Source organism: Ursus maritimus, unplaced genomic scaffold, assembly GCF_017311325.1.
Source record: "Ursus maritimus isolate PB19 unplaced genomic scaffold, ASM1731132v1 scaffold_5, whole genome shotgun sequence".
In the NCBI taxonomy this organism is placed as follows: Eukaryota; Metazoa; Chordata; class Mammalia; order Carnivora; family Ursidae; genus Ursus; species Ursus maritimus.
In genome coordinates, this window is record NW_024426663.1 from 27416396 (window position 1) to 27559730 (window position 143335).

At 44.8% G+C, this 143335-nt stretch overlaps 2 protein-coding genes and 1 long non-coding RNA gene across 3 annotated transcripts in view; 2 read left to right on the forward strand and 1 right to left on the reverse strand.

The window, feature by feature from the left end:
• SERINC5 (serine incorporator 5) overlaps positions 1–22649 on the forward strand; it is a 102956-nt gene extending 80307 nt beyond the window's left edge. The window contains exons 6-12 of the mRNA XM_040622140.1: positions 1–40; positions 2436–2531; positions 5927–6053; positions 11860–11926; positions 15519–15558; positions 16211–16355; positions 18061–22649. The exon at positions 1–40 is cut by the window's left edge and continues 172 nt beyond it. Coding sequence (XP_040478074.1) covers positions 1–40; positions 2436–2531; positions 5927–6053; positions 11860–11926; positions 15519–15558; positions 16211–16355; positions 18061–18208 — 663 coding nt within the window. The 3' untranslated portion in view covers positions 18209–22649. The remainder of the gene's footprint in view (positions 41–2435; positions 2532–5926; positions 6054–11859; positions 11927–15518; positions 15559–16210; positions 16356–18060) is intronic.
• Positions 22650–78963: 56314 nt separating this feature from the next.
• Positions 78964–119720, reverse strand: THBS4 (thrombospondin 4). Its single transcript, XM_040622141.1, has 22 exons — positions 119492–119720; positions 114598–114801; positions 103270–103517; positions 100769–100877; positions 100306–100388; positions 99909–99960; positions 99486–99697; positions 97878–98015; positions 95517–95585; positions 93663–93815; positions 90778–90882; positions 90141–90248; positions 89727–89886; positions 87825–87943; positions 86900–86952; positions 84261–84454; positions 83165–83343; positions 82507–82555; positions 82213–82409; positions 81410–81582; positions 79707–79846; positions 78964–79180 (listed from the first exon to the last, which is right to left on the reverse strand). The coding sequence occupies exons 1-22, from the start codon at positions 119577–119579 to the stop codon at positions 79119–79121; spliced, it is 2895 nt and encodes a 964-aa protein (XP_040478075.1). The 5' UTR covers positions 119580–119720; the 3' UTR covers positions 78964–79118.
• Positions 79814–82202, forward strand: LOC121100701. The gene is made up of 3 exons (XR_005832457.1): positions 79814–79899; positions 80699–80840; positions 81808–82202. It is a non-coding gene; the product is annotated as an uncharacterized LOC121100701 (long non-coding RNA).
• Positions 119721–143335: the final 23615 nt, after the last annotated feature.

Here is a 143335-nt window from a genome sequence, read left to right on the forward strand (position 1 = left end):
CTCATTTCAGTGGTAGCCATCTTGCCCTGCGTCCAAAATCGTAAGCACAGTTTTTTCCCTTCCTCCTTATTTATATGTTGTTGTGTGTAAATTTGAGCAAAACCTCATGTTTTTAGTTGTGTTTTTAAATTATGGTCTTTTCCTTAATTTACCGTGGACAGGTCGGCCAGAGGAAGGGTGGGACTGCAGTCTCCTCTTCATGTCGCACACTTGGGCTGAATGTGATAGTTGGCACGCCCCATGTCAAGAGAGATATGAACATAGTGAAGTCAATAAATAGGAAGATAGATGCTACCATTATTAAATAATGTATTACAAGGAGCCGTTAAATGGAAGATGGCTTGAGTGTATATTCAGTTCTTCCCTATAATCCCTGTGTAAAACTTGAATGAGAAGGCTCCAGAAGGAGCTCTTTCTGGACTCATCTTTCACCCAAGGCCTCTGGGTCAGAAGTCAGGGACCGTGTGGTCTAGGAGTCAAGAAGCAGGAAATCCAGTCTGGCTGAGCCAGCAGCTGGCCCCACGAGCTAACCTTCCTCAGGCCCAAGTCCTTTCTCAGCAAAGCCAACAGAAATCTGTAAACCTTCCTGGCTCAAGGTTGTTTCAAAGACAAATGGAGGAGGGGCGCCTGTCTCAGTCAGTAGAGCATGTGACTCTTGATCTCGGGGTCAAGAGTTCGAGCCCCACGTTGGGCATAGAGCTTACTTAAAAACAAACAAAAAACCCACAAAGGCGAAAAGAAAGAAATAATGGGATTTGAAAGTGCTTTAGAAAGTACAGGCTTGAGTTCTCTTTTATAAACAATTTCTGATGTCTTAAGCCAGAATACCACCTTTGCTTATAGAAAGAAGTATTCATGGTCTAATTTTCTTGAAGGTATCTTACTCTACAGGTGATGAAATGCAAATGATATCCAGGTTTCTAATAGGAAAAGGAAAAGGTGGCCAGTAATTTGTAGCCCCTCAAATCATTTCTAAAATGGTGATTTAAAAAGTGAACCAGTCTTGGGGTGCCTGGCTGACTCCATCCCAATTAGAAGAGTGTGTGACTCTCGATCTCGGGGTCATGAGTTCAGGTCTCATGTTGGGTATAGAGATTACAAAATTAAGTAAATAAACTTAAAAAAAAGTGAACTAGTATTGAATAATTTAAAGGTTTTCTGGTACTGAAAATTTCAAGTACATTACTGAAATTGAGAGTCCTAATCTCCTAGTCCCTTTAACTGATCAGTTAAGAATTTCCTAAAACATACTAGTATTCAGATTAAACTACCATTTGGGTTAAATCCTATTTTTTAAAATAGTTATAATATTTTGAAATATTTGGTTTAATGCCATTAGTTGCTAAAGTTAATCTTATTCCCATGCCAAAGAGCAACATTATAAAAGACTATTTCTAAAGCTTTATTGGTTAGTACAATTTATTTTATTTTTATTTATTTATTTTTTAAAGATTTTATTTATTTGGGGGGGGGGCAAGCATGAGTGGGGTTTATTTTTATTTATTTATTTTTTAAAGATTTTATTTATTTGGGGGGGGGCAAGCATGAGTGGGAGGCAGAGGGAGAAGGAGAAGCAGACTTCCAGATCAGCAGGGAGCCTGATGTGAGGCTCAATCCCAGAACCCTGGGATCATGACCCAAGCTGAAGGCAGATGCTTAACTGGCTGAACCACCCAGGCTCCCTGGTAGTACAATTTAGTAATTAAAACTCGAAACAAATTTAATCAGAAGGAAGACTGGATGAACAAAATCCTTTCGTGTAGGCAGGTGGTTGAAAATTCCACCAACAAATGATAAATCCTTTTTGTCATATCCTGGTTACTCTGAATGATTGAAGCAGTTTAATTTAAATATTATAACATATGAAAGCTCTTCCCTCAATGAATGCTGAGCCCTAGTGCCTTCTTCTTTGACCTGAACTGGTATTCCCAAAGGTTTTTGGGTTTTCTTTTTTTGGTGTATTGATAGATCGAGCTTTTTTCCACTATCATGGACTTTAAGTGTCTGATGGCTTTGGAAAATCTGGAATCCATGCCCTATGAAATCTGTCTCCCATTTTCTTCACTAAGCCACGTGGTCTCACAAATAATGATGGTGAATTTTCTTCTGAGGTCTGAAGATTTAAGAGCTAGTGTTCACGAACCTCAGGACTAGGCAGTATGTTTAAGTACAGCTCTTTTTAAAATAACGTGGTGGTGGAGAACTCGGCAGAACCTGGCTTCTCTAAAATAACACAGTTAAGCTCAGTGTATAATTCCATCCCCTTCCCTGTCTTTTTAGTGTTGTTTGGAAAATGTTATTGACCTCTTCTTTCCTTTAAAGATGGGGGCCCAAGTTTGAGGAGTATCATTTGGGGATGGGCACCTATTTTTTTAGGCTTTCATATTTTTGAAATTTAAAACACTGTGTTAAAATCTGTCACTTTGATTTTCCAGGACAGCCCCATTCGGGGTTACTACAGTCAGGGCTCATAAGCTGCTACGTGACGTATCTCACTTTCTCGGCTCTGTCCAGCAAACCTGTAGAAGTAGGTAAGCCAGCCTGCCTTCTTAGGGAGTGCGTGTTTGCTGTGTGAGTATTTCATTGTGGAGGAAGGAATATGTCTTTACTGAGCTGTTGTTTAGAATGTCAAAGATGCAATAAATCAGAAGAGATGATCTAGATTTTTCACTAAATAAAGTCCTTAACGTCTGATATGAAAATGAAAATTTCTTCTTCTGAGTCTTCTCACTGTGTAGGGAAGACAGGAACAAAGATGGGCTGTTGAGTTTGCTTTGGGGCCTAATCTGCATTTTCCTGCTCTGTGTTTTCAAGGAACATTATTATGTTTTGCTTATTTTGCATTGTCTTTTTCGTTGGTTATTAATTTACTTTTGTTTAGGTGGTCATCTCTCTGACTGTAAGAGAGAGTGGGAAGAACGTGGGAGTGGGAAGCAGGAGACAGGATTTGAGCCCAGCTCTAACACTGGCTGACTGTGTGACCTTGAATTGCGCTTCTTAAATAATGTTTATTTCTAGAGACAACAGAACATGCATGAGCTTGGGAGTCAGACCTCCTGGGTTTATAGCTTGGTTCTGCCATTTCAATAACTTGTAGAAGGTTATTTACCTCTCTCTGCCTAGATACCTTGTCTTTAAGGATTCTAATTATTATTTTAACAAGGTAATTAAATAAGATTCCTATTTTATAGGGTGGTTTTTAAAGAATTCAATGAGCGTGTATGTGTGTATGAATATATATGTTCCTGGCGGGTCGTGGGTACGCTATAAGGGTTAGCTATTATTATTGTAGAGTGGTTGTAATGATTATTTGAGAACTGTAAGAGCCCTATTATATTATGAATTGTTATTATCTGAGCCCCTTGCCAGTAAAAGACCAAAAGACCATTTCTTATTTTGATTTCTGAACTCATTATATTTCACCGTCTGTATCACTTCTGTGATATATAAATGTGTCTATAAATGTATAATGTATATACACATAAGTATATATAAATGTGTGTATGTTTGGGTACATTTGATCATGTATAAATCAAGTTAAATAAATGTGCTATCTTTTCTCTGGAATAGGAAATTAAAGGTGTTTTCCTTTTTTAAATGTAGAAAGTAAATGCAAAGATAATTCTGAAAGTTTTGTATACATGCTATTATGTGTATGAGTCTTGTCTTTTAACTATTTATTGTGCAAAGTGATACAGTTTTAGGTCATATTAAGTATAGTCTATCCTGGATTTAATTTTTTTTTTTTTTTTAAATAGCCCTATCTTGACTCTGTGTTTGTTTAGGTCTAGTTTCTTTAAGGCTTTCTTTTACAACTATTAATTTCGGTTTTAACGTAATGAGGTTTTTGGCTAGAGTGTTTTTCTCTTAAATGGCAGGTATCACTTATAATTAACAGAAAATTTACTTTTAATTTTAGGTGGTACTACTTAAATAGAAAAGTTCATATTTTGGTCAGTTAAAAAATTTTTTTTCATTGGCCTAAGAATAAAGATTCCTTACACCACAGCACACACAGTTATTTTTGCTGTCTCAAATGTGGGTGCCAGTAATAATTGTAGTCTGTCTTCTAATACTTAGAATGTGCGTGTTTGTAAAAGGGGTTTTATTTTATTTGTTTATTTAGGGAGGGGGGAGAGGGTGAGGGAGAGAGAGAATCCCAAGCAAGCTCCATGCCCAGCGTGAAGCCTGATGTGGGGCTTGATCTCACAACCCGGAGATCATGACCTGAGCCAAAATCAAGAGTTGGACGCCTAACCACCTGAGCCACCCAGGCACCCCAGCTCTTGAAATTTTTAAGAAATCAGAAAACATCAGGGTGTTCCCAGGTCACACACTATTTTTTTTTAAACCTTTTTTTTTTTTTAAGAGATTTTATTTTTAAGTAGTCTCTACACCCAGTGTGGGGCTTGAACTCACAACTCTGAGATCAAGAGTTGCATGTGTTTGTGTTTAGCCCTTATTTTTATTATTCATTTTTTTAAAAGTAGGCTCCATGCCCAACGTGGGGCTTGACCTCATGACCCTGAGATCAGGAGTCACATGTTCTACCGACTGAGCCTGCCAGGCGACCCACACACGCTATTTTTCCCCCCACCTTTGCCTGGGTAGTTTTATTCTCTTCTGTGGGTGTCAGCAATGTCCTTAGACTGTAATTTGAAACTCTCAGAAAGCACATACCTGAATATTGTCACATTTCTTTACATCGTGATTCAGTAACTATTAACCAGTTACACCTATTAAATACAGTGAACAAAATGATATGTTTGTATTGTTCCCTTGTAAACAGAGCTTTTGTGCACGATAGTAACAAATGGACTTAATACATACTACAGTATCGTTGAGAATGGAACTTCTCCTTAAGTAATTCCCCTGTTTATAAATAAACTGACTTTTTTATTAGCACTGTAGATTTAGTACATTTACAGACCAGATCAATAAAAAGAAACAAAAAAGAAACAAGACATATATATTTTTTAAAACAAAATTTAGAGGGGTAGTGCCTGGCTGGCTCAGTTGGTAGAGTATGTGATTCTTGATCTTGGGGTTGTGAGTTCAAGCCCTTTGTTGGCTATAGAGATTACTTAAAAATAAAATCTTCTTTCGTTTTTTGGGTTTTTTTGAGATTTTTGTTTACGTGTTTGAGAGAGAGAGTGAGGAGAGAGAACACGAGCTGTTGCGGGGGGAAGGTAGGGAGAGAGAGAAGCAGACTTCCCACTGAACAGGGAACCTGACGTGGGGCTCAGGCTTGGAACTCCAGGATCATGACCTGAGCCCAAGGCAGGCACTTAACCGACTGAGCCACCCAGACGTCCCCTTAAAAATAAAAACTTAAAGAAAAAAAGAAAGTGTAGAGAAAGGGACCATAATGGGAGACCCTTCCTGGGACAGGAGGTAAGAAGTAAGCAAAGGATAATGGCATCACGACCATCCTCTTCCTGACAGTAAAGGGACTTCGCATCCGGGTAGAGGCTTTGGACAAGGCGGCAGTCGTGCCGCCATACGTATTTGGTTGTTGCGTAGCCTCGACACGCTTCCAGAGAGGACAGACACGGCGGAAACTCAAGAATGTCTGCATACTACCTCTGTTCAGAGCCTGCCCAGTCAACTGAAAAATGGATCTCGTTTTACTTTTCACACGTGTTTGAAGAGTACTGAAAAGAGCGAGACCCTACGGCACGGAGGAACCGTGTGGCACTCAGCTGGAATCTGAGGGTCTTGTTCGAAGAGGCTGCGTAGGTGGGGGGGGGGGTGCTTTGAAATAGCAGCAATCTAGTCTGAGTTCAGTGGGACCGTAGATATAGAGAAGTTTCCAACGATAAGCCTTCACTCTTCTAAGCTACCCGAATTTTCCCCAAGTGAATGCGTCCGTGAGCTACAACAGGCTTTTCCAATTAACTGTGATTACTTTGTTTTTCCTTGTAAGCGCTAGATGAGCACGGCAAGAATGTGACGATCTGCGTGCCAGACTTTGGTCAGGACCTGTACAGAGACGAAAACCTGGTTACTGGACTGGGCACCACTCTCTTGTTCGTGTGCATCTTATATTCATGGTAAGTCTTAGCAGATACTTGAGGCGTTAACAGCACAGAGAAAAATGTAAGTAAGCTTTAGCAACGGCGAAAACAAATCCCATCTGAGGAAGAGGGAAAGTAGCTTGAAGTAAAAAGCGCGTGTCACAGCCTCCGACTTCAGTGTTCGGACTTCATTCTTTACTCGTATTTATACGGGTAACTATACTAGGTCTGCAGCACATCGCCACCCTTGAGGAAAGGGTTGCACACTAGTCGCTAAAGCAGTATCGGAGGGCGAGGGAGTACAAAGTGGGGGAGAAATGGTATGTGCCAGCGCGTTTGGCAGCTTTCTGATCCACGGGAAATACCACTTGTTCTGCTGCTGATGGATAGAGTACAAAGCAGTACATACATGGTCATTTTGTGCTTGGCCCAAGAAAGACAGGAAACGTCCCTTTTCTTTTATGCTGAAACCCACAGTGCTGTTAAAGCTGTATTTCACATGCTCGTTCGTGGTGGGGTTGGTGCCACCTTTATTTGGAATGTTTAAGAGATTGCCCGAGGAAGAAAAGTAACGGGTAGAAATGCTTAGTTACTGATTCTGAGTACATATTTCACTGATAATTAAGCTTCTCTTTGGCGATGACCTTTCCATGGATAGGTTTTACTTTGGGGTTTTATGTTTTATTTGTTATGTTTCAATGTATAAAAATTTCGACTTGTCATAGGTGTATTACGGCCTTCCTGTGGCGGAAACGGAAGAACCCTGGGCGTTTAGCTTATGTAAATACGATGTCTTTCTGTGCAGGCTAGTGTTGTCTCGTATACCTCTCACACTCCCTCCTGTTAGAGAGGGACCTGTAGGCAGACGTTTTGGAGACGCAGGAACTGGGTACTTTCTCAGTCACGTGTCAGGCCACGAAGTGCTTGCTTGGTTGCCGGTGGTTGTCCCAGTGAGGGTTCCATAACATTGGTTCTCACACTGTCCCCGACCCAGTGGCAGATCCTCCTTGCAGCGGAAAGGACCTCGGTGACCACGTCTGGCCTTTCCTTTTTGTTAATTCCATAGTTGTTCGCTGCATACCAACTAGACCCAAAGCAGTGGGTGGGATTTGGGCCCAAGTCAGTGAATGTTGTCAGGAAAACCATGAAGCCGCCCAAATTGTGAATGCTGATTCTCAGCTCTTCTTTTTCTGAGTAAGCTTTTCCTTCCTGAGTCTGTTTTTATTGGGCTTCAGGGGGAAATGGCAGCAGCATGGCTAATTCCATCATTTATCCCTCAGGTTTTTTCTCTATTGGCATGTAAAAAATATTGTGAATTATGTGAGGAGAAAGTAGATGACTAATGAGGCCCCGTATCACACAAGCGCCCCCGGAGCTTCCAGGTTCGTGCAGGGCCCCCCTTGTGTGGATGCTGCTTTCCGTCCCCCCCTTCCAGCAGCACCACGGTGTCGCAGCCTAATGACTAGCATTCAGCAACACCGGTTATTGGCACTTAAACAGATTTCAAGGAGCTACGGTCAGTTTTGAAAATTGTTCTCCTTTGGGAATATCAAACCAGTTACACCAGCCTCCACTGGAGCCCCTGAATTCCAAAAGAGGTGAGGTTTTCTTATCTCTCACTCATGAGTGGCAGTGAAAATCTGATGGGGTGAAAATTCCATGCTGCCAGGTAGCCCCATGTGGTAGGTCTGTCCACATACTGAGTAGCAAATCTCAGCCCTGTTTTATCTAAGCAGCAAACACTTTTTCTCATGTGTGATCAGGCATTCAGCAACCCACAAAAACAGATGATTTTATTCTGTCAAATATCTGTGTGGGTTTTTTAGTGATACAAAAACAAACAAAAGAAATGGTACCTCACTATAAGACAGTGGTGATTTTTTTCTGTATATATAAACACAACTGTATTTTATTTTTATTATTTTTTAAAAGATTTTATTCATTTGAGAGAGGGAGAGAGCGTGCACGAGCAGGGGGTAGCAGCAGAGGCAGAGGGAGAAGCAGACTCCCCTGCTGAGCAGGGAGCCCGACGCAGGGTTCGATCCCAGGACCCCAGGATCATGACCTGAGCCGAAGGCAGATGCTGAACCAACTGAGCCACCCAGGAGCCCCATCCTTTTTTTTTTTAAAGGTATATCTGGAATTCTTTTATTTATTTATTTATTTATTTTTATTTTTAGGTAATCTCTACACCCAATATGGGGCTTGAACTCACAACCCCCAGATGAAGAGTTGCATGCTCTTCTGACTGAGTCAGCTGGGTGCCCAGGAATATCTAGAATTCTTGATAGAAATTGTAGGAAGCCTGAAGATGGCGTAGTGTGAACGTTACATGTTTTCACTGAAAGTCCCAAGATTGCTTGGGTTTGGGGTTAACTTCTTTGTAAGGTCCTAGAAGGCTTACTGTGCTATCTCCTCACCTGGAGCCAGCCAACCCCACCCTCCTTGAGTTTCCTGCTAGAGTGCTGGGAGAGGCAGGTTCGTAGTCATTTTTCCCCTGGGATTATTTGGAGTAAGGTACTTCACTGAGGTACAAGGATAAGCTGGATGACTTGCCTCATTTTATTATTAGGAGGTACTTGTGCTATAGTGGTCCTGGCCGTTTCAGTTTTAACTATGCTTATGAGGCAAATAATTATTATCTAAATGTTTAGGAATTTGAATATAAAATTGGAAAAACTAGGACTCTTTATTAAATGTCAACTTGCTAATTCAAAATGAAACATTCATGGCAATAGGGTAGACCGTGTACAAATGAGTACAAGGTTGGTAAGACAGAATTGGAGAGAAGATTGGCTTAAACTAAGAAGAGTTGGCAAATCATGGTATCTATTCTTTTGGTGTGTTCTGTGTCTGCTACCTTTATTTAAGAAAGGAGGACAAGTTAAGAGAAAAAAAAACATGGAGGAGGAGTATACAAGCTTTATTTTGAGAATCCTGCTGCTCCCTCACCTACCATCTAGAAATCTTCCTGGCTGTGCATTAGGGGGCATGTCAAGGCCTCCCCCCAGTTCACATAGGACTGTGGTCTCCTTTGGGAGCTGTGAGTCACCAGTTACACTGTGCATCGGGAACATGATGAAGTGAACTTCACACAAAGGGTGGGAATCGTCATGAGATCTCCCAAGGGCCCTGTAAGTTTGTCAGGGAGCAGAATCTGTGTTCCCCAACAGAAAAGTCTGGATGTGCTCTCTAGAGATTTTCTTTAGGGAAGTTTGGCAGGTCCCAAAGCAGCTGAAGCAGGTGCAGAGAGCCACCTGCATTTTTGAATCATTCTGCCAATATGGAAGAGGCCCTGGGCATGGCGGGGGGTGGGGGGAACGACAGTTTTTTGTTTGTCACAATAACTGCAAGGAACTGCTGGTTTCTTGTGAGTGGGGGCTAAAGATAGTCAACGGGCTATGACTTGTGGGTACGGTGAAGCCCTGTCCCAACCAAATGCGGTCAGTCCTCTTCACACCCCACAAGAAGCAGTAGGTGAAAGTTGCTCCTGCCTTAGCCCTGGAAGGGAAGAGGTTCTGCGTAATCCGGGAATTGTTTAGCAACATGTCTTGCACTCACCAAACAGAGGGATCTGAGTGATAGAATGCAGACAATAAGAATGTCCTAGGCTTTTAAGGCATTTGTAAAAACAATGTTTCCTTGGTAATTGCAAGAAGAGTATTTTGTGGGTGGAGGCCATGACTGAATTATAATATTTTATAGTGGCATCTACTTGTAGAAGTCCTCTGTCATTAATGATGAACTGAATACAGGTATTTATTTATGTATTTTCAAAATTAAATTCAATTAATATATAATGCATTATTAGTTTCAGAGGTAGAGGTCAGTGATTCATCAGTCGTATATAACACTCAGTGCTCATTATATCACACGGCCTCCTTGATGCCCATCACCCAGTCACCCCATCCCCCACTCCCTCCCCTCCAGCAACCCTCAGTTTGTTTCCTATAGTTTCCTATATGTTTCTTATGGTTTGCCTTCCTCCCTGACTTCATCCTGTTTTATTTTTCCTTCCCTTCCCCTATGATCCTCTGTCTTGTTTCTTAAATGCCACATATGAGTGAGATCATATGATAATTGTCTTTCTCTGACTGATTTATTTCGCTTAGCATAATACCCTCTAGTTCATTCACGACATTACAAATGGTGAGATTCTGGTTTTTTTGATGGCTGAGTAATTGAATACAGGTATTTGGAAATAAGACCAAAAGCTTCCCTATTTAATGCTCTCTGATGATGGAAGGAAGGTGACAGAGGTGCCACAATCAAAAGCTTGTTTTTCTTAAAACCATTTTTTTCCAAAGAATTTACAAAAGTGCAGTATTTGGGCACCTGGGTGGCTCAGTTGGTTAAGCAGCTGCCTTTGGCTCAGGTCATGATCCTGGAATCCCAGGGTAGAGTCCGCATCGGGCTCCCTGCTTAGCAGGGAGTCTGCTTCTCCCTCTGACCCTCTCGCAGCTCATGCTCTCTCTCTCTCTCATTCTCTCTCAAATAAATAAATAAAATCTTTAAAAAGTGCAGTATTTTTTCTAACCTTTTTAAAGAAGGAATATCATCTTTTAGGTGCAAATCACAGATAATCGATCTTTTTCTAAAAAGTTACATTTTCCTTCACGGAAATGATGCGCTATATTAAATCATAATTCACACGTGGAAAATACAGCACGCTCTTACATGCAGGGGCGAGGTGTATGTGTTTCTTGGGTGCACCGCCATTGGGAAGTATCTCTAAAATTCCTCTGATGAGGCTCGAAGTCAGAAATCAGGAGCGGTTGGGCCTCGGTCAGCATCCATCCGTTCCGAGCAGAAGTGAAAGTGATGCTATTGGACTTGAGTGGCCCATGAAAGAAGCGATGTGCTTGGATCCCAGAGGACCTTTTTGTGAGGAAGGCTTTTTATCGTTTATTTGCATTTCATTGATCTCTTCTCTCTTCGAGAAAGGATGAGAAGGAGCAGAGAAGGCAGTGTTGCCTCGTGGGGTTTATTTGGTTGAAATGAGTCTGCTAATTCCACTTCTCCCATGGCCACGCCCCCACCCGCCCCCAGGCTGGCACAGAGGATGCTTGCCGTGCTAGAGGTTAGGGATTGTTGTCTTTTTCACTGAGTCCCCAGGACTTAGAACAGGTCCTGACATAGGCCCTCAGTAAATATTTGCTAAATGAATTAATAGAGTTACCTGGAACCCTGAGGAGTGTATATATTTCCATTTGCTTAAAATGTTCCCTTTTTCTCCCCAGAAGAAATGCCTTTTTTACCCCTATAAGCCAGATTTTATAAGCTCTCTGGGTATAGGGAGAATGGTGGGAAGAATTTTTTTTTTTTTTTTTAATCACACTGACAGCCACTCTGTTGAATTTCCAAACAGAAAACCTTGTTCTGTGAGAGGCTGGTTATCACAGTAAATAGCTGTGATCTTTGCTTTCCATGCCCTTGCTTTTTTTTTTTTTTTTAATGCTGTCTCTGGGTTCTTTCCTTGGTTTTGATCCCTTCTAAGTGAGACTACTCAAAAGTTGGGGAAAGATAAAAGGAAAATCAGAAAATCCTTTTGGCTTGGTGTTGGAGGGAGGAGAGTGAAAACCAAGATAATAGGACCGAAAGATATCTTACTTCTTTATCGACAAACTTCTCTTTGCTTAAAATGATCTAATGCAGTCTATGTAAAAAGACATCAACTGTAGAATTGGTCAGTCGGTTTTGGGGTAAAGTGGGATATTGAAACAGGCGACTTCTTTGTAAGGAGCCGGAACTGGAGGGTGCCGTGAGCCTCTCCTGAGAGCTCTGGCCAGGTGGCTCTGCCCTTCCTCTGATGGGATGTAACGTGTGTTTGTTTGTTTCTTAGCTTGACATCAACGACAAGGTCAAGTTCTGATGCCCTGCAGGGGCGATACGCAGCTCCTGAACTAGAAGTAAGTTCATTTCCTTCCCTTGTCCTGCTTCATCTCAGAAGACCCATTTTTCAAGAAGGCTCTTTCTGTCTGTTTGCATCTTTATTGATCTGCATTCCATGATCCCATTTTTCTCAGGAAAGAATCCAGTTTTTGTACAGAAAAAAACAATGTCTTTTAGATGCGACGGGATTAAACTGAATCTTTGATTTTCCTCCAGCAAAATTAGCCTCCAGTGTGGCATTGCTGCCCATCACCCATCCAAGGCCTGGTTAGCTTTGTCGGGCTGCTCGCTGCGGTTTCCTTCCGTGTGTGTGTGTTTTAACTTCCAGTCCCTTCTTCTGTGTTACACCTGTCTGTGTCCTTCATACATAGTGTGACCATGAGGTTATGGGTAATAGCTGTTCTGAAGGAGGAAAAAAGATGGCGAAAGGACGGGGCAAGCATCTGCTCCATGCCGCACTGCTGAGCATTGCCTACACGTGAGCTTATTTAGCTGCCTCAGTTCCCCCAGGTGGGCACTTCACTGGGTAAGGAGCTGGGAACAGTAGGGGTCCGGAGAATCAGGGTGGTTAGCAGATGCCCAGTGGTCAGCAGAATGTCTGTTATTTCCTTACTTGTGCAAAAGTCTTTTGCTGGGGCCCTCAGTGGAACATCCACCAAGGTGAGAAAAGGGCTAATCCCATGGAGGCAGCCAGGAAAAGACTCAGCCCTGACCCCAAGAACGGAAGGAACACGGGATTCCAATGATGGCTGAGACTTAACAGCACTTGCTACGTGCCCGGCTCTGTGCTAAGCATTATATTTGTGGTTGCATTTCATCCTCGTAAAAACCCAGCGAGCGCTTTATCTCCATTTTTACAGAGGGGAGAGACAGAAAAGTTACTTAAACTTCTGATTTGCTGGCATGTGACCTGTGTACTCTGGCTCCAGAGTCCATGTTCCTGAGCACTGCTACCCGAGAGCTCAGCTGCCAGCTCCTGGCCCTGCTGCCGCCCCCAGCCCCAGACCGTGTCCTCGTAGCTTTCCCTGGATGGAGGAGCCCTGGTGTCTGTCCAAACATGGACACTCTTCTCTGCAGCTGGGTCGCTGGGGACGGTCTTTCCTGCACCTGACCTGGAGATAGTGAACATTATGAAGGGTTGTCAGTCTGCCAGAGGCATTCAACAGCTCTTTCTGTCCCTTAAAAAAGGAGAAAGCTGGGCTGAGTCTGAATAGGTTACTGCTTCTTACACAGAAGAGAATGGTCTCTAGAAGGCAGGCGTTTGTTCTCACCACGGCCGGGTGACCACCTGTGGAGTGGGTGCGCTCCGGCTTCAATATTCCTATTGTGTAGCGTGCAAACGCACAGAACAGCACGTCTCTGCATTAGATTTAAGAGGATGTTTTCCTTCTCATTCTACGGAAAATGTCCCAGTGTTTTTTTCTGAACTGGGGAGCATGCAAAACGGAAGTTGGTTTGCTGTCCTTGCATCACGTTTCACAGGATATACCTTTGAAGGAGAGAGTTAGTAGTTTCTTATGCTAAGTTATGCTTCAGAAGAACCAGGACCCCAGGGTACCATGTCTTGAGCCCTCTGAATGATCAGTGAATCTTAGACTGTGTCAACTTGATCCAAGATTCTGATCCAAGGAGTGTCCCTGATGTAGTAGGGAAACCGGGGCTTGGCCTGGAGGTGCATAAATGAGATGAAGGCTCGAGCTCTTATGTCCTTATCCCTGGCTCTGTGTTCTTTCTAGTAAAAATACTGTCAGCCAGAAAGTGCCAGGGACCCAGGACTTCCCAGCTGGTCTTGCTATGTATAATGTTTCTTTCTTTCTTTCTTTTTTTTTTTTTTTTTGAAGATTTTGTTTATTTATTTGAGAGTGAAAGAGAGAAAGCACAAGCAGGGGGAATGGCAGAGGGAGAAGCAGGGATCCTGATTCCCCGCTGAGCCAAGAGCCCAATGCGGGACTCGATCCCAGGACCCCGGGATCATGACCTGAGCCGAAGTCAGATGCCCAACCGACGGAGCCACCCAGGTGCTCCAATATGTAATGTTTCTTACTCTGTTTACCAGAGTCTTTATGAAATCATGTATTAATTTTTCATAATCCAATTTTTTTATTAGTTTATTGTTTTGAGTAGGTCAGAAACATGGTACAAAATTTAAAATGTGCCAAAGACTCTTCAAAGGAAAGCATCCCATCCATCTATCCCGGTCCCCAGCACCCCTGCCTCCGTAGAGGCAGACAGTTCAGCAGCCTGATTTCATAGGAAATGTAGGTGGGCCTCCTGCTTCCAGAGCTCTTAGCTTTACCATTTCTTTTTTTTTTTTCTTTTTTTTTTTTAAGATTTTATTTATTTATTCGACAGAGATAGAGACAGCCAGAGAGAGAGGGAACACAAGCAGGGGGAGTGGGAGAGGAAGAAGCAGGCTCATAGCGGAAGAGCCTGATGTGGGGCTCGATCCCAGAACGCCGGGATCACGCCCTGAGCCGAAGGCAGACGCTTAACCGCTGTGCCACCCAGGCGCCCCAGCTTTACCATTTCTGATTCTGCCAGCTCCACTGCCTTCTAGACCTCCCATGCCTAGACCTTTTTTTTTTTTTTAAAGATTTTATTTATTTGACAGAGAGAGAGAGACAGCCAGCGAGAGAGGGAACACAAGCAGAGGGAGTGGGAGAGGAGGAAGCAGGCTCCCAGCAGAAGAGCCTGACGTGGGGCTCGATCCCAGATCTCCGGCATCATGCCCTGAGCCAAAGGCAGACGCTTAACAACTGCACTACCCAGGCGCCCCCATGCCTAGACCTATTGCCCCTTGTGAATCGCAGACCTTGGAGTTCCCATCCTGCATTGATGTTCCAGCTCTGTCACTAAACTTGTCTTGAACTTCAGCCCTGTTATTTATCCTGCCTGACCTCAGTTTCCTCAACTGCAAACATGATAATAACCCCAGCAAGTAGAGCAAATCATCACCAGGAGTGAGCTCCATGGGAGTGGGGACCTGTCTCGTTCACCTTGTGTTTCAGGTTGAGTTTTCCAGGAGCTGCTGCTGAGGCAGAGTTGAGGTGCAGGGTATCTATTAGGGATCAACACAGGTGGAAGGGAAGGAAGGGGAAGGAGGCAAAATTGGGCCGAGTTGAGGGGCACACCATAGGCTGGACAAAGCCTCTGTTGACCCCTTGGGTGCCCCAGAGCAGGTAGGACCCGTCAGAGCTGTCGCCAGGGGTCTGTGGTGCACCTGTACACCCCTGCCGGGGGCAGTCATCCAACGTGGGTTGCCCAGGAAGGCTGGCTCTCGGGCAGGGCAGCTCTGTGGCTGGGGGAAAGCCTGGGAGCTGCCGTCCAGAGGCTGCTCACAGCGCTGCAAGTAGCTGAGCCAGCACTAAGTGAGCACCGTTGGAGGGGCTCTAGGTGGCTCACCTCCATGTCTGTTTCCTGTCACCAGCACCGGAGTGCTCGGGAAGAACAGATCCTTAGTCAGATCCTTTGGAAGGGGTCATGTGAGCGCAGTTCCGAGCCTGGCCTCGGTTCATACGGAAGGCTTGGCACATCACACGGATGGCCCTTAGTGCTTTCCTGACGTGGAGGTAGAAAAGCTGCCTGACCTTGTTGGGTTTGCTCTTCCAGGTAGCCCGGTGTTGTTTCTGCTTCGGCCCCGATGGAGAGGGTAAGTAGACAACCTCGCTTCTGTGCAGCCTGTGGCACTGCAGGCCCCTAGCTCTAGTCTGTAGGTGCTGGGGGTTCATACCCAGATAACATGAATGCTAAGAGGAAAGTTTTCTTCCCAAGCTGGTGTACTGTTGGTCTACTTTTCACGTCCTTCCTGAGTGACTGCTGGCCAGTTTTCTTTGTGTTGCTATTCTGGCCGGCAAGAATCTGTTTCTGTTTCGGCTCATATGTAAGTTAAATTCTACAGTGAGATTTAGAGAAGGAGGAAGTACATTTTTCAGAGGAATGAAATTTCAGAAAATTTCTTTCCTACCACTTCCTTTTCTTCTTGGATCGGAGCATCCCAGGGGCTTGAGAACACATGGCATGGTCTCTCCCTTCCATCTGAGCTTATCCTAGGTTTTCTGTTTATAAGGGCTCTCTTCTGCTCCGTTCCAACGAACGTGATATTAGGAAACTCGTCCTGTGGAGACGGTTCTGGGGTTGGGTGGGGGTTTTGCGCGGAGGGTGTGGATGAAATTGCCTGAGGGTACAATCGGCTTTTGCTGTCTTTCCTACTCACCAGCCCCTGGGATTGACATGAGTGAGTGTGGCTCTGCTAGAGTGCGTGTGTCCACTCACCGAGCCTGTGCTCACCCTGTGCTTTACAGACACCGAAGAGCAGCAGAATGTGAAGGAGGGGCCGCGGGTCATTTATGATGAGAAGAGAGGCACCGTCTATAGCTACTCCTATTTCCACTTCGTGTTCTTCTTGGCTTCCCTCTATGTGATGATGACCGTCACCAGCTGGTTCAAGTGAGTGGCCCATCGTCTTAGACATTTTAGAAGGGACAGTCTTTAGACAATCAAGTTAAGTCCCATTCTTTTTTTTTTTTTTTTTTTTTTTTTTTGAGATTTATTTATTTTTGACAGAGAGAAAGCACAAGCAGGGGGAGGGGCAGAGGGAGAAGCCGACTCTCTGCTGGGCAGGGAGCGCGATGTGGAGCTGGATCCCAGGACCCCGGGATCATGACCTGAGCTGAAGGCAGACTCTTAACCTGCTGAGCCACCCAGGTGCTCGAGTCCTATTTTTTAAGTGCTGAGACCCACTGAGTCACAGATCCAATCTCCTGGAGTCAGCTAAACTCTTCTGCAAGTCCTGCTGTGGTCACCTACACAGAAACAGTCCTGGGGTCTCAGCAGTCTGTGGGCGTGCTTTTAATCCTGGGAATTGCTGTTGCCCACGCCCCACAACCGGCGCTAAGGTAGCAAGTATCCCTTCATTCCTTTTCCATGCATTTACAAGCCTGTGCAATTTTTAAGATGTAGATACAATTATATGTGTTTCCCCTTGAGATTTTTTTTGCTTTGTTTTGTTTGTTAAAGTTGGCACTACATGATGGATCTAACTTTCCCTGTCACTACATAGAAATTCTTTTTAATTCTTTTTGGATCATTTTTCACTGATCCAAAAGTTTTGGTTGGATCATAATTGGTTATAACTCAGAATATACATGGGATAGACATTTAGGCTCATTGTGGTTTGTTTTATCCATTCATGCAGCAACTGAGTGGCTCCTGTGTGCCGCACTGTTATAAACGGCAGGTTTATAATCCAGCGGACACAGAGCATGATCCAATGCAATGTGGCAGGTAGTGCTATTAGGGAGGAAAATGAGGAAGAGGAATGAGGAGTACCAGATGGGGTTTGGGGATGGCGGGGCCAGCAGAAGGCTTCACTGGGGAGATTTTTCCAGAACATCCTAAGGGAGAAGAGAGGAGAGAGTTTCTAATATGTCCCCAGTGCATCTAATGCTTTGGTAATTCCTGGAAAGTTTTGACGTGGGAAGCTTAAAGGATGGAGGGAGATATAATTAATAAGGCAGAAAATAACAGTTGTTGTCAAGTATGTGGGAAAGATGAGAACCCTTTTACAAAAACTCCTGCTAGGGTCATAAACATGGTGCCGCCACTTTGGAAAATCTTCGGCAGTTCCTCAAAATGTTAAACACAGAGTTACGGTATGATCTGGCTGTTCTAATCCTAGGTGTGTATATCCAGCAGGAAGAAAAAGTAGTCCACACAAAAACGTCTACACATGTTGATAGCAGCATCACTTATCACAGCCAAAAAGGGAGAAACAAAATGCGCTATCTCCATACAGTGAACTATCCCTCAGCAATAACAAGGAATCAGGTCTTGATATCAAGTACTGATCCATGCTACGACAAGAATAGACTTTAAAAACCAGTCACAAAAGGCCACATGATTCCATTTATATGAAATGTCCAGAATAGGCAAATGCAGAGAGACGGAAAGTAGACTAGCGAATGCCAGGGGCTGGGAGGAGGTGGGGTAATGGCATACGTGGTGTGAGTTGTATCTGAATCGAGCTATTGGGGGGGGGGGGAACCAACCAGAAAGGCTGGAGGGATAGGAGCAGGGAGACCCCTTCTGGAAGAGACCTTTTCCCTGCCTGTTCTTTTCCTGCTCTGACCACAGTTGGCTCTCGTTTCCACAGCTATGAAAGTGCCAACATTGAAACCTTCTTCAGCGGAAGCTGGTCCATCTTCTGGGTCAAGATGGCCTCCTGCTGGATGTGTGTGCTGTTGTACCTGGGGACCCTGGTCGCTCCCCTCTGCTGTCCCTCTCGGCAGTTCTCTGTGTGAGGAGGATCTGAGCAGGCCTGCAGGTTGGAAGTGACGTCCTTTGAACAGTGTCCCCGGGGTCTGAGCCGTGACTGGTGCTTGGTGAAAAGCTGGCATCCTCTGACTGGTTTGAGTGGGTCTGAAAAAGGCTTTCAGAAAAAAAAAATCACCTGATTGGCTTTTTAATTCAGAAAATCAAAAAGAAATAGCCATTTTATTCTAAAAGAATTGAAATGTTCAACCAAGCTGATCCTGAGTGATAATATATTTTGTGTGTGTCTAAACCCTAAAAACTGGAATAGAAATTAGGCTAGTATTTTCCTTCTGTACGTTTTTTTACCGAAACAGAGTTTGGGGCATGACAGGGATAAATCTTACCTTGTCATTCTTACCTTGGACTAGAAAAACTTGCCAAAGTCTTGAGCCCTCAGGCCCTGACGGAATGCAGACCTCTGTCACGCCCCCCGACCACAGCCTCATCGCGGACCGCGCTCATCCTGCAGGCTCCTAGCTCCCAGCTTCTTGGTATTTATAGGGTACAAGAGGAAGCACCTGCTTTTAACTCCACCCTTGGGCTGTTTCCTCCTGGCCCCCAGACGTTTCCCTTTGAAGCTGTGATGCTGGGAGTCACAACTTTACTCTGTGCCCTTGCCGATCCCAGAGGTCCCCTCATCCTTTCTGGGCTCAACGTCTTTGCTATAATGTGAAAAAGCACAATTTGCCGTCACTACCATGTGGTTCCCCCACTGTACTATTCCTTCCTGATCCAAGTTCCTGCAATAATTATGACTCCTATTTGTGGTGTTATTCACGTGATTATAGAACAATATCCATGTTGTTTTCTTTGTCTGAACGATGGAGGGCTGTCGTTCTTACTTGTTTGTACTAGTAATAATAATACTGTAGGACCTTACCCAAAAAGTCGCTTCTTGACTGAAGCCTGCTGTCCCCCTCTTTCAGTTGTGAAAGTCAGCCGGTTTCTCTTCCACCTTGAGGCCTTTGAAATTGTGCAAGCAAAAGGGCTCTTGTTTCCTGGATCTGGAATTGAATGATCATATTCACTATGGTTTTTTGGAGTAAATTTGCTGAGGTGAGGAGTCCAGGCAGCACGTCAAACTGGGCTGACCAGATAAGGCCTATCGTACAAGTTGTAGAAGTGGCCAAATATACTTAAAAGAAATGGGGGGGGGGGTGAGGAGGAGGGTGTTTAGTTAAGCCATAAGCAGCATCCACGGAGATTTCCAAAAATATGTACTTGTAAAGTAATACTCATAAGAGATTTGACTTTAGGCAGCTGCCCAAGAAGATATCCATGTTCAGTGTTGATGTCCGTCCTCAGTCAGGGAAGAGTTTTCTCAGCAGAAAGTCTGTTAGGAACCCCAGTGGAGACGCGGTGGCGATGCTCCCGTGAGTGTCTCATGTGGGTGGAAAGGGTCCTCTCGAGCTCTCTGGCACAGAGGGTCTGAGAGTGGAGACACTTGACCTGTACTTTGTGTGTCCTGCCGAGTTGGGCAGAAGTGGGTCCCAGTGTGCCAAAATGTTGGTGTGGGGAATTAGGCAAATTCTTCATTTCTGCTCCTTTGCCCTCCTCTCAGGAACACAAGCAGGGGAACAAATTCACTGGACGAATTCCTCTAGAATCTTGCCTTATTTATGATGTTTGAGATTCCGTTTTTAAAGGCACTCGTGTATGGGTGAGAGCCTTGTTTTGCAAACTTTATCCAATTTCTTATTTTAGGCCAGAAGCTCTTTGAGCTTGGCAGTTGAAAGGTCCTCTGGCATCACAACATGGATAGCCGCCACGTGCAGGCCCTGCTAAGCCAGTGGGCCTGGGAGCTCTGTGGGTCGGGGACAGGTTGAGGGAATGGGTTGTGGGTGGGACAGCCCCCTGGCAGGAGCTGCACAGCGGCTGGTGCGGTGACACAGGGCTCTGGGTAAGCTGAGGTTGGCTTTAGGAAAGACCGTGAGAAGAGCCCCATCAAGAGCTGGGATGCTAGTTTCATTGTGTTTTCTTCCTGCTAGGGTCTACCTGGTTTGGGCAGCCAGCGGTGTGACTTCAGAACTGGCCTTAGGGCAGGGCACAGTCCAGCTGACAAGGCTCCTGTTCCTTGGCTGGTCTTTGCTGGCGGGCTTCCCCTGCAGAAGGAAGCGCAGGGAAACAGAAAGGAAAGGACATTCCTTGCCAGTGGCAGGGCCCTCAGAGCTCTCTTCTTTAGCTGGCCAGCCAACCCATGTTTGCCAGCTGCTTACAACTTGGTTTGTGGCCCAAAGTTGTTCTTGAAGTTTGGTCTGACACAAGAGGCACAGTTGCAGTCGTTCTGATTTTTATTCTCGACTGAGAATCGGAGCAAGTTTATCTGAATGATGGGAGAGATGTGGATGTACCCTAAGGACTGAGGGCATATAAATAAGTTGACTTTAATGATTATTAATTGTCATAAACAATACTCAGGTGATGAGTCAACGTTTGTGGGTGTAAAGAACCTACATTCTTGTGCTATTGTGATTTAAGAAACTGGAAAAATTGTGCCAATTGCTTTGAGTTGCTGTAATGATGGTGTTCGTTGGATAAATTCACTGATCTCTTTTTAAAATAATTTTGCTTCCTACAACTTTTTGTACGTGATTTTAAAAAAAGTACATTCCCAGTAGCTGCTGGTCAGACTCCTTTAGCGATGCAAGTGGGAGAAGTTTTTTAAAAAACTCTGTGTGTATGTTTCTTCTGTGCTATTCCTTCGATGTGGAAATTTTTTCCCTTCTCATTTTCATGAATAAAAACACTAAGTAGGGGAAGGGATTCTCCTGGGAATGTTGCTGTATACCTAGATGGGTTATCTGACTGAACGCCAGAGATTTTTCTGTCAAAAGCATTTGGAAACCTGACTTGGTCCTTACTGGGTTGAGTTTTTGTAATACTGGTTAGCTAGTTTTGCTTTTGTCTTCTCTGTTTCTTGGGAAATGGCTTGAAAGAATTGTTCCCCAGAGGTGTTTGGGGTTCTTTCGTGGAGTAGAAGGACTGTGTGCATGTGGGCTGTTGGAAGGTGGGGTTACTGGAGATTTGGGGTTCTGGTGCCCATCAGGAATGGCCAGCAGTTGGGCCCCAACACCTCATTTTTTTTATTTCCAGTTCCTCAGAGGATCCTTCATTCTGGATGACCTTTGTGTAGTGCTAATCCTCCCCCTCACCCCCATATTGCCCCCCTCTGTCTATTTAAGATTATATACTTATTTAATTTCAGCCAGAAGTTTGTCACCATTGGTGCTTTATGTTACCCTGCAAAGGGAATTCCAGAGCCTTTGTTTAAGCCTCCTTGTCTTTTTTTCTCCTTTGACTGCCTTTTCCAAATAGCATTTCATTTTGGCTTATATGTGTATTCTACTCCTCTTGGAAATGAAAGCAATTTTAATCTAGAAGGGTGTGACCTTGGGCTAGGACCCTGCCTGTCTAGAGAGACCACTGGGTCCTCCTTAACCAGGGCAGTGCAGTAGTCACTCCGCTCATGGAATTCTCTCTAGGATACTCTCCTAATAGAACTAACTGCCTCTGCTTTGTTCTTAAGACCGCCATGTTTCCCGCCATCTTTAAAATGCTTGTAAAGCCTCAGACACGTTCATCTAGTGTTGCATTTCAGGCAGAGATGGGCTCTCTCATGTTGGACCTGCGTTACAGAGCTAGAGAGCTGTTTACGTAGATCTTTCAAACTAATGCTGGTCATTCTAAAGATCTTTTATCTTTTTAAAATTTTTAAATTTTCTTCCTCAGTAAATCACTTACAGAGGCATTCAATTTGAAAGGGGGAAATGTTTGGCTTTTATCAAAGAGGGTTTTTTGTTTGTTTTTAAGCAAAATTCCTTCAGAAAAACATAATTGGGTAAGGATAGACAGAAATCCACTTCTGTAGGAGTTTAATCATATCATGTGAGTAAAATGATGGAAGAACTCTTTAAGGTAATCCTCTGGGTGAAGGATCCTGGGAAATTCTCTCAGGTAAAGAAAGCATGCAACAGATCTGTAATATATGTCTTGAGAGTTATTTATAAGAAATTTAAGAGGATTGTTTTGCTTTCCTATATTAAAGATTTAAGTTCCTTTTTTACTTTGCAAAAAAAATTCTATGAAAGTTTTATAATTGTAACATTGTTAATTTTTAAAACTTTTCCAAAACAATTAGCTGTAGCCAAATTATGTGGTTATGTTTTGCTCTATTTAGAATTTGAAATGTAAAATGTATGGTAAATTTACTGTTTGAAATTTATAATAGTCTTGGATATGATTAGAGTTTTGGTAACTTTTTAAAAATTATTTTCTTCCCTCTAGTCACAAAGGCAACTGTGGGTTTATATTTGTTTTTTCGAATGCTCATTTTTCTATGAAGCATCTGAAGTTGACCAGTCCTTTCCTATGTAGAAAACTCAAAACTTGTTAACTCTGTACTTTAATAAAATTTAAAATGGAAAACTACGTTGCTGTTGTTGTGGTAGTTATTGTTTTGGTTTTGGGGTTTTTTTATAATTAGAAGTCCTCCAGGTGGTGTTTCCTGAAGACGTTGCCTTCAGATGGTAATCACCTTTCTTTCAAGCTTATAGAACCTTTTCTGATTCTTGATAATGAAAATATAAACATGAAAACCGAGTTTTTTGTTACCTTCACCACCACCTCCCCAAAGCTTTTGTGGACTGCTTCCTTTTTCCTATTCTTAGGCTAGTGCCACACTATCTTAAATATGTGAATTAGAGTGAGTCTCTAAGGAAGGTAGTAGAAGTCTTCCAACATAGGCCTTCTTTTTCAAGATTTGGCTTTTCTAGGCCTTTCATATTTTCCTTGAAAATTTAGGCTTGAGTGGGATGGCATTGTGTCATTAGACTAATTTGGGGACTAATTATAACAACATTAAGTCTTCTGATCTAGGGTTATTTTTCATTCACGTAGGTTTTTAAAAATTTCTTTAGTAGCTATAGTATAGTATTGCTATTTTTATTAAAATCTCTTTGTGTGAAATTTAATCTTTTTTCTTAAAGATTTTATTTATTTATCAGAGGGAGAGAATACAAGTGGGGAGAACAGGGTGGCAGGCAGAGGGAGAAGCAGGCTCCCCACTGAGCAGGGAGCCTGACACAAGACTTGATCCTAGGACCCCAAATCATGACCTCTTTGAAGGCTGACACTTAACCGACTGAGCCACCCAGGCATCCCATAAATTTCATCTTGATTCTTCTAGTCCTTTTTCTAATGTGAGATTAGTTTCCTGAATGTTTAAATTATGCATATCATGTAATATAAAATTGACCACCATAACCATTTCAAAGTATGTGGTCAGTAGTGTTAAGGACATCCATACTGTTGTGCAACCGATCTCCAGAACTCTTCTCATCTTGCAAAACTGAAGTTCTGTACCCATTAAACAGCAACTTCCCACCAGCCCCTGACTTTCCACCACTGTTCTTTCTGTCTCTCTGAATTTGTCATTTGCTTCATTAGCCCCCCTCTGTGTCTTCCCACATACACACTGATCCTGTTCCGGTCTTCTGGCTCACTTGTGCTTTGGGGTGCACCACTTTTCGTTGCAAATGTTGTCCACATATTTTTGGTTATGCTAATTACTCTGTTTTTGGGTGGGAATTCAGGAATATCCAAAATCTCTGCTTCTATCATTGCCATCATTTCTTCCATTCACGCCTGAATTGAACTCGTTGCAACAGGGTTTTACACACACCTTTTCCCGGAAACTGCTTGTTCGGGTCACGGGTAACTTCATGTTGCTGAAGCCATTGTCCTCATCTTACTTGGTTTACCAGAAGCATTTGAAAATATCAACTTAATTACCTTACATTGCGCTGGTATTTATATATACACCCTGGTTTGAAAGGGATTGTCCATTATAGTTACTTTGTCCCTGTTAACATTGTACTTAAGATCAGAAGAGGCAGATAACTTTACTCAGGTCCCAAGTCTCTGCACCCACAGAACCACACCCAAGGAACCACCCCTGGGAACATGGTCCAAGTGGATGTGACTTCATTCTTAGCACCATCTTCTGGACCCTCCTTGCTTTTTCCATAAGGCCTGATTTGCAGCTAAATAGTTTGCTCAGTCTGCTTCCAGCCCGTGGCTGGGAGTCAGTGGCTTTAGTTTGAATGGTTTCTGTCTCGCTGTAAGCTGGTGGTGCTTTTGCTCAGTTCTCTTAAAAACGTTGTGTTCTCTGTGGGGGCGCCTGGGTGGCACAGCGGTTAAGCGTCTGCCTTCGGCTCAGGGCATGATCCCGGCGTTATGGGATCGAGCCCCACATCAGGCTCCTCTGCTGGGAGCCTGCTTCTTCCTCTCCCACTCCCCCTGCTTGTGTTCCCTCTCTTGCTGGCTGTCTCTATCTCTGTCGAATGAATAAATAAATAAAACCTTTAAAAAAAAAAAAAAAACGTTGTGTTCTCTGTGAATCTTAATGGGATTCATTAGGTCAGATAAAAGCCATCTCCACCAGTCTTTTCTAGACAGACCTCTACTTTTGGCTGCAGGTCAGAGTGCTGTGTGAAAGAAAGTACTCCTATTCTTGTAGAAGCCCTTTTGTCTAGCCAGGAGGGTCTGAGAATCACTCCCTCAAATCTTTCTGAGGTCTTAGCTGAGAGGGCTTTATCTTGACCCTGAGGTCACATTTTACTTGTGGCATCTGAGAAATGGTAAGTAGCTAATAAAATAGTGCTGTTGAAAATATTTCATTGAATGTGTTCAGATGTGTTGTTAAATGAAAAATAGTTGAGAAAACTGTTGCAGTGCAACCCAAGTCCTGGGTGTGTGTATTCACTGTCAAAGAAGAAAATTATTCTGACACTTGTTAAAACAGGAAGGAAAATTTTATCTGGGACTGTTGTCCTTGGGGTTTTACAACAGGACAGAGATCAGGCTGTTAAAAACAAGACAGCAGGCCCAAAATGGAGTTGCTTATGCTAAGCTCCATGTCACCAAATGGAGACTTAGTTTTGGTTCTCTCAGAGTTTGGGTTCTCTCTCAGAAATCATACATCAGTTAATCAGGAATCAATCATAAGCCAGTTCCTCAGGAATCGCTCGATGAGCAGTAGTTAGGTAATCTGCCTCACTGATGCCCGCCATTCCCAAAGGAAAATGACCTTGCAATAACCAATCCAAGTCTTTGCCTAGTATAACTTCCTTGTTTCCACTCCCTTTTGCCTATGTCTTCCATTTTGTACAGCTACTTGGCACTCCTTTCTATCTGCTAGATTGGATGCTGCTCAATTTGAATTGATTTTTGCTCAAACTCTTAAATTTTTAAATATGCCTCAGTTTATCTTTTAATAGACTGAACTCTGAATACAACAAGGACAAGTGGGAATGTATAGCCAAAAACTGGGGGGGGGGGGTTAGAGGAGGGACATTCCAAGAGGAGACATCAAGGGTAGCAAGATTCTTGCTAAACCGACCCAACCAGACTCTTGCTAAAGGCAGACCAAGGATTGATACATCAAAGGTGAGGGATATCGGGGAGCAAGGGTGGCTCAGTCAGTTGAATGTCTGTCTTTGGCTCTGGTCATGATCCCACGGTCCTGGGATCGAGCCCCATGTCAGGCTCCCTGCTCAGTGGGGAGCCTGCTTTTCCCTCTCCCTCTCCCACTGCTTGTGTTCTGTCTCTCTCTCTGTCAAATAAATAAAATCTTAAAAAGGGGGGGGAGGTGAGGGGTGAAGAACGTGAGCTGATATCAAAGGTGGGGGATTCTTGCTAAGACTGGGCTCTGCAGCCCTGGTGAGGACAGGTGGACATGGATGGTCCAGGCCTAGGCAAGAAGAGAGCCCAGAGGAGCCTGACTAAAGTTTGGTCAAGGAGAGGAGAAGGTCTTTGTCAGAACGTGCATACAAGCATGCACAGCCAGAAAATGTACCCATATGCTCATCTCTTCATAGAAGCACCGCTCTGGAAATTTGGGCTTGGAACTGAAAATACAGCTGTAGAGTGGCTGCTGTCTTGAACCGAGGAGGTGGGAAATCTTTTTATTTTATTTTTATTTTATTTTATTAGATTTTATTTTTTTTTAGAGAGCGAGAGCGGGTGGGGTTAGGGGCAGAGGGACAGGGAGAATCTCAGGCAGGCTCCCCAGTAAGCACAGAGCCCCATGTGGGACTTAACTTTATGACTGTGAGAACATGACCGGAGTAGGAATCAAAAGTCGGACACCTAACCGACAGCCACCCAGGCGCCCCGAGGAGGTGGGAAACAAAAAATGTTGTTAGTGACTCTTTTAGGCATTATGGACACAGGAAAGAAACCAGTTTGCAGGAAAGCTACAGGATTGAAGCAGACATGCAGAGGAGCAGTTGTAAAAGAGGAGAGGGAGGCAGAGAGGGAATGGGCTTCTGCAATTCCTGCAGTGTCCAGTCCCCAGCTCTAACCCATTCTGGAATTCCAGTTTAAAACAATAATGGTAGTTCATGTTTATGGGGCCCTTGATGTGTGCCTGGCATAATCCTCACAAAGATCCCACGGCCCTTACTGTTCTAACCCTCATTTTACACAGGGGGAAAAGGGCAGACTTTTCTTAAAATTCTTACTAAATGCAATTGTTTTTACAGAGGTTACCAAATCTCCCCTCTCCCCACTTCTTCTCCCTCTTTTCTTTACCGCACCCTCCCCAACCCAAACTACCCTTTCAGGTCAATTTTTTCCTTTTTATATGTAGAGCTTTCTCTCGGCTTTTCTACATGTATAGCAATTACCTTGGTGAGGAATTGCATTGGAGTAGTCTACTGGACCTCAGTGTCTTAAACACCTGAGTTTTTGGTTCAGTGTCTCAAGGACTTCAGGCCAAAGGTTACTGTGAATTTCTGGCTTTTCCTTTGTGGCCCCCACGGGCTACTAAGTAGATCCGTCTTCTCTACGATCTAGGCAGAAGACCATGGTAGGGCTCAGGGCTCCCTGGAGAGAAGCACATTGCATATTCTAAGGCAGGAAATACGAGGGTCTGGAATATTCTGTTATTGCCAGTAAGCAAAAATACTTACAAAGACTCTGATGACAAGGTAAGTTATGTCTAGTAATGAATTTTACCTAGAAATAAGTTTTGTAATCATTATAGCATGTGGTGTTTTTTTCTGCCTTTTAGGGTGACAAGGCGAGTAAAGAAACTGATTAATTAGACTTATAAAATCAATAATTCATAAGAACATAGAGGTAATGAAGTTTGAAGTCACTGTTTAAATGTTTAAGTTATAAATTATTACATTTGTATGGTTAAACTGTTTATATTTAGTGTGTTTTAAATGTTTAGAAAGATTTAGTCTATAGAAATGTGAATACTTTTTTGGGATTTTGAAGAACTTGAGAAAATCAAATATATTAGATTGTAATTTGAATTTTCTAAAGCTTAATTTTAAAAATTGGATAAATATCGGGGTGTACTTTATCAAATTTATAAGCCTAATTTGCCAGTTAAGCAAATTTATTGATCAAACCCAAATAAAATCGGATAATAAAATATTAACACAAAATTCATCACTTTGTAAATAAAATTACATGAGTTTAAAGGCTTAGAAAATAAGTTTTAAAATACATTATTTAAATATATAAAATGTAAGTTGAAACTCAACTTATTTATCTCAGTGCCTGAAAGTTCTCTTCAGATATAAAAACTCAATTGACACTCTGGGTGTATCAGTCAGTGTAGGCTATGTTATGTCGTGGTAACAAGCAACTCCAAAAGTCTCAGTGGTTCATAGTGAGTAAAGTTATGTTCTTCGTGTTACATGTCAGCTGTGGGCTGTCTGTAGTTTTGTTTAATTCTTTTCACTTTGGGAGGCAGGTTGATATAGCAGCCTCTATTTCGGACTTTGGTAATGAAGGGTAGCAGAATATGTCACACCAAAATGTCACTTTGCATAAGGATTATTTTGAGCTGAAGGTAATTGAGAAGAAACAGAAGAAAAGCTCTGCTCTCTCCCTATTTACCTGAAAGCAGGGCATAAATTTATAGTTATCCCCAGTCCTCTCTGTAGCAGAAAGGAGAAATGTTAATCCCTGGAGACAACTTTGGACCCTTATCAATGGAGGAGGCAACTGACTTAAGTCTGCGTAACAACTTACTCTTGTTTACCATGCTCTTTCTGGTTACCTGCCTGTAACTGGACTTCTCCACGCTTTTCTTTCTTTTGTCTTCAGCTGAAGATGTTATTTAAGCCTGAGTTGTAACCCGTTTCTGAGATTTATTTTATCTTGGGTATCTCCCATGTATACACAAGGTATGGAATGATGGGTAACAAACATGCCACTTGGGCATATTGATTATTTTGAGCTGTAGGTACTTAAAAAACAGGAAGTGCAGGGAGAAGCTTTCTCTGAACTCCCCTTGTTTGCCTAAAGACACACCCTCCAAATGAACTGAGTTATTATAAATCCACTCCCTGGGATTTTCATCAATTGAGGAGGATTGACTTTCATCACAGGAGAGACTAGAAGTTGACATCACACCCAGATGAACTGTTCCAAACTATCATACCTCCCATCCATTCTCCTAAGGGCCCATTCATCTTTTCTAAAAATCATTTACTCTCCCTAAGAAGCCTATATCCCCCCCACCTGTCCCTACAGACACCTTTTCCTATTAAGACAGTATTTATTTATTTATTTTTTTAAAAGATTTTATTTATTTATTTGACAGAGATAGAGACAGCCAGCGAGAGAGGGAACACAAGCAGGGGAGTGGGAGAGGAAGAAGCAGGCTCATAGCAGAGGAGCCTGATGTGGGGCTCGATCCCATAACGCCAGGATCACGCCCTGAGCCGAAGGCAGCCACTTAACCGCTGTGCCACCCAGGCGCCCCTCTTTCTTTTTTTTAAAGATTTTATTTATTTACTTGACAGAGAGAGAGACAGCCAGCGAGAGAGGGAACACAAGCAGGGGAGTAGGAGAGGAAGAAGCAGGCTCATAGCAGAGGAGCCTGAAGTGGGGCTCGATCCCATAACGCCAGGATCACGCCCTGAGCCGAAGGCAGACGCCCAACTGCTGTGCCACCCAGGCGCCCCAAGACAGTATTTAAGCCTGAATTCTAAGCCACCTCAGAGAGTCATTTTCCCCTGGGTTATATCCCACGTGTACATGAGATGTACATATTAATAAACTGTTCGTTTTTCTCTTGCTAATCTATTATTAATACAGGAGTCTCAGCCAAGAACTCAAGGGTAGAGTGAAAATTCTTTTTCCTTTCCTAGAACATGTCATTAAACTTCTCTTTGTTCTGTTTTTCTCTTTTGTTGTAGGGGCCCCAGCCTAGAATTTAGAAGCGTAGAAGGAAAATTATTTTTTCTCCCCTACACTGGTCTCATGTGTTACAGGATTTTTTTCTCCATTGGGCCCATGGTTCTTGGTCACGCCACTTCAAAGAATGAAGTGGTAGATCAGACAGAGTGGTGGGCAGGAAAGCAAGGGGTTTTTTTGTTTTTGTTTTAAAGATTTTATTTATTCATTTGAGAGAGAGACAGCACAAGCCAGGGGGAGAGGCAGGGGGAGAGGGAGAAGCCGACTCCCTGCTGAGCTGGGAGTTTAGGTTTATTGAGCGATAGCAAAGTGATAATACAAGCTGCCAAGGAGGGAGAGGACCCGAAGGGGTTGCCACTGGAGTCTCCAAGTCTAGGGGTTTTTATGAGCTTGTTGGTGGGCTGTTTTAATCTGATTAACCCTCCCTGTGCCTGTCATCCAGTCAGGTTTTTGTCACATGGAAAAGGGTGGAGGGCTCCTTCCAGGGTGATGTAAAATTCTTTGAAGGGCGGTTTCCTCTTAGGGCTGGGGAGGGGGGTATAGTTGTCCGTGCCTGCCTGCCTTCTAATTATCCTTCATCATATGGAAGAAAGAGAGAAGATGGAAAAGCACATGGTGATTCCTAAATCTTCTGTTTAAAGGTGGTGCACATTTCTGTTACCATTGCATTGCTCAAAGCAAGTCCTATGGCCACTCTTGAGGTCAACAGGGTGGGGATATATAATCCTCCCACACTGGGGGCCACACAAGTCACACACCCAGGGCTGATGCAGTCAGACAGGGAAGTATTAACTCCCCCAAGGGTGGGGCAGCAAATATTTAGAATAATAATACAATAATAATATGGAATAAGGAGATTTTAAAATTTTTCTTACAGTTTCCTTTTTTTCTCTGTCACCTATGCTGTCAATATATCCTAATTTATAGAATTGATAGCTTCTGAGTGTTAGAATTATATGCTTTTAATATCCCTCTTTGGAAATTTCTGCAATGAATATAGCGAGATACTGTGGCCAGGTTAAACATTTTAAATTAAAGTTTTTAATTAAAAATTTCTTTAGTAGCCAGATTAAAATTTATAAAATTTATTTGGACAAAAAAGGCAGTAGATAACTAATTTGTTGTTTTTAATACAGAAAGGTAGAATGTGTACAACTGTTTTAGAAAGATATATGTCACAACATTGAAGGAAACAATGTCTGTTGGAAAGCTTATGTTTTAGGTAGATCTCTATTCAACCTGTCAGCATAATAAGAACAGGGCTATGAAATGGAATGTGTTTGTTAAATAAATAAGTCAGTAAATGATGAATGTTGGTTAGTTAGTGGGGAGAGCATAGTCTCATGATGGCTTACAGACATCTGGTATTACAAGATACATTCTTTCGTGGTTATCTGGCTGATGTCATGAGATTCTGACTTTTGCCACCAGGGAAGATTGTATTTCTCCTTGGCAGGGAATTTCATATTTAGTGCAGTTTGGATCTTCCTGCATAACATCACAGCAAAACTTTTGCACTTAATTGACTCTTCATTTGCTTCTGATTTTATAGTCAGTACTGATCTTACTGATGAACTAGCTTTTTATAACCCAAATTGGGTCTCTGCCTCGTTGGTCATTTTTGTCCCAGTTCTACTTGGAGGTTGAGACTCCATCAAATTTTCAGTTCTCCTCCCACCCCCACCATTTGGGCATTGCGTTATATTTAACTGAATTTTCGTAACGATGATCCTGAAGTGTTTTCTTCCTCTTTGTCCTGTGGAGACAAGAAAACCCAGGCACCCACATTGACAGGTAACCCATAAGCTCCTCCTTGCTCAGGTAGTCTCAAACTTTATAGACTAGGTTTGCAGGAATGTTCGTGGTTCAGCTTTGTGGGTCTGCTGAATAAGTGCTGGTAGAATCAATCTCAGTCTTTTTCCCACTATTTCAAGTAATAACTTTATTTATGTATCTTTGTCTCACCACCCCTCCTACTGTATGGCCTTTCCTCGACCCATGCATGACATCTCTTGAATCTCTTTGTTCTCCATCTCCAAAGCTTAGTTCACCTTGGCCACCCCAAGATTATTGGAACAACCGCCCACCTGTGTATTTCCATCTTCGGATATTCCCAGTCCATTAGAAGCCATGGTGACCTTTCAAGAAAGTAACTCAATTTACCTAGGTCATGCCTGTGTAGGAAGCCCATTGCCATCATCATGTGCTTATGGTTTCCAGGTCCCTTCAGATCCAGTCTCTGTCCGCCTTTCTAGTCTATCTCCCAATACTTTCACCCCAATACACCTCATGTCAACTTCTGTACTGCTTTTTGGTTTCTCCTAATGCTCTTCCTTGTGATGAAACTTGCTGTTGCCTGGAACACTCTTCCCCTATTTCTCCGAATCTCGCTAATTTTCAAGATTCCTTTCAGGTATCATGTTCTTTAGGAAGCATTTCTTGACAACCTCCTCAGCCCAGCCCTTGATCTGCTTTGGGTTTTAGACTAAGTACAATATTTATTTACAGTACTGTAATTTTCCATTTATGTGGCAGTATTGCCCCTCCAAGGGGGCAAAGTATGATCTTTTTCGCCATTATGTACCAAGTACCTACCATAATGCTGGGATGTACAGTTGCTGTTTTTTAAATGAATGGTGGGTGAATGGCTTCACAAGGAAATACAACTATACCATGTTGGTTAGTGATACTGAGATAGTGGGAGGCACAGAGTCTAGCACCATATAACTACTATCTCACCATGGTATCAGGAATTGGGTGAACCCTTTTTGCCTTGTCTGCCCCTCTACATTTTCTCTAGGAATTGTCCCTTCCGCGGCCCTTCCTTCCACAGCTTTATAGGGTGGGCTGATTGCCACATTCATAAATAAGACTGCCCACAGCCACTCACCACCTGGGTTTGGGGGTTGGCAATGTAGTTGGTGTTGGGGGTTGGCAATGTAGTTGGTGAGTTAATCTAGAATGGGACTTGAACCAAGGTAGTCCAGTCTGTGTCCCTTCCCCTGGAATTTGGAATCAGAATAGGGGAGTGGCAGGGAGAGAGAGTTATTTCTCTGCCAGTGTCAAGATAATCACCATTAAACAAAGGCCATGTTCATGGTCACATTTTTTTTTTTTTTTTTTTTTTTTTTTTTTTTTTTGGTCATCTGGACCAGGGAAGCAGAGAGAAGCCTATTTGCAGTAAGATAAGATAAAAAAAGATTTCTGAGACAAGATACAAGATAGTGAGAGAGCTCTGGCTGCTTTTCCAGATTCTGGTTCTAGGATCTTCCTGTGGCCCACATGCTTTCCTGACCTTGAGGTCCCACAAAGCACTCCTGTAGTCTGCTTATATGAAATTACCCTTTTATTATTGGAATCAGTGTGAATAATTCACATTACTAAAAACACCTAATATGTCACTTATCTCAGAGCCCTAAATCTACTTGAAAAATAAGCGTGGTGGAAATAGATGAAGACCACCTAAGTGAGAACAGGCAAAGGCTACCCGGAACTCGCCCCATAGTAGGGCCCTCAGGCACCATTACTCGAAGGTGAGCACACTGGGCTTTGAAATCGCTTTGCTCAACTTTTTTTTCTTGTCAGAAGTGCCACTTCTAAGTTTGGGATCTAGGGGCTCGTGAAGTAGGGAGTGGACTGTCTCTGCTCCTACAACTGCAGCTAACATCCAGACTGTGCTCCCACCAGATTACAAGAGCCATAGGGCGGGGAGCTCGGAGTAGACAACCAAGCACCAGGAACTGAGCGAGTGGAAATCTGAAAAGGTACTTGCATATCAACTAGTCTAACTTCCCATGTCTGCATTTAGAGAATATATTATTTTGTTGTTGTTGTAACAAATTACCACAAACTTAGCAGCTTAAAACAACACAAATTAGTTCACCCTTCTGACTCTCTGGGTGGGCTTGGGTAAGTTCTAGGCTCAGGGTATCACAACGTTGGAAATCAAGATGTTGGCTAGACAGAGCTCTTATCTTGGGCTCTGGGAAGAATCTTTTTTCAAGTAATTGGCAGAATCCACTTTGTGGCTGTAGGTCTGAAGGCCTTGTTTCCTTGCTGGCTGCCAGCCAGGGGCTGCCCCCAGGTCCTTCTCACATAGCCCTCTGCCTTCAAAGCAGCAAGGGCGTGTGGATCCTTCTCACAGTTGAATCTCTCTGACTTGCCCTTCTTTCTTTGTTTTGTTTTTAAGATTTATGTTCGAGCACACGAGTGGGGGGTGATGTGAGGGGAGGAGCAGGCAGGGACAGAAGGAGAGAGAGTCTCAAGCAGACTCTGTGCTGAGCGCAGAGCCCAGCCTGGAGCTCGATCTCACAACCCTGAGATCACGACCTGAGCCAAAACCAAGAGTAGGACGCTTAACTGACTGAGACACCCAGGTGCCACTGTTTGTTTTGTTTTTTTAAATATTTCTTTATTTTAGAGACAGAGAAAGCTGGGAGGAGCAGAGGGAGAGGGAGAAAGAGAAAGAGAAACTTAAGCAGACTCTCCACTGAGGAGGGAGCCTGAGGCAGGGCTTGATCTCAAGACCCTGAGATCATGACCTTGAGATCAGGAACTGAGCTGGGGTCCTAACCAACTGCCCCACACAGGTGCCCCTCCCCTTCTGTCTTTTAAAGGGCTTATGTGACTGAATCAGTCCCATTGATATAATCTCATTTTTAGGTCACTTGTCTTGGACCTTTAATTACATCTGAAGAATTCCGTCATAAAAGTACCTAGATTTGTGTTCGGTTGATTGAATAAGCAGTGGACAGGAATCTCAGAGAGGCCATCTTTGAGTTCAGCCTACCACAGAGAGCTCGTGTTTTATCCTATAAAGATATTTTGAGTAGAATAAAACGCTTGTACCAGTTCTAGGTAATGTATAATTATTATTTGGAGGTGCAGAAAGGAGATGAACATTTCCTGGGCACTTGGTTTTGGCTCAGGTTATGATGTCAGGACCATGAAATCGAGCCCCACATTGGGCTCCACACTCAGCATGGAGTCTCCTTGGGAGTCTTTCTCTTCCTCTGCCCAATGCCCCGTGCTTATGCACTTGCTCTCTCTCTTGAATAAATAAATCTTTAAAAAGAAAAATAGATTCTCAAAGTATACAGGCTTAGTCTCATTTGCAAAAAAATTCCAAGGCAGGTTTTCTTGGTGTTGGAGGCCTTTCTCTGTCCAGCAGTTCAGAGACCCAGGTTCCTCCCGTAACTGTTGCTCCCTTCTTCCCTGGGGCCTGCCATCTGCATCCAGTTGGTACAAGATGAAAGAAAACATGGAGTAGGTGCACTGTTCCTTAAGCCTTTGTCCAGCACAAGCACACAACACAGTCATTTACTCGGTGAGCACCAGTCACACGGTCACACCTAATTATCGGGGTGTTTGGAAATACAGCCTAGCTGTGTATCAGTGAAGAAGAGGGACTGAATCGGTGAACAGTGGCAGTCTCTGCCTCAACCTACTGCTGGCATTCTGTGTAATCGTCATTTAATTAACACTGCAACCCTGAGAGATGTATTATTCCCACTCTACGGAACTCGAAGCTGAGATCCAGAGAAGTCAAGTATTTTGCCCAAGGTCCCACAGCTATTATGTGGAGGACCTCGGTTTGGATCTCAATCCTGTTTGGCTCCCAACTTCTTACTCTTTCCAGTCTGACATATGGGCTCTTAGAAAGTTTGGGGAATGAGCCCGCAGCTATGGGTGGGTTGGTTGGGTTATAATTTCATTATCATGGCTGGTTTTTCTCCAAGTGAGTCAATTACCTGAGGCCCTTGTTTGAAATGGTTAGTTCTTATCTCCACACCACTAAAGCTTCCTGCAGCCAGTCTGGCGGGTGGGGGCAAGAACCTGCATTAGCAAGCTCCCTGGGTTATTCAGATGTATTGTCATGTTTGTAACATGCCAGTGCTGCTGGCCCTTTTGGAATGGGGGAAATGATGAGGTGAATTCCCATTTGAGGCCTGGAAAAGTGTCCCACTCTGGGAATTGGGGTTCATGAAATTCTGGGGCTTCTCCAGAGTGGATTCCCCTGCCCCACTCCAACGAAGGACCTCACCAGGGAGGGATTCCAGAGAATGGTAAGAGGGCCAACTGAGTACAGTTCTGTGCCTGTCGTAGTGGCCCTATTCTCTGCCCAAGGCCCTCCTGCTGGGCCCTCTAGTGGCCTCTTTCGGATCTCTGGAGAACTTGGCCCCAACTTTCCTGTCACCTGCGGAATCTCACGTACTCTGCGATGCTTGCTGCCTCGGTCGCTGTTCAGCCAGGTTTTCAGCCCGTCTGAGCTGAGCGTGGATTGCTTGCAGAGTTGCGCTACACAGACCTGTGAAGCAAGCAGAGAGAGCTGGCAGCCTAGTAGGGTCAACCCACCATGAAAGCAAGCTAGTATTTACTGAGGACTCACAAACAACCTTGAGCAATTGGCATTGTTGGCTCTTTTCCAAGAACTGAGGCTCGAAGACGTGAAGTAATTCAGTCAAAGTGATCTCTTCAGTTTGTGGTGGTGGAGTTGGTATTTGAGACCAGGTTAGAGTGATTCTGAAGTCCATGTTCTTAGGTACCCTGAGTAGTGGACTGAAAGGCCACTCCCCTCAGATATGCCCACATCCTAATGCCCAGAACCTGTGAGTGTTACCCTTGCAGATGTGATGAAGTTAGGGAACCGGAGATGAAATAATCCTGGAGTATCCAGGTGGGTGACGAGTGTCCTTCTAGGAGACACCCAGAGCAGAAAACAGACACAGGAAAGAAGGCAGGGTGCCCACTGGGCAGGGATTGGAGGGAGGCAGCTATGAGCCAAGGAGTGCCAAGGAATGCCGACAGTCAGAAGCTGGAAGAGGCGAGGGGTGACGACCCAGAGCACTGAGGTAGTGCGACACCTTGACTTCAGACTTCTGGCTCCCAGAACTGTGAGAGAATAATATTTGTGTTGTAAGACACCGGTTTGCAGCATTTTTTCCCCTGCAACCACACTAAACTAATATAGCCTGTTTGCTTTAAGCAAAAACATCAGTGAGCATTCAGGGCTGATGGAATGTCATGGGCTGACAGATTGAAAAAAAAAATCACTGAAAATCAGAGAAGGAGATTGCCGAAACCGGGGAGTCAGGGTGCCCACTATAATCCTCAGTCAGCATCTGCCCCCTCCTCTTGGTTGTGTCACACTTACGGCATCGTCGTCATTGCCTTCATCGTTTCTAATATTGTTGACTGCTTCGTCTGTGCTAGGCCCCATTCACAGCGCTGGAGTGGCACATCTCACTTAAGCCCCCCCGCCAGTTCCCAGGGAGGTACCAGTAGGGTACAAATGAGGAAACTGAGGCTCAGAGGGGTCACATCTGCTCGGTGGTGGTATGGCAAGTCAGGGCAGAGTGATACCTGGAATTCAGGTCTGTCTTACCCCCACATCTTGGATTAAGCAGTCCCCTCCACCATTTTCCCTGTGAGTTATTTCTCTGGCACATGCTTGGTCACTGTTGTTCCAAGGTTCCCTGACTTCTGGGGGCCAGAGCCAGGGGGCGGAAAGAAAATTGGTGTCCTCGAGCCTATGTCTTCCAGTATACGGCCTCCCCTCCAGGCCAGGCCAGGTCCGGCTCGGCGGAGGGCTACTAGTGAGTGCATGAGTTGGGATGGGTTGGGGTGCCCGCTGAGCTCTGGCTGCTTCGGGGCCACTGGAGGAGTGTATGACATCCTCTTGGAGGTAAACCACCAGTTTCTGAGCTTCTGCCCACAGTGGGGGAGAAAGCAGGTGAGCCCTCCCTGCCACGCCCCACCTCAGCCGCAGGGCAAGGAGATAAGGCCACGCACGTCCCAGAGAAGGAAGTAGGGAATGTGCACTGACGTTTCCTGTAAGGTTCATAGTGACCTGGACTGACTCAGCCTCTCCCACCCTGTTCAGTGAGAGGAGGGGACACAAGGCTAGATTTTTGTTTCTATTTCATTCCCAGAAACCACCGATGTTCTAGGACTTAAGGCCCAGGTAAAATATTCCCAGGGCAGGAGGAGGCGGAAAGTCTCTGGCCCTGACTCTAACAGGAAAGCCTGGTTTTAGAATCTGTAAAGGAGATTGACTATAGCTTGCTTGTCCAGGGAGGGGAGAGACAAGATGGAATGCCAGAGGGGCCACAGGTAAGGGGCCTGATTTTGCACTGCAGCAGCCAACCGGAGGCTTTCCGCTCTGCCCCACACTAGCCCAGCCGCCCCACTCTTCCCCAGCATGGGTTTCCCAGGTGAGACCAGACTGTTGATCTCTTTTACATTTGTTGGAATTGACGTCTTCTAACCATTTCAATGTTGAATTAACTTTGTGACCAATCTATTAAGCACCCCAATCAAGGATTTTCTTCCTTTCTAGAATTTTCCCCATTTGTCAGCAGAGGCAGTAGTCCCACTGAAGGTTTGTTAAAGGGCCACAGAAGTTCTAGATGGCCTTGCTTGTTGAGGGTAACTGCACTCGACCTCTATATATAGTTTTTGTAATACGTACATCGCCTTCAGAGATTCAGCTGGGACTGAAATTAGCAAAAATGGATCATCTTTTATGCAGTAAACAGTGAACTCGGGAAATTTTCATTTATTCACCAAAATTCTGTTGAGCACCTACGGTGTGTCAGATTCTAGCAATATGAAAAGGAACAAGTCCTAGCCTCAAGTGGCTCAGAGTCTGTTTGGGGAAAGTATTATGCGGCTACTGAAAATCCTGCTGTCAAAGAATCTGGGGAGCCCAGCATGGAACTGTGTGCCGATCACACTTGAACACGTACAAGATTTGAAGGACATTTTTCAAAATGTTAACACGGATTATTTTTGAGTTCTAGAATTGCAGGAGCATTTCCTTCTTTAAACTTTTCAACATTTTCTACATTTGCTGAAGTGCGTCTCATGATTTTGATAATTAGGGGGAGAAGGTGCCATTAAAAAATGATTACACCCGATTAGCTGCAGCCCGCGCTCTTTGTTGCCAGCTGATCCTCTGCCTTTGGCAAGAGACGAATTTCATGAGCCTGGAAACGCTGCCAGGAAAGTGCAATTAACCAGCACGAATCTTCCCTGGGGCCTGGGCCAGCCCTCACCGGAGGGAGGGAAGGCGCAGAGAGGCCCTTCGGAGAGGGGCTGCGTTGTTTCTCAGGGACACTCCAAAACTGAGCTGTGCCCACCTATGGATTTCAGGGCCCTAATTTACAAATTAATTGCTGGTGCGGGATGGAAAGCCAGCTAAACACTGCCCAACTCTGGGGCTGCGTGCGCATCTTGAGGTGTGGGGCAACGTGGCCCGGCAAAAGCTCGGACGGATCCGCACCCCCTCGGAGCCTCCAGGGAGAGCAGCGCACTTTCCTCCAATCGGTCATCAGGCTGCTTGACTGCGAGTCCGGGTTTCTGCAGGAATGCGTTCGAGACTCCAGTTCCCTCCTGCCCTACCGTCTAGCTCTTCCCCACTCTGAGCGGTAACACGTGCCTCACCAGGGCGAAAGGCAGAAGCTGGGAGTCTGCAGTCTCACAAATGCCCAGGTGCCGGGAGTTGGCCTCACACGCCCCGGCCCCGGGAGTGGGAGGAGTGGACCCCCGCCGAGGGGCTGGCGCCTGTGCGCAGCCTCGCCTGCAGTCACGTGGGCTGGAGGTCGCGGGGCTCCTGAGGCCAGGGCAGTTGGAGAGAGCTCTGTCGAGCGCCTTGTGCTTTTAGGGTCACGAAGGCTAGACAACCGGCCTGTTCCAGGACAGGCTTCTCTAGGAATGTGGGGGCTTAGTGGGTAATCTCTCCCGTCCCTCACGGAGTCCCTGCAGCCTGGCAGGAAGCAGAAGGTATGATTTTCATTTTCCAGATGGTTGTGTGGGGGTTGGGAGGAGGGGGCTGGGCTGTTGCCAGCCCACCGAGCGAGCTCAGCCCAGCGGTGCCAGCTGGCTCCCGGGCCAGATCGGCCGGCTGCGTGCAGGCACACCGCGGCTCCCCAGCGCCGGAGAGCCGACAGCGGGCAGCTCGACTGTCTGGTCACAGCCCCGACACCGCACGGGGGCTCCTCGGGCGCACGCAGAGACGCCAGCCACTTTGATTTTTATGGCTGGTGGTGGCTTCCAGTATATTCAAAGTGCAGCAGTGCCGGGGCACTGGGGTGGCTCATTCGGTTAGGTGTCTGCCTCTTGATCTCAGCTCAGGTCTTGATCTCAGGGTGGTGAGTTCAAGCCCCTTGTTGGGCTTCACACCAGGTGTGGGTCTCCTTAAAAAAAAACAGAAGTGTCGGAACAGATTAAAATATTACAGTCTTCGAATATTTACGTTTAAAAACTAGCGTTTAAAAAACACATAGAATGTGAGTATTGATTTAACGTCGTATTAGTTTGCTGGAACTACATTAACGAAGTACCACAGACTTGGAGGCTTAAACAACAGAAATCATCTCCCAGGTCTGGCGGCTGGAAGTCTGCAGTCAAGCTGTCTCCATGGTTGGCTTCTTCTGAGGCCTCTCTCCGCGGCCTGTAGATTTCTGTCTGTTTCGCATGTCATTCCGTGGTCTTCTCTGTGTGTCTGTGTCCAGTTGTCCTGTTGTAAGGAGACCAGTCGTGTTGGATCAGGGCTAACCTGGGTGACCTCACTTTAATGTAATTACTTCTTTAAAAACCCTATCTCCAGCTCCAGTTACGTTCTGAAGTCCTGGGGTTAGGAACTTCAACTTTTGATTTTGGACGACACAACTCAGTTCATAACAAACACATTTGGAAATAACACCAAAAGTAAAACAAAGCCATTTCGTGAATGTTGGGTCCGGCTCAGTGGCCCTCCTTCCTCGACCTGTCTGTCCTGGAGCCATAAGCCATCCAAGCAGGCAGGGGGAGGGGTTTTTCCTATGTTTGCGTGTGCGGTGGGGACGCGGAGAAAGGTCCTCCCGCCCTCTTAGCCTACTTTGGCTGCCTCCTGCCCTCTGAACCAGGCTCCACTAAAGTCCTCATGTGGACCTGAGCAGATTTCCCCTTTGGTGGGAAAACTTGGGGACTCAGCTTTAGCTAATGCCTATGGCTGGGCACAGTCTCTTCAGGGACCAGGATTCTGTTGTTCCCATATGTGGGGCATGCCTATAGAAGGCCTGTGCAACATTGTATCTTTTGGCCCTGAAGATATTCCTGTAGTTCTGAATCCTAGAATTAACTCAATAATCACAAAGTGCAAGACCACCCAGTTCCTGTCTGTGCCTGGGAACCTGCCCCTTCAAATGGGCAAATTTCAAGTCTTTCAAGTCTTCCTTCCTCACTGATGCTATCTGTTATGAGTTGAATTATGTCCCCTAAAAAAGATATGTTGGAGTCCTAACCTCCAGGACATCAGAATATGACCTTATTGGAAATAGGGTCTTTATAAAGGTCACCGAGTTAAAGTGACATCATTGGGCTAGGCTCTGATCCAATATGACTGGTGTTCTGGTAAAAACAGGACATGTGGACACAGATAGGCACAGAGGGACAGCGATGTGAAGACACACAGGGAGAAGATGGCTACCAATAAGCTGAGGAGAGAGGCCTGGGCAGATCCTTCCCTCCTGGCCCTCAGAAGCAACCTTAATTTCCAAGACCAGTTCTCTGGAACCGTGAGACAATAAATATCCGTTGTGTAAACCGCGCAGTTTGCAGAACTTTGTTCCAGCAGCCCCAGCAAATTAACATACCACCTGTGGCAATTCCTGCCTCTCCCCCCCCACCCCCCCGCCACCCCCCCTTCCAGTTTGCCCAGCTTGCTTTTTACTACACAGACTTGGCTTGTGTGAGAACTTGTTCTGTCCCCCATGGTGTCTGGTCTCATTCGCTTGCTTTTTATTTTTATTTTGTTAAAGATTGTATTTATTTATTTGAGAGAGAGTGAAGGAGAGAGTGGGAGGGGAGGGTCAGAGGGAGAAGCAGACTCCCCACTGAGCAGGGAGCCCCCCCCGCAGGACTCAATCCCAGGACCCTGGCATCATGACCTGAGCCACCCGGGCAACCTGGTCTCATTCACTTCTGTGAGAATCTTAGTTCTCCTCAATGATCCTAAGCTTCCTGAGAACAAGGATCAAGATTATATTCCTTTAAAGATTCCACTGGTCCTTGCCCAGGGCTGGCCAGAAGGTCAATGAAACTATTGACCTTCATAGGTCAATCCTTCATAACATGAAGGATTTTCCTCCCTCCCTCTGTTCCCCTTCTGCTTGTTGACCTTTTGGCACGGTTAGGGTGGGAGGCTGAGCCTAATGTGATCCTTCCAGGTGGGCCCAGGGCACAGGAGTGTGTTCATTCATCCAGGGGGCAGGCTCTTGTGACTTGCTGTCTCTCTTTGACCTTGCAGTCTGATCCTGAGAACAAGCCCTCCCAGTAGCGGAGTGTATCACCACGTCCTTGAAAGGACCTCAAATAGCAATCGTGAGAATCCCCAAGAAGGGAAGGAGAGGCCACATGGAGAGGTGAGTTCTGAATTGGGTCCTGAACACAGAACAAAGAAGACTCACTAGTCGGGTGCAGGCCTCAAAGCTGCCCACAGCCCCTCTGCCCAGTGCTTGAAGGAGCAGCCTGTGGTAGGGGAGGTGCTGGCTCCAACTTCGTGTCCCAGGATGGACGCCTGTGGTGGACTGAGTGCCAAGGGCACTTTAAATCAGGAGAGTGGCAGGAAAACACGTTTGCTTTGCCTTGCCCCTCCCACTCCCCACCGCAACACACAAACTTGAACCTGAAAGCCGTGGATTTCCTGGCCCTTTGCCTCAGGTGAGGAATGTGACAGACAGGAAAACGGGACCAGGCCTCAGAGTGTAAAAGCCTAAAGCCACTCCAGAACAGACAGGACTCTGGATCTAGCCAAAGTACCTGGGGTATGGTATTTGTCGTAATTTGACGAGAGGGTGATTTGCTCTGTAATGAGAAAAGATCCCTGTGGGGTGGTGGAAGGGAGGAAGAGGAAAAGCAATGGCGGACAGGAAAGGCGATTCCTAGATGGGGGTCTGGGGATGTCCTGCGCCCTGCAAACTAGAATGAGCCCTGGGGGCCCTCAGAGAGGAAGCGGCTTGCGTGGTGTGTTCAGGCAGAGGTGACACCATGGCCTCGAGAGGTCCCAGCCCAGTGTGGTTCAGAGCAGAGCAAGGGCCTTCCCAAGATAGCCAGAGTCAGAACAGTGAGGCTTTGGCCTTAAGAAGACCATGACCTTGAAAGGATGTCTCATGTGCCAGTGACTGGGCTGAAGGGGCAAGTGATGTCTCAGCAGTTTGCAGGGCTGTTGCAGGCACACGTCGCGGATGCCTTCCCACGCCCGTGTATGCGGTCGTTGAAATTCAGCAACCCCTCCCCCTCCCCCACACCATTCTCCCACCCCTGTTACTCAGATCAAACTGTAGCACAGCTGGGGAGGAACTTTGCCGGTGGAATTAAGGTTAGTAGTCAGCTGACTTAAAATAGGGATAGTAGGGATTATCCAGGTGGGCCCGATGGAATCAAGCGGAAGAGAAAGGAGGAAGAGTCCCTCAGAAACATGGAGCCGGAGGCCAGGTCAGAGGTCCACGAATGAGGATTTGCTGCCGAGGGGCCGGTAAGCAAGGCCTGGCGGAGAGACCTCTAGAAGTTAGGGGTGACTCTGGCTGACAGCCAGCAGGGAAATGAGGACCTTGGGCCCTCAAATACCAAGAACTGAATTGTAGGGTCCCTGGCCGGGTCACTCAGAAAAGCATTTGACTCTTGATCTCAGGGTCATGGGTTCGAGCCCCATGTTGGGTGGAGACATTTCTTAAATAAATAAGCTTTTTTTTTTTTAAAAAAAAAGAAAACTGAAGAACTGAATTGGGCCAAAAACCTGAACCCGCTTGGAAGATGCCTCTAAGGTTTCTAAGAGAAGCCCTGCTGAGCCAGCACCTCAGTGAACTACAGAAACCTTGAGATGATAGATATTATGTTGTTTTAAGATGATACGTTTGTGGTAACTTGTTACAGCAGCAATAGAAAATTTGTGGGTGGTACAGCTGCAGTTGTGTAGCGCTCAAAGTAAATGACAATATGTGACACCCTCCAGACATTGAAGACCCCCATCCCTCATAGCTTAGGGGAACTTTGACAAGATCTGAGGTTCGGGGGTAAGTTCCAACTTGACAGTACGTTCCTTCCATGTCAGTGAGACAGGGATCAAAACAAATGGAATGATAGGAAAAGTTTGTTTTCTGCACACCCGAATGTGTGACCTGCGATTGGAACCCACTTCAAGAATTTCTATAGAGATCTCACATTTGATGGAGTTAGAATTAATGTTTGCTAAACGCTGACAGCTTCTCTGTTCGGGTCAGCATTTTAAGGAAATGAGCAGAGGAGAGAGAGGCAGAAAAAGATAGAGGAAGGTCCTCCAAGGCGAGTCTCCACCCAGCCCATAGCCTGTGCCCACCGAAACTTCTAGTCCAGACACTCTTGATGAAGTTGCTCTCATGCTGGTAAAGCACCGGGGGCCTTGTCCATTGCTGCCCCAGAAGCAGAGTCAGCTCTCTGGAGGACTCAAAACCACCCAAGCTTCTGCTTTGTCTGGCTTCCCAGCAGGGAGAGAGTGGAGGTTGCTGTTCTGTATTGTGAGCAAACCCCCGGCAGCCCCTGAATGAGATGTAGGAAGGGGAGGGATGGGATTGGTGGTTGCCAAGGGTAGGTGGTGGGCAAAATGGGTGAGGGGGGTCAAAAGGTACACACTTCCAGTTATAAAATGAGTCCTGGGCACATTATGTACACCGTTGTGACAATAGTTAATAATACTGTCTTGTGTATTTGCAAGTTGCTAAGAGTCAATCTTAAAAATTCTCATTACAAAAAAAAATTTCCAACTGGTGACAGATGGTAACTAGACTTAGTATGGTGATCATTTTGCAACATGCACAAATATCGAATCATTATGTTGTGCGCCTGAAATTAATGTCAGGTTACATGTCAATTTAAAAAAGTGATGGGGAGGGGACGTCTTTTGGCCCTCCTGTGGGTGACCGGGGTTGCCAGGGGCTCCCTAAGCTGAGGTGCTGAACTATGTGCTCCTGGTGGGGCTCTGGTAAGGTTGTCACGCCCTTTAATGACCCACCAGCAATCCCCGTTGGGGTCCTGAATACGGTGGGACATTGGGATCTCAGCACTGAGAAGAGGCAAATAAAGTCCTAAGCATGGGTAAGAGGGGTCAGCTCCATGGTCAGACGAACTTGGTCCAAATCCTGGCTTTTGTCATTAGCTGGGTGAACTTGCTTCCTTTTTTTTTTTTTTTTAATTTAATTAAAAAATTTTTAAAAGTAGGCTCCATGCTCAATGTGGGGCTTGAACTCACGACCCTGAGATCAAGAGTCTCATGCTGCACTGACTGAGCCAGCCAGACGCCCCAAGGGTGAACTTGCTTCCTAACCTTTCTGGACAGTAGTTCCCTCATTTGTAAAATGGGGATGTTACGAATATATACAGCTGCTCTGTTGTAAAGCTTTCATGAGAGCCCATGTGAAGCAACCGGCAGGTAGGACATACGCGCTAGATCTTACCTATCTCTGATGATACGCAGAAGGTCTGGGGGAGGGGTAGATCCCACATTTGATCGGATTCTAAGATCCTATTTAAGGTGTTCTGTGAGTAATTAGAGAAGAATGCTTGCTCACTAGGAATAGCTTGTATTCCTGGGCAGTGGCATTTGTAGTTTCTGGCCCTCCTTCAGCTCCCCCTCACTTGTAACAGCACCTACTACTTTCCCTTTTGGGAAAAGGACTACCCACTCCTGTGTGTAGTCATCCTTGAGGCAGCGCCCTTGTCCTCTAGAACCCCCCGGGGCCAGCTCCTCACCTCCCTTCCCAGCTGCGGGCGGACCACATGCCTTCGGCTTAGCCACTGAAACTCTCAGTCCTGGAGGCCGTCTCTGATCTTCGGGACTCCTGTTAGGCAGATACTGAGCCTTCTAGATTGGTCATCTTTTCCCTTCCATTTTCTACCTCTTTATTTGGTTGCCTTGACTGGATGGTTCCTCTTTTTATCTTTCAAAGTTTTGTTGAATTTATTATTTTAGTTCTCATCATTCTAACTTGCAAGAGTTCTTTTCTGTTTCCTGGTTATTCCTTTTCTTCCCTAGATACAGCATTCTGTTTTCGTTTCATGGATGCAGATTGCCTTCGTCCTTTCAGGCTGCTGTAACAAAGCACCACTGACTGGGAAGCTAATAAGTCACAGAAATGATCCCAGCACCATTTATTGAAGACACAGTCTTTACTCTGTGGAGTATTCTTAGCTCCCATGTCCAGTATTAATTGACTGTATGTGCTTGGGTTTATTTTTCAGCTCTGGATTTTGTTCCATTGGTCTCTTTTTATGCCAACGCCACACTGTTTTGATGGCTACAGCTGTAGAATATAGCTCTTAATTAGGAAGCGTGATGCCTCCTGCTTTGTTCTTCTTTTTCAGGAGTTCTTTGGCTATTTGGGGTTTTCTCTGGTTTTACATGAATTTTAGAAGTGGTTTCTCTGCTTCTGTGAAAAATGCTATTGGAATCTTGATAGGGATTTGGGAGAAGCTTTTAACCTGGGTGTCATGAGATGGAGTGGGCTGATTCCCTGAAATCATATGCAAAACTTTATGTCCATATGCACATTACCAAGGGGAGGGTCCTTGGCTTACATCACCGTCTTACAGGGTTCTGGACCTAAAAAAACTAAGTTATATGATGAAAGATTTCTGCCCCCAAATAAGGAAAAGGCAATACAGGAAGACTCTGGAATCAGACTTTCTTGGTTTGAAATCTCATTCGGCCACTTGTCAGCTCGGTCATCTTGGGCAAGCTCTTACCTTCTCTGTGCTGTGATAGGGGATGGTGAATAGCAGCTATTTCATGGGATGGTTGAGATGAAGTGAGTTCGCACATAAAGCACTTAGAATAGTGCCTGGCACATAGTAAATGTTTCATAAATGTCTATTAAGAACTATTAATAATTAGAACCTTCCAACGGCATGTAAATAGTGGGCTCCCTGTTATTTGGAGTGTTCATGAAATAGTTAGGTGACAGCTGTCAGGGAGCCTTTTGAGAGGATCTTTTGATTGGAAGGGAGGTTGAATTAGGCACTCTTAAGTCTTTGTGAATTAAATTTTCCCTTTGGGCAGGTGGCAAGGGTGAGACTGCCGGCCTCAACAAGCCAGCAGGCCTCCAGCAGGAGTGACAGCTGCGCTTGCTAAAATGGAAATGTATTTGTGAACAAGCAGGCTGTCTGAGGAGCCTATTTCTGGCATGCTCTCCTGAAGATGCAGAAGAATAGATTGAAAGACCAAGTGCAGATTCTGCACCATAATGTACAGAGAGAGTAGGGTGGGGGAATCATCCTTGGTGCCCAGAAAGGTCATACAGTAGGGGACTAGGAGTGGAGCTTTGTGGAGCAGAGGCTGCCTGCTCCAACTGCTTGTCTCATTAACAGATACCTAATGAGCACTTATCAAGGTCTGCAGGCTGGGTGTCCTGGTGGATGGTGTGTGGATGGCGGGAAGGGTTATAAAGATGGAGATCTCCAGTACCGCTATTGCTTCATTGTTCTGGTGTTCATTTCACTTACTGGTCTTCTGGGTTGTTCATGGAAGTGCGGTAAAGCCCAGCCAAGTGGCTGAGAAATTGCGATGGTTGGCTCAGAGAGAAGTTGTGTGTGTGCGTGTGTGTGAGCGTGTTTCTGCTCATGAGCGCAGGGATCCACGCAAGCCTCCCGAACTCTGGATGAAGTGAAGTCTGAAGGGGCTAGTGCTGAGGGAAGTTTACTTCTTGTTGCTTACCTAGAAGCGCACCTTGAGATAAGGATTAGAGTACAACTTGTTCATTTGGGGAGTGAAGGAACCCTAGGAAGGGAAGGACAGAGAGAGGCAGTAGCAAGAAGCTATTACTATTTTTTTTTTGGCTTATATGCTATTGGCCAGAACTTAGTCACGTGACCATACCCCACTACAAGGAAATCTGGGAGATGTAGTCTTATTCTGGGCATCTATGTCTTAGATGAAATTGTGGGCTCTGTGACTCTGAAAGAAGGATAGGGAAGACATTGCCCCGACCTTAAATTTCTGCAGGTGCAGGACTAGCCAAATAAGCCACTCCACGTGCTCCTTGTTGGCTACACGTGTCCATTCTCACGGTCTACATTTTGAGTCTGCTCTCTGGCTCAACAGGCAATTTGCAATTATTAGCCTTAACTTTTGGGTCCCTGTTTCCCTTTTTGTCCTGATTAGTGATGCAGAACTAGCACTTTGTTTAGTCTGCACTTGACAAGCTCTGAGGCCTCTTTCAGCTGCTGGATAGAGGCGAAGATGTTGCAGGGGTGCCCAAGACCACACCCAAGTTCAGTGACTTGCTAGGAATCAGCATATCGCTGAGCTCATGGTAATGAGTCATTACAGCAAAGGATACAAAGCAGAATTAGCAAAAGAAAAAGGTGCATGGGGCAGAATCTTGAGGAAACCAGGTGCGAGCTTCCATGATTACTCTCAGAGGAATGAGTTTAATTACCACCCCTCCCACCTACACTCTCTGCCCCACCCCCCCCACCAAGGAGCTGAAACAATGTGTGTGGAAAATCCACCAGGGAAGCACATTAGAGACTCCACACCCAGGTTTTTACGAGCTCCTGGACTTGTAAGCACACTCTCCTAGCACATAGCAAAGTTCCAGACTCCCGGAAGGAAAGCAGGTGTCCAGCATCAACCACATTGTACACTCCAGGCCCAGTATGCCACATTGATCAGTCCTGGGAATGGCAGGTGCCTCCTGAAATTCAAGGTCTCCTACCCCAGCCAAAGGTCCACTTTGTAAGCAGGCTTCCTAAAAATCTCAGGCCTGCTACGTTAACTCTTTCCTGCACGACTGATGAGTATTTTCTGTAACTATAGAATCACTTCAGGTTTTGGAGCTAGTGATACTGAATCTTGCCCCTACCATTTATAAAGTAGGTGTTCTTTGCCAAGTCCTTACCATCCTGTGCCTCGCTTTCTTCATTTACGGAAAGAAATTCCTTCCCCCTCCCCCTTGTAGGGTTGTTGTCAGGATTAGAGGTGATGTGTGCAAAGTGTCTGGAATGCTAAGCCTTGCTATTCCTGTTAGCCTTTTCTCCTCCCGATCTGTTGGCAATATGATGTTTTGGCCTGAAGCCTGGGCAGAGGGCGATGTGGTGGGCCTAAATTAAGGTGGAGTAGGACTATGTTGAGGTCTTTTTTTTTCTCCTGGAGCAAAAGTCGGGCCCACTCCCCACCTGCTTCCACTCTGACTTCGCTCTGAAGGGGCCGGCATGAACGTTTCGCATTACTGCACCCCCTTGCACACCTGAGGGCTGAGTCTGAGTGATTGGGAAGAGGGACAAGATTGAGGTTGGGCTACTCCTTTCCTTGGCTCCTCCTCTCGAGGGTTCTGCAAGATTGCTGTGCCCCTCTATCCAAGGCCACAGCTCTTATCCACCAACCTCACTGCACTCCTACTCTCTCCAGGAATGAGGATTGTTCTTTCCACTTGCTCTGGCAAGGCTGGGGGGAGGGGTGGGAGCAGCTCTCCGCTCTTGCTTGGTGGGTAGAAGTAGAGGAGAACGTGGGAAAGGATATTGTAATCTCTCCTTTGGCTTCCTGAGACCTGCCCCGACCTTCATAAATGGCCCCTTTATTAAAATCTTCCTAATTACCCAATTTGAATGTGCCATCTGTTTCTAGTGGAGCCCTGCTGGTACGAGGAGTTAGGACTCCTGGATTAGAGCCCAGGCCTAGCCATTCATTTTTTTTTAATAATAATTTTTTATTATGTTATGTTAGTCACCATATAGTACATCCTTAGTTTTTGATGTAGTGATCCATGATTCATTGTTTGCGTGTAACACCCAGTGCACCATGCAATACGTGCCCTCCTTAATACCCATCATCGGCCTATCCCAATCCCCCACCCCCCTCCCCTCTGAAGCCCTCAGTTTGTTTCCCCGAGTCCATAGTCTCTCGTGGTTCATTCCCCTTCTGTTTACTCCCCCTTCATTCTTCCCTTCCTTCTCCTACCGATCTTCCTGCTATTTCTTATGTTCCATAAATGAGTGAAACCATATGATAATTGTCTTTCTCTGCTTGACTTATTTCACTTAGCATAATCTCCTCCAGCCCTGTCCATGTTGCTGCAAATGTTGGGTAATCGTTCTTTCTGATGGCTGAGTAATATCCCATTGTATATATGGACCACATCTTCCTTATCCAGTCATCTGCTGAAGGGCATCTTGGCTCCTTCCACAATTTAGCTATTGTGGACAATGCTGCTATGAACATTGGGGTGCATATGGCCCTTCTCTTCACTACGTCTGTATCTTTGGGGTAAATACCCAGTAGTGCAATGGCTGGATCATAGGGTAGCTCAATTTCTAACTTTTTAAGGGACCTCCACACTGTTTTCCAAAGTGGCTGTACCAACTTGCATTCCCACCAACAGTGTAAGAGGGATCCCCTTTCTCCACATCGTCTCCAACATTTGTTGTTTCCTGCCTTGTCAATTTTTGCCATTCTAACTGGCGTAAGGTGGTATCTCAAGGTGGTTTTGATTTGAATTTCCCTGATGGCTAATGATGTTGAACATTTTTTCATGTTTCTGTTAGCCATTTGAATGTCTTCATTGGAAAAGTGTCTGTTCATATCTTCTGCCCATTTTTTGATTATTTGTTTCTTGTGTATTGAGTTTGAGAAGTTCTATGTAGATCTTGGATACCAGTCTTTTATCTGTAGCGTCATTTGCAAATATCTTCTCCCATTCCGTGGGCTGCCTGTTAGTTTTTTTGACTGTCTCCTTGGCTGTGCAGAAGCTTTTTATCTTGATGAAGTCTCACAAGTTCATTTTTTCTTTTGTTTCTCTTGCCTTTGGAGATGTGTCATGAAAAAAGATGCTGTGGCCGATGTCAAAAAGGTTGTAGCCTATGTTCTCCTCTAGGATTTTGATGGATTCCTGTCTCACATCGAGGTTTTTCATCCATTTGGAATTTATCTTTGTGTATGGTGTGAGAGAGTGGTCAAGTTTCATTCTTTTGCATATAGCTGTCCAATTTTCCCAGCACCATTTATTGAAGAGACTGTCTTTTTTCCACTGGATGTTTTTTCCTGCTTTGTCAAAGATTAGTTGCCCATAGAGCCGAGGGTCCATTTCTGGGTTCTCTATTCTGTTCCATTGGTCTATGTGTCTGTTTTTGTGCCTGTACCACGTTGTCTTGGTGATCACAGCTTTGTAGTATAGCTTGAAATCTGGCAACATGATGCTCCCAGCTTTGTTTTTCCTTTTCAACAATTCTTTGGTGATTCAGGGCCTTTTCTGGTTCCACACAAATTTAAGGGCTCTTTGTTCCAGCTCTTTGAAAAATGTCATTGGTATTTTGATTGGGATGGCATTGAAAGTGTAGATTGCTCTGAGTAGCATAGACATTTTAACTATGTTTATTCTTCCGATCCATGAGCATGGAATGTTTTTCCATCTTTTTGTGTCTTCTTCAATGTCTTTCAAGAGTGATCTGTAGTTTCTAGAGTATAGATCCTTTACCTCTCTGGTTAATTCCGAGATAACATATGATTTTTGGTGCTATTGTAAATGGAATTGATTCCCTAATTTCTCCTTCTTCAGTCTCATTGTTCGTGTCTAGAAATGCAACTGATTTCTGAGCATTGATTTTGTATCCCGCCACATTACTGAATTGTTCTATAAGTTCTAGTAATTTGGGGGTGGAGTCATTTGGGTTTTCCATAAAGAGTATGATGTCATCTGCAAAGAGAAACAGTTTGACTTCTTTGCCAATTTGAATACCTTTATCCCTTTTTGTTGTCTGCTTGCTGTTGCAAGGACTTCTAGTACTATGTTGAATAATAATGGCGAGAGTGGGCATCCTTGTCATGTTCCTGATCTTAAGGGAAAGGCTTCCAGCTTTTCCCCATTGAGAATGATATTTGCTGTAGGCTCTTCATAGATGGTTTTTATGAGATTGAGGAATGTACCCTCTATCCCTACACTCTGAAGTGTTTTAATCAGGAAAGGATGCTGTATTTTGTCAAATGCTTTTTCCGCATCAGTTGAGAGGATCATATGGTTCTTGACTCTTTTCTTGTTGATATGATCTATCACACTGATCGATTCGTGAATGTTGAACCACCCTTGCATCCCAGGGATGAATCCCACTTGGTCATGATGAATAATTCTTTTAATGTACTGTTGGATCCTATTAGCTAGGATCTTGTTGTGAATTTTGGTGTCCATATTCATCAGGGATAGTGGTCTGTAATTCTCCTTTTTGATGGGGTCTTTGCCTGGTTTGGGGATCAAGGTAATACTGGCCTCATAGAATGAGTTTGGTAGTTTTCCTTCTGTTTCTAATTTTTGAAACAGCTTCAGGAGAGTAGGTATTATTTCTTCTTTGAATGTTTGGTAGAATTCCCCGGGAATCCGTCAGGCCCTAGACTCTTGTTTTTGATCACTGCTTCCATCTCTTCATAATTAATCAGTCTGTTTAAATAATCAATTTCTTCCTATTTCAGTCTTGGTAGTTTACAGGTTTCCAGGAGGGCATCCATTTCTTCCAGGTTGTTTAATTTATTGGCATAAAGTTGTTGATAAAAGTTTCTAATGATCCTTCCTATTTCATTGGTGTTGGTCGTGATCTTTCCCCTTTCATTCATAGTTTTACAAATTTGGGTCCTTTCTCTATTCTTTTGAATAAGTCTGGCCAGTGGCTTATCAATCTTATTTATTCTTTCAAAGAACCAGCTTCTAGTTTTATTGATCTGCTCTACTGTGCTCCTGGTTTCTAATTCATTGATCTCTGCTCTAATCTTGTTCAACTGCCTTCTTGTGCATGGATTAGGCCTGTTCTTCTGTTACAGCTCCAGCTTCTTGAGGTGAGAATATAAAAACTGCATTTTAGATTTTTCTATTCTTTTGAATGAGGCTTGGATGGCTATGTGTTATACCCTTAGGACCGCCTTTGCAGTGTCCCATAGGTTTTGGACCGTTGTGTTTTCATTCTCATTGGTCTCCAAAAATTGCTTAATCTCCTTCTTAATTACCTGGTTTACCTAATCATTCTTGAGCAGGATGGTTCTTAGTTTCCAAGTGTTTGAGTTTCTTCCAAATTTTTCCTTGTGATTGAGTTCCAGTCTCAAAGCATTGTGGTCTGAGAATATGCAGGGAATAATCTCAGTCTTTTGGTATCGGTTGAGACCTATTTTGTGATCCAGTATATGGTCTATTCTGGAGGAAGTTCCACGTGCATTTGAAAGAATGAGTATTCTGTTGTTCTGGGGTGTAGTGTTCTGTATATATCTATGAGGTCCATCTGGTCCAGTATGTCATTCAAAGCTCTTGTTTCTTTGTTGATTTTCTGCTTAGGTGATCTGTCTATTGCTGAGAGCAGAGTGTTGAGGTCCCCTACTATTAACGTATTATTATCTATATGTCTCTTTATTCTGTTTAAAACAGAGTTGGCTTGTGTATCTAGCTGCTCCCCTGTTGAGGGCAGAGAGATTTATAATTGTCATATCCACTTGTTGGATACATCCTTTAAGAATAATTTAGTGTCCTTCTGTATCTCTAACTACAGTCTTTAGTTGTTTTTTTTTCTTAAGATTTTATTTATTTATTAGAGAGAGAGTCAGCGAGAGAGGGAACACAAGCGGGGGGAGTGGGAGAGGAAGAAGCAGGCTCCCAGAAGAGGAGCCCGATGTGGGGCTCGACCCCAAGGATCCAGGATCACGTCCTGAGCCAAAGGCAGACGCTTAACGACTGAGCCACCCAGGCGCCCCTACAGTCTTTAGTTTAAAATCTAATCTGTCTGATATGAGAATTGCTACCCCAGCTTTCTTTTGAGGTCCATTGGCATGAAAAATGGTTCTCCATCCCTTCACTTTCAGTCTGGATGTATCTTTAGGTTCAAGATGAGTCTCTTGTAGACAGCAAATGGATGGGGTCACGTCTTTTTATCCAATCTGCAACCCTGTGGCGTTTATGGGAGCATTTAGGCCATTCACATTGAGAGTGATTATTGAGAGATATGATTTTAATGGTGTCATGTTGTCTGTGAAGTCTTTGTTTCTGTAGATTGTAACTTTCTGTTCTGTATCACTCTTGGGGTCTTTTCACTTTTATAGAACCCCCCCCCCTTAATATTTCTTGTAGGGCTGGCTTGGTGGTCACATATTCTTTCAGTTTCTGCCAGGCCTAGCCATTCAGTGGCTGTGGGAGTAGGGATAGGTTACCTAACAGGTGTCAGAGGGGTGGAGTCTCACCCTTCTCTATACCCCCACTGACCTCTCATAGTGCCTTGAACATCACCAGTCAAGGGGTCTCAGGAGCTTGACGAGTGAAGAGGGGTGAGTGAAGCAGGCATGTGGAGAATGCAGCCCTTTCTAAGATTCTCGTGCAGGAATGTAGGTAGTGTGGCCAGAGCTTTTGATCTTTATTATAGTTACTTTGAAATAAATTTTAAAATTCGATAGTAAAGGAAAACATGGGTGTGTTTCCACCCAGGATTGAACTGGGGCCCTTTGCACTTGTAAGGCGAGCATAACCGCTACACTATAGACACTGGTAGGAGCATTTGAGGTTTTCAGAGAAGCTAAAAATCCAGATTTTAAAGTGTACACTTTTGAGTTTTTTTTTAAATTGGAGTGTAGTTGACACAAGATGTTACATTAGTTTCAGGTGTGCAGCAGAGTGATTCTACAACTCTCTCCACTATGCTGCGCTCGCCACAAGTGCCGCTGCCCTCCGTCCCCATACATCCCTCTTCCAGCACCGCTGACCGTTTTCCCTGTGCTGTGCCTTTCATCCCCACCAGTCACTGGTTCCCTAACTGGAAGCCATACCTCCCTCACCCCTTTCACCCCCTTTTGCCTGTCCCTCCACCCCTCTACCCTCTGACAACCATCAGTTTGTTCTCTGTATTTATGGGTCTGTTTCTGCTTTTGTTTTTTTGTTTTGTTTTGTTCTTTGAGATTTCACATATAAGTAAAATCATACGGTATTTGTCTTGCTTTGTCTTATTTCACTTAGCCTAATCCCCTACGGTCTTTGTCTTGCTTTGTCTTATTTCCCTTAGCCTTTTCCTTTTCCCCCTTCCTTTCTTTCTTTCTTTCTTTCTTTCTTTCTTTCTTTCTTTCTTTCTTTCTTTCTTTTTTTTTTTTTAAGATTTTATCTATTCATTTGAGAGAGAGAAAGAGAGAGCACAAGCAGGGGGAGCTGCAGGCAGGGGGAGAGGGAGAAGCAGATTTCCACTGAGCCTGATGTGGGGCTCGATCCCAGGACCCCAAGATCATGACCTGAGCTGAAGGCAGATGCTTAACTGACTGAGCCCCCCAAGCCCCCCAAGATCTCTTTTTTATGGCTGAGTAATATTCTTGTGTGTGTGTGTGTGTGTGTGTGTGTGTGTACACCACATCTTCTCTATCCATTCATCTGTCAGTGGACACGTGGTTCTTTTCACACCCTGGCTATTGTAAATAATGCTGCAGTAAACATCGGAGAGTGTATATGCTTTCAAATAGTGGGTTTTTTTCCCTTTGGGTAAATACCCAGTAGTGGAATTACTGAATTGTATGATATTTCTAATTTTTTTTTTTTTAAAGATTTTATTTATTTATTTGACAGAGAAAGACAGCCAGCGAGAGAGGGAACACAAGCAGGGGAGTGGGAGAGGAAGAAGCAGGCTCATAGCGGAAGAGCCTGATGTGGGGCTCGATCCCATAGCGCCGGGATCACGCCCTGAGCCGAAGGCAGACGCTTAACCGCTGTGCCACCCAGGCGCCCCTCTAATTTTTTTTTTTAAAGATTTTTTCTGTTTGTTTTTAAGTTATCTCTCCTGCCAATATAGGGCCTGAACTTACAACGCTGAGGTCAAAAGTCTCATGCTCCACTGACTGAGCCAGCCAGGCACCCCATATTTCTAATTTTTTTTTTTTTTTTTTTGAGGGAACTCCGTACTGTTTCCGCAGTGGCTGCACCAGTTGACATTGGCATCAGCAGTGTAAGAGGGTTCTTTCCTCTCCGTATCCTCGCCAGCACTTGTCAGTTCTTGTCTTTGTAATACTTGCCATTCTGACAGGTGTGAGGCGTTACCTCCACTGCGGTTTTGATTTGCATTTCCCCGACGATGAGTGATATTCAGCATCACTTCTTGTGTCTTTTGGCCATCTGATGCCTTCTTTAGAAAAACGTTCAGTCTCTCTGTCCATTTTTTAATTGGAATTGTTTTGGTGTTTATATATTTTGGGTATTAACCACTTATTGGCTATGTCATTTGCAAATATCTTCCCCCATTCAGTAGGTTACCTTTTTGTTTTGTTGATGGTTTCTTTTGATGTGCAAAGCCTTTTATTTTGGTGTAGTCCTATTAGTTTATTTTTGCTTTTGTTTCCCTTGCTAGAGGAGACAGAAAAATATTGTTAAGACTGATGTCCAAGAGGTGACTACCTATGTTTTCTTCTGGGAGTTTTATGGTTTCAGGTCTCACATTTAGGTCCTTAATCCATTTTGAACTTATTTTTGTGTACGCTGTAAGAAACTGGCCCACTGTCCTCCTTTTGCATGTAGCTGTCCAGTTTTCCCAGCACCATTTATTATTATTAAAGAGACTGTCTTTTCCCCATTGTGTATTCTTGCCTCCTTTGTTGTAGATTAACTGACCACATAACTGTAGGTTTATTTCTGGATTTTCTATTCTGTTCTGTTGATCTATGTGTCTCTCTCTGTGCCAATACCATACTGTTTTGATTGCTACAGGTTTCTAGTATATCTTGAAATCTGGGATTGTGATACCTCCAGTTTTGTTCTTTCTCAAGTTTCCTTTCGCTGTTTGGGGTCTTTTGTGGTTCCATACAAGTTTTTTTTTTTTTTTTTTTTTTAATTTTATTTATTTGACAGAGATAGAGACAGCCAGCGAGAGAGGGAACACAAGCAGGGGGAGTGGGAGAGGAAGAAGCAGGCTCATAGCAGAAGAGCCTGATGTGGGGCTCGATCCCACAACGCCGGGATCACGCCCTGAGCCGAAGGCAGACGCTTAACCGCTGTGCCACCCAGGTGCCCCCATACAAGTTTTAGTATTTTTTTCTAGTTTTGTGACACATGCTATTGGTATTTTATAGGGATTGCATTGAATCTGTAGATGGCTTTGGGTGGTATGGTCATTTTAACAGTATTAGTTCTTCAATCCATGAGTGCGGAGTATTTTTTCATTTGTTAGTGTCAACTTCAATTTCTTTCATCAGTCTTTCATAGCTTTCAGAGTACAGGTCTTTTACCTCTTTGGTGAAGTTTATTCCTAGGTATTTTATTCTTTTTGGTGCAATTTTAAATGGAATTATTTTCTTCTTTTCTGCTTTGTTATTAATGTATAGAAACAACAGATTTCTGTATGTCAATTTTGTATCCACATCTTTACTGAATTATTACTAATAGTTTTTTTTTTAATCCTTAGGGTTTTCTATATATAGTATTACATCGTTTGCAAACAGTGACAGTTTTACTTCTTCCTGACCAATTTGGATGTCTTTTTTTCCTTGTATGATTGCTATGGCTAGGACTTTTAGTACTGTGTTGAATAAAAGTGATGAAAGTAGAAATCCTTTCTTGTTCCTGATCTTAGATGAAAAGCTCTGTTTTTTTTTGTTGTTGTTGGTGGTGGTGGTGGTTTTTTTTTTTTTTTTAAACCATTGAGTATGATGTTAGCTGTGGGTTTGTCATATAAGACCTTTATTATGTTGAGGTATGTTTCAACTTTTTTTTTCAAATTTTTATTTAAATTCTTGTTAGTTGAGGTACATTTCTTCTTAAGTCACTTTGTTGAGAACTTTCATCATGAATGGATATTGAATTTTCCCAAATGCTTTTCTGCATCTGTCAAACAGATGAGTGTATGATTTGTTATCCTTCATTCTGTATATCACATCAATGGATTTGCAGGTATTGAACCATCCTCGCATCCCTGGAGTAAATCCCATTTGATTGTGGTGAATGATCCTTTTAATGTCTTGGCCAATGAGGTTTGCCTATATATATACACATATATACAACAGTATGAAACTAGAAATCAATTACAATAAAAAATATACATATATACATATATATACATATATACGTATATATACATATATATGTATATATATGTGTGTGTATATATATATATATATATTTTTTTTTTTTTTGAGAGAGAGAGAGAGAGAGAGCGTGTGTGAGCAGGTGGAGGGGCAGGAGAGGGAGAGAGAGAATCCCAAGCAGGCTGCACGCCCAGCACGGAGCCCTTCATAGGGTTTGGTCTTTCTTTCTCTTGAGATCATGACCTGAGCCAAAATCAAGAGTTGGGTGCCCAACTGGCTGAGCCAGCTAGGCGCCCCTGGTTTACTAACACTTTGTCGAGGACTTCAGCATCTGTGTTCATCAGGAATATTGGCCTGTGGTTTTCTTTTGTAGCGTCTGTGTCTACTTTTGGCATCAGTAATGCTGGCTTCATAGAAAGTATTTGGAAGCTTTCCAGGTTCTTCTATTTTTTGAAATAGTTTGAGCAGAATAAGTATTAATTCTTTAAATGTTTGGTATAATTTGCCATTTAGTTATAATCCATCTGGTCCTGGACTTTAGTTCATTTGGAGTTTTTGATTACTGATTCATTTTTGTTACTGGTAATCAGTCTGTTCAGATTTTCTATTTTTTCCTGATTTAGTTTTGGAAGATTATATATTTCTAGGAATTTACCCATTTTTTCTAGGTTGTCCAATTTGTTGGTGTATAATTTTTTATAGTAAGGAATCCTTTGTATTTTTAAAAAATATTTATTTAGATTAGCGAGAGTGTGTGAGCAGGGGGAGGGACAGTTGGGGAGTGAGAGAGAACCCTCAGGCAGAGTCTGTGCTGAATGTGGAGTCTGACATGGGGCTCAGTCCCAGGACTGTGAGATCATGACCTGAGCTGAAATCAAGGGTTGGGCACTTAACCAACTGGGCCACCCAGACACCCCAAGTCCTTTGTATTTTTGTGGTGTCAGTTGTTACCTCTTTTTCATTTCTGATTTTATTTATTTGGGTCCTTTTTCTTTTTTTCTTGATGAGTCTGGCTAAAGATGATCAATTCTGTTTATCTTTTCAAAGAACCAGCTCTTGGTTTCATTTATCTATCTATCTTTTTTTCTTTTCTTTTTTCTTTCTTTCTCTTCGTTCCTTTCCTTCTTTCCTTCCTTCCTTGTCTCGATTTCACTTATTTATGCTCTGATCTTTATTATTTCCTTCATTCTTTCTCTTTTCTTTTCTTTTCTTTCTTTCTTCCCTTCCCTTCCTTGTTTCTATTTCACTTATTTATGCTCTGATCTTTATTATTTCCTTCATTCTACTAGTTTTGTGCTTTGTTCTTCTTTTTCTAGTTTCTTTAGGTGTAAGGTTAACTTGAGATTTTTCTTCTTTCTTGAGGTAGGCCTGTATCACTATAAATCCCCCCTCAGAATTGCTTCTGCTGTGTCCTCCAAATTTTGAATTGTTGTGTATTATTTTTGTCTCCATATATATTTTGGTTTCCTTTTTGATTTCTTCATTGACCCATTGGTTGTTTAGTAGCATGTTGTTTCATCTCTATTTGTTTGTGTTTTTTCCAGTTTTTTTTTTATTGTAATTGATTTCTAGTTTCATACTGTTGTGATTGGAAAAGATGTTTGATGTGATTTCCTTCTAAAATTAATGAGACTTTTTTTGTGGCCTAATGTGTGATCCATACTGGGGACTGTTCCATGTCCCACTTGAAAAAAACAAAAACAAAAACAAACATGTATTCTGTTGTTTTTGGATGGAATATTCTGTTATATCTCTTAAATCTATCTGGCCTAATGTGTCATTCAAAAGCACTGTTGCTGGGGAGTGGGGGGGAGAATTAAAAAAAAACCACTCTTTCCTTATTGATTTTCTACGTGGATGATCTAATCCATTGATGGAAGTGGGGTGTTGAGTCTCCTACTACTATTGTACCATTGTCAATTTCTCCCTTTATGTCAGTTAATATTTGCTTTATGTATTTAGGTGCTCCAATATGGGGTACGTAGATATTAAAATTGTTATATCCTCTTGTGGGATTGAGCCCATTATCATTATGTAATGCCCTTCCTTGCTTCTTGTTAAAGCTTTTGTCTTAAGGTCTATTTTATCTGACGTAGGTATTGCTACCTTGGTCCCCCCCCCCCCCCAATTTGTGTGGAATATTTTTTCCATACCTTCACTTTCAGTTTGTATGTATCTTTGGTTCTGAAATCAGTCTCTTATAGGCAGTATGTAAATAGGTCTTGATTTGTTTAACCCATCTTGCTGTCTTTTGATTGGAACATTTAGACTATTTGCAAATTAATTATTGATATGTACTTATTGCCATTTTATTTATTGTTTTCTGGTTGTTTTTATAGTTCTTCTCTGTTCCTTTCTTCTCCTGTTCCTCTCTTTCCTTATGATTGATGACTTTTGTTTTAGCGTTATGCCTGGCTTTCTTTCTCTTTATTTTTTGTGTATCTATTACAGGTTTTTGGTTTGTGGTCACCACGAGGTTCATATGTTACATTCTATGTATTTAGCAGTCTATATAACTTGCGTTTGAACACATTCTAAAAAGAACTTTATTTTTATTCCTTCATCCACATTTTATGTATATGTTTTCATATTTTACGTCCTTTTGTTTTATAAGTCCTCTTAACTAAATTTTTTGGAAGACTTTATTTATTTGAGAGAGAGAGAGAGAGAGAGGGAAGGAGAGGGAGAGAGACTCTAAAGCAGACGCCATGCTGAGCGCAGAGCCCAACACCGGGTTTGATCCCATGACCCTGAGATCATGACCTGAGCTGAAACCAAGAGTCCGATGCTTAACTGACGGCCACCCAGGTGCTCCAACTCTTAATTAACTTTTTAGATACAATTGATTTTACCACTGTTGTTTTTTAACCTGCATACTAGCTTTATATATGATTGCTGTGCTACCTTTACTGTATGTTTGATTTTGAATGAAATTATTTCCTTTTATTTGTTTTTTCAAGATTTTATTTTTAAGTAAACTCCACACCCAGTGTGGGGCTTAAATTCACAACCCTGAGACCAAGAGTTGCATGCTCTACTGAGTGAGCCTGCCAGGTGCCCCCCAATTTTTTCCTTGTATAATTTTTTTCTACCTCTGGCCTTTGATTTCCCACTTAAAGAAGTCCTTTTAACATTTATTGTAAGGCTGGCTTAGTGGTGGTGAACTCTGATTTTGTTTGGGGAACCATTTCTCTGTCCCTCAGTTCTGAATGATTTTCTTGCTAAATAGTGTATTCTTGGTTGTAGGTTGTTGTTGTTGTTTTTTTCCTTTTAACACTTTGAATGTATCACGCCACTCTATTTTGGCCTGTAAAATTTCTGCTGAAAACTCAGCTGATAGCCTTATGGGTTTTTCTTTGTTTATGACTAGTTTCTTCTCTCTTGCTGCTTTTAAAATTCTCTCTTTTGGGGTGCATGGGTGACTCAGTCATTAAGCATCTGCCTTCAGCTCAGGTCAGGATTCCAGGGTCCTGGGATCAAGCCCCGCATCAGACTCCCCACTCAGCAAGGAGCCTACTTCTCCCTCTCCCTGCTGCTCCCCCTGTTTGTGCTCTCTGTCAAATAAATAGATCTTAAAAAAATAAAATTCTCTCATCTTTGACATCTTAATTCTTATGTGACATGTTGTGGACCGCCTTGGGCCCATGATGTGAAAGTCTCTGTGCTTCCTGAACCTGGATATCTGTTTCCTTCCCCAGGTTAGGGAATTTTTCAGCTATTATTTATTCAAATAAGTTTGCTGCCCCCTTCTCTTTCTCTTCTTCTGGGACCCCTATAATGCAACTGTCTGTTTGCTTGATGTTACCTAAGAGACCCTGTACTCCATCCTCATTTTATTTAAATTTTGTCTTGTTTTAGTTTTTTTTTCCCCTCAGATTTTATTTAGTTATTTAGAGAGAGAGAGAGTGTGTGTGAATGGTAGGAGGGGCAGAGGAAGAGGGAGAGAGAATCTCAAGCAGACTGCACCTTGGGTGTGGAGCCCAACATTGAGGCTCGATCTCACGACCCTGAGATCATGACCTGAGCTGAAATCAAGAGTCAGACGCTTAAGCAACTGAGCCACCCAGGTGCTCTTCATTTAATTCCAGTATCGTTATTAATAAACAATATTGTATTAGTTTCAGGCATGCAATGTAATGATTCAGCAATTCCATAGGTAACCCAGTGCTTGTCACAAGTACGCTCTTCAGTCCCCATCACTTCTAACCCATCCCCTCCCCTACCTTGCCTCCGGTAACCATCCGTTGTTCTATACAGTAGAGTCTGTTGGTTTTTCTCTCTCTTTCTCTTTTTCCCTTTGCTCATTTGTTTTGTGTCTTAAATCCCACATGTGTGTGAAATCATACGGTATTTGTTTCTGATGGACTCACTTCACTTAGCATTAGACTCTCTAGCTCCAGCTACATCATTGCAAATGGCAAGTTTTCATGCCTTTTTATGGCTGAATAATATCCCTGTGTGTGTGTGTGTGTGTGTGTGTGTGTGTGTGTGTGTGTCCGTCCCTTTGAATTACTGTTTTTCCTTTTCCTTTTTTTTTTTTTCTTTTTTCTTTCTTTTGGGTAAGTACCTTGTATTGCCATTGGTGGATTATAGGGTAGTTTTGTTTTTAACTTTTTGAGGAATCTCCACATTCTTTTCCACAGTGGCTTTACCATTTTGCATTCCCACCAACAGTTCAAGAGGGTTCTTTTTTCTCCACATCCTTGCCAAAGCCTGTCGTTTCTTGTGTTTTTGATTTTAGCCATTCTGACAGGTATGAGGTGATATCTTATTGTAGTATTGATTGGCGTTTCCCTGATACTGATTGACGTTGAACATATTTTCATATGTTTTAATTCTTATTCATGTGATATATGTCATCTTTGAAGAAATGTCTGTTCGTGTCTTCTGCCTATTTTCAGATTGGATTATTTGTTTTTTGGGTGTTGAGTTTTATACGTTCTTTATATATTTTGAATAATAACCCTTCATCAGGTATGTTATCTGCACATATCTTCTCCCATTCAGTAGGCTGCCTTTTAATTTTGTTGATTGTTGCCTTCACTGGGCAGAAGCTTTCTATTTTAATAGAGTCCCAATAGTTTATTTTTGCTTTTGTTTCCCTTGCCTTAGGGGACCTATCTAGAAACATGTTGCTATGGCTAATGTCAGAGAAATTACTACCTATGCTCTGTTCTAAGATTTTTATGGTTTCAGGTCTCACATTTAGATGTTAATTCATTTTGAGTTTATTTCTGTGTATCGTGAAAGAGTGATTCAGTTTCATTCTTTTACATGTAGCTGTCCAGTTTTCCCAATACCATTTGTTGAAAAGACTTTCTTTTTCCAATTGTAGAGTCATTTCTTCTTTGTTAAGGATAAATTAACCATATAGCTGCGGGTTTATTTCTGGATTTTTTATTCTGTTCCATTGATCTATCTGTTTTTCTGCCTATACCAGACTATTTTACTTACTACAGCTTTGTAATATAACTTGGTGTCTGGAATTGTGATACCTCCAGTTTTGTGTGTCTTTTTCAAGATTGTTTTGGCTATTTGGGGTCTTTATTGTTTCCATATAGATTTTAGGATTGTTTGTTCTAGTTCTGTGAAATATGCTGTTGGTATTTTTTAAAAGATTTTATTTATTTCAGAGAAAGAAAGAGAGCAAGTGTGGGAAGGAGCAGAAGGAGAAAGACAAGCAGACTCTGCACTGAGCATTGAGCCTGACATGGGGCTCAACACAGGGCTTGATCCCACGACTCTAAGATCATGACCTGAGCCAAAATCAAGAGTCAGATGCTCAACCGACTGAGCCAGAGGTGCCCCAATGCTGTTGGTATTTTGATACGAATAGTATTACATGTGTAGATTTCTTTGGGTGGTATAGACATTTTTATCAATATTTTATATCATGAGCATGGAGCATCTTTCTATTTCTGTCTCGTCTTCCTTTTTTTTTCATCAGTGTATTATAATTTTCAGAGTATAAGGCTTTCACCTCTTTGGTGTAGTTTATTCCTAAATATTTTATTATTTTTGGTGCAGTCGTAAATGAGATTGATTCCTTAATTTCTCTTTCTACTGCTTCATTATTAGTGTATAGAAATGCAACTGATTTCTGAACATTGATTATGTAACCTGCAACTTTACTGAGTTCATTTCTCAGTTCTAGAAGTTTTTTTGGTGGAGTCTTCTGGGTCTTTTCTATATAGTATCATGTCATCTACAAGCAATGAAAGTCGTCTTCCTGAGCAATTTGGATGCCTTTATTCCTTTATGTTGCTATTTGCTGTGACTAGGGCTTCTTGTACTATCTAGAATACAAGTAGTGAGAGTGGACATCCTGTCTTGTTCTTGGTCTTAGGGGGAAAGCTCTCAGTTTTTTTCCCATTGAGTATGATGTTCACTGTGGGTTTTTCAGATATGCTTTTTATTACATTGAGGTATTTTCCCTTGACTGACTTTGTTGAAGGTTTTTTATCATGAAAGGATGTTGTAATTTGTCAAATGCTCTTTCTCTATCTATTGAAATGATCATATAGTTTTAATTCTTACTCTTATTCATGTGATATATGATGTTGATTGTTTTGTGAATGCTGAACCACTGTTGCATCCTGGGAATAAACTCTACTTCATTGTTTATTCATGGTGTATAATTTTTTAATGTATTGTTGGATTCAGTTTGCTAGTATTTTGAAGATTTTTGCATTTACGTTCATCAGAGATACTAGTCTGTAATGTTCTTTTTCTTTTTTGTGGTGTCTTTATCTGGTTTTGGTATCAGGGTGATACTGGTCTCATAGAATGAATTTGGAATTTTCCTTATTCTCATATATTTTGGAATAGTTTAAGAATACGTATGAACTCTTCTTTAAATGCTTGGTAGAATTCACCTTTGAAGCTGTCTGGTCCTGGACTTTTATTTGGGATGTTTTTGATTACTGATTCACTTTCATTGTTGGGAATCAGTCTGTTGAAATTTTCTATTTCTTCCTGCTTCAGTTTTGGTAGGTTATGTATATCTGGGAATTTATCCATTTCTTCTAGGTTGTCCAGTTTATTGGTATGTAGGTTTTCATAATATTCTCTTGCAATTGTTTGTATTTCTGTAGTGTTGGTGGTTGTTTCTCCTCTTTCATTTGCGGTTTTGTTTTGTTGGGTTCTGTGTGTGTGTTTTATGACTGTAATGAGAAATCAATCAATTTTGTTGATCTTTTCAAAGAATTGCCTGCTGGTTTCATTGATCTGTTCTATTGTTTTTTTAGTTTGTATATTATTTCTGCTCTAATCTTTATTATTTCCTTCCTTCCACTGGTTTTGAATTTTCTTTGTTCTTCTTTTTCTAGCTCCTTTTGGTGTAAGGTTAGGTTGTCTGTGATTTTTCTTCTTTAGGTAGGCCTATATTGTTATAAACTGCCCTCTTAGAATCATCTTTGCTGCATCCCAAAGATTTTGGGCCATTGTATTTTCATTTCCATTTATTTCCTTGTACGTTACGATTTTTTCAATTTCTTGGTTAGCCCATTCAGTGTTTAGTAGCATGTTACTTAACCTTCATTTATTTTTGCTCTTTCCAGGTGTTTTCCTGTGGTTGATTTCTAGTTTCATAGTATTGTGGTCAGAAAAGATGCATGGAATGACTTCAGCCTTTTTGAATTTCTTGAGACTTGTGGCCTAATACGTGATCTGTTCTGGAAAATGTTCCATGTGCACTTGGAAAGGATGTGTATTCTGCTGTTCTAGGATGGAACGTTCTGAATATATCTGTTAAATCCATCTGGTCCAGTGTGTCACTCAAAGCTACTGTTTCCTTGTTGATTTTCTGTTTGAATGATGTGTTCATTGATCTAAGGGGGGTGTTAATGTCCTCTCCTATTACTATTTTACTATCAATTATTTATAATTGTTATATCCTCTTGTTGGATTTTTCCATTATTACATAGTGTCTCTCTTTGTCTCCTGTTACAGTTTTTGTTTTAAAGTCTATTTTGCCCAGTATAAATATTGCTATCCTGGCTCTCTTTACACTTCCATCTGCATGATAGATGTTTCTCTATTCCCTCATTCTCGGTCTGCACATGTCTTTAGGTCTGAAATGAGTGTCTTGTGGGCAGCATATAGAGGGGTCTTGTTTTGTTGTTGTTGTTTTTTAAGATTTTAATTATTTGAGAGAAAGAGTGAGCATGAGTGGGGTGAAGGGTAGAGGGAGAAGCAGGCTTCCCGCTGAGCAGCGAGCCCAATGTGGGACTCGATCCTGGGACCCTGGGACCCTGGGACCATGACCCAAGCCAAAGGCAGGCATGTAACCGATTGAGCCACCCAGGTGTCCCCAGAATCTTAATGTAATGAAATGAAATAAAGAATATTTGCTATTGAAGTATAGTTGATACATAATGTTATGTTAGTTTCAGGGATACAGCACAGTGATATAACAACTCTATATGAAAGGAACTTGATAGATGTTTTCCCAAAAGAGACAACATTCTGAGAAATGTACATGACCTATCGATAATGAGTTGTGAAAGTAAAGGGAACTTTAAAAAAATTATCAGTGGTAGAAAACATTTTGGTCAACTATTCTAGATACTGGCAAGATCTATCTTTCTAATCCCTATAGAAAATGAACTTACACATTGTTGTTATAAGAGGCAGAGTATGAGGCCAAAAAAATAGGAAAAGTATTCTAGAGCTGCGTCAGGCAGTGAAGAGGTAGGAATGTTTCATTTTTATATAAAAAAATTCAGGAATGAAGAACACCGTTTGGTGCTTTTTTCTTTAATGTCTGTCAAGGGTCTCACTGATGTCCTTCACTCTTTGCTCAAGTCCAGTGAGTATCTTTATGACCATTACTTCAAATTCTCTGTTAGGCATATTACTTACATCAGTTTCACTCAGGTCTCTTGCTCTGGTTTGGTCCTGTTTTTTCATTTGGGACATACTTCTCTGCCTCCTCATCTTGTCTAACTCTTTGTGTCTCTTTCATTAGAAAAATCACCTTTGTCTCTTGCTCTGGTTGGTAATGGCCTTAGGAAGGAGAGGTCCTGTAGTGCCCCGCACTGAGCTGTCTCCTGTTCCCCAGGGCCTGCTGCTTCAGGGAATGTCTCCTCCGTGTGTTGTGTGAGCTCTGCTGCTGAATCCTTGCCTCTTTTTCCTCCAGTCTAGTGTCTCTTTGCCTGTTGTGGGCAGTGTTCCTTAACAGAAGTGGGGTGTATCTTTACAAGATGTGTGCCGGTCTGCTTGTGAAACGAGACCTGATACCACCACTGCCACTGGGGAGGGGGAGCAAGTGTGACTGGAAAGGGTGGAACTGCCACAGTGAGGGGTCAGGGCGTGGTGTTAGCAATTTAGGTAAGGAAGGTGGAGGCACACCGGCTCTTGTTTATGCTGGTGGGAGGGGGGTGAACGGTATGTGCCAGTCCCTTTGCTCCGAGAGGCCTCCCCATGATCCTGCCTCTTTGAGTCACGCTCTGAGATGAGTAACTCACTCTCCTTCCCGTCTGCCCATGGTGTGTTTCAAAATGCTGGTTCGGGGTTGTACTCGCACAGCCTGTGGTGGTATCTCTTTAAGGGTGGGAACTTGGCTTCTTAACATCCTCTGCCAGAGCCGAGACCTCTGATTTTTAAAACTGCAGGCCTTAAGTTCTCCTGGTTGTAAGAACTCATTAAATTTGTCCCCTCTTTTTTTTAAAGCAAAATGTTATGGGGATTCATCTTTCCTGTGTAGCCTCCCTGGTGTGAACATCTACTTCTAAACTTAAAGGAATTGTCTTGTGTGTGTTCGTCCCCTGTGATGAATGTGCATTCCTGCTGACTTTGGTTGGTTGGCTGGGGCTGTTGCTGTCATGGGCTGGGTGTCTGGGGACACTCTGTACTGGGCTGCCCTGTTGGGACGGCTGGAACTAAAGTAGGCATGGGCCCGAGTGGTCCTGGGGCGCTCTCTGCAGAAGGTGCCCTAGCACGGTAGCTGAATCCGAAGTGAGTACAAGCCCCAGGGTGTTTCAGGTTTATCTTGTGCAGGGAACATTCAGGCACTATCGGTGGAGCTGAGGTGGGCACAGGCCAGAGGATTCCGGGCCTTTTGTGTAGGTGGTGACCTGTTAGGGTGGCTGGAGCCAAGGTCTGTATGTCCCAGGGGGCCCTGGGTTGCATTTTTTTGGGGGAGCCCTGGCCAGTTGTCCGGAGCCAAAGTAATGTGGGCCTGGAGTGTTCCAGGTGCTTTGCACCTGTGTCACCTTGGTGAAATGGCTGGAGCTGTAGTGAGCACTGACCAGGGATATCTCAGTGTACCCCATGCCAGGGCCGCCTGTATGGGATGTCTGGGGATGGTATGGGCTAGGGGCCTGGGACTCACTCAAGTGGTAGGCCAGCTATGGTGCAGACCCTATTCCTGTCCACACTATCAAGGTGGATTGTGGTGGGGGGACATAAACTCTGGTGCTCATGAGTCCTTTCTAACCCTGGGAGCATTCCAGCAGCTCCCCCACAGTCTGGCAGGGTTCTAGGGTTGGTTCCTTTATATCCTAGTTGCCCTTTTAATTATTTTATTTATTTTATTTTTTAATTTTTTATATTTTTATTTATTTATGTATGTATGTATGTATTTATTTATTTGTTGAGCATAAGCAGGGAGCTAGGAGCAGAGGGAGATGGAGAGAGAGTCTCAAGCCAGCTCCATACTCACTGTGGAGCCTGACACAGGGCTTGATCTTATGACCCTGAGATCATGACCTGAGCTGAAATCAAGAGTTAGACACTTAACCTACTGAGCCACCAAGGCTCTTTCTAATTGACCTTTTAAACTCTAGCTTTGTTTCTGTGCCCCAAGGCTGATAAATGCGCTCATGATCTCGGGGTACCATCCCTCCCCAGGACAGTTTACAGCATTGGGGAGGGGGGTTCCCCTTGTCACTGTGTCTCCATCTCTTGACATTCTCTGTGAGGTCTCTCTGTCACTCGTGCGGAAGCCGCTGAGAGAGCCCTCAGTCCTTCCTCAGGAGGAATTGCTCTATGAATGGGGTAGATTCGGTGTGTCTGTGGAGGAGCTGAGTTCAGGGTCTTCTACATTGCCATCTTGGACTGCAAATTCTTCTAAGTTCTGAATGGTTGCATAAGTTAACCAACCAAACAAAAAACCCCAAGAACAATGAGGACACTGCAGGTCACACAGTTTCTGGCTGAATTGACTTTTGTCAAGCCACCTGTCCCTGCCTTGGAAGCTGCCCTCTGTTCCCTGGAAAGTCACTCTTCCGGTAGGACATTTAGGACAAGGCTCTTTTTGGCCTAGCTGAAAACTCTCAGGACTAGGGAAGCAGGGCCTCTTTCAGCAGACAAATGCTTTACGGGCAGTCGGAGAGCAAGGGAATCCAGAGTTGCTTTAGATTTCGTGTGGTCCTAGAACAGGTTATTGTTTTGCTCTTCTCAGTGTTAGAGTGAAAGTGGCTTTCACTCACACGGAGACCCGGACTAAAGCCAGCTGGATTTATCTCCCTTTTTGTGTCCCTCACGGGGTCTAGCACAGTGCCCGGCACACAGCAGCTGCTCGGTGGGTGTTGGATTCAGGAGTGGGTGATGAATGGACGGGTGCAGGGCTCTTTGCTCGGCTTAGAAGGTTGTCATGTGAATTTAGGCTGAGGGACAGGGAAAGCCTTCTCTAGGCAGTTCTGGAAAGGAAACAAAGAAAATGAGGCTTCTGTATTTATTTAGAACCTAATTTGCAATAATTCAGATTTCCTTTGTGTCACGTGTGGTTGTTGGTTTTTATTTTAGTGGACTGTTTTGGTAATAAGAGTTCTTAAGTACTGGACTGTTAGCAGTGCTGATGGTGGGAGTAAAGTATTTCATAAATTGTAGTTGTTGCTTTATTTTTAATGAACTTCAGCAGTTGTTTTTCAGCCAGAAAAGAGCAGCTTGCTGAGACTAGGCCTATTTTTGGAGGATTGCTGCCCCCTCGTGAATTCTATGGAGAAAGACAAGAAGTTGAAGCCTCTCGCTTTGGGGCTTGGTTGAGGCAACTGGCTTTTCCAATTCAACAAATACTTGACTGAGGGGCCGCGGGTAGGGTGCGGAGATAAATAGTGGCAGTACCCGTCCTCCAGCAGCTCACAGAAACCACAGGGCTGGAAGGGACTCTCGAGACGTTAGTTCTTCACCCCTGATCCCCAGAAGTCTGGTGGGAGTGAGATGGGCTTCTTGTGAGGATAATGCACTAAAAATAAACTAATGGCGAACATTTACTTTTTCTTTTCTTTTTTTAAAGATTTTATTTATTTATTTGAATGAAAGACAGAGAGAGAACAAGCAGGGGGAGGGGAGGGACAGAGGGAGAAGCCAGGTCCCATCTGAGCAGGGAGCCCAATGAGGGGTCCTATCCCAGGACCCCTGGGATCACGACCCCAGCCGAGGGCAGGCACTTCACCGACTGAGCCACCCAGGTACCCCTGGAGAACATTTTCAATGAGAATTTTCCTTCTATAAATTTTTCTTAGACATTAGATGTCTCCTACTGTTTTTTTCCCCCTACTGGGTGCTATCAAAAAAGCAATTGAAGAACAGCTGTTTTGAAGAAAACCCTCCAAATATGGTAAGAGATGTTCACACTTAGTTGGACAACTCTTTTTCGTCGAGACTGACGTTCCCGACAGTGATTTCCTGTTGTGTTTTACAACGCACAAACCTGTTCTTACTCAGCAAGGTAGACTTAGTGAAGGGGAGACTTGCACGCTAGGTCATAGCTTGGATAAAGGTTTGAAAAGAATCCTTTCTTCAGGGTACTTTGAACCAAAGCTGTGACTTCTGAGAGCTGCCCCTTGAGGGTGGGGTTGAGATCTGGGTCCCCCCACCCACATGCAGTACTCAGCCCAGGGGCTGTTTGTGGAATTTCTAGGTGGAGAACGTGGCATGGTCTAAACAGAGGCATCTTTTAATTTTAGGAACAAATCCAAATAGTAGGGGCTGAGTAATCCAGGTCAATTTGTGGTGGCTCAAGAAACTGAGTTGGGGTCCAGCCTTGGTGATGTGAATTAGGAGGTAAAGCCAGGGCTGTTTGATTTCCATTTTGTTTTTTTCCGTTTACATCATTTAATCACCCATACTTCTCTTAGCTAATATTCTGCTGAATCAGTTTAAAGTGTTGATTGGTTTCCTTGATACTTTTTCTTTCTTTCTTTTTTTTTTTCCCTTGATACTTTCTTAACTTTGATTCTATCCCATTTCTTCTTATAGACACAACACACGCGTGGGAGTTCTAGAATAGTGACTATGCTTGGTAGGGTCCCTATTTCTTCATGTGGGTCCAAGGCTGCTTGCTTCGGTCTCTGGTGACGAGGCTGGAGGGACAGTATCACCAGAAACACCTACTGGAGTTGGGAGTGTGGGGCCTGGAGGTGGTTCTGGTTCTCCGTATGGCCCCCATCCCTCCCCCGAGTGCAGGTTTCTTTGGCCCTGCCCCTCATGTCTTTCTTCCTCAACTTTGCTTTTGTCAGGTCCTGTCTATTAGGGGTGAGCGAGCCCCACTCCCTGCTCTTGCTCAGGTCCCCGGCCCTCTCACTCCGCCAGCCTGCATTGTCAGTTCTTACTGGGACTCCTTCCTCAACCCCGTCCCTGAGGTTCCCTGGGCTTACGGGGGGAGAGGAGGTGGTGGTTCTTTCCAGGGTGGCCGCATTGGGGCTCCTCATGATGGGCCTGCCTGCCCTCGTGAGCTTGGCTCTCTGGGCACTGCTCCAGGGTGTGGCCGGCTGTCCAGCCCACAGTCAGGAACAGGTGCCCCACGAGAGGCTTCTTGCCCTCTCTCACACCGTGTAGGAGTGGGGCAGACAAGGCCACTCCGGACCCCACCACCCCTCTGCTCCTCCAGCCTTGGGGGATCCCTTTTTCTTCTTCTTCTGCCACTCCCCGCTCTGCCTTTTGAGCAATTCTGATTTCATTCTGTAAGTCTGACTTTTCCCAACAGTATTCTTGGTGGCTATTTCTTTCCTTTTTTTTACGTAGGCCCCAGAAACCCAGAGCGGATCCTACACCTTAGATCATCAGCATTTGAGGTCATTCAGACTGTGGTGGGGCGGCTCCTTAACACACTGACGCCATCTTCCTTTCCTATTTCCCTGTTCCCCAATTCTCCCATTCAGGCAGGGGCTGGACTCTGAGCTTATTACCTCAAAGGGCATGTGGCGTGTGTGAGTCAGAGCCAGCCTGCAAGCTAAGCCTTTAGGAGAACTTTGGGGGCGGGAGTAAAGGAAGACTGGGAACAGACAGAATGTGTCAACCAAAAGCAAGGGGGAAGATGAGGCTTTCCTCCTCAGACTAGGGAGAGATTATCTCACACTAGAGGGAGAGGGAGAAGCAGGGAGGGGACGCCTGGAAGGCTCTCTGCAGCCCCACACGTGAGGGCCAGTAAAGAAATGGCTGCATAGGTTCATACAGGTTTGGGGGCCCTACTTGCGGCCTTTTTGCTTCAGAAAATGGAGGGTGGGTGCTGACCATGGTTATGTTGGAGGAATCCGTGCAGACAGATACTCCCCAGCCCCTCACACTTTGGTGCTGAGAAGGTATCCTGGAGTCTTGAGTCTGGGAGAAGAATGGAAACCCCAAGAAACACCGGAGTCGTGTTTCTCTAGCATCCGGCAGAATGAGCTTTCAAAATAAAAACAAGCTGGAATTTGGGAATTAAAGTTGTTTTTCTCACAAACCTGAGTTCAGGGTCTGGGTTCATGGCTACTGCAGAGCTGAGGAGGCAGGCCATGTGAAGAAAATACTTTTCATTCTTTTGTGAGAGGCTCAGGAGTAGACCTGGGTTACTTCTCAGTCAGGCGTCTGGCCGGAAGAGGGGGCTTTCCTTCTACAGGCCTCCGGCAGCCGCAGCCCTCGGGGTAAGTACGTGCATTTAGGCATCCTTCTAGGGTTTAACACGGGGGCAGGGAGGAAAGAGAGGTGCTCCTCGCCACATCCCCAGCCAAGGCTGGCCCAAGTCCAGCCTGGCACATTCCCCGGGCCAAGTGGCCAGCCCGTGAGGCTCTGATGGCTAGAGCAGGGCCGCCGGGCCTTTGGGAGACGCCGCAGCCCGCTGCCTGGTGAGGCACCCGGAGCCGCGGGGAGCCGCACCAACGTTCTCTCACCCCCTGTACGGAGACAGCCCCCTAGTAGACATGGCCTGCAGTCTAGAACGACGGTCTCTGCCAACCCGGAGTGGAGGCTGTATTTACCCAGACTAGCACTGGGCTGTTTTTTGTTGGTTTTGTTGTTTTCTTACGAGGGCAGTGCTTGTACACAGAAAGCACAATTTATGGTTACTTTAATTTTTTTTTTTTTTTTTTTTAAAGATTTTATTTATTTATTTGACAGAGATAGAGACAGCCAGTGAGAGAGGGAACACAAGCAGGGGGAGTGGGAGAGGAAGAAGCAGGCTCATAGCAGAGGAGCCTGATGTGGGGCTCGATCCCATAACGCCGGGATCACGCCCTGAGCTGAAGGCAGACGCCCAACCACTGTGCCACCCAGGCGCCCCTGGTTACTTTAATTTTTTAAATTAGTGTTTGATTGATTACAGATACAGATGGCAAAGCCTTAAGTTTATACGTTCTACTTAGAAATTTTATTACTCTTCCATACTCTATAAGTACACAAATGTACTTATTACTCTATTGCAAAATGTATCATCACTTTTAAGTTTTTGATTGTTTAGTCTCATTTGCAAACTTAAATTTCCACAAGCAATTTCAATTGCATTTATAAATTAAATATATTAATTTATAGCATCTAAAATACTGTATTTATAGTAGACTATAAACTTAGTATGTTTATATTTCATTTATAAATTTAATTTTTTGGTCATTTGACCAAACCTATATAGGTACTCAAGTAACTCTTGTAAATATAACAAATTTATAAATTGTGGATTTAACTTATCTTAACTACCTCACTCTTATATAGTCAACCAAATTCTTTCATACCATTTAACTTAAAACCAGAAGTCTAAAGTCAAATACACAACTATACATTTTTAATTGAACCACAAGTTCAATTTATTAGATTCTCTAATATGCCAAATTCTTTAAAACATTTCAAGTAATTTATTTGTATTTAAAAATTTTTCCCCTTTTTAATTTAAATTCAATTAACATAAAATGTATTATTTGTTTCAAGGGTACAGGTCTCTGATTCATTAGTCTTATATAACACCCAGTGCTCATTATAACACATACCCTCCCCAATGTCCATCTCCCAGTTACCCCCCCCTCCCCTCCAGCAACCCTCAGTTTGTTTCTTATGATTAAGAAGAGTCTCTTATGGTTTGTCTCCCTCTGTGGTTTCGTCTTGTTTCATTTTTTCCTCTCTTCCCCTATGATCCTCTGCCTTGTTTTTTAAATTCTACATATCAGTGAGATCATATGATAATTGTCTTTCTCTGACTGACTTATTTCGCTTAGCATAATACCCTCTAGTTCCATCCACGTCGTTGCAAATGGCAAGATTTCTTTTTCTTTTTGATGGCTGCTATTTTTTATTTTTTAAAAAGCTTATTTGAGTAATCTCTGTACCCAGCATGGGGCTCAAACTTACAACCCTGAGATCAAGAGTCGCACGCTCTTCCAACTGAGCCAGCCGGGCACCCCTCAAGTACTTTAAATATCACATATTCAGGGGCACTTGGGTGGCTTAGTCGGTTAAGTGTCAGACTCCTGGTTTCAGCTCAGGTCATGATCTCATGGGTCGAGAGATGGAGCCCCTCTCCCCCTCCCACGCTCAGCGGGGAGTCTGCTTGAGATTCTCTCCCTCTGCCCTCCTCCCCCATGCACTTGCTCACTCTCACGCTCTCTATAATAAATCAATCAATCTAAAAAAAATACCATATATTCAAAGATAATTCCTAAACCCTACACAACAATATAAGATGGTAGGTTTAGCATCTCTGTACTTAATTTTAAGTTTTCTCAGGAGAAAAAACCCTGACCCACTAAGGCAATTATACTTAAAAAATTTAGGGTAAACTTCTCAGTGAACTGAGGTTATTAACCAAAGATTTGGGCAAGGATGTCCGTTCTGGAGCTGTGGACACTGGGGGGGGATTTTGTTCGTAACTCTGAAAGGAAGGCTGAGTGCTCATAAACCCAGTGATTTTAGGGACCCTAAGTGTATGGCCTTTAACAAGGGTACCTTGTGCTTCACTCTTCTTGATTCATATCGTTAATGAACTAGTTCTCTAGTTTCTTCCAGACCAGATTCTTTTTTGTTGTATCAATATACTCCAAGGTATCTTTCTAGTCTGGGCCATAAGAAATGCTTATAGATACTTAAATAATGGGTAACTGGATTCTTTTATTTTTCTCATTCTCTTTCACTCGATAGCCCCACATTAAAATTAACCTAAGGGTAGTCACCTGTAATAATTCCCAGATATAGGAATAATAACCTGGGAGAAGAGGAGGAAGAGCTTCCTTCTGGTTGGATGGAGGCAAAATGTGCTCCATCCCCTCTCTGCCCCTGCTTCCATGTTCCTGGGCCTTCTCCCCACAGCACCAGTGCCCTCCTCCTGCCCCAGGAAGTCTCCCCACATCCTGTGGGAGTCTACCCTAGTATGGTCTTTCCCCATGGCGACATGTCTCTTCTTTTTCCCAGTCACCCCTCCCTCAGGACCCTTGATCTCATGAACAGTCAGGAGGAAGATAGGCAATAGAATGAATTTATCCTAGTTGGTGAGTGAGTGAGGGCCGCTCCGACTCCTAGTAAGATTCAAATGAAGACCTTACTAACATGAATAGAACGCATAGAAACTCGAGTTTCTGCCGTAGGGTTGGATATAAACATTTAAAAGTCCCAGATTTCACTTTGGGGGAGAGGGTCCCACACCGGCTAGTCCACTCCCGTAGTGTGTTGCTGGTATCTGGCTAGACTTTCCCAAGTGTTCCCTGATTCTCAGAACTTCTTCCACTTCTCCCCCTTTTTTTAATTGAATCTGTTTGACATGTAATGTGTAAATTGAAGCATTACGACTTGTTAATTGGTACATTTATATATTGTAATATGATTGCCATCATAGTGATATTTAGCACCTCTACCATGTTATATAATTATTCTTTCCTTTTAGCAGTTGGGATAGTTACGTTTTAGTCTCCTAGTAGATTGATGACTGTAGCACAGTATTGTCTGTATTCACTGTACTACACTTCAGCTCTCCGGGACTGATTGACTATTCACTACAAGTCTGTACTCTTACACACCATCGGTCTTATCCTGCCTACCCCCACCCTCTGGTAAGCACCGTTTTACTCTGTTTTTTAGGAGTTTGACCTTTTTAGGTGCCATATATAAGTGATATCATACGTAAGTACTTACCTTTCTCTGACTTATCTCACTTAGAATGTTGTGCTCAAGGTCCCTCATGTTGTCGCAAATGGCAGGATATCCTCCTTTCTCGTGGCTGAACAACATTCCATCATGTATATTTACCACATCTTTTTTATCCTTTCATCCACTGGTGGGCATTCAGGTTGTTTCTATATCTTGGCCGTTGTGAACAATGCTGCGATAAACATGGGGTCACAGGTATCTAGTTGAAGTCCTGTTCTCCTTTCCTTTGGGCATATGCCCAGGAGTGGAATTGCTGGGTGGTATGGTAGATCTATTTTTAATTTTTTGAGGAACCTCGATAATGGTTTTCATAATGATTGGACCAATTTACTTTCTCACCAACAGTGTGAAAGTGTTCCCTTTTCACCGGCTCCTCACCAGCCTTTGTTGTTTCTTGTCTTGATGACAGCCATTCTAACAGGTGTGAGGTGATAGCTCTTTATGGCTTTGATTAGCATTTCCCTGATGCTCGGTGATGTTGCCTATCTTTCTGTGTGCCTGTTGGCCATTTTGATGTCCTCTTTGGAAAAACGTTTAGTTCTGTCCATTTTAAAATCAGACTTTTTTTTATTGAGTAGTATGATTCTTTGTATATATTGAATATTAACCCCTTATCTGATGTACGGTTTGCAAAATTTTTCTCTCATTCTATAGGTTTTTTCATTTAGTTTCTTTTCCTGTGCAGAAGTTTTGAGATTGATGTAGTTCCACTGCTGACTTTCACTTTTGCTGTTTGTGCTCTTGACATCGTATTTAAAAAATCATTGCCAAGACCAATGTCAAGAAGCTTTTTCTGTACGCTTTTTCTGGTACTTCTCCATTTTTTTTAAAAAAAGATTTTTTTTTAGACAGAGTGAGAGGGGCAGAGGGAGAGTGGAAGAAGACTCCCTGCTGAGTTCGGAGCCTGTCGTGGGGCTCGATTTCAAGACCCTGAGATCATGACCTGAGCTGAAATCAAGAGTTGGGCACTTGACCAACTGAGCCACCCAGTTGCCCCAGTAATTCTCCATTTAAACAAGAAGTTTTCTGAAAGTTTCAAACTTTCTATACCAGTTCCCACGATATTGAGGAGGGATGACTAGAAGTAAGACAAGATAGTGTACCCACCCAGTTGTGTGTTGGTAAATGTTTCACAGTCAGCTCTCTAGTGCTCTGCTCTGTAGTGTTTGCCAATTTCTGTGGCGTAAATATTTCCACAATGGCTAATTTCAAACTATCAACAGCTTGACAACTAGCTCAAAAAATTCCTCAAAACTTAGTGGTTGGCTTTCACGAGCTGGTAAGCGCTGGCTTCAGCACATCACTGGATCTGTTTGCTCTCTGTATGTGATGACTTTGTCTTCCCAACAATGTAATAAGCTCCCTAAGGGATGCAATTAGATTCTTGATCTCCAGTAGGCTGATGGCACTAGCATGGTTATAGACACGAAAGTATCGATTAAGGAAACTTTCTTGTGGATATATTGCTTTCTCAGAGCAATGGCACAGCTAATAGCAGGGAGACTTGGGGGTGGGCAGGGCACAGGAAGGCTCCCTCCTCTTTCCACCGGCCTCAGGAAGCAGTGAAGGAGAGAACAGGGGAGCCACAGGATGGTTTTGATAAGGAAACCAGGATCATTGAAAGTCAGATCGAGATACTGTAAGAATTCACCTCAGATTCGCATCCAGATCTGATCAACACACCTTCCCCTCAGAGATTGGTGTATTTCCTGTCCAGGATCTGCTGTGTGCTTTGAGGATGAGAATGAAGTCTCTCAAGAAGTGGATCTGTGGTTTTCATCACAGACTGCCTAGGAAATTGCCAAAGACTCAGTAGAAGGGCATTAAAATGGCTCTAAAGGTCTGACCTGACCGTACTGTTGATACGGTGGATGGAGGAGCTCCTAGAGTCCCTAAGGGCCCGGGAAATAACAACCTTTGAGTGAGATACAAAAAGTGACGCAAAGGGGTAAGATTGAAAGAGGACAGTCTCTAACCAAGTGAATTTGTCCTTCTGAGGGTTTTTTGGAATTGGGGAAGATTTGTAGATGTAGAACCACAAATTGGAAAAAGCCCGTGACAGCAAGATGGTGCAGAAATCCTCGGAAGGCAGCTCCTGGAGCGGGATCCCCCTGGGAGACTAGACAGTGTCAGCAGAGGGAGCGGTTGGTAGACAGGCCTGAGTTGCGTCCACTCCTTGAAAACCCTGATGTGGGAGATCAAATGTGCTACGTTACGAGGCAACATCTGTCTCTGGGCTTGACGTGTGTAGATGGATACCTCCAAACCCTCCATATCTCGTATTTGTCACGCCTGTGCCATTGTATTTTCTGCCTACTGAAATCAAACTGGTGACTGTGTCTCTCCTTTATTTAGAATCAATTTAAGAGACCTCCAGGAATTTTGGGATAGGAGAATATTTTACTACTCAGCAATAGTCTTTGAAACAGAATTCTTAGGGAATTTATAAAAACTAGCCAGGATCTTTACCTTACAGATGGGATGGTAAAAAAAGCTAGCGTAGAGAGGAGGCAATCTCTGCCCTGCTCTGCTGTGGTGTCACGGACACCACCCTAGTTCGAGCCTGTGTTGTGAGGAGCTGTTTGAGTTGTAAGAGGGCTCGTGTGATCCATCTACACTATTGTCCGTGTTACTTAAGAGGCAGCCAGCCCGCCAGCCAGCAAACACGCACTAGATACTTACTCTGTTCTAGGTACGATGCTGGGCATGGGGGATACGGATGGTAAGACAGGGTCCCTTAGCTCAATAAGATTACCTTCCACTAGGGGGAGCCAGATCTATAAATAAGCAGAACAGCGGTGCGGAAGGTGCGTGTGGAGTGGGGGAGAGGGCTAGAAAGGACTGGACAGGTTTGCTCCAGGATTGGTCAGGAGAAGTCAGCTTGGGGAAGGTTCCCCCAAGCATGTGTTTTTGAGGCTACTTCCCCAGAAGAGGGAGGCTGCTGAGGTGAGCCTGGCACCTGGCCGCCTTCTCTGTGAAGCTAAGCGGGAGGGACCAAAGAGGAGACCTCTGGCCTGGGCCTTCCTGACTCACACACTTGCTCAATAATCTCCTGACTGAGCCCGTCCGAGCCAAAAAGATCCCCCTGCAAGTTCAACATGCGTCCCTCCAAGAACAGTACACAGCCCATCAAAGCCTGGGCCACACGTAAGCAATGTCTGAGTAACATGGTTTTTAGAAATTCTCTCTCCTTTATTGTCACATTCATATAAAAAGTTTGATATATCTGGATTGGTACAAGAAAGCCACAGTGTATATAAAAAAAAAAGCTGTAGGAAGTTAAAAAATAGATGGCTTTAGTGTTTGGAAAAGCAGTTACGGATTGCTTCCTTGGTTTAATTATCCAGGCGATCGAAGTTCTGGGTTTGAAACTCTTGGAAGTCCTCTGGGATGGTGTCTGCAAACAAGAACAGGCAGGGGGTTAGGAAGGCTCCTTCCACCGGAATCCTGGTGCAGCTCGTGCTGTGCAAGCATCCTGTAGGGGTCACTGTCAGCCCGAGCAACAGGCCCCAGATGACTCCGCAGCCATTTTCTACCTCAGGCTGCTTTGTAAATTGTTGGCTTAAAGCCCAGGAGTGCTCATTGACAGGCCTGAAGGAAATTAGCAGGCAGAATGGATTTTGAGTGTGATTATGTTTGAGCCATGAGAAAATAAAGGCTGCCTGTAAATTAAATCTGACGGAATTTCTCACTGAACCCCCAAATCCTAAGCCAAGCAGTTAAATTCTGTGGGTCTCAATTTATCTATCAAATAGGAAAAAAAAAGATCTACCATTTACTTTAGTTACACAGAGGCTGTTACATTTTAATGAAGATGGGGCATGAGCTTTGGGCTTCTGGGAGGAAAATGTGCAATAAAAATAAGGTGGTATTATTTAATTCTAGTAATAATATTGTATAGTAGTAACAAGAATGTGCGTTACCATTGCAGCGATACTTGAGGTTGGACCAAATGATGTTTTCTTGGGAGAAGCAGAACACACCGAGCCGGCCTCCACGCATGGTGGTGTCTATGGTGACCCCGGAGTCGGCCACCAAGTCGGAGCCTTCATAAAATCGCACTCTGCAGATGACACAGCCCAAGCCGGTCACCAAGAAACTCAAACCCAGGTCAAGGTACAACCCACTTCTTTGCTGTTCCATAATCCATTTTTCACAGGCCTGGACTGTGCTCCAGCTGCTGCCCCTTCCCTACTAGATGGGGGGCTCCATGCAGTCGGGGCTGGCTGTTCATGCCCTCCCATACTCTCTCCCCCAAAGGCCCAACGTGATTTGGGCAGAGTCAAACTCGAAGGTGCCTGCTGAGGAGTTAAAGAGAAAACACAGTACGACCCAGGACCAAGAGACTTGGTGACCTCACTGTCCTTTGGGTTACCTTGTCTGGACACCATGCTTAAAAACCACTGCTTTTCCTCTGGTCTGATTGATAGAATCTGGTGGAATCTCAGAGTAGTGGTCTCTGTCGGGAGCAGTAGCACTCCCTAAAGAAGGGTTTTAGAAATTTGTGGGGACATTTCTGGCTGTTCCTCTGGCATTTTATGACAGAAGCCAGGGAGGCTGAATGGCTTACAAGGCCTTGGAGAGAACAAGAAAAACTCATCTTGCGCCCTATATGCTTTTGGAGTGTCCTCCAGACACTTGGGTAGGTGAAAAGCCCATTTATAATTATCTGGACCTAGACCCTAACTTCCTCTTACTTGTGAACATCAAGTATTTTTTGCGCTGTTTTAATATATACTGAAATTATGGAGTACTTTGTTTTGCTTAAAAAGAATTGTTCTCCCTTTTAGAAATTAAGTCACCCGCAGAACAATCCACATTAGAATGTCACTGCTTCTATTTCATGGTGTGTTGTAGTGTAGTGCTAAGTGTTTATGTGATTTTGTTACAAATTATTCTTATTTCTCTATTATAGGTGTTAGGGATCAGATCGTATTTTCTATGATTTCATTCTGGGAGAGAAAAGGAGGCCTTGTGCTTCACAGGGCTGAGAACACGATCGTCTTACTGTGCGGCAAACAGTACACTGGACTCCATGTCTCACAGGAGAACAGAACGTGAGTTAGTGTCATGATTTTTTCCCCACTAGGCTGGCTTCCCGCCCTGGTCAGGAGATTGCAATGGGTACTCCTTCCTCAGTGCGCTACAGGGGGAAGGCCTGGCAGTGAGGAGACCAAGGTCAACTGAGATCCAGACACCGCCTTCATGGCGTTTCTAATCCAGCAGGGAAGAGCCGGTGAGCGACTCCCTGCAGTGCGCTGTGGACTGGTCATGAGTAAGCGCCGTCCAGGGCAGGTGTGGCTGAGCCACTCCTCCCCTCACACTGGCCAGCATGGCAGAGAGGGGCTCACCATCCTCCCCTGCTGAGACAGGCTCCCCCCCCCCCCCCTTTGCAGAAGGTCCCTCTACCCCCAGCTTGTCCTTAATGTCCAGGTGGTTAGTCTGAGCTTGGGTGTCTCCTTCCCGCTTCTTTACTGGGAGCCAGAGCCTGATGTCTCGGAAGTCCCGGCGTGCCCTTGGAGGCCATCCTGGGTCCAGACTGCTGAGGGCAGCCAAGGCCCTGTGATGCAGAATGAGGGTGAGCTTGGCTTCCCGTGCAAGGTGAGGAGATAGGTCCTGCACGTACCTGATGTAGCCCACCTGGGGCCTGTGCTGCAGGAACCAGCGGTAGGACACCTTGTCCTTCCAGCCCACGTTCCTTGAGTCCTTCCAGAGCAGCCGCACCTGGTCGCTGGTGTCCCCAGTGTGCCACAGGGAGTTGCGGAGATGCTCCCCGGGACCGGTCTTAGACTTAACGGCCTGGAAAGGATATAGGCAAGGTTTTAGAACAGAAGGCACAGCCCACCCTTCCTGCTTCCTGGGTCCCTAGGGGTGGTGACTTCATGGTTACAATGTGGCTGCCTTAGATCTGGACAAAAGCATAAACACTTAAATGCCCTTTTTACTGAGGTGACCCTTAATCCCTGAGTCATCAGCGCTGGCTGATACCCCATCAACTCCATGTTTTTCCTGCTGTAAATCCAGTACTCCCCACATCTGTCTGAAGAGTGCTCAGAAGTCTGCCTTTTCCCAGAGCAGGAGTGACAGAGGCAGCATCTCAGCCTTCCTAGACGGAACTGGCCCCAGCGTGGGAACAGATGAGCCACTTTCGGGTGTGGTGCACCTGCTGACATGCCCCCAGAGCTCCCCCAACTCTTGATCCCCACTTGAGCTGACAGTCTCCCCGTCGGTCACCCCGAGGTTAGGATGTGGCTGGTACGCAGGAATGAAGGCAAGGCCCAGGGTGGGCTCTGGTGTTCCCTGCCCTGAACTCAACACAAATAACCTCGATTCCATAGACGAACTAACTGCCCTATGGGAGAACAGGGCTTACTTAAAAGGAGGGTGAAAGGCTCGAAGGGGAGAGGAGTGGCTGAGCACTGTGGCTACCTTAAGCTGGATGCCGGGTTCGGCGACAGCCCGGAACGGCGTGGCTTGCCAGTATGTCTGCTCTGTCTGCTTCCACATGACCACGTAGAAGCTGGAGCTGTCCTGGTAACCGAAGATGAAGCCGGCGTAGTCATCGTCCGTCTGGGTGTTCACGTGGAAGGTCCCTTCAAAGTCCACTCCGTTGAACGCCGTGTACCCTGGAGGGATCCGAAGCAGATCAGAGAAGCAGACCGGCCACGTGAGCAGCCGCCGGGACTGCATTCCACCCACGTGGTGCGGAGGCCCTGGACCTACCCACTGCCAGGCCGGGATCGCTGTTCATGGTCTGCACGATCTCCATGCCCTGCAGAGAAAGTTAAAGTTCAGGGCCATCGTAGAGGGTGGGCAAGCTCCAGGCAGCCCGGAGCCTCCAGCGGCACTGGGGAGTGCTCAGCGAGCTCCGACCCCCACGCACAGATGGTGGTATCTGAGCAACTCTCTACCTTGCTGGGCGCTCCAGGAGCGCACATACTGGGGGGGGGAGAAAAGGCTGAATAGAAATAATTTTGCCAGAACTGTAATGAAGGGTCTGTTGAATCTGCTTCAACTTCTAATGACTGTGACTTGCTGGGTGACGCTAAAAAATCGAAGCCTCTCCGTGCCTGCCTGCTGTAGTTTCACAGCAAGGAGGACGTGTGGAAGGCGGCCCGCTGGAGAGAGCAGGAGCTTGGCTCTGGGGTCAGACTGCCTGGGTCCCCACCCCAGCATTCTCAGCCGCTCCCTGCCGTGCTCCCATGAGCCATCATTTCCCGCTGATGGGTACACCGGGGCCTAGCGGCAGTGTCTGTCACAGGGCTACGGTGAGCAGTCCGTGCAGTGCGGGACGCCACACCCTCTCGCGGTTACCTGCTTCTCCCAGAAAGGCCGGTGCGGACAGGCAGAGCCGAGCTGCTGCCAACCACGGGGCACGTACCTGGTTCAGGACCACCCAGTTGGGATCGATCTGAGCGTCTCCTTCAGGGTCCAGGACCACAGTCTGGTAGGCTCTAAAGTCAGTCAGGGTGACCTCTGCATTCTCCGGGCAGACGTCGATCCGATCGATGACCTGGTCCTGGTCAAAGTCTGTCTCGCAGATGTCTCCCACGCCGTCGCCTGAGTGGGGTGGAGAGGAGGAGAGGAGCTGGCTCCGGGCCGCACGCACCGCTGCTCCTTGACACAGACAGGGCTGGGCAAGGAGCTGAGGGAGCCCATGCCCCACCTCCAGGGCCAACTTTTCAACCCACGTGGGCAGAGAAGCCCAGAATCAGCCACGTCTGAGGTGGCCCTGGGCCCCGCCCTGGAGTCTTCATGGTGGCTTGGTGAACCCCACTGTATGTGACCAAAAGAATTTCCTGGGGACAGAGTGGAAGAAGAAACACTGCATGTTCTCTGAGGACACTGGGGTTCACCAACTGGTGGATCTTGAGGCTGACCTTACATAAGCAAATGTCTGTAGCACTGTCTCTAGTCCATACAAAAAACAAGGAAATTGTTGTCATCAGACTGTCCCTAAGACCATAATTTCTGATGATCCTTAGGCTGAATCTGGCTCGTAGGTTTTGTTCAGCTGACATGGTATTAAAATATTTGAATTAAATACTGCATGGCTGTGGATGGACATGCCCTCGCCAACTGTCTCATTTCTGGCTTTGTGCAGGCTTATTGGCCTGGTCCCCGCAGCCCTCTGAGTCTGTGAGCCCATCTAAGCCATTGCTGCTGTTCCCTTCTCTCTGTCCTGCTCCTTTTCTGTGACTCCTGGTGAAAAGGAGCAAGCAAGATGCTGGCGCAGTTGCCCAAGCTCCTGGAGCGGGAGCGTATGGCTGCTTCCTGTCCCGTGTGACCTCATCCCAGGGCTGCTCAGAAGCTGCAAAGCAGCTCTTCTCTGCAGAGTAAGAGAACGGGGTCTACCAGCCGTCTGCTGTCCACACAAGCTGTGGCTGCTCAGAGAAGCCCTGGGAGAGACGTGCCACAGTATGCCTGGCCGAAGGGAGTTTGGGGGTCCCACACAGCCCTAGGCTGAGCTCACTTACTGTTGCTATCCTCCTGGGCTGGGTTGGGGACCAGCCGGCAGTTGTCCGGTCCAGGGGGCACCAGGTCTGGGATGCCATCGTTGTCATCGTCATCATCACACTCGTCACCAATCCCATCCTTATCAGTGTCCAGCTGGGCACTGTTAATGACTGTGGGGCAGTTGTCTGTGCTGTCCTGGTGCCCATCTCCATCACTGTGGGAGAAAGAAGAGGTGATGTGTGGCACTGGTGAGCAGAGAACAGGGGTAAGAAACAGAGCTGGGGTTTGGGGGCTTGTCTTGTCAAACCCATATGTCTTCAGACAAGGCTGCCCTCTGGGCCTCACAGACCATTTTCCTACTTCCTCATCTTGTTGAAACAAATAGATCATACTACTCAAGAAGATAAAAGGTGATTTTGTGATCAGATGCTCCTATCAGACCCCAGGGACTACGGTCGCCACCACTACCACCACCACCCAGAGAACGTACAAAGGGAACAAAGTGTGAAGGGCAGTGGAGCCCGGCTGTTCAGTGTGAATCCAGGCTCAGCGTCCTCATCTGTAAAATGGGCATAACAGAGCCTACCTCATAGGGCTGTTACAAAGATTAAATGCTTACGTGATGAGAACTTCGCATATTACATCTGAATATATGATAAAGCATCTCTACGTGCTGGCTGCTGGGAAGCCCTGCAGTGTTTCCTAGTCCTCCTCCCATTCCCTGGCCAGCAGACCCAAGAAGGATCAGATGTGAATGCCGCAGGGAGAACGGCAGAGAGAAGAGGGCCGCCCCTTTCCGAGAGGGTAGCTTGGAGTCTGGGCTCACTCCTGCTCTCAAGCACTTCTCAGAACCCTCATTCTCTGCCCCCGTGACAAGTCTTTTTCCAGGCCTAGTGGCCGCCCAAGGAGGAGACTGCCCTGTCCCCAGAGGTTTCCCTGAGTTGACAGAGGCCTCCCATGACTGCTCTGAATCTGAGTGGATGCACCTTCCACCCTCCTCCCATGGCCTGTCCCAGGCAGGGGTAGGACGGGGGAGGGAAGTCAGAGACCAGTCCATGCCTTTCAGACCAGAGGGGTCCCACCTGGCCAAGCAGAGGACGCACGGCTCCAACAGCGCCATGCCTGTGCCTGCAGCAGGGCTGGTTTCTAAATCCCAAAATGGAGCTATTTCCATTCGCAGCCATTCTATACAGCCTTGAACATTTCTATGCAAAACAAGCAGTTCCTGTCCTCCTCCCCAAGGTTCAAGTTTGTGGGAATTAAAATGGAGCAGAATGAGTCATGTATTTTAGGCGAATATCTAGAGGCTGACAGGGCTGGGTATTTCAGAGATTCCTTGGATGGCAGTCAGCGCAAGAGGACCCGCAACAGGGAACATTCTTGATGTCCGCCACTTAGGGGGTTTCAAGGTACCCGTCCCACCTTCCCCGCCGAAATGGCGACCTCCTAGGTCAGACGCTCTTGCTGCCTTGCCTCTCCTCATGCTGTGGTAACACTATCACAGCCGGTTGGCTGCCGGTCACCTGAGGGCCAGCCTTCCGCCGGAGCCTTACCTACGTTCTCTTTCATTTTACCCGAACCTGCAAGGTACATTGCATTCTCTCTGCTTTGCAGAGCAAGAACTTGAGAATGCAATCGAGAAGTACACTGAAGTTCACTTGGCTCGCGTGGGCTCAGGCCTCAAGGACACTGAGCACAGGGACTGAGATGGGGCTTTCTAGGAGCTGTCCTCGCACAGGGTGCGGCTCAGGAACCACGGTCTGGAGGGCAACCTGAGAGAGGAGGTTGGGAAGGGAGGCCCTGTTTCCTCCTGTCTGCCTCCCCGAGTCCCTTCCCTCGCGCAGCCCCGTCCCACTGCCTAAGCGTTCCTGCTGCAGATGAAAGGGGACCGAGCCTCGGACCACAGGCGCCTCCGGGGGGGGGGGGGGGTGCACTTGTCTACGTTCCTGGTGACGTTCCCACAGCAGCTGATCTGGCCCCGGGTTAACACAGGACTCCCTCCATGGGGGGCTAGGAGGGTTGACAAAACTGATTTGCCCAGAACAATACCACCAAATAACGGGCACAGAATGAAAGAATTCCAAGGACACTGAAATCACAGTGATCCCTCAGCAAACTGACAGCTTTGTTTTGGGATCATGGTGAAGCTTTCCGGAGCTGAAGGAATATAGTAATACAAGAGCTAAAGCTATGGAGTGCCTCTCTCTGCGTCAGGGAAACTCATGTGCACTCTGTCAATTCACGCAGTCCTCACGGCAGACCTGTGAGCTGGATGCCCTTGTCCTCTCCGTTTTTCCGGTGAGGCTTCTGAGGCAGAGTCTGGTGACCCGCTCACGATTAGTTTGTAAGCGAAGGAGCTGGGACGTGTGTCCAGCTGCGTCACCCAGACCCCAGCTCGGAAGCACGAGGCTCCGCCGCCTCTCCAGTAATAGACTCTCACTTGCTAGAGCGCCTCCTGGCCCCTCTGGACACTGTCACCTGGCTACAGAGAACTTTCAAGGACGTGATGACCCTGACCAGAGGCAGGGCTACTGTCCCACCAGTAGCTCAATCTATTCAGAGAGATCCCGAAGCAAGGTAGCAGCAGAAAGCGCTGAGAGCTAAAATGGTCTCTGGATTTTTCATATGGCCCTAACGCAGCTGGGAAAATGTGCCATACCTGTCCTGATTGGTGTCACAGGAGTCCCCGACCAGATCGTTATCCACATCAGACTGCAAAGAGAACAGAACATGTTATTATTTATCCCTGGGCCTTCACGCACAGAATGTTCTAGAGAAGGCAGACCTGGCCCATCATCACTGCATCTCAGGAATTATTTCTCTGGAATTGGGTTGGTGCAGAACTGCAAAAGGACAACACCATATTGGTGTAGGCACAATGCTGAATTGTCAAAAAAGCCTTCCAAAATATCAAACCACATGGCTGGGCTGCCTACACACCAGATGAGCTGACTGGAGAGGGCGCCGGGGCAGGATGGTGGCAGGTGGAGACGTGGAACTCTGGCACGGGTCGGAGGGGAGCCAGCCAAAGGCCTGGGGACGAGGCAAACTGATTTTGCTTTGCCTCTGCATGTTGGAATTGGGCCAGAATGGGAGTGAGTCACAGAGGGCAACAATGACGCCCCTCTCACAGGGCTTTAAAAATACATGACACATCCCATCCAATTATCCAGACAGGAAGGAGGAGTGAGAGGGAAACAACCCGTCGCTGACTGAACGGCATCTGAAGCGTCCGTGCACAGGCCGTGTAGGGTTTGGGGGCTAAAAGGACACAAGGCTCCCAGTGGTTAGCCGCCACGTTGCATGTTCGTCTCACCAAAAACAACTGGTTTTGGGCGACATTAAACTCCTGCTCCTCACCTCACAGCCAATGTGCAGCCTGTGCGATCCACCCAGACGGCCTCAAGCCCCCGGAGCTGTCTTCCCAGAAGCTCCAGGCCTAAGTGTGCAGTGCGGCCACCTCTGCTCCAGGAGGCACACGGCAACAGCAGGGAGCTGAGCCGGCGTCTCTAAGACACTTGTCATAAAGACTTCGTGCACACGGAAGCTCAGCCTAGAGTCCGAATCCCCCGAATGCTACTCACCTGGTTAGGGTTGCTGACATCAGGACAACTGTCACAGACATCCCCCACGCCATCCCCATCCTTGTCCCATTGGTCACGATTGGGAACTTTTGGGCAGTTGTCCAGAATGTTTTTTACTCCTACAAGAAAGGAACACTTCCCCGAGTCAGGTGAACATCGCAGAGAGGCTTAGAACACAGACTTCTGGGTGCTAAGAGACCAGGCCTGTACCCAGGTACGCGGGGAGTGACTTGTACCCGGGCCATCGTCCCAGAGCCACAACCTTTCTCGGCAGTTATCTGCGCGTAATCTCAAAGGATGGATTCTGGGAGACTTACAAATGAATGGTGACCTGAGGCCTTTCTCCACGGAGTTTTAAGCTGTCCAAGACGTCAAGGGCTATCACTGCAACCAGATGAGGAGGTCATGAGGGCGAGGTGGGCTGACCCGAGAGAGGGACCTTGTGGGGGTGTGAACAAAGACTGGGACTGGAGGGCGGGGGCAGGGGCGTGCTGAGCCTGGCCCACCGTGCCCGTCCCCTCTCAGCTTTTGTCTCATCATGTCCTCTCATACCAGCAGCTTGCCATCAGTCATGGCGGGAGTGCTATTTCTATCACCGAAACTAGCAAATGCTACAACTTGGGGCTTGTTTCCTTGAGCTGGTTTGCCAGCATACCACTGGATCTGGCCATCAGTCAGGCTTGTAGAAGATAGGAGTGGGGTGTGTGTGGGGTGTGTGTGTGTGTGGTGGGTGGCTGGGTGGAGGGGAGGGGGTACATTTCTGGAAAGATTTTCCTTCAAGGCCCTTGTGATATGAGATGTTTCTCAGGAACTATCAGATCCAGTCTATACTTTGAGGATAGTCATGTATGTGTTATGAAAGCGATACAGAAACAAATGTCCTTCAGGGGTCCCGGGTGGCTCAATTGGTAAAGTGGCTGACTCTTGATTTCGGCTCAGGTCATGATTTCAGGGTCTTGAGATCAAGCCCCATGTGAAGCTCAGTGGGGACTTGCTTGAGATTCTCTCTCTCCGTCTCCCCCTTGCCACCCCCTCACTCTCTCTCTCTCTTTCAAATAAATAAATAAATCTTAAAAAAACCCCAAACATGTCCTTCTTCACACCCCGAGAGGCTCCAGCGCTCAAGCTGTGCTCTGGGGGGTGCCGTTCACACAGCGCCCACTCGAAGGCCCCGTCAGTGGTGCCAGGCGCTGGGCAGTGCAGCTGTCCTGCCTCCAGCCTCCTTCCAGAATAGGCAGGGCATGCACACGTCTCCCAGGAGACGCCCAATCCCCCGCAGGAGGAGCCAAACCCGGCCGCAGCCTGCGACCCTGTCGAGGCCCCTCATTCTGCTCTCCGCTTCCAGGACTCTTAGGCATGGAAAAGAGGCTGGTTTGGGTGGTGGGCAAAGATACACTCNTTCTGGGAAGACAGAGGCCCTACAAAGACACAGCCCTGACAAGACACTGCTTGAAGTAATTCTTACAAAGTTTCTGGCTGTGACGTAGAGGTCCAGAAACACCCAGTGTTATTAAATAGGGGAGTGGGTTATGGAGTCTCCTTCCATGGAAACAGGTGGGCCAGGGGCCCCTGGGTGGCTCAGTTGGTTAAGTGTCTGACTCTTGATTTTTGGCTCAGGTCATGATCTCAGGCTTGTGAGATCAAGCCCCAAGTCCGGCTCTGTACTGGGTGTGGAACCTGTTTAAGATTCTCTCTCTCCCTCTCCCTGTCCCCACCTCCTTGTCTTTAAAAAAAAAAAAAAAAGAAAAGAAAAAAAGAAACAGGTGGGCCAGACATAGGCCGAGGAGAACCACTCAAGTGTGGGAGGCCTTCCGAGGTAGCAGTTCCATTTCTGCTCCTAACAGACAAAAAGGGCAAAAGGACAAATGAGTCCCAAATAAAAGCAAAGCGAGACAAGCTGACCGTCTCCGTCCATGTCGTCATCACAGGCATCTCCTTTTCCATCCCCATCGGTGTCTTTCTGGTCATTATTCAGGACATTCCGGCAGTTATCACAGGCGTCCCCAAAGATATCTTTGTCGCTGTTCCTTTGGTCCACGTTGTGAGTCAGGACACAGTTATCCTAAAGCATCGGAAGACCAAACGTCTACTCAGACTCTACTTACCCTCCTCGGTTGCTGGCCCTGGGTGGGCGCCAGCCAGCCTCCACCCGCACGCGCATGCCCCATCAGCGCTCAGGGTAAAGTCACAATGCCACGGCATCGCAGGCATGGAAACGAACACTCGGGGTGACTCATATAACAGGTAACTTCACGGGCTCTCTTCCACCATCCCTGGGACGTGGCACCTCCCAGGCCCTCCCGGCAGAGCAAGCACCTGTTCATTGACGATCCCATCTCCGTCGGCATCCTCGTCACAGGCGTCCCCAATGCCGTCTCTGTCTGCATCCTCCTGGCCAGAGTTTGGCACGTACTTGCAGTTGTCCTAGGGAGAAGCAACAGAGCTCAGAGAGGCATCCATGTCGGACTCTTTTTCAATTTTAGTAACGCATAATTGACAAAACGAATATATTTGAAGCGTACGTGTCACGGATTCCCACCGTTAACACGTCCAGCTCCTCACATGTTGACCTTTTTTTTTCTGCAAACATTAAAGTTCTGCCCTTTCAGTGAATTTCAATTAGATTGTACTGTGTTATCAGCCAAAGTCACCATGTTGTACATGAGATCCTCAGACCTTATTCATCTTATCACTGAAAGTCTGTACCCTTTTATCCACTTCTCCCTATTTCCCCCGCCCCCATCTACCTCTGTCTTAGGTCAGAAAGGATTTCCGATCTCAAGTCTGATGGCAGCCGCCTGACTTCATCGTGGATGGCTGTTTTGCAACGTGTGAGATACAGCTGCTTGAAAAATGCCATTTTCCATGGAGCCCACAGAATCTCTCCCCCAGAGAACACAGGGCTCTGGAAAGCCACGGTGGGTGTAGTTTTTCCCCCGTGTGCCCTTCTTACCTTCTTGCAGTTCCTGGCAGAGCACGGCAGTTCTTCGTCGGGGTAACTGTCGATGTCCACGTCCCTCCCGCAGATATAGCCGTCGCCAGCCCAGCCGACGCCGCACTGTGAAGGCAAAGCCCAGCACGCACTTGGAGAGCTGAGCCTGGTCGGGGGGGGGGCGGGGAGGGGGCGACTGACAGGGGCCTCCGCTCTGAACCTCTGAATCCTTGCTCCCGTGTGCATGTCCCCAGAGGGAGGGCCCAGAGCGACACAGCGTTGACAGGATTTTAAAACTATTATTTTTTGATTAGTCTAATGAATCAAAAGGTACAAAGGGACAGAGTGGAAACTCCTTCCCATTCCTGGTCCCTTGGCTCAGGCAATCCATTCTTCTGTATCCTTTAAGAAATACGCCACGCACAGACAGGCAAATACATTCTTTTTCTTCTTTTGTCTTTTGACACAATTGAGAACACAGCATCATACCTTGGAGCTCTTTCCATACCCCTCACGTAGAGCCAGGCCATTCTTTCTGATGGTCACAGGTGCGTCCTACGTAAAGTGGTACACGTGTGCCTCCACGAATTCAACCAGTCCTTTACTGGTGGGTGTCTGGTTTGTAAAACACTTTTCTACTGCATACAATGCTAAAACAAGGAAGTCTAGGACATTTGTCCTTCTGCGCCCGTACTGGTTTCTCGGTGTGGAAAGCTTGCTTCAAAGGGTCGTTGTAATTTTGAGTTACTGTTGCAATGTTCTCCGTGTGACTATCTAATGTCCTCTCAGCAGAAACGAACGTGTGTGGCTTTTTAACATTTTCCTTATCATTCTTCAACTACAGTCCTAGCTCTGAATTTAACAGTCTTCTAGATCCGTTCCCACCAAAAGAATAACCTTCCAGGGTGCTTTACCTCTATTCATGCCCTTTCAACAGAGAAAGATTCCCCCAGGTGCACGGTTGGGTCTGCAAGTTCTCTTCGTCCCTGGAAAAGTCTACCCAAGTATCCTGCCACCACCAGCCATGGACTTCACTGCCAGCATAATAGGCATTAACAGTTATTCTATATCAGACTGTATTACCATTGTCTCCAATCGGCACAATGACCCTGCAAGGTCGTTGTTTTCCCATTGTACCAGAGACAACTAGGCTCTCAAGCAAGGGTCACCGGCAAATCAGAGAGAAGAGAAATGCTTCCCTACGTGGTGCCCTGGGCATGAGGTGGGACCTGGGAGCTCAGCCCAGGAGCAGGATAGACACCTGCAGAGGGGGCAAGTAGGACAGCAGGAACACAGAGGAAGAGGACCTGGAAAAGAGGAGGGAACCAGAAAGGCAGGGAGGGGGCAGAGAGTCTGAGGAACAGAAGCAGGGCCAAGGGAAAAGAAACTCTCCATGAATAAACGTTAAATTTCCTGGCCTTGCTAATCAAAATAAGGTGATTGAAGACCAGTGACTTCCTAAGCGGCAGCCTGCCTGCTCTCAATCACCCAGGCTCTCCTGCAACCAGAGATTTAGAAGGCAGGAGGCCAAAGACGCCCCTCCCTTACGGGCCCCTATTTCCGCTCAATTGCTTCGGCGGGCCTTCAGAAGGCCTGGAAAGCTCAGCCATGGGGTATGGTTCTTGACTCATTTTAATGAAGAAAAAATTTCCTCTAGGAACAAATACATTTTTAATGAGCCATTTTCTGGCAGATTAAATTATTTTAGTAGTCACACCAAGTATATTAATCCTTTCCCATCTGTCGTTGTGCCTTATTACAAATTCAAAAACATATTAAGAGCCCCATCACCCACCATCCCAGGGAAGTCATTAATTTGTTCACACAAAATCAGGATTTACACATAGATTTACCCTTGCCTCTCAATGGTAATAAACATGCCCAGGCAACAGGAATTAGGAAAGTCGTGGGGTTTTCCCCTCCGACCTAGCTTGCTCCTTCATCAGGACCTTGTCACGGACTATCTGTGCTGCTAGAGAGAACGGACGCTATTAAATTTAACTTCTTTCTGATTCTTCTCGTTTTCCCTATTTGAAAAGCGATATGCTCACTGTAGAAAATTTTGCAAGCGTAACGTTAAAGAAGTCTAAGTTTGAGGTAGAAAGAAGGATCAGGTGATCACTGTGAACCCGCAAATCCCAGGATCGGAAGGGCCACCTGCCAGGGCCTGGCTCACTGCGAAGGAAGGAAGGAGAAGACGAGCAGCTGAAGTGGCTGCTGTCTCAGCATCTCCAGGCCCTGAGCACCCCAGAGCCCGGGATTTGGGAGTGGATGGCAGGCCTGGGCCTTCTTCTTCACCTCTGGCCCACCACACACTGCCTGGCATGAGACCGGGGTCAGCCTGTGACCGTCCCGCGCTCTTGCCAGCCGCCGCCTCCCCAGATTGGCTCCGGGTTGGGACACAGAGACGAAGAACAGTGAGCACCCCCTGAGCCATTCCGGAATCCAGGTGCGGGTGGACTCGGAGTAGTGCCGCCGGCCCCCTCCTGCTCACCAGGGGACACGGGCTCTCTGGGCGTGTCTGACAGCTGAACCACCTCACTGCACACAGCCGTGGGTCCAAAGCTACACGCGGAAGGGAGGGAAGGAGGCGCCTTCCCTTCTTGCTGCCCACTTCTTGGCCCTTCGCAGAGGGTGCCTGGGAGGGGGGGCTCCCCCGCGGATGTGCCCGCGGACATGGTGTCGACCCCGGCCAAGAGGGAGAGAGAAGGCAGCTGCTGTGAGAGGGACTTGAGGCTGCTCCCCAGGAGCTCAGTGAGCCCTGTTCCTATCACACTCTGCATTTATCTCCTTGGGAATGTTTTCACTTTTGAGTCCTTTTCACCGGGAAGCAAGGAGAACCGGAGGATGGGAGGTATTTAAAACGGAAGAGGAAAACATGGTGAGGCGGGTGACGAGCAACTCACCACACACGTCACGTCACCCTGCCTCTCTTCGATGCACTGCGCGTTCACGCTGCAAGGATTCAGCTCAGGGTTTCTGCAGCTTCTTTCGGTTTTGCATCCCCTCGTCTGATCACCCGTGTACCCTGGTTTGCAGGGCCCACAGCGGTAAGATCCCTGCAGGGAGCAAAGATCGGACGGTGAGCCGGCGGCTCAAAACTGCGGGCAAAGCTCCCGCGATCGTGTTCACTTTCCTATGTACCCGACGATGCCGAGACGACGTGACCCCCGTGCCTGCCTCTCCACGTACGTGTCCATCTCATAAAATTGTGGGAACCCGGAGGAAGACACCGCCAGCCTGGAAGCTGCAGCGAGCTGCGCAGACATGAGGCTAGAACAAACCACTGTCACTGGCCTGCCAGCTCCAGTGTGAGGACAAAGGGGGGAAAGGCCTGATGGTGCCGGGGAAGCTCTGGGAGGTGGAGTGAGAATTTATTCTGGGGACAAGGGAGGTGGTGTGATTGAAAAGCAGGTTAGGGGGAAAAAAGGGCTTTTTTAAAACCATTCCTTTGGCTTTTTTACAACTGAGTGACAGAGAACAGGTGCACAGAGAAATGTCAGTGGCCCTGCCCCAAGTATTCTCGGTGAGCGAGGCAGCCATGGAGGTGGCCTGGCAAATGAGCTCTCAGCGCCACGGCAACGGCACCGCCAGGCCAGCCACGACTTCATGGTTTCTTTAAACAGCTTGACTGAGATCAAATTTACATCGCATGAAAGACACCGTGTGAAACCTACAGTTCAACGATCTGGGTCACTGACAAACTCCTACTTGCCACATCATAAGGGTGTCCTTCAGTGGTCCTTCTTGGTCTATGAGCCTCACTGGACTGCTCCGTGGGGCCACTTCTTGCCTTTTCTCTGCTCCTGCTCTTTCACCTCTGCCCCTTCTTGAGGTTCTCTGCAGTTCTACTTTCTAGAAAGTTCCACTGTCTAGTTTCCTTCCCCGAGGGTGGCTTTAGTGATTCCCTTTATGTCAGTGTCTCCCAAATCTATACCTGCACCCTAGGTAAGACAGCCCTGGGGAGAAGCAAAGAAGCAACAATCCCCACCGGCTTCAAGGCAGCAGACTGTGTGAACGAGAACACGGGCTCTGCGGCCAGACTGGAAGCCTTAGGAGATGCGTGGCCCCGGCCCCATCACTTTTCCGTAGCCCAGTGTCTTCAACTGTAAAATGGGAATCACTGTGCCTATTGACAAAGTGATTGTGAGGATTCAAATACGTGACTTGTTATTTATAAAATGTTTTTACATTCAAGGCAACTAGGAACCTAGAGGCGGAATAACTTTCCCAGGGACGTCAAGTTGGAAGCCGCCATTCCAAAATGGAATCAGTGGCTCTCTTGTGGACAGTTTACTGGGATACGAAACCATATCTAAATATATACATTTTAGGCCCCCTCAAAGGCTAAGCATTTTAATACAAATGACTTTTGAAAAGACTTCTACAAATCATGAATACTATTTGGGGATTGTGTCATCACCAATAAAATGCATCTTCTGAACCAGATACACTCAGAAGCTCTTCACATTTTTAAAATACAAGAACGATGTTTTATTCAATAAATATTTTTCTGAAAGCCCAACATGGCAATTTTGGTTAAGGTCTGCCACTTATAAAATTTTTCTTATATAAAAATTACTTATCAAATTACTCTTACATGAAAAAACTCTTTTTCAACATAAACTTTTATCTTCATTTGCCAATCAAATATATTGTGCCCATCTGTTCTATGTGTGTTTTGGGGTTATGATTCATAAACATGCACTTGTTTGAATAACTGATCTGCTTTGATAACATCATCCATAAAAAATGCTTACCAAAGTGTTAATACAGATAGAATTGAGAACACATGCTCCGTTTCGACACTCATCAATGTCGGTGCAGACCTAGGGCAGAGAAGTGTAAAGACATACTCAGTTTAAGAAGAAGTGCAAATAAATTTTGCTTTGTTTTGCTAGCTTTGTGTGAAGGCATGGAATTTCAGGTACGATGCTAACAGGAGCGTCACTTCCGCCACCTCCTTGCATTTGTACGGATCTGTACTCCAACTAATTTTAAGTGATAGTTGCCAACCTGGTATTTCAAGTTGTTCAGAAAACACAGCTGGTATGGTTAATCTGTGCTACAACCTTTTTACTCAGGAAGATTCTTCTCTATCCTGCTTGGTACTCCATGGACTTCTATCTGAAGATTTCTAGCTTTCTTCAATTCTGGAGAATTCTCAGCTTCCTCCTGCTCCTACTCTTTCAATTCTTTGGAACCACTATTAAACCAATATTAGACTTTCTCATTCATCTCTTCTTTTGACCCTTAACCTCCTTCTTGTTCATATTTTCCACATCTTTCTCTGTGCTGCATTCCGGATGACTTCCCTACATCCATCTCCATTCTCTACGTTCTCTGACAGCTGTCTTGCCCGTCTGTTGAGTTTTGTGGGTTTGTCTGTTGGTTGGTTTTAAGCGGGCTCCACGCCCAGTGTGGAGCCCAACCCGGAACTTGAACTCACGACCCTGAGATGAAGACCTGAGCTGAGATCAAGAGTCGGATGCTTACCCGATGGAGGCACTCAGACGCCCCCCTCACCCACTGAGTTTCAAATGTCAATGATGACATTTTTCAGTGAATAAATTTAACTTGGCTATTTTTCAGAGTTGCCCTTTTTTTTTTCTCATGTTGTCCTATTTTTTAGTTATGGTATCTATTCCTTCCTTTTTCTCTTTATCCCTTCGAATTGTTCTGTAGGCATCATGTTTCCTCATGATAGCTTCTTAAGCAAATCACCATTTCTGTTTGTGAACCTATCTTTGGTGGCTCCGTTTTCCCATGTTCCACTGGCAGTGAGTTTCAGACTCTTCCCAGGTGGTATGGTGTTGGCATTAGCCAGGGCCCTGGGGGTTTTACTGCTCCGGGGCTAGTTCTTCATTACTGTTCCGGCCTGTACTCCCACATTACACGAGTAAGGCAGATGTGGAGCTGCTGACAGTGTGTGGTAGGGACCTGGGGCTCTGATTTGTTGTGGGCAGCTTTCCTTTTTGTCAACCATGTCCCAGAGAGGACATCCAGCTTTCTTGTCACTAGTGGGGGCTAGCAGTTTTCTTATCTCCTCCTCATGGGTAGGGTAGCTCTTTGAGGCTCAGGTCTTTAGGAAGGGGTGTTGGGTCTTTCTCAAGGTCCGCATAGGTGCTCAAACCCCAGATCCCCACTCCCAGGGGACACCCAGCCCCCACCTCCTGTGAGCATGAATTTGTTGAGCTGTGGCAAGATGGCTCCCTTCTACTTCAGTTCAGCCCACCACACTTCTGGAAATCTGACTAGCTCACATAAAGCACCAGTTATTTCCTCTGTCTCTTTTCCTTGGTTTCGTCTTGGAGGTTTTGTCTTTAGAGGAGAGAGAGAAAAACTCTGGGTCATTACTCTAATAGCTTCTTGTCACTCCTGTGTCCAGCTTGCCCTTTTTTCTAGTCTAAAAAAGGATGCCCTCTAGAATCCTTCCATAGGTGGCTAGAAAATCATGAACCCCTGCCCTTCTTCAAACCTAATAATTTCCCTAAGGTAGTAAAATATATTTATAGACCAACCATTTTTAAGGGCTGAAAGCATCAAAAAGAGTTTCACAGTCAGTCAGTTAAATAATGGCCAGGATATAGTAGTACATTTGGAAATAAATGAAGACTGTCACAAAGTGCTCGAGTGCTTTATGGCGATTTATAGCTTACATAGGAAGAAGGGCGGTTTCCTCAGGGCATTACTTCTACTCTTGAAATCCTCTCATCTCTGAAACAGCTTCTTATCAGCAACAGTGACTCTATAAAAGTGACCTAATTTTTCAAAGCTTTTATTTGTTTCCCTGATTCTCAAGTTATTCTGCAGGACAAAACGTTCAGTGGCTCACAGAAGAGGCCTGAAATCACACCACATACTTAGGGTTACCCCACTCACTGTTTTCCTAGCGATACTCTGTTATCCTGATTTAACAGCTTCCTCCCTACTAGACATTATGAACATATATGCTCAGAAATGAGTCGGAAAGCGTCCTCATTTGCCCTCGGGGCACCGTGACGTTCCGCGTGGCATTGGCTGTTCAAAGAGTAGTTATAATGAAAGAGGTGGGCGCAAACCAAAGTTTTTTGGTTGGTAATTCAGATTTAAAAAATAAATAGACCATCACTTCAGCCCACCTGCTTGTTTGACTTGGCAAAACTGATGCCGACACCCTGTACTATGGGGCCGGTGAAGCCCACGGGGCAGGCCTCGCACCGGAAGCCGGGAGCCAAGTTCACACAGCGCACGCCTGGGTAGCAGGGATGGTATTTGCACTGGAAAGGAAGACAGAACAAAACAAAACCAAAGTCTTAAGCCACACAGGGAAAACACAAACTTTCATTCATCTATTCAGACGTGCTTGTTTACTCAACTCTCCATTTGTCGGTGACCAAAATGGTAAAAGGAAAGAAAAGCTTCTCGTTTTATAGTTACCCACAGAATCCCAGACACACACAGTCGCCTTTTGGTGGGGTTTGCTCTATCACAGAATGACGGCACAGCCGAGTGAGAAGGTCCTTCATGACCACCAGTCTACCTCCCAGTGTCAATTCCCTGGTATTCTACCTTGTAATTTAAAAATCACCATGACAGGACAGTGCTCCTGGACTGCTTGTCACCTGGCTGTTAGAGGACTCCAAACACACTACTGAACCACCTTCGCAAATGAAGAGGTCCAGAGAAGACTCAGCCAGGGTACTTGTGTTTCTGGTAAGACGTGGTCTGTCAGGGTCTGGGCCTGCCTTTATGCCCTATCAAGTCAGTGGCTTTCCAAAGCTCTCGGAGCCTAGGAGACTGGTTCTTTTTTTTTTTAACCACTTCAACTAATGTAAAAAACATGACCACTTCCTGCACTTTCAAAAGGAGGAAAATTCCAGCTCACAGATAGAATCCAGATGTAGTTCTATGAAACACGCACGATGGTTCTCCAATAGAGGGTTTACTACAGACCATCTTAATTGCTTACTACCCGAGGAAGTAATTAGCTGAGTGCTACCATGAGCCTGCAGGAGCTGTGGGTGTGTCTGTGTGTCTGTGTGTGCATACGCACGCACACCTAAACTCCTTGCACGCACCTTGCCCCCTTCTTTCTCCTTCTAGCCCTCCTCTGGCCTGGGGGGAAGGGAAAGGCATATTCTGGTGGTCGTCTTGCTACCTATGTGAACACTCCTTTGGGACCGGACTAAGGACGGGCTAACCACGCCCTCGGACCAGCCTCCTGCAGAGGCTTTGCAAGCCGGCCGAACAACCTGTGTTCGCCGTATGTGTCTTCCTTCAGAACTTTGATACTTACGGGTTATAGGACCTCCTCCACGGGTCTTGTGGGTTTAAGATCCCCCTCTGCATTTCCAATTTAGGAAGGCTGAAGAAATTAGTTGCAAGCCCTGAAATATACCCTAACACAGATCTTCCCCCTCCCACATACGTAGAAGGGTAGAAAAATCAAAACTAATGCTGACTGCATTGGAGAAATAAATTGGTGTTGGAGTACAAATGTCAGCACGGTAGCAGCACGGCCCAGGTGACAGCTGGAGACAGAGACGGGGGATATAACGAACGCAGCCACAGCACTGTGTGCCTCCTTCGTGCCCCTGCTCGTGGTCACTTGTGCTCTCTAAGGGCTCATGACGGTGTAGTTTTTATGTCACCTGGAGGACACCCCGAGTCACCCCTTAGTCATCCACCTGGCTACAGGGTGTCCAAGATACTTAGGGATCCCCTACCCCATCGAGTTGAACTCTTACCTCGTCGATATCAGAACAGGTGATTCCGTTTCCGGTGTAGCCGTCAGGGCAGGGCCCACACTGGAAGCCGTCTCTGGTGTCCGTACACCGGACGCCGCGGAAGCAGGAGTTGGAATCACAGCGGCGCACAGGGGGCGTCGGGGACGTCGCGGGCGCTGGGGGTGCCGGGGGCACCAGTGTGTTTGCGGTTGGAGACTGAAAGCTGAGTGGACCTAGAGAAAAACAACAGTCCATAGACTTAGTGACCACCAGAGAAACACAGCTGATACAAAATGAAACCTGGTTTCCCAACGAGCTCCCCCTTCCCTCCAACTCTGCCAGTCGCCCAGAAACCACGGTCCAAGTAGCGTCCCCCCAGGCCCTTCGTCCATCCTCACCTGCCCGTCCAACTCAGAACGAAGCAGTTACTGGAACAGCACTTACCGCAAGCCTGGCACTCCGCTACAGTGTTTCGCAAAAATGTCGTTTCCTTGACCTTTAGAAATGGGAAGGGAAAAACAAGATGGAAAAGGAGGATCTGATACATAATCCAGGAATGAAAGAATTCACGTGTAGCAATCTAAGTAAACACTTCTCAGGGGGGCGCAAAGGTAGCCCTCGACGGCACCCTCTCTGCTCGGAGCCGTGGTGTTTATCCCACCTCTGTCCCCTATCTCCAGAGCCCTCCTAACAGACCCCCAGGGTGGTGGGCACATGGGGCCACCTGAGGTCTGCCTCCTGGCCCGTCTCCCCGCCTCTGCAGCCCCTGCAGCCCCACGAGCTCGTACGATGAGCTCTCTGGCAGGACTGGGGTTTTCTGATGCGGTGTCCTCGTCGTTACCTGCTGTCTCAGAAGATCCTTCACCTCTCCCAGTAGCTGGTTCAGTTGTGTCATTTGCCCCAAGAACTGCCGATTAAAGTCTCCTGTAGCAACAGCAAAAGGCAAGGAGCATTCAGCCACTAACAGACGCTCCTACGGCGGCTCAAAAACAAATGATTTCCCGGAGAACCATCATGACAAATACCTAGGGTACAGGAATTTAACTTGGGGGTAATTCGTCTAATTCACCTAAAACACGATAACGATGCTGCTGGCTGTTAGCCCAAATTCCGAGTTATAAAAATAAAAGTGCAATGGAGATATTTCTTGTCCTGGACTTTGGTACAAGAGCCTGATTTCTGTAGACACATCCTATTGGGGTGCTCTGCCGAAGTCCACCTTTCAGTGATGGGACCCAGTGCCCTCGGGGGCTGAGGCTTTATCTGGATGGATGGAGGTGTGCCGACTGCCCAAGAGCCCACACCTGTGCTTGTGGTGGCCAGGGGCTCACTCTGCTGCAGGAAGCAGTCTTGCAGGCTGGCCACCTGGAACAGCGAGCCTCTCACCACCAGCTTCAGCTCTTCCAAGTAGTCCTGGAAGAAATCACATTCATACCACACATTGCTGACACTGCCCAAAAGCCAACGTGCTTGCATATTCACACAATTTTCCTAACAGACTAAATAGCCCGGTATCCTTGGACTCTGACATCTTACATAATTTTGTGGGTTTGATTTTTCCTAAAACTGCCAGCCCCATCCTTTTGATGGAAGCAAATGTGGAAGTAGCCAATAGCCTAGGAACATGTTAGCATCCAGCTTGGCCTGAGGGTTCATCAAGGGGGATCTGAGGAGAGGAAAGGCTTTGCGTTTCATGGTAAACAAGTTATTTTGTGGCAGGAGCCTGTTCAGAATTGTCTGGAATTTATTTATGGAGTTTAGACCGTAATAAATAAGATACTGATCTCAATTTTAAACACTATTGTTTTTAGCATGTCTTAGCTCTAGGTTTTAGCGAAGTCTCTGATCGTCTTGGGCTAGGAGAATGAATAAACAGTACATTCTATGGTTATTAGGTAGCTGGAATCATAGTTTTACATTATGTGTTGATATCAATCATTCTGTGTTAGTCACAAGATCAATTTCCTCACGCCTTTATTTTATAACTTTCAATTGTACCATTATATACTCATGACAGAAAAGTTTTTGTTAATTGCTAATGTAAAGTCATCATCCTTATTTTAAAAATGAGGATGCTAAGGATTTTCAGAGGAATTCTACTTTTCATTTTAGCTAAGTTATGACATATGCAACACGTGTTATATAACGGATATTGTTTCGGACATCAGGCTATGAGCCCTATGGAGACAGGGCCATGACTATTTTGCCCGCTATGCTTTTCCCTAATGCCTAGAATATACCTATTTGTTAATTCACTGAATTAATGAGGTGACTATGAAGATAGAGCACTGTAGTCTCTGATGGTCAAAGGACTTAGAACTTTTGAAAAAAATTCCAGTAAGCATAGTTTCTGGTGACCTGTTGTGGCTGACTCCTGGCTTTTACAAAGTGACTTATTGGGTAGTAGACACCAATTTCTGAAATGACAGTGATGCAATTTCTATCATTCTGATTATTTGGGCTACTTTGGGGATTCAGAAATAAAGTTCTGTATATGTCTCTAGTCACTGTTTTTTTTCCTACGTAAATCTATACTAAGTATACAAACATCTTTCTTTTTCTGCAAAAACAAAACGAAATCCTTGGATTTTAGCTTTCTTGCAATTTCTGCTTGAAGACGCTTCCTGTTTTCCAAGCACAAAATTCTAGTATCAGATTCATAGTTTTTATATTATTTTGTATTATTTTATATTATGTAAAACTCCTCAGCATTCCTAGTTGTAATAGATATTATTATTTACACCCAGCCTCTTAGTACAAAGGGCTCAGAGCAGCTTGTAACCAAAGCACATATAATAAAATAATAAAACAGAAATGCAAAGTGAGGCTTGAGGCTCAGAAAATAATATTATGGGCCATAACAGATGACTACAGTTACTGATTTTGGCACTGACTTCCACATCAGATAAAATTGAGGAACTATGACCAGTTACAGTTAAAATTAATGGAAAGGACAAAGAATGCTAGGAAACAAACTATTCCCTAACACAGAATTTTAAAAGAAATACATGTGGCAGTTTCTATGGTAGGTACCATGATATAATAAAAAAAAAAAATACCATCAACATGGCATAAAACAGACGACAGAGGTGACGGAACCTTTAAGGCCTCGTGGAACTAAGTTGGCAATAAGGTCCTTTTTGTTAGGGATGCTCTAATGAGACCTGCGAAAAATGTTGTTCCTAAGCCCTTGGCAGTTTCCAATCATTCTTTATCACTTTTGTTAAATAATATCATTATAGAAAGATTAAAAATAGATCATCCTATCGCTCTAAGATTTTGTTTTTGTTTTACGTTTAAGTCATCTCCATGCCCCATGTGGGACTCAAACTCACGACCCCACGATCAAGACTCACACGCTCTACCAACTGAGCCAGCCAGGCACCCCCCGAAGACTGTTCGATTTTTGCTAATCCTTTCCAACTCCACAATTATGTCCCAAAAGTCTTCACTTAGCACTAAAGCAGCAGCTTTCAATTTTAGCTTCCCACTAGAATCGGCATTTTTATTTATTTTTTATTGTTTTAATAATAATTTATTATGTTATGTTAGTCACCATACAGTACATCCTCAGTTTTCGATACAGTGATCCATGCTTCCTCGTTTGCGTGGAACGCCTGCGCCTTGCCACCACTTCTATACATTCGATTCAGTTTCTCCTGCGGGGGGGCCTCCAGCAGAGTTTAAGCGCCAGGTGATTCTAAGTACGCGGCCAGACCCCTTCCTGCCCTCGGCCTATTCCTCTGCATCCCCTGAGCCTGGCAGCCCATCTTTCCACTTTGGAGAATGGTTTGTGGGTTCCTACCTGTGCCTTCCTCTGGAAAGTCCTCAATTCGACGGGCTCGGGACTCTGGGAGGAGCGGGAAAAGGCTCTGGGGAGATTGTGCACAGAGTCCACCTGGGCGCAGTCCACATAGAGCTCCACGGAGCCAGCCCCTCGCTGCAAGTTGCTCAGTCTCAGGAGGACCCTGTGCCGCCTGCCGTCAGCCAGCTGCAAGTTGTTGAAAACCACCAAGTGAATCTTCCCGTCGTTCTTCAGGTAACGGAGGATGGCTGCAACCAAGCACAGACCGGAGAGTCGGGGGGAGCGAGTCGCTGCCCGACAGCCTCCAGGTCCCACGGCTGGGTTACAGGGAAGAATGCAAGCCAGCCGGAACCGGACATCTTCCACATCTTGAGTGCCAGGCGTTGTTCTAGGCACTGGTAACCCACCGTTACTGAGGATGCTCTGTGCGCATGAAAGACCGTAAGTAGTAAATCTGAAAATACGCTATTTCAGACAGTGATAAGTACGATGAGCAAGCAGAACTCATCGAGAGTCTGCAATCCAAGGAAGCTCCTCGACACCTACCTTGATTTACCAAACAGGTACTGAGCACCACCCTGGGGGGCGCGGGGCTGCCCTGGGCTGCTTTCAGCGTTTAATCTCTATTCGTTGCAACACTAGCAAATTGGAGTAACTCCGGATGACACACGTGAAGGTCAGGTGAGGGAAGGCACTTGCTGGAGGACGTCGTCAGTGGCAGGGCTAGAATCTGAGCATGGCTTACTCCGTGGCTAAAAGCACGTGACGTGTGGCTAGGCCTCTGTCGGCATATCCTGCAAGGGCGAGAATCTGCCATACCGGCCCTCAGCAACCTTTCTGCAGTTTAACAATGCTCAGTTAGAGAACCAGAGATACTCGTGGTTGCAAAAGAAGGACTAGAAGAGGATCCACGACCTCATTTTCTCTTTGTTTTTTCTTTTTCTATGCAGGTAGCTATCTACTCACTTATCTTGTTTCGGCTCAAGCATGTTCACTTTCTGTTAAATAAAAACTCACACACATTTTAGGATTCTGGTTTTCTGTCTGGTTTCATTCCATTATTGTCTTGAATTTAGTGAGCCCTGAGCTGAAATCTGTTCCTGGCTGCTGGGCCTTTGGGAGTAAAGCCCAACGGGTGAGGTTTGCTATAAAGACCAAAGTGAAGTGCTTCCAAGGGCTTAGTGAGCCTACCAAGAACACCTCCAGATCCATTCATAGGTCCCGTTGCCAAACCCAAGTTCACTACCAGACGCATCACTTCAGAAATACATAAGAAACATGTGGCCCACCCTGTATTGGAGTAAGAGAGGGTGGGCTGGCTACTTAAATCATGATGTAATCATGAGATGGAATACCATGGAATAGGTGCATACTACAAACACAAAAACGTTCCCGGTATTTTGCTGTGGGGAAAAAAGGGTTGAATCATGGTGTAATTTCATACAGAAAAAATAAACATAAAATTAGGAGGAAATACGTCAACATGACTATGTCATTGCTGGCTGCGTGGATGACGTGTTTTTCCTCTTGCTCATCCTCATTGTCTAAGTTTTGCACAAGAAACGTGCATTGCTTATATGATACAAAAAAGAAACGAATTACACACATATACGCAAACTGTGCTTCTATCAAGTTGTACGATTTGTAGCAAGGAACGTGGACTCTCTTTCCTCGGGTACCGTTTCTGTGGAGAGTAGATGCCGACTTGGTGCTGCGTCCCGGAGTAAGCAGCCTGCTCAGGCTGCGGCACTGCCAGAGAAAATAACCACTACTGTGAAACTTCAGAGTCCATTTGAAGACTTCCTCCAAATACATTATACTTTCTAGGTTGCTATTCCCACTGCTTCTCCAGTCTGACTAGGTCTGTTTTTCCATTTGAACAAGGCTGGAGAGGGCCAGATGGCTTTAGGTTCTGTATGTAGAGAGATGCCAGGAGGAGTAAGGAGATCTTTTATGCTTATGTGGTCACTACCGCTTGCTTACCAAGAGCAAAGAATTGGTAAGACCTGGCAAGACAGACTGGCTAGAAGGCCTTTGTGTGACTATAGGACAACACTGCGTTTTCTGAAGTAAAGTACTGTTAAGACGTAAATAAATGTGTATGAAAAGAAAGAATGGGAAGGAAGAAAAGACACAGGAGCAGAAATTCTTGAGGTATTTTAAATATGGGATACCACAGAATTTTTACCCCTTTATTTACCATTGTTGAGAAGTTAAATAATAACTGCTTAGCTGGAGATTGGAGGCATATATGGTTCTCAAAGGGGTAAAATTGACCAGAACATATGCACGAATTCAACTTTTTAAAGATCTCATTCATTTGAGAGAGTGAGAGAGAAGGGGGGCGGGAGCAGAAGGAGAGGGAAAAGCAGACGTGGGGCTTGATCCCACCACCCTGAAACCACGACCTGCGCCAAAACCAAGAGCTGGACGCTTAACCGACTGAGCCACCCAGGTGGCCCACTAATTCAACTTTTTAAAACTCTTATTTATTGTTTTGAACAGTTTTACAAATACCTGTAGTTTTTACAGGCCAATGAAAATCCCACTGGGACCACCGAACTTCAATTAGGTCATAGACACGTATAGTCAACACCTCCTAATTCTCTTTCCAGCCACAATCTAGCCTCCTCATATTAACAGCTGAAGAGGACACCCACCGTGGCTTAAAACAAATGGCCTTGGTTTTCTTCCCCAAAGTGTTGGTTCTGTGGAATTCAAAGGAAACCTATTTTCATGGGCATCTTGCCTGCTTTTTAACAGGCCTTCCAGGGCATGTGGACCATGATTTATTTTCATAACGGAATCGCTAGGTTTAATTTTATAACCAGTACCCGGTGGAGTACTTCACCCATAGCAGGGGCACAGTCAACACCGTGCGCAGGAACTTTCACTGAATAATAAAGTGATTGCATTGGAAGCGCTTCATATGTAGATTAAAAAGTTAGGAGAATGGCAATTCACCATCTATTGCCAGGACAGAACCTCCGCTTGTGGTCATGCTGTCACTTACGGGCCTTCTAGACTCTGCCTTGCTTTCTGTTGCAACGCAATACTGAGACGACACATTCCTCCTGCTCCTAGATCTTGTGACAATAGGGGGGGGGGGGGGGAGGAAAAGAAGAATTATGGAAACTTCCATCTTCACAATGTCTGTTAGCAGAAAAATTATCAAGTGCTTTGACATTTACCATTCTTCATATCTGATCCAGTAATTCTCATTTCTCTTACGGCTTCCATTTTTCATTTTGTTTTATTGCAAACTCCTTACTTCAGTGCTTCAATACTTATTTTACCTTCAGAGCGGTAAGGCTACCCCAGAGGGCAGACAGGCACCTGCTCAGGAAACTCAATGTTTTCACATCCGTCATAGTGAGTCCAGAAACAGTCTACAGCTCTGGCTCCAGGAGCCTGCAGCCTGCTGGGTGGAAGCTCCCCTGACCTTCTCCAGAGACAGCGAAAATGGAACAGGAGAGAACAGACGTGGCCGCTTTCCTCTCTCTGGTCTCCTTTCCCAGTGCTCACCTAGCCCTATCTTAGCCCAACACACGCACGCACGCACACACACATGCACGCACGCACGCACGCACGCACGCAGCAGAGAGAGCAAAACAGAGCTAGTACGACCATCATTTCCTCGTCCAGCAGGAGTGCAGAGCCAGCCGCCTGACGCTGGAAGGAGCGGTCTTCTCCTGCGTCCACCGCACCTCGGCCCATCACCACCTCCAGGAGCACCACACTCGGGGAAACCAGTCACTGGACGCATCTGTCTCTTCAGCTGCGGCTTGCCGAGTTCTCGTAGGCCCTCTTCACTCACCACCCGCTGAAGCCTGCTTGTTGGTGCTATCAGCCTGCCTCTCACAGGGCCAGTGCAAAGACCCGGTGCACATCTGACTACAACCGAAGGTCGCGGGTCTCCACGGGACGTCTCCCGCCTCTACTCTGTTCTATCGCTGGGTGTGGCCCCAGATTCCTGACTCACCTTCCTACTGAAGCTTTCTGGCTGCCGTTTCTCTGGACTGACAGGACTTGAGAGCTTGAGCTCCTTACAGGACTCTTCTGACGAAGTCACTGCCTCCTCCTCAAAGCCACGCACCAGCAAGCAAGTGGAATCTTTCAAGAGCTCCCCAGCGGCTCCTAAGTCACGCCTAACCTCCTGGCCCCAGGACTAGCTGCCCCCCTCCCCCGGCCTTCATTCCCCTCCGTGCTGATGCCCAGCCAAGCCAAACAACATGTCTTAGGTTTTCACCTTTCTCTAGCTTTCTCTGGCTTCCCTCATCCTTCCCTCTGTGTGGAATGTTCTCTTCTCCATCCCTCCCCTTCCTGATCCATCACTGCTGCACGTCTGAAGCCAACACCCAGCTCCAAGGCACCCTCCTCCCTGAAGTCTTCCTTCTTCCCGAAGCCTGGCAATTGTTCTCCTTCCTGTTCCCATAACACTTGCTCTGGACTTTTCTAGCTCAACCTTCCCAGGACGCAGAGTCCAGTCATGGCCCAGATACCTAATAGGTATGTGACCCTCACCTGTTCATTTTGCCAAGTGTCCATTTCTTAAACTATTAAATGGAGCTAATAATAATTGCCCTTTTGGTCTCATTTTTTTCAGTGGTGGTCATTAAGAAAATAAACGGCTACACAACTGCAGATTTGAGTATATCTATGTGTGTTTATCCTTATCTTCTCTATCAGAGCATAAGCACTTGGGACTAGGATTCTATTTATTATTTTTCTCATATACTATACATCTGACAACACCAAATATAACCACTTATTGAATAAAAAAGAGATAAAATAGAGTAGTCCTGTATCCACTTTTTTTTTTTTTTTTTTTTTTTACCCACAAGCTCTTAAACAATGTACAGGGGCGTTTCCATTGATTTTTACAAATCTTTTCCTTCTAAACTTCACGTCTTTGTACAGTAGACAATTTGAGGTCGGATTTTGCGGCTCCATTTCCATGGCCGGATACCAGGCCGACAGCAGAACCACAGAGCCTCGCCTGATTAAAGGCCGTCTCCGCGACTGGCGGGAGACAAAGGAGCAAACCCAAGCAAGGAAGATTTGCAATACTGCTTTCTCGGAAAGGAATTTTCAAAAGGTGCTGTTTAAAAAGTGGACTTGGTGGTCAAAAATATTATGATGTACTGAATGTCAAAGCAATGAAGCAGGTGTCAGCTTTCAAGGACTGGAAAGGATCGTATTTTGTCTGCTTGGGCAAAAGAGTTCAGGGTGACCTGGCCTGCAGGCAGCCAACGCGCGAAGGTAGTCCGGGGCTTTCTGCTTTGCTTGGCAAATGGCTTTGCTCTTTGGCACTTCTAAATATATGATGAAAGCCACTGCTGTCAACCTTTCCTCTTCTTTTTAAATAATTGTACATTTAAAAAAAGCCTCCTTGCCATTAATGTCTCTAGTGATGGATGTTCTTGTTTGCCTTTGCTTATTTATCTTTATGCCCTATACACTGGGTCTTTGTAACTTCAGCGCTTTGGAAAGGCATGTAAAAGGTAAATCATCAAACGGCTTTTCCTGAAAGTACTCTGGGTGACTCCCAGGTGTGATGGATGCAGTCTGGAGGTTCTGAAATCTTAGAGCCGTTTGAACAAACTAAAGTATACATAGTAGACGTATACCCACCCGCCCGCCCCCACACGCCCCCTGCAAAGAAACCATCCAGTGAAGGAAAGTGTAGCAGTTACGTTAAACATCTGCAGAACGCTTTATATTTTGAGAAGTTATGAGATTCATCATGGCCTCAACTATCTGGTTGATGACGAAGCTGTGAGCGTGCACAGAATCCCAAGGTCGGGCTGTAGGAGAGAGTCGCAAAGCAATTCCTTAGGCGCCCATGGGACCTCGCTGGCCTTAGCAGAACCACAGAATCTGAGCTCAATACCTCACTTCACAAACCCTGTCACTAAAAGTACAGCTTCTACCAGCACATTTCCAGGAACAAGGAACTAATTACTTTGCAGAGAAACCCATTTCACTTTTGGATTGCTCTCTAAGATTTTCCAAATATGGAGCCAATATCTGTTCCCTCTGACTTCCACCAATGGGTCCTAACTGTACTCTTCAGAGCTGTAGACAGATTTAGTCTTACCCTTCATCTAAATGCTATTCTTCAAATATTTTAAAGCAACCTTCATCTCTCTCATGTCTTCTACCTGGTTCCTTTATTTCTCCAGATCCCTTAACATTGTGATTTGTGATGTCATAAAAAATGGGGTATAGAGGCCTATAGTTCTGGTGAGTGTCCTTAAGGTAATTTTGGACTTAAGCGTGTCCCTGTGAAATGTGTCCAGGATGAGACACAACATTCTAGATGTGGCCTGGACAGTTAACAAAAAGGTGGGACTCATTAGCTCCCTTAATCTGGCCACATGAATGCATTAATGAAGCCTAAAATTTAAGATTTTAAAAAACTGTTATATCACCGTATCTTTTCATCCATTCATTCAGCAAACATTTCTGAAGAGCTACTAAACAGCAGGCTCTGTGCTCCACACTACTGGGTTCTCAATGTTGTTGACCAGAACTCTTAGGATATGTATCCCTTACCCTGCACTTTGGCAACGTACTTTTCACACCTAGATGATGGATTTATATTTATTCCCATTAAATTTCACCTGATTGCAGCCTATGTGTCAGACTGGTAGGACCTTGTTAATCTTGATGGCATCCAATGTGTTTGACTGTCTTTTCCAGCTATGTGATCTTTGCAAACATGATAAAATACTATTTATGTCTTCACCTAAGTCACTGATACGTTCAATGCCCAAGATAGAGCCTTGACAAAAGCTCTAGATGCTTTGCTATAAAACAGCTTACCAACCCCTCACAGTACTACTTACCTAGCTCCTTCTTTTTTATAGTACCCAGAAAGGAATAATGAGTGACTTCATAAAATTATTTTCTGATGTCAACATACATTATGCTCACAGCATCTTTTTGATCTCTCAGCTTAGAATTGTTACTTTAAAAAAAGTTCAGCATGACTTCTTTTTAGTGAACCCATTTACCTTCAGATAATCCCAGCTTTCTTTCCTAGTAATCCCCGAACACAAGGATAATAGAGCCCTCCAGGAGATTGTCCTAAAGTTCACTAAAATTCTTTCCATTTTCTGTATATGACCACTTTAAAATTGAGCTAATTCAAGGGCACCTCACAAGAATACTGTGAAGATTAAAAAAGAAAATGTGTGTTGAGCCTTCAGCACTGGTACATGATAAGGGCTCCATAAATATTAATGTCCGATGCACCTCATTTTCCACCTTCAGTACTGGGTTCAGAATTCTAATTTTGAAATTATTCTTTCTCATGCTGTGTTTCTCTTTAGCCCACAGGCTTCTCTGTGAACCATTACTCTAACTATTTGACACGTCCTATCCTTAGGCTAAGGAGCTTGACTGTCTGCAGTCATTACTGCAAATTCTTGGGGCTCCCTTCATTACTCAGCACCAAGTTGTTCCTCTGTGGCAATCCAATTAAGACTAAAGAAGCCATTCTTCTTGTTTTCTCTCTCTCTTTTTAAGATTTTTATTTATGTGTGTGTGAGAGAGAGAGAGAAAGAGAGCATGAGAGAGAAAGAGAGAGCATGAGAGAGGGAGAGGGAGAAACAGACTCCTTGCTGAGCAGGGAGCCCAATGTAGGATTCGATCCCAGGACCCTGGGATCATGACCCGAGCCCAAGGCAGACGCTTACCCAACTGCACCACCCAGGCACCCTTTGTTTGCTTTTTCTGAAAGGTGAAGGCCTTATCAAGGTAAGCCAAGAGTTCACCAAATCATCTTCAGAAGACAGTTGCCGAAAAAGCAGAGATCTTCCCTCCCTCTTCTTTATTTCTACCTAGTTTATAGAAGCTTATGAAAGAACCTCAAATTTTTATTGAGCTTCGCAGTCTAAAATATATATATACACACTTTATATAATTCAGTTCTTGCAATCAACCTGTGAGGTAGCTATTATCACCCCCGCTGTAGAGACAGTAAACCAGAGCTAAGCAATTTAGAGACACATTCATGGGGACACAGCTGTTAAGATTGTTTAACTGTGACTCAAACTCAAAATACGAACTGGAAAGGTGCCCTATGCTAGATACAAGAAAAGCATCAACCAGATCTTCTGTCCAGCCAGGTGGTTTCTGTAGAATGCTTATTTCTATCAAGATTGTACCACCTGTATTACTAACAACCTGGTAGATCATTTACCCCAGAAATACTGTATTTCCTTTATAACCTCATCCTAATGGTCTTCAAAATTCACTAATTCATTAATGAATTTGAGCCAGATCCACTGTGTGCCGGACTTCGCGCACTTCCAGAATTTACGCAGTACTGCAGCTCTTCTTCAACAAACAAGGCTACTCTTCTCAGCCTCCATTTATTCAATTTGCTCATGAGCTACCCCTATGAACGAGCCCTGTGCTAGGCGCTGCAACAGACACAGCCGTGAGGTAAGGGAGGCTCCGTGCCTGCTTTGCGGGAGCCTACAGCCTACTGGAGAGAAGACCCAGAGGTAATTCATACAAGGCAAACTAAGATTAGTACCTTCTACAGAAGGGCGAAGTCCTATAATAAAAGATGTCAGAAGGAATAGGAGCTGGGTCTTGCACCTGTAGGATCTGGCAACTCTAGACGGTGCAGGAAGTGTACCAGTGGGGAGCAGAGCGCAAGCGTGAAGGATGGAGGAGGACAGACGGCATGGGTGGGCCCAGGGAATGGTAACGAGTCCATCCAGCTCCAGCGTAGGCTACGTGGAGGCTTGGAAGGAGGGATAAATTGCAAAGGCGGGTTGGGGGTCATGCAGCAGAAAATCCTGACTGCCTAGCAAGGACATGTGTACCTTATTCAGTTTCAAATGGGAAGCCACTAAATACGTCTGCTGTCAGGCATAACTGTGCCAAGTTATGCTTATAAACAGTGATGAGGCGGCCACGGGAAGGACGGCTTGGGAGCGGGAGGGCAGGAGCAGAGAGCTCGGCAGCAGACTTGGGCTCCACAGTCTTCACGGAATCCACTGATTTTAGGAGCTCATCAAGGGCCATAGATAATGACTGGGGCTCACCCCCGGGGAAGAGGATGGTCCCCCAACCCCCTCAAATTATGTCAGGCGTGCATGGCTGCCACCAAATGCCCCAACAGGGAGTCAACACATGCCCTGCCTTTTCCAGGGAGCTAATGGACCCAGTGAGTTCTCCTTCTTGTTCATGTCAGAATGGGCTGCTGTTCCTTCCCAGAACCTTCAGATTCACCAGTGTTGGCAAATCTCTGTCTTTTTTTCCTATTGCTCCCATGAAACTTCTCTATGTCAGAATCTTCAACTCTCCAAACTCTGGTATAAATTGCTCTTTGTTTTCTGAGAATTTTCATTTCTGGATTCTGTTAGAAAATATTTGTAAAAAGAATTCTAAGAGCTAGTTATCTTCTCAAACAGCTTGGAGGGTGGAGAGGTGTTCATCAACACGGAGATGAGCCGGAGTTTACAGCTCAGTCACACGACTGGTGGCTGTCCAAAGGAAACACACAAACACTGCGACCTCTCCACCAGCGTTACCTCTGCCCAGACAGAGCCAAAAGAAAGAATCGGTTCCGGGAAGTTGCCGCCTTATGTCTCCAGGCAACACGGATTTTCCACAGTGGGCTCACACACACCGGCCAGTTTCAAAATGGAGGGGGAGAGTCAGTGAGGGCGAACAGCTAGACGCAGAGTGCTTCACTCTACAGAGGGCCCTTTGGCCACTCAGCTGGGTGAGCTAAACAAAAATCTTCTTCTAAAATACACAGTTCCATGAGAAGCTACTGATTTTTGGATGAAGAAGGGTGGTTTTTATAGACCACAAACTGAATAACCTGCTTAGTAGGGCGTGAGCAGTTCTTTCAGGGATGGGAGGCAAATGGGGCCGATTCAAGGCAGAGAAATAGGTGAGGTTACCTCCCATCAGAGCTGCGGATGGGGCAAAGGGGGCAGGGAAGGTTAGACCGTCTGCTGAGCCATGTCCCAAGGCTCCCTGCACTACTGGAGACCTCACCACAGCACCCGAGAGGCCCGAGGTAGAGAGAGCACGCATGTGAGTGGGGAGGGAGGCGGGAAGGGGGAGGTTGGAACTCGACATCGAAGGGGTTAAAATCCCATTCCTTCCTGCTTTCACCTCTGGAGTCTTCTGAAAGCTAAGAATGGGGAATTTCTTCCAGCTCCTAATATCTGAAAATTTAAGTGTTCAATCACAATTGGAATCTGATAGTCTCAAGCACTACGAGTAAAGCAAACTGAAATAAAAATGAAACCTAGCCAGAAGGACCAGTCCTCCTTTCTCTCTTTTATTAAAAGCATACGGTAGCAGAAACACGTATCTGTCACATTCCTCAATAAGCAGGAACAGGTGCTGTCCTCAGGGCATGGGTGGAGGGGAAGGAGATGAAAAAATCGTGACCTTTTTCTTTGCGAGCCATTTCTTAGTATTTGTAGTACCTCATTCTGACTGTGACACACTGGACAGCAAAGCAAACTACCAGGTGTCAGACCTGTGTAAACTGGCACAAAGCAGGTGGAAAAGAGACCTGCTCATTCAGTTCTACTGACCCAGGGAGATTCTCCCCATCAAGTCCAGGAGAGTGCTTGCGGGGGCTGGGAGGGAGGTCTGCTAAGCCACGTGCCTCCAAGGGGAGGCAAGAATGGTGTGGGTGGCTGCCACAGGCTGCATGTTTGTGTCCCTCCCTCCCTCCAAATTCGTATGTTGAAGCCCCAGCCTTCCATGTGGTGGTAGAAGGAAGTGGGTTTTGGGGAAGTAATTAGGTTTAAATTAGGTCATGAGGGTGGGACCCTCACGATGGCGTTAGTATCCTTATAAGGAAAGGAAGACGGAGAGCTCCCTCTCTCCACTCACACACGCTGAGGAAAGGCCATGTGAGGACAGAGCAGGAGGGTGACAGCACCCAGGCTTTCTCCAGAAACAAAATCTGCTGGCACCTTGATCTTGGACTTCTCAGCCTCCACTACTGTGAGAAATAAATGTCTGTTGTGTGAGCCACCCGGTCTGCGGTATTTGTTATAAGAGCCCGAACTGAGACGGTGGCCTCATGGTCCTGGGTCCTGTCCCTTTCCAAACTGGATCCGGAATAACACAAGGATGGGCATTTTGGCCGTAAGCAAGTCTTCGTTCTCGCGCTATGTAACAACTCGCCCTCCCCATACAGGTCAAGGTACAATAACTGAAATGAATGGTGAAGGAGGCTTAAACTGTAGGACGGAACCATCTTAAGGCAAGTAGACCCCAAAAGCTGGAATAGGAAAAGAGTCTTAAGAAAATGATTTCTGCAAATGTGCTTACCTTTGTTCAAGCGTCCCATCACGGTGAATTCAAAATATTTGCTGTTGTCCGTTGAAGAGTAAAGGCCAAAGATGGTGGCTGAACTTTTAGTGTGCAGCTTGAAGGTGGAGATCACGTAGACCTCATTCAGGGTGGGGTCTGTCAGGATCGGCTGCAGAGCAGCTGGGTTCGGCCTCTGGCTGGAGGATGGGAGAAGGTCAAAGACTGGGGAGAACAGGGAAAAGGGGATAATCAGTGAAAGACGTTTGAGACAAACATTTCTTTGAGAGGGCGCAGTGTGACAGTAAGCTGTAAGTAATGTCAACTAACACTGCTACCATGTTCCACATGGCTAAAGTCACCCGTTCTTATCACTCTTATAGTGGCTGGACAGTTGAACCCGAAAAAGTACAACACAATTTTCCTCACTAGGTCATGGCCCTCAAGAAAAGACTAAATTTGCAAACCCTAAATTGCATTTGGCCAAAGAAGTGGCTCTGAAAATGCCCACTAGGAAAAGCACTACTGGCTTAGAGTACAAAGGGGACAGGTGAGAGCCACAAGTCACTGTTTCTCCTATGTCCCTAAGCAGTGGGTATCTGCCTTAGGGCCCCTCGTGCACGGGCGGACCAGAGCTCTGGTCCTACTCTCCTGGTGAGAAACGATACAGGGAATGCAAAAGAAAGCACGGGTGTGGTGGGACACAGTGTGTCGGCAAGAGGATTTGCTGCCTGTGAGACCCAAGTGTTCCCTTTATGTATTTACAGTTCTCCACTAGCTCTCTGTTAAAAATCCTGGTGCAGGGGCACCTGGCTGGCTCTGTCTGCACAGTATGCAACTCTTGATCTTGGTGTTATGAGTTCAAGGCCCATGTTGGGTGCAGGGCTTACTTTAAAAAATCCTGATATGAAAACAAAATGAGGTTTCTCTTTCTTAACTGTAACCTGACTGATAGAGGTGGTCTACGAAAACTAGAATCCACTTTTCTATTTATATAAAGTGCTTTTGATTAAGCCAGCAGTACTTTCAAACTTTGTAATTTTTATGCAAGCTGTAAGAATGTACATCCAGAGTTATTTTAAAGGCAAAGGCCAAATGGGTAATACTCACTAGAAGTTACTTAGTATTTCTGTTGGTTTATACAAATATTGTTTGAACAATTCCACAGCCCACAGGAATTTTTTTAAATTTTTAAGAAGATTTTATTTATTTGTCAGAGAGAGTGAGAAAGAGCACACAAGCAGGGGGAGCAGCAGGCAGAGGGAGAAGCAGACTCTTCACTGAGCAAGAAGCCCCATGTGGGATTCGATCCCAGAACCCTGGGATCATGGCCTGAGCCAAAGGCAGATGTTTAACCGACTGAGCCACCCAGGCGCCCCTGCAAATGAGAAGATTTGCAAGACAACACAATAGAATGCTGACATGAACAGTAGCTATCTCTGAGTTGTATAATTATACATTTATTTACGTTTCTTTTGCTTATCCAATTTTTATTTTTACAATGAACAGGTGTTGCTTTTACAGTAGGAAAAAAAATAAAAGTTATATAACAAACGGGCAAAAACCTAGTTACTCAAGAATGTCTACTCTTTAAAAGGCACTTTGTCTTTATACTGGATCTGTATTGTTTCTTTCCCACGTACTTAGGGTCTTACAAAATAATGAATTTGATACTAGAAGTATTGGAAAGTAGAAAATCTATTATGTTCCTTCCAGCACTCCGCAGTCCCCCAAAAGGGACTTTTCCCTTCAAAAGGGAAAAGAATTTTAATTTCCAAAGAATTGGAAGCCTTACATTTCCACCAGTAAGAGCAAAGGGCAATCAGACAATATGTCTAGAAGTTCCATCCAGAGCAAGCCATCTTCAGATTTTAGTTTAAGGTATGTGAATTGAATTCAAAACTAAACTCTTACTATCCCTGATTCTTGATCTATGATTATGTTCATAATTTAGCTCTAGCTAAATTTACTCTATTTCAATCTGCAAGGTTCATCTAATCCATTGGCTTCTCTCTCAAGAGGCAGAGTTGGGATTAGTTAGTAATGAGTTTGGAGAGTGTTTTGAAAAGGAAATGAGACACAACAATTTTCTATTAATGTTATTACATTTTAGTAATAGTGCCAGGATCTAAGCACAACCTTCTAGTGTTAGAGGTGAAATTGCTACTACCAATTAGCCCAACCACCATGGTATGAAAATTGAATACATACTAATAAGACCAGCAAAGCAGCTCAGAGGAGAAAGGATATATGCAAATTATTCAGTTGAGCTGATGATTGTAAGACTAATTAACTCAGTAAAAGAATATCAGAAACTTGACTTAATCTGGTAATCTACAGCAACGAAATTAACCAGGTAATTTAGGTAGTATAGCCTGATTAAGTCCCATAAAACAGGCAGCTCTAAGAGGCAGCAGAACCATACCTGCAGCACACCATGAAGTCGTGTGTTCAAATGTCAAGAATTCATATAACACAAACTATGAGGCGCATAAATTCAAAACTGCAATTTGCAGGTGAAATGCAAAGTTTAAATGGGTGCTTACTGCAATGGGAGGGGATGGAATTCGAGAACTCCCTCACAGGCATTCTTCACTCGGGCTTTGCGAGGAGTAACAACTATTACTTCAACCTGTGTGACTCTTCCAGCTTTATTTCATTAGTCAATAATACATCAAAAAAAGAAAAAAAAAAGAAAAAAGCAAAGGCAACAAAAGCAAAACAAACAAGTGGGACTACGTCAAACAAAAAAGCTTCTGCACGGCCAAAGAAACCATCAACAAAATGAAAAGATCACCTACAGAATGAGAGAAAATACTTACAAATCCTATGTGATAAGGGATTAACATCCAAAATATATAAAGAACTCCTACAACTCAATAGCAAAAAAACCAAACAATCCGACTTTTGGTAGAAGATCTGAACAGACGTTTATCCAAAGAAGACATACAGGTGGCCAACAGGCACATGAGAAGGTGTTCGACATCAGTAACCATCAGAGAAATGCAAATTAAAAGCAATATGAGTAGTCCCCACACACCTGTTAGAATGACTGGTCTCAAAGAGAAATCGCAAGTGTTGGTGAGGCTGTGGAGCAAAAGGGAGGTCTTGCGCGCTGCTGGGGGGAATGTAAATGGGTGCGGCCACTACGGAAAATAGTATGGAGGATCATCAAGAAACTAAAAATCGAACTACATATGATACAGCAATTCCACTGCTGGGTATTTATATATGTATATAAAAAAGCAAACAAAACCAAAACCCCAAAAACACTAATTCAAAAAGATAAATACAGGTTCCTGTCCACTGCAGCATTATTTACAACTGCCAAGAGATGGAAACAACCCAAGCGCCCGTTAATAATGAATGGATAAAGAAGATGTGGTGTATGTATATAATGGAATATTATTTAGCCATAAAAAGGAATGAAATCTCACCGTTTGTGACACCACGGATGGACCTTGAGGGCATTATGCTAAATGAAATAAGTGAGACACAGACAAACACTGCGTGATCTCACTTTATATGTGGAATCTTCAACAACAACCACCCAAGCTCATAGAGAACAGATGGAGGGGGGATGGGTGAAGGGTGTCAAAAGGTACAAACTTCCAGTTATAAACTACGTAAGTTGTGGGGGTTTAAAGTACCGCGTGCTGACTGTCGTTAATACTACGGTACTGTATATTTGAAGCTAAGAGAGAAGAGCTCAAAAGTTCTCATTATAGGAAAATAATTTTTTGTAATGCTGTAGGGGGACAGCTGTTAACTAGACTTATGTGGTGATCATTTCACAATGTATACAATTACGGAATCACTGTTGTTCACCTTCCTAGAAGAGCGGTCACAATGAATATAGATTACGTTCTAGGCAAACTAAATGCAGAACATTACCCCCGAAACCACAATTTTGGCTGCCTGGTCTAAAATCAAAGGAGTTATTTGGTGATATGCAAAGTTTAAATGGGTGATTATTGCAATGGGAGGGGAAGGAATTTGAGAATTCCCTCACAGGCATTCGTCACTCTGGCTTTGTGAGGAGTAACTTTTACTCCAGCCTGTGTGACTCCTCCAGCTTTATTTCATTAGTCACTAATACATCAACAGGTGAAGGTCATCACTGGATGGCTCGTTAGAGCGCTAAGATCTTTTCTCGCTTAAATAATTTCTTCCTTTTGGCCTTTACAAAAAGAAAAAAAAAAATCAGTTTAAGCTTAAGTGCGTTCTGCCCAACAGTTATTTTCACCCCATCTCAGGGGTTTGAAGATTGCTCAAATGTCTTTTTAAAGTATTTATCGGTTTTTTACCTCTGTAAGAGAAGCACCGACTTCTCAGTCCTTCCTGCTCTATTTGTATCACGAACCAAGAGATCACGTCAACTCCCAAAGGAGGCTTTGGGGTCCAAACAAAGAGCAGAAAACAGCGAGTGGTGGGTCAAATAGAGTAATGCTGTGCCTTTCTGGGGGATGTCGGTCTCAGACTTTCTGGGGGAACATCACTCCCGCTGCGCCGGAGAACTTAGGGTTCCAAGGGTGAGGGGGTGGCCCGCCGCAGAGAGCCGCAGGGAATAGAACCTGGATTTCACCCCACTCCAGACAAGACCTGTTAGAGGTCTAGAGCCACGTGGTAAGCTCGGAAATGAACCCCACTTCTTCGCATAGACTGAAAAGTTTGGCATCCCCTAAGCTGTTGTTTAGGGAATTGGTCTCATCGCTGGATAATGGACTCAGAAAACGCTATACTCTCATCTCCACTTCCAATTACAAAATGCTGTGCCTCGGGCCCCAGAGGAACAGAGAAGTGCCAGGGACCGAGCAGCGCGCACGGAGTTGGTTCCTCCTGTCTGTCGTTCAGGCGGAACGCGAAGGAGGGACCCGGGGGCCGTCGCCCCCCGCCCCGGCGCGAGCCCACTTACCCTGGGGGGTGGCTTGGGCTCCGGCCCCCAGCCAGGGCTGCAGGGCCAGGTGCAGCAGGAGGAAGACGGCTCCGCGCGGGGCCAGCATGTTGGCTCTTTCTGCAGCCGCGGGCGTTCGCGAGCGACGGCAGCTTGGCCGTGCCTCGGTGTCCCCAGCGGCTCGCTGTGCGTCCGTCTGGCCCCGCGGGCGGCGCAGGTGAAGGGAGCGCGAGGCGTGTGCGGGCGCGGCGTCCGGGGCTGCCGTCGGGGGCGGTGCTGGCGTCCAGGCGCCGCGCAGAGCCGGGTGCGCTAGCGCGGCTTCTGCGGCCGCCGCCCGCCTCTTTATAGTCTGGCCGGCCGGGGCCGGGGGAGGGCCCAGGCCGGGGCGGCCCCCTTGGCGGGGAAGGCCGTTCGCCGGGAAGAGAGGGGGCGGCCGGAGCGGGGAGCGTGGGCGGCGGAGGGGAAGGCCTGAGTGCCGGGTGGGGAAGCCGACCCGGCCGAGCGGGACCTGCGCTGGGCGAGGACCGGCTTTGGGAGGGTCGGGAGGCCGGGGCTGCGATGGGCACACAGGACGGGGAAGAGAAGGAGGAATCGAAGGGAGCGAAAGGAGGAGGAAAGGGACACTGTCCCGCTAGCGTTAGGCACCATCAGTCCCCCCACCTCCTGTATTCCTTTTGTTTTCTACAAAGAACAGCATTTAGAGAGGCTTTTTAACACCTGTCGTAGGTTCCCCTGCGAGGGAACCCTGAAGGCTCTCCAGGAACACCTGCTTCCTAAAATGGTCCAGAGAGCAATTGATTTATTTCTTCAAGCTTTTCTTGAGTACCTCAAATGTTGGATATTTTTTCCCATCAAGTTTTCAGACATGAACAGTGAACGTTTGAAAGTTTTGAGTTTCTAATGGAAATAAAACACATCCCAAGGAATCGATCCAGATAGGACGGTGGTGCTTTATGGAGAATTTCTTTTCAGTCTAGTTTCCAAACACTCTGCCCACTTCTGTTCCGTCTTCCCCAAAGATTCCACGTGACAGTTTAAAGGTATGGGAGTAGGGAACATACTGAAAGAGAGGGAAGAAACATAAGGAATTAGTCTTTCTCCTAGGTGAAGCCCCCTAGAAATAATGTGGATTAACTAGAAGAAAAAATATTTCAGAACAATGGCAAAACGTTTCCCTGTTGAAAAATGTTTAGTATTGGAGAAGATCCAGCAAAGCATTTCTATCCTTATCTTCATGTCTCAAAGAATTTCACTTTGAAGTTTAATCTGCCACAAGCTGGAAGATCAACTCATCATCTTGTTTTCAGACTGTACTAGAATAACTGCTCACCAATCATGATGCGGGTCAGTTAGTGACCTGGAGATTCGGGAGATATCTTAAGATATCCCTTCTATTGGAGGTCTGCCTTAGTTCTAGGCGTCATATAATGTCCCATTACACTAACACTGCTCCGTGGAATGGGTCACCGTTTATCTATGTAGGAGAGTGCACGGTAGAGACAAAGTGTATGTGTTTCTGGCAGTGTGACTGTAAACTAATGAGATGTTTGAAGGATCTGCAAATCTTCAAACTGTGTCCCCAACAATGGCCTGAGTTAGAGGGAGCTGCAGGCTCCCAACTTCTGGTTGAAGCAGAACTTCAGAGTCAGCGAGACTAAACTGTAAGTTATCTGGAGGAAGATCTTATTTTTTAGTCATCTTTGCTAGGTAACCCCAATTCTTAGAAAATTCCCAGCAAAACAGCTTGCCCAGGGATGCACACAATAAATTTTGGTGGAAACTGAATGACTACTAAGTGTAATGGATCAACAAGAGAACCCAGGGACTTTCTGCTAGCCTCGCATACTTATCATCTAATTTTGCTTTTAAAGAGCCTGAATTTTTATGAAGCCATTCACTAGAGAATCTCAGTCAGCTTTTTCTTTATGTCTTCAAAACCAAGAGGAAATCTGATGACAGTGATTACAATTCGATCTGTTAAATTGGCTATGAAATCTATGATAAAGGAGATGAAAGGGTTAATCAGTGTCTTTTCTGTACCACCTCAGTAAAATAGCTGTTGTCGCACTTATTACACTGGATTTTACTGTACTGTAATAATGTATTATTTAATTTTTCCCCAATATCAGACTGTGACCTCCTTAGCACTACCTCATTTATTTTTGCAGCCGCAGTTCCTAGTACGTAGCGCATACTAGCGCGTAGCTCATTGAATTGACTTTCCTTCTCTCAGCACCGTCAAGTAGGCTAAGAGATGGTGAAAGTAACCCATTTGTGCAGGTTGCAAAAGTTGTCCCAGTTCTTTGTTCTCCATCTACTCATCTTTTGCTTTCCCACTATGCTTCTAGGCTTGGCCATGTAATTTCCTTGGCTAACAGATTTTAGAAACAATGCCACATTCAGAAGCTTAAAAAGTATTTGTGTGGGGGCGTCTGGGTGGCGCAGTCGTTAAGGGTCTGCCTTCGGCTCAGGGCGTGATCCCGGCGTTCTGGGATCGAGCCCCACATCAGGTTCCTCTGCTAGGAGCCTGCTTCTTCCTCTCCCACTCCCCCTGCTTGTGTTCCCTCTCTCACTGGCTGTCTCTCTCTGTCAAATAAATAAATAAAATCTTTAAAAAAAAGAAGGTATTTGTGTAGTTGGGCTTGCTTACTCTTTCACTTCTGCCTTTGCCTGATAGTATGGCTGTGCTAGCTTGCTGGAGGGTGAGAGACATGGGGCCGAGCTGTGACCCCGCAATCATCCCAGTCATCTTGGGCAAGGCCCCGTAAGATCAGCTGACAGCTGTTTCAGGCAGGTGAATGAATTCAGGCAGATCAGCGGAGCTGTCTAGCCGATTCCAGACATGCGAACAGTAAGAGTTTATTTTGTATGTCATTAAGATTTTAGTATTGTTATGTAATATTATTGTAGCAATAGGTAACTGATAGACCAGGTGTCCTTCCGGGTATACTGTTTTATGCAGAGTATAACTCCATTTTTTATGTTTGCTTACAGCTCTCAAGCTCTACCATTCTCCTTCCCAGTGGGCCCACATCTGAGCAAGCTGATAAGAAAGCGCAGGTGCTCCTTCCTTTGGTGCTGGAGGAACCGTGCAAGCCCTAGACCATGCTCAGGAATCCTCACCCCAGCCCCACCCCCAACCACCATGAAATCCCTCCAAGCCATCTCCTTTCCCTGCTCTCTCAAGCCATCTTCACACCAGCTTGGGAGCCTATCCTACTCTTGCCAGAAAGCCACACTGTGTAGGTGATATACTTTTTCAAAGCCTTTTGCTGCATGTGTGGCATTGTCATCAATCTCAACATCCACATTTCATTCTGGGTGTGGAGATACCCATCCTGCTCCTGCTCCTTGTGTTCCTAAGAAGTGTGAGAAGTGACTCATATCACATACTGCTATTTGACACAACTAAGTAGAAGTTTAACACATATTTGTTAATTGATATTTGAATAAGATTGTCATTAGTTACGTTTTCCGCTTGAATTCTTGAAGGGAGTAGAAATGGAAAATAATTATTAACATTTAAAGATGGTTTAAAGGGAATATGGTTTGGGGCGCCTGGGTGGCTCAGTCGTTAAGCGTCTGCCTTCGGCTCAGGGCGTGATCCCGGCGTTCTGGGATCGAGTCCCACATCAGGCTCCTCCACTATGAGCCTGCTTCTTCCTCTCCCACTCCCCCCGCTTGTGTTCCCCCTCTCACTAGCTGTCTCTGTCAAATAAATAAATAAAATCTTTAAAAAATAAAAAAATAAAGGGAATATGGTTTATACCCTAGTGTGTGATAACATTTATGCCACAGCACTGGAAAATGTAGACTTTGGGCTACTATGCAGTTTCATGTTAATAACAAAGGAGGTATTTGATTAACTGACAGGATAATAGCTTCTCTAGAAACTAGTTAGCACAAATAAGGGCCTGGTAAATTAAGTAGGGGGCTTTTGATTAGCGTGCAGTTAAAAGTAAAAAGGTTTTTATTTTCAGAACTTAAAAGACAGCAATTTAGGCACTGAAGATTAGTGAAGCAAGAAACAAATGTGTAAAATCACTCATTTTCATTCTCACTAAGGGTCTAAGTAGACTATTAAAAAAAACTCTCATTAAGCTTCTTTGATATACTTTACTAAGTACTGTGTAAAAATTCCTTAGAAAAATGCAGTTGTGTGGACCATTACTACAAATAACTATGTCTACCCATCTTGAAGTCCAGAGTTTTGACAACTAGCATTTCTTTCTTTTCTTTTTTTTTTTAGATTTACTTATTTATTTGAGAGAGAGAGTGCACATGGAGATGGTTGGTGGAGAAGAGGCAGAGGGAGAGGGAGAGAGAGTCTTAAGCAGACTCCACACTCAGGGGGGCTGGACCCCACAACCCTGAGATTACAACCTGAGCCAAAACCAAGAGTCGGATGCCTAACCAACTGTACCACCCAAGCACCCTGCAACTAGCACTTCTTAAAGTAACTTCCCTCCTTCATTAAACAATACCTTAATCCATCCACATGGTAGTTCCTTCAATGTCAAGTGATAACAATGATTATTGTGCCAAGACAATACTAAATTTAGTGCCAGATGTCTAAGTGCTAAAATTCTATTCATTTGAATGTAAGGAGTTTAGAATTAGGGATAATTTGCTTTGAATTGAAGTTTATCTATGGAAAAAAAGGTTTGTAAGCAAACAAATAGCATCACTTGACTTAAACAATTAAACAGTACATGTTTAACCTAACCAAAGGAACAAACATATGAAGGATCTTAGTTAACTAACTATCAACAGAAAAACTGGTACTGCTAATTACAAATGAGCCTTAATGAGTTCATAAAGGAGTTGGACTAGATATATACAATTTTTCCAACTCCAAATTCTTTTTTTAAAGACTTTATTTACTTATTTGCGAGAGAGAGAAAGAGAGAGAAAGAGAACCAGTGGGGTGAGGGGCAGGGAGAAGCAAGCTCTCCTCTGAGCAGGGAGCCAGATACAGGGCTCCATCCCAGGACCCTGGGATCATGACTTCAGCTGAAGGCAGATGCTTAACCAACTGAGCTACCCAGGTGCCCTTCCAACTCCAAATTCTAAAATTATGTGGGTGTTGCTATCCAATCAGTGACAAAAGTGTTAAGTTAGAAAGAACATTTGTCTATTGGGTATGAAATCTTAATTAAAGGGAGTTTCTTCTCATTAATGTGATCAGTTAAGCAACAAATAATTACTATGTGTCCATCGCTTAATTCACTCAGAAAATATTTACTTAGAGTCTTCTAGAATGTGCCCAGCACTGTGTTAGACAAAGAGAATACAAAGAAGAATAAAACACGGTTCTTGTTCTACTCTGGAAAGCAGATGATATAAAAAGTATGATAAGGGTTATAATATACAGGTGTCTTAAGAAATAAAGAAATACTTGAGAGAAAGTAACTTGTAATTAGGATTAGAAAAGTCTTCCTAGGGGTGCCTGGGTGGCGCAGTCGTTAAGCATCTGCCTTCGGCTCAGGGCGTGATCCTGGCGTTCTGGGATTGAGCTCCACATCAGGCTCCTCTGCTAGGAGCCTGCTTCTTCCTCTCCCACTCCCCCTGCTTGTGTTCCCTCTCTCGCTGGCTGTATCTCTCTCTGTCAAATAAATAAATAAAATCTTAAAAAAAAAAAAAGAAGAAGAAAAGTCTTCCTAGAACAGCTGGCTTTTTATTTGTGTCATGAAGGATGAGAAGGAATTCTGCATGTGACAAAAAGCTTTTGGACTTTCCTCATGGTTGCAAGATGGCTGCTGCAGCTCCAAACATCATCTCTTTACATGACATCATCCAAAAGTAGGAAGCAAGGAGATGAGGCTTCTGCTCTTGTCTCTCTCACTTTTGCTGTCCCTCTCTCTTTCTCTCTTTTGCCAGTGGGAAAAAAAAAACCTTTCTCAGGAGCACCCAAACAGACTTCTCAGCCTTAATTGTCTAAGTGGATCACAGACATACCCATGTCTTTTCTACCAGAAAGGGTGGGAAGAGATGACCAGTGTCCAGCTTCTACTGTGGGAGTAGACTGTACCAGGAAGGAAGAGAAAGAGGACAATGGATAGCTGACCATGTCAACATGTTCAGCCACAGACTCTGTGTCTTCCATTTTGTTACTGCTCACCATGGTGCTGGGTGCTTATAGGAGGGGTCTTTGGCAAATGGCCTTTATTCTCTTGTGAGTTTCATCGTGCAAAAAAACAAGTAAATCTAGAGGAGAAGTGATGTGCTGGTAAGTCAAAGCAGGAAGGAAGCTGTGGGAAAAAAGTAACCAATGTAGGGAAAAGTGGAAGGAAAAAAAAAGACAAAATAACTTCAATTACGATGGGTCTAATGGGAAGAATACTCTTAATATATAAGAAGTTCTAGACCAGGAATTGGCAAACTTTCCCACAGTGGTCCATTGTGTTTCTGTAGGCTCAGCAAGCTAAGAAAAGTTTTTATATTTTTCAAACGATAGGAAAAAAATAAGAGTATTATTTCTGACATGTGATAATTATGTAAAATTACAGCTATAAATAAAGTTTTATTGGAACACAGTCATGTTCACTCATCTGCAGCTGCTTTTGTTGTGTGACTGAAAGGTTGAGCAGTTGAAACAGAGTGCCTGTGGTCTGCAAAGGCCTTAAGTCTGTACTCCCTGGCCCCCTACAGAAAAAGTTACCAAGCTCTGTTTGGGTGGGGGGGGTGGGAAGGAAGAAGCAGCAAATATTGACTCCTGTTGCTGATACCCCATTCCTTACTCTATAATCTTCTGCTCAGACCTAGGAGTTGAGAGGCACGGGGCATGAGTTACATCTTGCTGCCTAGTACCACAAACTAATCAATATTAAATCTACTGTTCCTCTCCTTCCTCTCTCTAGGTATAGTATTTTCCCAGTGGCGTTAAAATGGACCAGCTTTATATCACTTTCAGGAGAAATGGGAGGGAGTTGGTCACTGACTTGAAAAATGTGTAATGAAAATGTGATTCCTTTTATGGGAGATGTGAACTGCAAACATATTTATTAATCCATTTGGACATTGACTTTCATTGGTATATTGCATGTGTTCCATCATACATGTCCTTTAAAAATGAAATTCTGACTTAAGTAATTCTCAGAAAGAGATTCCTTTATGGGGTTCCAGCATGTCCCTTCAGAGAAGTAATTCTGAGTATGGATCTAACTGCTAGTGATGATTATTCTGGCTGCTGCACTTAAAAATTGACCAGCAGGAAAGGAAAATAGACCTGACCAATTCAGTAAAGTAAAAGCTGTGCCAGAAAAAACCAGAAGGAGCAAAAGTAGAGAAAAAGGAAAGAAAGAAAGAAAGAAAGAAAGAAAGAAAGAAAGAAAGAAAGAAAGAAAGAAAGAAAAAGAAAGAAAGCCAGCCGGCCTGGGAAGGAAAGGGAAGAAGGCAGCAAAGCTCCCCTCAAGGACAAGATGATTGTGTCTGGGGGTGTTAAATACGGAATCTTTTTAAAATACCTGTCAGAGAGTCCATGCCCCTTGTAATACCTTCCTCTTCATCATTCCACATCTGCCCCCCCCCAACCCCTGACTTGACAGCTCATTTCCGGTGCCCTCTGGGAGGGGGGAGCTGAGGATTCCAAGGCAGCTCCCTGAAGTCCCCAGTGGAGGCACCGCTTCGTGCCAGCCCTTTGAGAACTATAGTTCCTCTTATCGTGGTCACAGCAGCAATCTTTCAACACTGTCTGCTATCCCCTAGTTAAGCGGGCTTGCCTTACACACTCTATCAGGGCTTTTCCTGTGACATTATGACTATTTTTTTTTTTTACCTTCATCTGCAGAACATAACTTACACATGGTACTTGCGTGCGAGTTCGTGCACGCATATGTGTGTGCATATGCACCAGCACACACGTACACCTCACCTTTCTCTTTTTTCTGTGGAAGAGACTTAGCACCCCACAAAATAATAGTAATCAATTTTAAATATCTCATTAAGTCGCTCTCATATATTTGATCTCGATCTTCGCAACAAGGTGTGATAGATAGGATGGTTATAATTCCCACTGTACAGACTAAAAATTAAAGGTCTGGGAGATTGAACAACCTCCTCAAGGAAATGCCAGAGCTTGGACTCACACTCAGGTCTCTGACCCCAGGCCCAGCACCCTTCCACTCTTAGGGAGAATGAATATCTGACCAACGCATAAAATCCTGCAGCCTAGGCAGATCAAGTGAAGGGAGGCCCTAAGAGTGAATTTCTCGTTGTTCATTTAATTTTATATGAAAATTCTCTATTATCTGAAACCAAAAAACTGAGTTTTTTGGTAGTTCCTTTTTCTTTCTTTACACTTTTTAAAGACCATTGCCAAGATGGCGTGGCCAGCAGCACAGCGAATGATGACCTCACCCTGACCTGGGGAGGAATGCCACGTCTAATCCGGGGACGTGGCCTGGAGGAGCCACACAGGGCTCAGGCACTTAGTAGGGGTAGGGCTTCGGGAATTCTCTGACGCTCTGGTTGTGGGAGGAATGGTGTTTCTGTTTCTTCAGCAGGAAAGGCGAATGACACCAACCCTGAGGGTTGCATGAGAGGCAGCCACAGGACGGTGCCCCACGTATTGCGGCTTCGGTCAGTAGTGGTGGTTTATTCCCAGGCTGCGGCTCTGGCTCTGGAGGTCTGCAGCCGACATCCCAAACAGGGGAATTTGAAACATTTCTGAGCAGAGTTGGTGCAAACGAGCGGGGGTAGTGTCCTGGTTGGGACTGCAGCAGGCTCCATGGCCACGCTGCCTGGTTTTGCCCCTGACTCCATCACCGTCGCCGTGTGCCCTTGGGCAGCCATTCACTGGCTCTGGCTGTGAGGCTGGAGTGTCACCCTAGATAGGGATGCTAACGGTACTTGCTGTCAGGTGAATGGAGATGCCAGTAGCACTTTTTAGGTGAAAGAATAAATACTTGCCCTAGTGCCTGGCACACAGTTGGTTTATTATTATCTTTTCTTTCTTGCTTGCTTTCCTTTTCTTTTTTCTTTTCTTTTCTTTTTTTTTTTTTTTTGGATGAGGTTCAGGTATTTTCATTTGTCACTGAGTTAGTTAATCTATTATTATCCTGAGCCTAAAGGAGAGGAAGTGGAGAAGCGGTAGGTTGCCTTGACAATCTTTAAGCAAGCAGAGCACATTCTCCTAGGGAAAGGGCACCCAACCCTCTTGTAAAAAGAAGAAAAGGACAGCAGGATCAAGAGGAAACTCTAATTACCCTGACTACAAGCGAAATTAATGCTTTTGGCCGCTCTGGTAACCTTGGACAAAAACTGAGCTCCAACATCAAGGGGCAGGTGATGCTACTACATAGAGAAACAGAATCACCTTGCTCCTGGGTCCCTATGCGTGTGCAGGGTCACCTAGATATGTTGGCCAGCATACAGATCAGGAGAACGGAGTCTGGAGGCTGGTTCAGGCCAAGGAAGGTCCTAGAATAAAAATAGCCTCCATCCACAACCTGTTACTGACACTGGAGAACAATTATTCTACTCTAATCAGGGACTGTGGAACATCACAGAATGCTATGATTCTGAGATTGGCTTGTTGCAGAATGAATAACGTTCCTTTTCTTTTCTTTCTCTATTTTCTTTAATAAATGTTTCTCTTCATCACTCGAGGCTGCTGTTCACACCACTGAGGAAATTGATGATAGTGTACGCAGCCATTTAGGGGAAAGGTTCACCCTGGTTCTTAACTGGAGGCTTGTGTTAAGGGAAGTGTGACATCCCAGAGTAGCTGGGTCCAGAGCATCCCAAGTCCACTACGATAAAAAGAAAATGTGAGAGATGTTGGCTTTAGTAGCCTGCTCCTCATATAAGCAAATACATAAAGCATGAAAAAAGGGATGTATTGCTCTTGTCAACAGGCTGTTTCCACTGTTGTTATGAAAGGTGTTTATGACTTACTGAGAAGGTGTTCTTTCATGATCCAGCCTCTCTTTATATATATATATATATATTTTTTTTTTTTTGGCACAGAATGTAGAATTATGACTTTACAATGAATTGAATAAAAAAGCTTTATAACTTAGGGGAAAAGACTGGCTTGATGGAGTACTTTTTTTGTGTTGAGACAACCATATTTTCAACTGGGTAGTTGAAAGGTAAATATACTGGATTTATGTATTAAGGCCAGGGGCTTTATAATAATGATATCATAAGGCATATTTTTTCAAAATGTGCTTATGGTTTTAACTGCTTTTTAAATCTCTACAGGAATTGAAAGAAAAACAATACCTTTCATTTAAAATGTTGTTGCATGAGGACTTCTGTTTCTACTAATACAGTACGACAAGAGGCCCTTAATGATTTTCCTAGTAAAAATAATTAAAATTTTGGGGTGGATAATATTTTTTTTTTGAGATTTTATTTGTCAGAGAGATAAAGAGAGGGAGAGAGAAAGAGAGCACAAGTAGGGGGAGCACCAGGCAGAGGGAGAAGAAGGCTCTCTGCTGAGCAGGGAGCCTGATGCAGGACTCAATCCCAGGCCCCTGGGATCATGACCTGAGCTGAAGGCAGATGCTTAACCAACTGAGCCACCCAGGTGTCCCTATGTTGAGGGAGCAGAAGGCTCGCTGAGGACAGAGTAGAAGCTGGCACCCTATACCTCCTCCCCCCATACAATGTATGTGACATTCCTCAGGCAATCCCGGCTGCCCTAAAGGAAAAGCAAGTGGTTAACTAATAGACATCACAGTCCTGCAGGACAGGAGTCTCCCTCAGTTTACAAATATCCTAGTGAATTACAAGAAAGAAGCTTTCTTATCAAAAGCCTAACTTCCAGAGACCCATAGCTCAGTTTCCTGTAGCCCTAACATCACCCTCCCCTAATAAAATTGAGGGAGGCTGAGGTGGAAGAAAATGTAAATAAAACTGAATTTCTTCTAAACCTAAAGCCCATTGACAAGGACGTGTGATAGGAGGGATGTAACATTCCTCCAGGAAACTCCCAACTGTCTTCATTTTGGTGCCTCATTAGAGGGAAAAACACCCTTGGCTTGACAATGACCAGGTCTCCATTATCCTGAGAGCCTTCTTTAGCATATGACAGTCCTTCTGGACCCCCCCTTTGCCCTCACCTCCCCAGCTCCCAAGTATATAATCAACCACACCTCACAAACCCAGCTCCTTTTGCCCACGGGTCCTGTCCCCCTTGCTTTAGTAAAATCACCTTTTTGCATCAGAGACGTCTTAAGAATTCTTTCTTGGAGGGCCATATGCACCCCAATGTTCATAGCAGCAATGTCCACAATAGCTAAATCGTGGAAGGAGCCGAGATGCCCTTCAACAGATGACTGGATTAAGAAGATGTGGTCCATATATACAATGGAATATTACTCAGCCATCAGAAAGAACGAGTTCTCAACATTTGCTACAACATGGACGGCACTGGAGGAGATAATGCTAAGTGAAATAAGTCAAGCAGAGAAAGACAATTACCATATGGTTTCTCTCGTCTATGGAACATAAGAACTAGGATGATCGGTAGGGGAAGAAAGGGATAAAGAAAGGGGGGGTAATCAGAAGGGGGAATGAAGCATGAGAGACTATGGACTCTGAGAAACAAACTGAGGACTTCAGAGGGGAGGGGGGTGGGGGAATGGGATAGGCTGGCGATGGGTAGTAAGGAGGGCACGTATTGCATGGTGCACTGGGTGTTATACGCAACTAATGAATCATCGAGCCTTACATCGGAAACCGGGGATGTACTGTATGGTGACTAACATAATATAATAAAAAATCATTAAAAAAAAAAAAAAGAATTCTTTCTTGGTCATTGGCTCTGGACCTCACACCACCGAACCTCACCTATACTCAAAACTTCATCACTTGGGGTGGAAAATATTTTACAAATTAGATGAATTGCTGAGCTGCAAGAAAGCAAGAAATCCACAACAGCCAAATATAAAGGTAAAGCGTGAATCCTGGGAGGTAGATGAGCAGGAAAGTCAGCTTTTACCCTGAGATTACCTGATAAACCCTGGGATATTGAACTTCTGTTTTATCAGCTTCCTAGGTTGAAGGGATTTTTAAAAAGCCTAAGGCTTTCCTAGGGTGAAGAGTCTAATACAGGACCCCCTCTTCCATATAAAGCTGAGACCTCAAGGGGTTACACTCTCAGTGTAAGAGAAGATTAGAAATAAACCCTCTGTTCCGAAGGGGAGAATAAGGAGACTTGCCTGTCTTCATCTTGGCTCTTGGGGAGGGGAAAGTCTTCCTCCAGAAAATTTGTAGCTGTAGCTGTCCCTCATGTGGTTTTTTGTTTGTTTTTGCCTTTTCCCACAAAATTTAAAAGTGCGAATGCTTCCAAACTTACAAAAAAGTCAAGAGAAAGGCGCAATGAATAGTTCTCCTAGAATCACCAATTTGTCTTCCTATACCTCTGTGTGTGTGTGTGTGTGTGTGTGTGTGTGTGTGTGTGTGTGTAGATAACCATCTGGGAGTTTTTGTTTGAACCAGCTGAAATGAAGTTACAAGCACAGGACACTCTACCCTTAAATACTTGAAGAGGCATCTCCTAGAATAAGGATATCCTCTTACATAATCACCGCATCATTCTCTCACCTCAGAAAAGTAATGATAATTCCATAAGATAATTTTTTTTAAGATTTTATTTATTTATTCGACAGAGATAGAGACAGCCAGCAAGAGAGGGAACACAAGCAGGGGGAGTGGGAGAGGAAGAAGCAGGCTCATAGCGGAAGAGCCTGATGTGGAGCTCGATCCCAGAACACCGAGATCACGCCCTGAGCCGAAGGCAGACGCTTAACCGCTGTGCCACCCAGGCGCCCCCATAATATAATTTAATATATACTTTGTATTCTAATATTCTTGTCTCCCAAGTATGTTTTATGACTTAAGAAAGAAAAACCAGCTGATTAATGTGAATGTGTTGCATTTGATTCTTCTGTTTCTTTACGGGTTTTTTTGTTTTGTTTTAATTAAGAAGAGTATCCCGACTTTTCTTTTTTGCGTGTGTGACAATGACTTTTTAAAAAAAAATTTGTGCCAACAGTCATATTCTGTTTGACCAATTTTTTCTGGGTTTGACCAATTTTTTCTCATGTCTAGATTCAGGTAAAATATTTTCATCAAGAATTCTTCATAGCTGATGTTGCTCCTTGTTGTTCTGTACTCCCAAATTCATACTAATATACAGTGTGAAAAACTCAAATGGAGAACTGGTAGTGCCTCCAGGCAACTGAAGTCACAGGAAATCCTGTCTGGGGGACAGGACCTTTAACCTAGTTCTCAAACAATTCCTACAGCTAATGTTCCAAAGAATATAAGCCCACAATGAAAAGAAAATTACAAAACACTCAAAGAAACAAGGACCATAAGTGAGAACGAACAGAAACAACAGAGAACAGAATTACACTTTGACAGATTTTCAAACTATACAAATAGTACATTTAATATGCTTCAAGAAATAAAAGAGAATCCTGAAAGTAAGAGCAAGAAACACACAAACAAAAAGTATTAAATTAAAAAAACCAGGTGTATTTGAAATAGATCTAGAAATGAAAAATAAAATTGAAGTTAAAACCAATGTATGAATTAAACAACAGATTGGACAAAATTAAGAGATAATTAGTGAAGCAGAAGATAAAGCTAAAGAAATTACACAGAATATAGCACAGAGAAACAAGATTAAAAAGAAATATGAGAAATTAGAAGTAAAGGAGGGTAGAGTGAAAACGTCCATATGTCTAATTGAAGTTATAGATGGAGACATTAGAAAGAATGAAAAAGTGACAGTATTTAAAGAGATAATGGCTGAGAATTTTCAGAATTGTTGAAAGACACTAAACCACAGAATCCCAGCAAATCCCAAACAGGATAAATAAACAAAAAATCACTCCTAGGCACATGGTAGCAAAAGTTCAGAACACTGAGGTCGAAGAGAGGATCTTAAGAGCAGCCAAAGATAAAAGACAAATCACCTCAAGCGAATAAAAATTAAAATTACAGCACTGTTTTCAACAGCCTTTTTGGAAGCCAGAAGAGAAGGAATATTATCTTTAATGTGCTGAGAAGGGATAATTATCAATCTCAAACTCTATAATCAGTGAAAAGATCTTCTAAGAATGAGGGCAAAATAAAGACATTTTAAGACAAATAAAATTGAGTATAAATCCACACAAAATGAAATTCTAACGGATATACTTCAGACTCAGTGAAAACGAACTCAAATTGAAAGTCTGAAATGCAAGAAGAAATGGTGAGCGAAGACATAAATAAATTAAATCCCAACATTGGTCGTATAAAACAACAACGATGTTTAATTTGTAGAATTACAAAGCAAGATAGAACCAAAGTACTATAAACTATAAAGTTGGGAAGGAAGTAATTTGATACAGTCTTATAATGTCCTTGTACTTCTCAGGAACATGTAAAAATGTTAAGCTTAAATGTTATCAAATATTATAATATTTATGCTAACATCTGGAAGAATAGAAGATGTATTGCTCTAATAAAAGGAAGAAAATGAACAAGGAAAAAAAACCCTCAAAAAATACAGAATTCTTTTGGTTTGTTTGTTATCAAACTATAGTGTGGGATGGTGTCATCCGTATCACTGAGTCTTTCTTACATCAAGATGTAAGTAAGAAATGTCTTTCAGCTTCAAACACCAAAAAAAGCACTTCGTTTATTTTGGGAGGTTTTCTTTATGTGGGCAATAGGTAATTTCATATCTATTATATTATCATTTTTCCTTTTGCCACCAGGAAGCCCGGCCCAAACACTGACCTCCACTTTAGTAATTATGCAGGAACTGCTACTGTCCTATATACCTGCTAACTCCTCCCTCTCACCTGATCTAACATGGATTTTTATTTTTCCCGATCCTAACTTTCGTCTTGTGTTCTTGTCATCTGTCTTAGGTGCTTTGGGGAACAAATCGGGTAGGAATAAATAGATATACGATTGAGTGGATCAATAAATAAAAATAACGAGATTAAAGCAAATACAGGATTGAAATCTGGAAAGCAGCAACTATGTCACCTGCTCTTTAGTGTTCTTTGTTACTGGGAGTGAGGTATGGATTAATCTACCCTGTTGTGAGTCTGTTCATCTAAGTTTGGGATCATAAGCAGTGTATCTAGGCTTGGGGTGTTTAGTAGCTGCTAGTGGTTACAAAACACTAACAAGACAAGGAACATCATATGAAAAAGAGCAATAAAAACTTATGACCTCACATTGTCAGTATTTTACTGACCAATTTTAGAGCTAGTAGTAATTCTAAATGGGATAATATACGTATCTTCATTTCACTATTTATGAACATAGTTTTATCTCTCAAAGAGAAATTGTAACAGGGAAAGAAGCTGCCCTCCTTGATATGATGAAGTTGATTATGGCAGGGAAATTTGTTATAAGATTTCATCTCACTTGATTCAATTTATGCTGAAAATAACGTCCGTTCTCAGAATAATCCCACTCAAAAAATCAGTGGAGACATTCAAAAGAACAGAAAATAAAAGTGAAATGAAATAAAACAAAATGACATTTAAGACTACAGTGTAGGTGTTATATGGGAGGAGGGCAACAATGGGGTGACCCCAAGAATTAGGCGATGAAAGGAAATAGCCTTTTGCCAGAGTAGCACGTATATTGGGTCAACCCAGTGTGCAGCCGTATCTTGGAGTGCGACCTGTCCTGACGAAAGATTTTAACACATTTGAGGAAAGACTGTGTCAGTCAGAAAGGGAATCGGTCAGACATTGAAGTTTGGGAATGGGTGGCAGGGAAGAGTCAATGAGGCAAAAGTTGGCAGTGGACATACGAGTACTGACCAGAAGTGTTGTCCTGGCCCTGAACACAACCCTTCTGGTCCAAGAAGCAGGCAGGCCACATGGTGGAAATGGACACATCAGGTAATTAATTACAGGCTGACCCCATTCAACATCACCTTTGCTGCTTGCCAGACAACTTTCTGTTCAATTGGCTTCCTTGGCAGTTTGTCTAAGAATGTACTTGCCAAACTGATGTGAATGTCAACCTCCTAAAAGACACCTTGACTTTTAATGCCAACACTAGCAGTCTGCTGATTATTCTCCAGCGTCCCTCACACGCGGACAAGAGAAGAGTTTCTGTATGTCTAAGACTGAATCCCAGACCCTGGGCTCTGGCCCTTTCACCATGGAAAGGAACACTCCCCTTGGGAGCCTGTCTTCCAGTCTGCCCTGTGACACCTGGCCTCCCCAGGGACCTTCTCCATGAATGTCCACAATCAGCCATCATTTTACTAATGATGAGGATGGTCGTGTTCCAATGAAACACATGATTATCAGACGTTCCTTCTCAGAGGGGGATATGTGCCAGAAGGCATAGGGATAAGCTCCAGAACATGAACTCACCTCGCCCAGCACATCTCATAGAGGTGCTGGTTGCCTACCCACCAGACCCCAGGTGAGGCCAGCTTTAGCCCTTTAGAATGTGCCCTCCTATCTCCCCAAGGACTTGTAGCCTTTTATAGAAGTTCTCCTACTTATGGCCAAGCATGCCAACCCCAGAAGGGCATCATTTGACTTGGTGGCAAGGAAGCAGCCTGGATACCTGCATCACCTCGGGGAAGTCCATACCTGACGTAGTCAACTCCTACTTAGCTTTGCTGCCACCAACTTGGGGCTAAAGAAACTAAAACTTTCCCCATCCCCTAACTGAGTATTTGAATGCCCAAAAGAAAAAGTGTGATAGGGTAACACCTATTTCCTTGCTTCATCTCTCCTCACCTAAATTTGGATAACGTTCTAAGGTTGAGTACTGAATGTTAATTATTTTAAAGGATGTAATATTTCCAAGATCACTTACCAGAATGGTGACATTTCCAAGTTCTTGGAAGTTACACATTTCAACTGGAAAAGAGTGTTAGAGGGACCTTGGCTTTATCTGAATCTGCTAGTGATGAAATAAAACCATTACAGAAAGGGTCTCAGTTACTAAGAATGACTCTCTTCCCTCTTTCTGTACATGGATAAGCTGAGGTTCAAAGAGGTGAAGGTGCTTCTCCAGAGAGAGTCAGTGGCAGGCTAGGATGAAAACCTAGTGCTCCGGGCTCCTGGTGCAGCACACACTCCACTTCCTCACTGAAATAGGGGGCTGTAAACGAAGCTCTTCATTTGACTCTTACAGGGATTCCCAGATAATAGAAGCATACGCCATACCTCCTTGCCTATCTTCTTCACTCCAGCTCACCTCAGAGTCTCTTCTCCACTTCCCTCATACCCACATTTCTATACCTTGGGCTATACCAGCACATGTTCCTGACTGAATACTAGCAACTACTCCCTGGTGTCAGCCATTTTCTTCCTGTCTTCCCCTAGTCACTGGCCAATGCCACAGCCTTGGGCCCCAGCACCACTTGGTCCCAACCAGCCTCACACTGTTGCTGTTCCCAGGGTCCTGCTGCAGCCACAGAGCCCCATTATGCTTCTTTTAGAGATACCACCATGTCTGCTAGGGACCATTGCCATGTCTGCTGGAGATCATGATTACCTCTGCTGGGAGCCATATTGATGCTTACTAGGTACTGTCATCATAACAGCTCGGGGACCACAATCATGTCTGCTGGAAAAATCTGTCACATTTGCTGGGTATCACCTCTGATGCTTTGGATCCTGTGAGATTCCAAAGCGTGCAGCATGTTGAAGGGAAGTTTGAGGGATTACCTCTCCCCCAGTCAGGTGGATCACATATATATTGTAGGCATTGGTGGTGGTGCCAAAGCAACACTGCCTTGTACCCAGCGCCGTAAGGAGTTTTTAATGAAACAGCTCTTTTCGTAACTTACTTATAATCCCACCTCCTCACGGAATTTGATGATGAATTGCTGGGAAGGTGGGCCAGGAAACAGAGCTAAGAGCTGGGCACCATGAAACTGTATTCAGATTCTCTCCTTTTTTTTTTTTTTTTAATTTTAACTGGGTCGAGCTGACTTTCTTCTTACCTTAAAGTGAATTTCTGCTAAGGAGTCTTATTTATGGGGTAGCTACTATTACAGCTGTCATTTTTTTGAGTGCTTACTACATTCTAGGTCCTGTGCCAAGAGCTAATTTTACCCCACCTAATTCTTACAATGGCCCTGGGAAGCAGATACTATCCCTATGTCCTTATTTTACAAATGAGGAGATGGAGGCTTAAAGACGACACATGACTTTTCCAAGGCCACGTAGCTAATACGTGGCAAAGCTGAAGTTTAAACCCAGATCTGCAGAATTCTGGAGGCTGCTTTCTTAATCTTTATCCTATACTGCCTGGTACAAATACATGTAGGGCAAGCCATCACTACCTCCTACCACATGGACTTGACTACGGCTAAATCCCAGAGGTGGACATAGATGGGGCTCAAAGTAGTGGCCTTCATGGCAATATCACTTATTCTTAAAATATCAGTGTGCAGAATCCTGGCAAGACTCTTCTGGAGTCAAGAAATGAAACATATTTTTGGTGGGGGAGGGCAGAAACTTGGCCCATTTCGGTGGGGGAGAGCAGAAACTATGGACCTGCCTTTATGCAGCTAAGAAGTGTTCTGAATTCCAGCCCTGGGTGTGTGGGAGAGGATGGGAATCAGGAAAGAGGGGAGAGGGAGAGGTGAGAGGAATATTTCTAGGAGTCCGTCAGCCATTTTGAAGTCAGACTTACGGTCCCCCATACTCCCTGTTTGGTCTCTATAGTTTCACTATGATTTTCCTGTTACTGCACACTGGCCCCTCCTCTGTCTTAGCCCAACTGCACAAGAGGATCAGCTGGTTGGTTAGTCCCATGCTATCTAATACAATTCTGTTATTGGTAAGAGTTTATTACCAGACGTCTTTAGAGGTTGCTCATCTCCTTATGTTCAGTGGATAGTGGTGGCTTTAATTTTAGATTCCAATCTCTGGTCCAGTTGGTGACAGGGACTGGTCTGGCTGCTTTGTTCAGAAAGAGGGGGTGTCAACACTTAAGCTTTTCTTGGTCTCCTTCCTTTCCACACCATTATGTTGAAAATCCAAGTACCTTTAGCAGAAAGTGGTAAATTAATATTAGTGCTATCTGATTTGTGCCTGATTTGAGTCAGAACAATTATTATATTCTTTTAGAATCAGAACCATATTTCAATGTACTTTTTCCTCTACATTAAGTGACTTGTTCTGACATACATCAGGTCTTAGAAAAGCATCTAATCCCATGGCTGGCTATAGATAGAGCCCAAAGTAGGGTCCTTCATGGAGATACTGCTTTATCTGGTTCTCCTTGTAGCTTGGGGTTTGGGGAAGTAGATTGGAATTGTGCCTCCAGGAACCTCTTCCTGCAGAGCTCTGGGGAATCACTCTCTGGCTCGTTCCAAAATCTAGCTAAGGTGTGTGCAGTCATCACTATTCAAAGAACATCACTGGGTATGAGCAACCTCTGTTGTTCTTGCCCCATTTTTAGCCCTCTTTCTGCCTCTGTGCTTTGCAGGTAACTTCCTCAGTGAAATCATTTTTGATCTAAAATAGTCAATAAGCAGAACAAACTCAAGCAATGATTTCCTTCCCTCTTGTGATTGTTCCCCAGTATCCAGTCTTCCCTTCTTCCTTTTAGTCATAGCTAGGCACATGGCCTCTTAGCTAAAGGCTATATTTCCCAGACTCTTTTGCAACTCTGGTGACCATTCTAGACATTCTCAATAAGAAGCTCTAAGTAGAAGGGATTTGTGCAACTTCCAGTCACATCTTGTCCTGGCTGCTGGGCTGCACTGCCATGTAGCCATCCAGATGGTTGTTGGCTGACAGCCCTCTTTAGGAATTGCCTCAGCTGAAAAGAGCCATCTCATCCAAGGTCATGCCCCTTGCCTGAAGCAGCTCACAGTTGATAACTGGTCAAGGGATATAAAGGCCCAATGTTCCATCCGACCTCTGAAGGGCCATCTCAGCTTCAGGACTCTCTAGAAGGTTGGCTGAAGCCTTGTCATGACTATCCTGCAGCCTAATTTCTCTCCTGCCCAATTCTGCTTCCTTCCTCTTTTCCTACAGCTGTTGATCTCAGGAGCACTCCCTAACCAACCTCCTGCATGCTAATTCCCATCTCAGAGTCTGTTTCCTAGGAAACCACCTGCAACACATCTTTAAAAGAAAGGTTTTTGCCTGATACTCTGCCTATCTTTCTATGGCTGGAGCACAGAGAGGGTGCTGGTGAGTGAGCTCTGACCATATGGATGAGGAGAATGCTTACAAGGTGGAGGAGCAACAAGAGAAAGAGTCCCTGGGCACTGGATCACCTCATGGATACAGCTCCCCACAAACCCTGGGCCACCGAACACCTGCATAATTCTAATCTGTTATGTGAGAGAATAATTAACTTTGATATTATTTGAGCCACTCTACTTTGGGGTCTCTATATTAAAGCAGCTTAGCCTAGGAGTTGGAGAAAACATGATCAACTCCAGTCAGATAATTTACAACCTTGTAGACTGCAGGAAGGATTCAAGACTTCATTTTAAGAGCAATGGGTCTTTGCTACACCTTCAAGCATTGTGCATATTGTTTGTCTAAAGAAAGATCTGCAGACTAGAACTGAGAGGCTTCACACTTAGAGCAGAATTGCCTTGACATAACTTTTTTAAAAAAGAACATTGATACAGATGTAGTGAAGTGAACCCTAATAACAGCAGCAATGTCCACAGTAGCCAAACTGTGAAAGTAGCCGAGATGTCCTTCAACAGATGAATGGATAAAGAAGATGTGGTTCACATGTACAATGGAATATTACTCAGCCATCAGAAAAGATGAATATCTACCACTTACATCAACATGGATGGAACTGGAGGGTATTATGCTAAGCGAAATACATCAATCAGAGAAAGACAATTATCAGATGGTTCCCCTCATATGTGGAACATAAGGAATACTGCAGAGGACAAAAGGGGAAGGGAGGGAAAATTGAAGGGGAGAAATCAGAGAGGGAGATAAACCATATGAGACTCTTGACTCCGAGAAACAAATTGGGGGTTGCCGAAAGGAAGTGGGTGGGGGATGGGGTAACTGGGTGATGGGCATTAAGGAGGGCATGTGATGTGGTGGGGTGTTATACACAACTAATGAATCATTGAACATTATATCAAAAACTAATAATGTGCTGTACATTGACTAATTGAATTTTTTAAAAAAAGAACATTAGTAGGGATACTTGCCCCCTAAATTTAGTTAGAATGACTCCATCAAAAGACATCTTTTGCACTATCCTCACAAAATACAAAACTGTAGATTGCAAATTAATAAAGTCAGAATAAGAAGTTCATGTATTTTCTTTGGAATTTCATTTGAACCACTGTTCTCTTGAGTCTCTCTTCACTGGAAGTTGATTTGATTTTTCACTCCAATCTGGCAATCCTGTAGAACTTGAGTGGAAAATAGGATTATGCTGAAAATTCTTTGGAAGAAGGAATGATTAGTGACTCTCTCTGTACGACCAAAGAACAGTAATTAGAGCCACAAAGGCTCAAGAGGTTAATTCCTTAAAAAATTCTCTATAATATGTGTAACCACACTACTTTCGTGGTTTAGACAGAAAACTAAATTCATATGTTTTCTTGGGGAAACAGAAGCAACAACACCATACCAAAATTTCCTCTCGAATTGTTTTCCAAAGATCAAACAGTAAATAGTTTTCCCCACTCTGGTTCTCAACACATCTCTCGGCAATTTGGTATTTTTGGACGCACACACGATTATTCAGCTAGGTGGTCTAGGTTGGAATTTCAATTATTGCTATCCAAATACAACACTCCTTTTTCCAGAAATCAGCTGACTCAGTACTAACTGTTCTTTCAGAGGCTGGATGAAGGCTGTGTTGAGAAACCGAGCCTTCTCCTAAGTCCTTTCTGCTGCCTTTTTCTCTCAAAGAGAAAACAGAAGCTTCTCTCACAGAGCCTTAGATAGCAAAACAATCCCATGTCTACCAGCTCTTCAACTCTTCAACCACTTTCCACCAGTTCTCCACTGGTGTGTCTCCCAAGAAGCTTTAAAATGAAAATTGTTTAAAATACAGTTTTCTCCTTCTTTCTTCAAGACCAGGATAGGCGGGGCACCTGGGCGACTCAGTTGGTTAAGGGACTGACTGCCTTCAGCTCATGTCATGATCCTGGAGTCCCAGGATCGAGTTCTGCATCAGGTTCCCTGCTCAGCAGGGAGTCTGCTTCTCCCTCTAATCCTCCCCCATCTCATGCTCTCTTTCTCTCTCTCAAATAAATAAATAAAATCTTAAAAAAAAAAAAAAGACCAGGACAGGCTAGTTTTCTACCAAAAAATACACACACCATACTTACCTATTTAAGCTTCTATCCTCAGAACAGTGGTCCTCAGCCAGAGACGATTTTGTGTCCCAGGGAACATTTAGCAGTGTCTGAACATTTCTGGTTGTTACAACTAGGGGGTGTTATTGGCATCCAGTGGCTAGAGGCCAGGGATGCTGCTGAACATCCTGCATTGCTCAGGACAGCCCCCACGACAAAGAATTATCCAGCCTAAAATGTCAGTAATACCAATGTTGAGAAACCCTGCCTTAGGAAGAGTTGAAATTGTATTTAATTATTTTCCAAATTAATTTGCCATCCTATCCTTTGGTTTTATACGGAGCAGTGTTTAGAAACAAAATTTGCCCCTCAGATTATGGTTTCCATATTTATCAAATAAAAATACGGGAAGCCGAGTTAAACTTAAAGTTTTTACTAATATAAAAAGTATTTGTTATTCACATGAAATTCAAATTTAACTGGGCATCTTGTATTTCGTCTGGCAGCCCTACCTTAGATGGAAACATTTGCCTTCGTTTTTCACTGGTAGATCCATTTTTATGTCTCAACTTAAATCACTGACTTTAGTTAGAAGAGGCTCACTGGTCTTTAAAAACTTTTGTTTACTAGAGTACACAAACAAGCTAATTATCTTTCACAAAGACTATATTACTCTGAACACAGCTTGAGTGTATCTTTAGTTTCTTCTCTGAAATATACCACTCTGATTTTTGTTAGCATAGCTGTGATGTGATAATAAATGTCTTAATGTCCCTGAGCTCTGCTAGGGTGGTCCGCATGTATTTTGGACCTGGGTGCAGTTTGTAATAAGATCTTACCCCAAATATAAAAATCAGGGTCTTACGTTTTCTTTTCTTGCAGGGGCATCTATGGCCCTCTTCACGCTCAAAATAAAACTAAATAGTTATGATTTGAGAAGAGTATGAATACTTGATACTGTTCGTCTCAGATAAAACTCAACATACCATCCACATCCCCGGAAGAAAAGTAAGAGATCCAAAACAATATTTGTCTTTCATCAGATATGTGATACGCGTACGGGCCAGGGCTTTTCTCAGAAGACCTGCATTCTGCGTGAGGTTCTGCGGGTGGGCTCGCTCTGGACCGCTCATTAATTCTTGGGGCTTCAGTTTGATTCACAAACAAGTTGGGCCCCTGAAGCAAATGGACCGCAAGGGCTGTGTCGATTGACAGGATTCCAGTCTTGAGGTAGAACTGGACTGAGAACCAGGATCTGGGTAACAGGTGTGTCCTACAGATAGGGCACCCACAGTAGATAGAGGAGGGATGCCTGATTCTTGGGGGGCTGACCTTGAACACTAGCCACCTGGCTTCATGGTACCAGCTGAGTTCAGAAGTGCAGGGTATGTATCCCCGTCACTCAGCTCTGCTTTCGTCCATGCGGAGCCGCTGAACGCTGTCCTTGCGCGGTCCACAGACCTCCCAGTGGGCATGGCTGGGACAAGTAAGAATGGACACTAAATGCCAGAAAGTTTGAAAAAAATTACTAGCATTAAATTAATTTAGTCCTTTTTAACCATGTCATTTTATAATGCCTATGAAATTCATAAGAAAAAATAGGCCTAATTACTCCCTGT

What these genes read in the sequence shown, in the direction of transcription:
- THBS4 (XM_040622141.1), bottom strand. Translation starts at nt 119,579, where the DNA reads ATGCTGGCCCCGCGCGGAGCCGTCTTCCTCCTGCTGCACCTGGCCCTG. An exon ending in CCTGGCCACCACAAGCACAG is followed by an intron (nt 100,389 to 100,768) that starts GTGTGGGCTCTT and finishes CTGTTGCTACAG; the next exon opens with GAGACTTTAATCGGCAGTTC. An exon ending in CGATCCCGGCCTGGCAGTGG is followed by an intron (nt 82,410 to 82,506) that starts GTAGGTCCAGGG and finishes GGATCCCTCCAG; the next exon opens with GGTACACGGCGTTCAACGGA.